Source organism: Arvicola amphibius, chromosome 15 (genome assembly GCF_903992535.2).
Source record: "Arvicola amphibius chromosome 15, mArvAmp1.2, whole genome shotgun sequence".
NCBI classification, from domain to species: domain Eukaryota; kingdom Metazoa; phylum Chordata; class Mammalia; order Rodentia; family Cricetidae; genus Arvicola; species Arvicola amphibius.
The window spans coordinates 32190392-32333777 of record NC_052061.1 but is presented as its reverse complement, the minus strand read 5'-3'; the positions used below and the strand labels follow the sequence as shown (position 1 = coordinate 32333777).

The 143386-nt window shown below is 47.1% G+C and overlaps 4 protein-coding genes and 1 pseudogene across 4 annotated transcripts in view; 4 read left to right on the top strand and 1 right to left on the bottom strand.

The window, feature by feature from the left end:
- Positions 1 to 2962, top strand: part of Zfp90 (ZFP90 zinc finger protein) — a 9939-nt gene extending 6977 nt beyond the window's left edge. The window contains exon 5 of the mRNA XM_038312984.1: positions 1266 to 2962. Within this exon, the coding sequence (XP_038168912.1) occupies positions 1266 to 2911 (1646 nt within the window). The 3' untranslated portion in view covers positions 2912 to 2962. The remainder of the gene's footprint in view (positions 1 to 1265) is intronic.
- Positions 2963 to 33332: 30370 nt separating this feature from the next.
- LOC119802344 lies at positions 33333 to 33958 on the bottom strand (annotated as a pseudogene).
- A 17433-nt stretch (positions 33959 to 51391) lies between these two features.
- On the top strand, positions 51392 to 97727 carry Cdh3 (cadherin 3). The gene is made up of 16 exons (XM_038312885.2): positions 51392 to 51476; positions 51711 to 51819; positions 77536 to 77615; positions 78570 to 78695; positions 78860 to 79015; positions 79123 to 79267; positions 81013 to 81188; positions 82017 to 82145; positions 83653 to 83838; positions 84474 to 84715; positions 84938 to 85083; positions 85824 to 86048; positions 88708 to 88914; positions 92828 to 92958; positions 93313 to 93459; positions 97248 to 97727. The coding sequence occupies exons 1-16, from the start codon at positions 51429 to 51431 to the stop codon at positions 97455 to 97457; spliced, it is 2463 nt and encodes an 820-aa protein (XP_038168813.2). The 5' UTR covers positions 51392 to 51428; the 3' UTR covers positions 97458 to 97727.
- A 4418-nt stretch (positions 97728 to 102145) lies between these two features.
- Positions 102146 to 102601, top strand: LOC119801728 (melanoma-associated antigen B18-like). The gene is given in 1 exon segment (XM_038312340.1): positions 102146 to 102601. A coding segment is annotated over 1 exon segment (456 nt).
- Positions 102602 to 110484: 7883 nt separating this feature from the next.
- Positions 110485 to 115635, top strand: LOC119801727 (tissue alpha-L-fucosidase-like). Its single transcript, XM_042054202.1, is given in 8 exon segments — positions 110485 to 110541; positions 111598 to 111735; positions 111738 to 111791; positions 111793 to 112104; positions 112106 to 112172; positions 112175 to 112555; positions 112558 to 112819; positions 115374 to 115635. Coding segments are annotated over 8 exon segments (1533 nt in total).
- The last annotated feature ends 27751 nt before the right edge of the window (positions 115636 to 143386 follow it).

Here is a 143386-nt window from a genome sequence, read left to right as displayed (position 1 = left end):
TAAGTGACCATGCCTGGCATTTCCCTTAGCTTTTAAAGATAACCATTTTTTAGATTTATTTATTTATTTTATTGTTTTATGTATGTGAGTGTTTTGCCTGCATGTATGTGTATGCATCATGTGTATGCCTGATGCCTGTAGAGCTCAGAAAAGAGTCCTCTGAGATTGGAGTTACAGATGATTGTGAGTTTGCACGTGGGTGCTGGGAATCAGACCTGGAATTCTACAAGAGCAACAGGTGCTCTTCAACACTGAGCCAAATCCCCAGCCCTAAAGGCTACCGTTCTTAGAACCTAAAAATGAATGTGTTATCTAGTATATGTATTCTGTGATAAAAAAACAACAGACTTAGGAATACATCTGTTGATTGAAATAGATCTGAGGTCAAAAGAAGAGATTGGGGAGCTGGGGAGACGCTTAGTGGTTTGAGTACTTGCTCTTGCAGAGGACTCGGGTTCAGTTCCCAACACCTATATAGAATAAATATTATTTTACTATAAGTGTTATGCATACATCACACACATTTAAAAAACACACACACAAAAGAAAGATGATTGCTTAGATAGACTGAAACTACTCCTAACTGTAAGGGCAAAATTAACTTGCTTTCTGAAACTTTAGTTTTTCTCCATTTTTAGTACAGTGTATCAAGGAATCTTTTCAGTAGATCCTTGACAGTAGATCCTATAAAGAAATTATGAAATCAACTTTAAAGAAACTATAAAATTGGTGGATTAGAAAGGTGGATTTTTGGGCTGGAGAGATGGCTCAGAGGTTAAGAGCATTGCCTGCTCTTCCAGAGGTCCTGAGTTCAATTCCCAGCAACCACATGGTGGCTCACAACCATCTGTAATGAGGTCTGGTGCCCTCTTCTGGCCTGCAGGCATATACACAGACAGAATATTGAATACATAATAAATAAGTAAATATTTTTTTTAAAAAAAGGAAAGGTAGATTTTTTTTGTTATGCCCCCTAAAATGAACAGGAAACATGGAAACCTACAGGATAGAATATGACTCTGTTTTCCTTGCATCTGCACCTCACACACTTCGGCTGCTTTCTTCTTTTGTTTCCTGTCAGACTCACCCTACTCACAAGGGCTTGCCTCGTTCTCTGGACGTGACAGACACTCTGGATTCGTAATACTCACTGACGCCCCACTCTCTTTCCCACAGTGTAAGGCTTCTGCAATCTCATCTGTCCTGTAGCCTTCTGTTTGCACTGAAAGGAATTTGGGAACTTTTGCACTTTATATTTCTTTTAGACTGGAAGACCAGGCCTGACACCAAGCCGTCAAGTCTTCGGCAGGGCACATCTGGAGGATCCCACAGTACAGATGTTCTGTCACGTGCCACACGAGGAGATCTCTGGGATGTCAGGATCCAGAGGCACCAGGAGAGTTGGGGGAGACATCTGGGACCAGAGGCATCATCCCAGAAAGAAATAGCCACTCTGGAGACAAATCTTGAGCAAAATACATTTGATGAAAACTCTAGATTGAGCACAGACATGGTCCCACAACTAGACATGCCTTCAAGTGTGAGGCCCAGTGGATGTGAAACACTTGGAAATAACTTGGCGTATAACTCAGAATTAGTTACTCGGAATAGTGTCCTTGCAAAAAAGAAGCCTTATAAATGTGATAAATGTCGGAAGTCATTTATTCACAGATCATCACTTAATAAGCATGAGAAAATTCATAAAGATGATGCTTATCTGAATGGTGCAGACCAAGGCGTTTATTCTGGAAGGAAACATCATGAATGCACTGATTGTGGGAAGACCTTCCTCTGGAAAACACAGCTTACTGAACATCAGAGAATTCACACTGGGGAAAAGCCCTTCGAGTGTAATGTGTGTGGGAAGGCCTTCAGGCACAGCTCCTCCCTCGGTCAGCATGAAAACGCACACACGGGAGAGAAACCCTACCAGTGTAGCCTCTGTGGGAAAGCCTTCCAGCGCAGCTCCTCCCTTGTTCAACACCAGAGAATCCACACTGGAGAAAAACCCTACCGCTGCAATCTCTGCGGGCGGTCATTCAGGCACGGCACCTCCCTCACTCAGCACGAGGTCACACACAGCGGAGAGAAGCCCTTCCAGTGCAAGGAGTGCGGGAAAGCCTTTAGTAGATGCTCTTCCCTTGTCCAGCACGAGAGGACTCACACCGGGGAGAAGCCTTTTGAATGTAGCATATGTGGGAGGGCTTTTGGGCAGAGCCCATCCCTCTATAAGCATATGAGGATTCACAAAAGAGGCAAGCCTTACCAAAGCAGTGACTTCAGCATGGCTTTCGAGCCTACTGCATCTCTTACTCAAGGTGAAAGTGTACTTACTGAAGTGAAATTGCACCACTGTGAAGACTGTGGGGAAGACTTCAGTCACATCACAGACCTCACGGACCACCAGAGGATCCACGCTGGAGAGACGCCCTGTGACTCTGAGCAGGCACTTAGTCAGCAGTCTGTGTCTCAGCCCGGAGAGAAGCCCTACCAGTGTAACGTATGTGGAAAAGCTTTTAAAAGGAGTACAAGTTTCATAGAACATCATAGAATTCATACTGGAGAGAAACCCTATGAATGTAACGAATGCGGAGAAGCCTTCAGCCGGCGCTCGTCACTGACCCAGCATGAGAGAACGCACACTGGAGAGAAACCCTATGAATGTATCGACTGCGGCAAAGCCTTCAGTCAAAGTTCATCCCTTATTCAGCACGAAAGAACACACACCGGGGAGAAACCCTATGAATGTAGTGAATGTGGGCGTGCCTTTAGAAAGAAAACCAACCTGCACGATCATCAGAGAATTCATACTGGAGAGAAACCTTATGCTTGTAAGGAGTGTGGGAAAAACTTCAGTAGGAGCTCAGCTCTTACTAAACACCAGAGAATTCATACACGAAATAAACTGTAGGAAACCGAAAATTATGGAACCTGTAGGAAGCTTTGTCTAAAGTACTGTTCCAATCTAGTATCAGGATTCTGAAAGTTTGGAAATGTAATTATGTTTTTGTACACTACATATGGAGAAAACTGTGCCAAGAGACAGTTATTTTTTAAAAAAAATAAAAGCCACTCTTTTGTATTTGATTACAGGCTTTTTGTAAAACTACATATAGTCATTTAGAAATGATACAACCTTGCTAAAGCTTTTGAACATGTCTGAAATCGCCAAGTTTTTGAAGCTTGGTATATAAATTCTATTGTTTACAAGCTTAAAAGAAAGAAAACTCATAGTGTGGCCAAAACATTTTAAATATTACAGTTTCACTTGACTGAGACAAGTTCTTCTTCCTCTTTCTCCTCCTCCTCCTCCTTTTTTTTTCAAGACAGGGTTTCTTTTTAGCTTTGGAGCCTGGCCTTGAACTCACAGAGATCTGCCTGCCTCTGCCTGGAGTGCTTGGATTAAAGGTGTGGGTCACTGACCCTCTTGTGGGTCCCAGGGTCTGACTTTAGATTCTCAGGGTTGGCAGTGGTGCTCTTACCCACTGAGTCATCTCTCTGTACTCTGCCTTGTTTTTGTTTTTGCTTTTAAGGCAGGGTCTGTCTTAGGGTTTCTATTGCTGTGATAAACACCATGACCAAAGAGTAAGCTGGGGAGAAAAGGGTTTATTAGGCTCGCACTTCAGCCTTGCTGTTCATCATTGAAGGAAGTCAGGACAGGAACTCAAACAGGGCAGGATCCCGGAGGCAGGAGTTGATGCAGAGGCCATGGAGGGAATCTGCTTATTGGCTTTGCTTCCCATGACTCGCTCAGTCCACCTTCCTATAGAGCCCAGGACCAATAGCCCAGGCATGGCATTACCCAGTGGGCCCCGCCCTCCCAGTTTATCACTAAATGAGAAAATGCCTTACAGCTGAACCTCAAGGAGGCATTTCCTCAACTGAGGCTTCTTTCTCTGATGGCTCTAGCTTGTGTCAAGTTGACATACAAAGCCAACCAGTACAGGGTCCCTCACTGAACACTGAGCTCACTAATTCAGCTCGACCAGTTTAGTTAGCCCCAGGCACCTCCTGCATCGGCCTCCCTGGCACTGGAATTACAGGCCTGTGCCACCATGCTCAGCTTTGTTAGCTGTTTTAAGCATTCATATCAGCCCTCATGCTTGCATGGAAAATACTTTGCCAGTTGATCAGTTTTCCCTGCCCTACCCACTGTCCTTTTTGGGAACAGGGTCTCAAGTAACTCAGGCTAGTCTCAAACTCATTATGTAGTTTAAGATGGCCTTAAACTTCTTATTCTCCTGCTTCTGCCTAACTACCTAGGTTACAGCCGTCATTGAATCTGCTGGCCTGGCCTGTCACCTGGGTGCCCTGTCCCTTTAAGAGACAAGCCCTTCCCACTCACAATCTTCCTCACTTCCCTCCAGGCAAGCAGGATCTCCTGCCTCTACTTCTCTCTCTGTCCTTCTCCTGAAGAGGCAGTCTCTGCCTCTCTCTCTGCTCTTTCCTTTCTTTCTCTGCCCATCTCCTCTTCTTCCCCCTTCCATAACCTCTTACTCTTAGACTATTCCCAATACCCACTAAGTAAACTCTATATTCAGGCTCTCTCTGCATGGCATATCTGTCTGTATCCCACCCGCCAGGGGACCTGTGCAGCCTCGGGTCACCAGCATCATAAAAGAAAGCAATCATGCCTGTGGTGATATCTTTTTTTAATTTTGAGAACATATCTTTATTGAGGTATAATTTTCATACTTTATAATAAAGTATAATGTATATGATTTAAAGGTTTTCAGTACACTGGCAGAACTGTACAAGATCACAATCATAGGACATCTTTACCACCTCCCAAATTATCTCATAACAGTGTTATTTTTCTTTTATTTATTTATTTTTATGTACCAATCCCAGTTCCTCCTCCCTTCTTCCCTCCTGCTCCCCCACCCCATCCCTGTGGTGGTATCTTGTTTGTACAAATAAAGCTTGCCTGAAGATCAGAGGGCGGAGCTAGCCACTAGCTAATCATAGAGGTTTGGAGGTCGGTACAGACAGACAGGAAGTGGTATGGCTGGACGGAGAGAGGAAGTGATAAGGCAAGAGACAGAAACTCAGTCTCTTTTTAGTTGGGAAGTTGAGTAGGTAAAGTAGCTGTAGGTTGCTCCTTCATCTCTCTGATCTCATTTCTCCCTGTATCTGACTGTATAGGCTTATAAAATAATAATATTAAGCCCTATTAGAACTATTAGAACTCATGCTACATATTGGCGCCCAACTTAAAGACAGGAATTCATGAAAAAGCCACTTGCCTGTGGCTTTGTAGCTGTTGGCACAGGCCAGAACTGCAAGTGGGGTTCCCACCTCGCCCAGCTAGGCTTTCTTTTTCCCCTGAGCCTCTCTGAACAGTCTCCAGCTGCCACCTAAACTCCAGAAGCACCTGGGCTCCAAAGGCCACAGCGCTCACTGCCCCTGGCTTGCTGGCTCTACCTTCAGGCAGCTGGGCCACAAGTGCTTTTTCCACCTGATCCCCGGTGCATTTTTCAGACAGCTGGCACTCTCTCTTTCCACTGGGTTGCAGGCTTTCTCTACATCCCCTCTTCTTGGGCTGCCACTCATAGCTCATGGCTACATGCTAGAAGTCCCAGCTCTCCTCAGCCAGTGTTCTCTGCTCAGACAGGCTACACCTTACAGTTCACTGACATTGTTGGCAGATTTGGTAAGACAGTTGGGATTTCTTAAAGGGAGGAATCAGTTAAAAGAGAGAGCTTTTTTCCCACATTAAAAAATGGGAAACGCTATTACTGTGGCAGGATTTAGGTCTCTGTGTGATAATACACTGGACAGTTTGAAAAAGGAACAATTAAATGAGAGGATAACTAATTTAGGCTTGTGTAATGTCAGTTATAAACACCACTTTTATCATTTTTGTTTTTTCACTAAAAAAGTTGGTTAATATGAGAGCTAAGATACAAGCTAAAAAAACGTAATAAATGGCATTGGACCAATGAGTGTAGGTCAGCAAGGGTCAGTCAAGGTAACACTTTGCCCTCAGGAAACTTTCAGATGTTTCTTGCCATAATCTTGTCCTTTCAGAAACAGGAGGGCCTGGAGTTAGTGGACACTAGCTAGCTGTCTCCTCATCCTGTAAACTGGGAGCTGCCACAGCCCCACCCAACAGGGCTGACCAAGAGGATTAAGTGAGAGCACCTGTAATGTACTTAGCACTGGGCCTCAAACATAAAAGTACTTTTTAAAGTGCCCAGGGCTAGGACAAGCATGGAGGGACACACCTGTAATTCCAGGGCTGCCCAGGTGTAGGTAGGATTAGTCATTCTCCTACTATGTAGTGAGCCTGAGGCCATCCTGAGACAGCGTGGCTCATGCAAAACAAACAAAAACCCCTAAGTAAATGAGTGATTAAGCTTATAGACCTCAAGTGAACGGGGCACAGCTTTGGAGGTCCAGGCCGGCAGGAGAACTTGCTGGGAGCCGCCCACCCACGGCCAGACTGCCGCTAAATGTGCCTTCCCGGTGACCACCAGGGGGCGCTGGCGCACTGCTGAGGGCTCCAGTCCTCCGGAAGAGCAGAGCTGGAAGAACTCAGCTTGTCCTGCATCCTAAGGGCTTTTATTTTATTTCATTTTTTTCTTATCTCCCTTCCCTCCTATAAATGATCCTGAATTTCCCTCCCTTCATAAGATGACCCACCCTCTGCAGCTTCCATCCTACAGTCTACGCCTGGAAGGAAATGACCCAGTACCCAGAATAAAGAGTAATGCCCCTGGTAGAAAAAGAGTGAGGCCCACTCCACAGGCCCTTAGCACTTGGTGCCCTCTCTACCTAGAACACTCTTCCCCCCAAATGAATGGTTTCCTCCCTCATCTTCAAGTCTCTGTTCAAACACCAGCTTTTCAGCAAAGCATCCTCTACTGTGTTACCAAGCATGGTGGTGTTCACCTTTAATCCCGCACTTAGGAGGTATAGAGAGGTGAATGTTTGTGAGTTCAAGGCCAGCCAAAGAAACACAATTTGTAAAGCAGCTTCCATGGCAAGGGGTTTTGCTTTTGAAGCAGTTTGACATGGGAAGAACATTCTAGACTGCACAGGTGAGCTCAATCTGTCATGAGGATCTTTCTAAACAGGAAGAGGAAGCCCAGGGGAGTCAGAATGAGTGACAGGTGGGATGATGGGAAGGAAGTTGGAGCGAGGCACTTGGAAGATGGAGGAAGAGACATGAGCTAAGCCACACAAGCAGTCTCTGGATTGAAGGGACAAGCTAAGGAAACAGATTCTTCCCTGGAGCTTCCAGAAGGAACAAAGCCACACACCTGAAGAAACAGTGGATAGTGTGTGTGCTCAGAATGTGCAAGGCCCTGCTGTTGAAAAGGAGAGAAAGAAAGGGGAAGGAAGGAAAAGGAAGGAAGGTGTGGAGGGAAGGAGGACCCTGCTGATCCTTGACTGTAGCTCAGCAAGACCCACTTCAGTGAGTGGCTCCCAAAGCTGCAGATTAGGAAATGGGATTACTTTAAACCATCACATCTGTGGCGATTTGTTACAGTATCAGTAGAAAATGAGAAAGCCAGCCTTGGTTGTATAAATTAGAAGTGAACCACCATACAGTTCACATTCACGGGGGTGGTGAACACACACAATTATTAGGAATCATTTTAGAAGCTGCCTATCACAATCAATAAATTAACATGAACCCCACTATACAGGTAAATAAACTGAGACCCGGCAGAGTTAAATAACTTGCCTGCAGTCATGTACCGAGTTTTGGAGTCAAGACAGGCTCCAAAGCTGCAGAGAAACCCTATCTCCAAAAAAAAGGGGGGGAATTATTTTTGAGAGCCCCCAAGCCCAGCTCCACCCCAGGGCCTTTGCGTTTGCCGTCTCCACCTCATCCTCAGGTTCCTGCTGGAAGGCAGCCAGGTCTTCCCTGACCGCCACTCACAAACAGTGTCTTCCTATCTGTCCACCCCGTTTAAGTCCGTCAGATTACTTCCTGCCTAAGGTCCGTTTCCACCACGGCCATCCCTCATGAGGATGGAGCGTTGTGTGCTATGTGCTGTGCTGTATTCCCAGTACACACAGTAAGCATTCAGTACGGATCTACTAGATGCATTCTTGTCTTCACAAAGAGGTCTAACAGTGACACACAGACTGGTCAGCTCACCTCTCCAAGTTTATGATGATGAAAGGAGATTTATAAAGAAAATGACACGGTGTCGAGTCCTAGGGTGTAGTTTTAACTAAACGAGTTTCAGTTCCCTATCAACCCGCTGGACCCGGGGGCACTGACAGGCATGATCTCTGACAGCCCTTTGTCCCCACAGTCTTCAGTTCAAGACCAGGCTGGCCTATGTATCTTCCAGGCTAGGCAGGCTACATAGTGAGAATGTGATTTAAAAATGCGAAATAGATAGATAGATGATAGATAGATAGATAGATAGATAGATAGATAGATAGATAGATAGAGGAAAGCTCATTTGGGAGAGACTATTTGTCTTAGGGAAGACAAATATTGCTATGAAGAGACACCATGACCACAGCAATTCTTATACAGGAAAACATTTAACTGGGGCTGGCTTACAGTTCAGAGGTTCGTCCATTATCGTCATGGCGGGTGGCATGCAGGCAGACATGGTGCCCGAGGAGCTGAGAGTTCTACATCTGCAGGCAACAAGAAGGGAACTGTGACACTGAGCACAGGAGACCTCAAAGCCCACACCCACAGTGACATACTTCCTCCAACAAGGCCACAGCTCCAAATAGTGTCATTCCCTGGGGGTGGGGGGCAAATTTTCTTTCAAACCCCCACACTCCATTTACTGAGCCTTCATGCTTTTCTAACTCCAGGGAGCGGCAGAGAAGGCAGCTCCCAGCTGACTTGAAAAGCGAGCTGGAAAGTCTGGCTCCATAACCAGGTGGTGTGTGTGGCAGGGATGCCTGCACCAGTCATGGTGCAGCTCCTCATGCAAACGAAGGGTTACCACCTACAACAGTTCGTGTCTTTTTGCTGGGCCAGGGTGAAGGTGGGGGAATGGGCAATGGAGGCGGGGGTTGCGATGGAGATCTTCCCTCTGTTCTGAACGAGACAGCTGAAGAGTAACCAGCATAGTTTCAAGTTCACCAACACTTATTATTGATTGATTGATTGATTGATTTTTTTGTAGATAGAGCTGATGTAGCCCAAGATGACCTCAAAATCACAGTAGAGGCTAACCTTGAATTCGTGACCCTCCTATGCATCTTCTGGGTCCTGGGATTGCACAGCCATGCCTGGCTCTCCCGGGGGCTGCTCTATTGTTTTCTAAGCCGGTGTCGTCACAACGGGAACACATGTTCAGCTGTGATGGAAATGGACCTTGGTCACTGAGTAACAATAAAGTCCCCAAAACAACCAGGCTGCCATGTGGGCAGTCCAGCCAGGTGCCAGCCGAGGAGCTGCTCAGGTAACAGTTCCCTGAGCACGGCACAAGGGAAGTACCTGTCAGACCGCCAACTCTCCACAGTCCAGCCATTCCCAGAAACATTGTATATAGTAAAGATGCAGCAAAAGCTCAGCTCGAACAATTCCAACAGCCTTTAACACGATTTGGTAGTGCTTCATAACGCTTGGCGGTGCTTAACTCTCGACCCAGCAGCCCAGATTGAGGCTGTCCCCTCATCTGTCCTATCACCATAGGTCAAACCCAGTTTCTCCCTGTGACAGCCGTTTTGCAAATGTCCCCCAGTGGGTCTCCTGGTAGTCACATCTTTGAGTTCCTTCTGCAATAAATGTTTGCATTCCTACAAAAAGTATACATTGATGGAATAAATTCAATGACTTTTTGGAAACAGAGCTTTTGGGAGGTGGATTAAATCGATTCAGATGCAGTCATGAGAGCAGAACATGACAGGATTTGTGTATTTGTGTTTATATCCGATAAGGCCCCAGTTATCCAGACTGGCCTAGAACTTCTGGTTCTTCTCTCTCCCCAGGGTGCTGGGATTGCAGGTGTGCACCACCATACCTGGTTGTGAGTTTGTACCTTTAGAAGAGGTGGGTGAGGAGCTTGCACGTGAGCGTGAGGACCCGAGTATCACCTGCAGCACCCACATAAAGCCAGGCACGGAGCTACACACCTGCCATCCCAGCACTGACCAGACAGGATTCTTAGGGCTTGCTGGCCAGCCAGTTTAGCTGAATGAGTAAGCTCCAGGTCAACAAAAGACCCTGTCTCAAAAAATAGTAGGGAAAGTTGTTAAGGACACCTGACAGCAACCTCTGGCCTCCACAAACCTGCACATAGGCGTGCACACAAACATGTAAACACAGAGAAGAAGGAAGAGCAAGAGAGGAAATACCAGCTCTCACTCCAAACAAAGACCAGGGAGCACACATTGATACTGGCCACCCATGAGCTGGGAAAAGAGGCCTCAGCATTAAACCTGCCTTGCTGATCTTAAATCTCCCCATCTCCAGAACAGGACATTTCTGTTGCTGAAGCTACCTGACTACGGGTATCTTGCTGTAAATAACCAGCTGACTGGGGTCCCTTGCTCTACTCAAATGGAAATCATGCTTAGAGAGAAGCTAATCTTGTATTGGCAAACCTGGACTCCTGAGTGCCAAAGGCTTGTGGGCTGAGCTGCAGATCCTGAATGTCTCCATAAAAACAACAAAAACAAAACCCAATGTTTATTTTATGCATTGAGTTTGCTATAATTTCCTCTCCTTCCTTCCTTTTACTTTATGTGTGTGTGTGTATGCCCGAGAATATGTACAGGTGTGCTTCATTTAAGTCCACAGAACTTCATGAGCAGCCACTGTTAGGCCCGTTGTGCAGGTGCAAACAAGGGTCCTGGGGCTGGTGAGATGGCTCAGCAGGCGTGGGGGTTTGAATGAGAAATGCCTTCTAAAGCCTCACATGTGTGAGTACTTGGTCTCTGATGGTGGCGCTGATTGGGGAGGCTGTGGAATCTTTGGGAAGTGGAACCTTGCTGTAGGAAGGATGTCAGTGAGGGAGGGCTTTGAGAGTTCATAGTCTGATTCCACTTCCAGGTTGCTTTGTGTTTGTGGCTGAAGATGTGATCTGCCCTGACTGCTGCCATGGCTCCCCACCACTTACGGACTCTCCCTCTGGAACTGTAAGCCCAAACGAACTCTTCCAGAAGTGGATTGTGGTCATAGCAAGTATGTAATACCATGGGTATTAAGTTGGATCCCCAGGACCCATGTGGTAGGAGAGAAGCACTCTGTGAGTATTCTGACCTCTGACCTCCACACTCAGACTGATGCACATACAGCCTCTCCTCAATGCGTGCACCAGTGAGCAAGCACGTACACAGACATAGACACACACACACAGACACACGTGTGCATGCATGTGAGTGTGTGTAGAAACAAGCAAAGTCAAACAACATGACACACAGATAACTAGTGATCACAGTTCCAGCACAACTTCTGTTATTTTGTTCTGTTTTATTTGTGTGTGTCTTTGAGAGAATGAGAGGGGGGAGGGAGAGAGGGAGAGAGGAAGAAAGAGGGGGGTCTTGCTCCATTCCACACTGACTTTGAATTTATGATCCTCCTGTCTCATCCTCCTGAAGCTGGGATTATAAATGTACGCCATCATCCTCAGCTGTTGCTGTTTTGTCTTTGTGTTTTGTTTTGTTTTTCCGGACAGGGTCTCTCTACACAGCCCTGGCTATCCTGGAATCACTTTATAGACCAGATTGCCCTGAAACTCACAGAGATCCGCCTGCCTCTACCTCCCGAGTGCTGGGATTAAAGGTGTCTCACCAATACCAAGGCGTGTTTTTGTTTTCATTTTTATACTTCACACCCAATTCAGCTGTCTAGCCCACACACCTCACAGACTGTGGTTTGTTCACAGAGTTGTGTGACTCCACCACGAGCAACTCCAGGACATTCTCACCATCCCTAGAAGAGATGCTGTGATCCCCAGTCCTCTCAGCCCCGGCAACTGCTCATCCACTTTCTAGCTCAACAGACTTTCTTACTCCGGGCCTTTCAATAAGTGAAAGCACACAGCGCACAGGGCACAGGGCACAGCGCACAGGGCACAGGGCACAGCACACAGGGCACAGCGCACAGGGCACAGCACACAGGGCACAGCACACAGGGCACAGCGCACAGGGCACAGCACACAGCGCACAGGGCACAGCGCACAGGGCACAGCACACAGCGCACAGCGCACAGGGCACAGGGCACAGCGCACAGGGCACAGGGCACAGCGCACAGGGCACAGCACACAGGGCACAGCGCACAGGGCACAGGGCACAGCACACAGAGCACAGGGCACAGCGCACGGCACAAGGCACAGCACACAGGGTACAGGGCATGGAACACAGCAGGCTGTTCCTTGACCTTTTCACTCAGTGTAATTTTTTAAGGTTCATCCATTCTACAGCACTTACAAATATGTATTTGTTCTGAGATTAGAATAATATTCTCTTGTTTGAATATGCCACATATACATACCAGTTAATGGTATTTTTGTCCTTCTTCTTCTAAAAGTACCTTGTATTAAGACTTGGACAATTTTGTACATGTACATAACATATCTTGATCATACTCACCCCTAACATGCCCTCCTCCCATCTTCAAGTCCTCTCCATATATATGTGTGTGTGTATGTGTGTGTGTGTGTGTGTGTGTGTGTATACATACATACATACACATTGTACTCAGTGGACGGATGTCAGTGGATGGATGGATATATGTGTATATATTATTTATATATTATATATCCATATATGTATATCATATACACTGAGTACAATTAGTGCTTCCTGCTGCAATGTCGACTGACCTTGTTGGCTTCATCTTGTGCACATAACCATAGCGCAAAGGCAAGCCATGTGCAGGAGACAGTGTTCCTCCCCATCTGTCTCTGCCACAGTGTTCCCCAAGCCTTTTGATGGGGGGGAGGTCTTCCCCTTTTTAGCTGTCATAAATAGAGTTCCTATACACTCATGCAGAATTATCTATGTAGACATATATCATTTCTTTCAGGTATGTACTCGGGAGTGGAGCCACTAGGTCAAATAGTAATTATGTTTAACGTTTTGAGGCAACACCTGTTTTTAATACAGTCCAGTAGCTGAAAATGGTTTCTGCCATTAAAGATAATCAAAAGGATAATAACATACTGTAACACACGAAAATGGCACAGGGCTCCCATTCAGGGTGCACAGAGCTGCCTTTATCCGTGGATGCTTCTGCATTGCAGTGGCCGCATTGACTAGTATGATGGAGGCCAGTGACCTGCAGAGTCAAAAACGTTCCCTCTGTAGAAAAAGGCGTGTTAACCCCTGAGAAACCATGTGGATGTTACTGTTGACTCTTCTGTTTGCACCCCAGGCTGGCCTCAAACTCATTCTGTAGTCCAGGGATGACTTCAGCTGCTGATTGCCCTGCCTCTACTTCCCGTGTTCACCATGCCATGTTAATGCAGCTCTGGGGATCACACCCAGAGCTTCTGCATGCTAGCCACACACTTCATCGACTGAGCTGCAGCCCACCCGCCTCCTAGTGGTTCTTGTCAGTCCTTGAAGGCAGCCTGGCTGTGTCCTGCTTCCAGGTTGGACGGTAGCAGGACCCAGGCCATCATTTCTCCCCAACAGATGCTTACTATAACATAAAGAAATGAATCCTGAATCTGCAAGATGGCTCAGAGCATAAAGATATTTGATGCCAAGCTAGAGACCTGAGTTTAGTCCCTGGGACCCACACGGGAGAAGGAGAGGGCCAAGTCCTACAAGTTGTCCTCTACATACAAACAGTGGCACACATGTGTCCCCACATATAAACAGACACACACAGCCAAGAAAAGATAAATAGCTAGGCATGGTGTTGCACATCTTTAATTACCACACTCTGGAGGCAGATGCAGGAGGATCTCTGTGAGTTCAAAGCCAGATGTGTCTATACAGCAAGTTCCAGGCTAGTCAGATCTACACAGTGAGACCCTGTCTCAACAAACAAACATGATCTTAAAAAAGAAATGAAAGATCATGCCTGGCCCTACTTCTAGATAAGACGTTGGGCTCAGGCTGGACCGTGTACGCTGGGAGAGGACGAGGAGAGAGACTCAGCTCTTCTGTCTTCCTAGGCTACTTCCTCCCCTCCAGCTGAGAAGACCTGACCCTGAATAATTGATGGCTGGGGTTTGCAGCACACTCCAGCTCCTCAGAGCACATGACCATCATCAATTAGCAAAAACTGGCTCTGGCTGTCGCTGTTAAAGAAAACCAGAAGTGGCTGTAATGCCTCTGCCGCTAAAATTAGAAGCTTCCACCTTCATGGCAAAGCTTTGACCAGCAGGTTCCTTCTCCCTGCCGCTACTCCATTGCCTCCCTAGACCTGCTGTTTTGGCTGATGTCCCCTGAGAAGCCGTGTCTCCTCTTTACCTTCAGTGTCCTGTCTGAAACAAGCAAAGAGGCCATCTCTGGGTTTGTGAGGATTATGGTCATTAAGTTTATGTTTATAAAACTGTTCTGAGCCGGGCGGTGGTGGCGCACGCCTTTAATCCCAGCACTCGGGAGGCAGAGGCAGGCGGATCTCTGTGAGTTCGAGGCCAGCCTGGTCTACAAGAGCTAGTTCCAGGACAGGCTCTAGAAACTACAGGGAAACCCTGTCTCGAAAAACCAAAAAAAGAAAAAAAGAAAAAAAAACTGTTCTGAAAAGAACCCTCATCCACAGACATCCAACTGGGACATCCAACGGCCCTGCAGCTTTGGCGGGCAGCTAACAGCTCCCCGAATGGTCAAACATCAAGAAATCAGATGTCCCAGCAGTTCCATGCTTGGGTTGACAGCCAGTAGGGATGATAAATTGCACACAAGAGCCTGTACTTATGGCAGCCTTGTTAGGATAACTCAGATGAAGTCACGGGGCTGGAGTGATGGAAGAGCACTGTTGATTTGCACAGGATGCAGAACCCACAGGTGGCTCACAACCACCCCTAACTCCAGTTCCAGGCCATCTGATGTCTTCTTCTGACCTCTGAGGGCACTGGGCACATACATGGGGCCCAAACATACCTGCAGGCAAAAGACTCATACACATAAAATAAATACATAAAGACAACAAAACAGATTCCAGGTCCATTTCAGATAGTGAGATGATGGGGTTTGGGCTTTTTTGTTTTTGTTTATTTGTTTGTTTGGTTTGGTTTTACAAGACAGGGTTTCTCTGTATATTCTTGGCTGTCCAGGAACTCACTCTGTAGACCAGACTGGTCTTGAACTCACAGAGATCCGCCTGCCTCTGCCTTCTGAGTGCTGGGATTAAAGGCATGCACCATCACTGACCCAATTTTATTCTGTTTGTTCCTCTCAAAAGTAATGGGTTGGTCCATAAATCTCCCTCACTTTAATCTCCAGACTTAAAAATTTTTATGCAGATATTTTAATCTCCCTCATCTGGTAATACTTTTGCTTACACAAAAGATGCCCTGAATCTTCCGAACTTAATAGTCTAGAATAACTGCCCCTCCTCCCTTTTCCTTCATTTCCTTTGCACTGATCTTAAAACTAGCCAATGATGAAAGATTGTGAGATCAGACTCCAGCTAATGAGGAAACCACACACACACGAACATGCACACAGACACACAAACACACACACACACAGCACTCAGAATAAACACCAGGTGAGCTTCCTGCCCCAGTGTGCTTGCTCGCTCCCTTGGATGGTGGCACATCCTTTCTACAAACAGAAATTGCCTCGCCACGCCACTTACTCTTTATCCATGTGCTCATTTCTAAGAACACCAGCTTTTCAGAATCTATATTTTTAAAACCTCTTTAGGTGTGTCTGGTAGCTGGGCTACTTTGAGAAAATGATGATCCAGCTTGGAGCCCTGTAGCTTTTTTATGCCCTCCCTCAAATCCCTTTCGTTGTTTGTTGCTTATGGTTTCATATTGAGCTGCCACAGATTCCTGAATTAAGAGCTCAAACTCTTAGCCTCAATAATAACACACAGCTCCTGGGAGTTTATAATTTCCCTTTAGTTTAATTCAGGGTAAGGATTGATGATGTTAATAACAGAAATAGAAAACTAGGTTATGCTGGGCCCTCTGCAGGGGTTTCCCGGGCACTGCATCCTCTGTATTCTCCTAACAGACGAATGAGTGACATTGGTGGTCCCTGTTTTGCTCAAGGATTTGGGAGAAGTGGAAAGGTGAGAATTAAGACTCAGTTTTGAATTATTTTAAATGTGATTTTTTTTTCCTTATTTGTATGTGTGAGTATATGCCATGCCAGTCTGGTGCACACAGAGGCCAAAAGAAGGCACTAGATCCCCTGAAGCCCGAGTTACAGGTGGATATTAAGTCTTTGCACTTGGGCACTGAAAGTCAAACCCAGGCCCTCTGAAAAAGCAGCAAGTACTGTTAGCTGCTGAGCCATCTCTCTAGTCCCAAGACCCAGTTTTATATGACCCCAAAGCCAGCCTAGTTAATCTTATACTACTTAATACCCAATAATCACATTCGTCATGTGAGGAAATAGAGGCTCAGAGACATCAAGGGAATTTTCAAAGATCACACAGAAACTTCTAGACCAAGATAAAGCTGGAACACAGGTCTTCATCTCCCCAGTCCTGTATTTTCTCACATCATGGTGCCTAAGTCCTGCTCAGTTACTTTATCAGCAAACAAGGACCTCAAACAAAAAGATGCAAAACATTGATTGTCTTTGAGGTCAGGGTAATAAGCTCCTGGTTTCACCAGGACTTTTTTTTTCAATCACAAGTGATAGTAGCTTACACTGAGCATTTTCTTTGTTCCAGAAATTGTTTTACATCTGCCCCTCCCTTGGGCTGACCTATGTGCTGGAATTACAGACAGGCCCCACAACACTGACTCGGAGCATTATATTTGAGTAACACATTTTGAACTCAGCAAAGATGGCATGGGTGTTGTTACCCACCTTATTTTTTGAGACAGGTTCTCTTACTGAATCTAGAGCTCATAAATTCAGCGAGATTAGACTGCCAGCAAGCTCCAGGGATGTTTTTATTCTCCCTACATTCAGGAATCGGTGCTAGGATTGCAGCCACTTACCACCATACCCAGACCTTTGATGAGCGCCAGGGATCTGAACCCAGGTCCTCATGCTTGTAGGGCAAACACTTTACCAATGGAGCCGTCTCCCAAGACCCTGTTTCTCAGTCCTCTTGCTGCTTTGAGACAGGATTTAGTAACCCAAGCTGTCATAGAATGTTATAAATAACCCATGCTGGACTGGAATTCACAATCCCCCTGCCTCAGACTCTCAACTGCTAGAATTACAAATAGATCTCACCACATCCACAAACAAGTGACTTGTGTTCTCTGTGCCCATTGCCACTATCCACCTGTGCAGTGAGAATCCTGGCGCCTTCATGAGAAACCACTGTAGAGCCCATAAGGGTGACGTGGGCACACACAAATGCTCACACAAACACAGCCATGGTCATGTCAAGGTGATGAAATTTCAAGGAAAATACTCTGGATTTTTCAAACTCCATAAAAGAAGATTGTCATCTTAGCACCCAGGAGGTGGAGGCAGGAGAATAGGAGTTCAAGGCCATCTCTAGAGGCCATTCTGGGCTATGTGAGACCTTGTCTTAAAACACATCAAATTTGCCAGATAGTAATGGCACATGCCTTTAATCCCAGCACTCAGGATGCAGAGACAGATAGAGATAGATCTCTGTGAGTTCAAGGCCAACCTGATCTACAAAGTGAGTTCCAAGACATCCAGGGCAATACAGAGAAACTCTGTCTCAGAAAAACAAACAAACAAAAACAAAAAATTATCAAATTCCATAAAGTAAACAGGATGCTTTTGTAAGCAGACACTATAAAATGAAGTAAAATAAACCTTGGGTGTGATAACAAAATGGTTCAGTGGGTAAGAGTGTTTGCTATGCAAGCAACAGGTTGTGAGTTTGTATCCCCAGGACTTTGTGGAAGCTGTGCTTGGCTACATGGGTTGCAGCCATGTTGGGACTGCAGAAGCACAGAAATCCTAGGAATTGGCTGACCAGCCATCCTAGCTGAATCAGTCAGCTTCAGTTACAGTGAGAGAACTAGTTTGTAAAAATTAAGTTGGAGGGGCTGGCTGCTCCATCAAGGGATCTGGGTTTAGTTCTCTGTACCCACAATCACAACCATCCTTAACTCTAGTTCTTTTTTAAAAAAAAATATTTTTTATGGTTTATTTAACTTTATTTTATGTGCATTGGTGTGAAGGTGTCAGATGCCCTGGAACTGGATCTTCAGACAGTTGTGAGCTGCCATGTGGTTGCTGGGAATTGAACCCAGGTCCCCTGGAAGAGCAGTCAATGTTCTTAACCACTGAGCCATCTCTCCAGCCCTTAACTCTGGTTCTTAATTCCTCTTCTGATCTCTTCTGGCACTGCACCTAGGTGGTACACATACATATATGCAGGCAAATCACTCAGGCAAATAAAATAAAAATAAACCAATCTTAAAAAAATAAGGTGGAGATTGATAAAGGAAAAAATCTAATATCGTTCTCTGGCCTCTTCATATACACATGAATGAACTTGAACACATCTGCACATACACACGTATGCATACAATTCAGATGCACACACATGTACATACATCACAGATTCACACACACATGTGCATACACCAGAGTTGCACAGATACATACATACACTACAAATGCACAGACACATACATACATATACCACAGATGCACATACACATGTGCATACACCACAGATGCACACACACACATGTGTGCATACACCAGAGATGCACACACACATGTACATACACTACAAATGCACACACATATATACACATACATACATATAACAGAGATGCACACACACATGTGCATACACCACAGATGCACACACGTGTGCATACACCACAGAATCACACACATACATGTGCATACACCACAGATGCACACACGTGTGCATACACCACAGAATCACACACACACATGTGCATACACCACAGATGTACACACACACACACACATATGTGCATACACTATAGATACACACCCACAAGTAAATGTTATTCGCATTTTAAAAGATGACGGAGAATTTTTTCCAGGGGTCCAGCTCTACTCTTAGGCCTCCCTCCATCTCCATCTTCCCCTCTCTCTAGCCTTCCCTCTCTTCCTCCCCCGGCATTCCTCCCTGCTTTTCTCCAAAGATCTGTAATTAAGTTCTTGCTTGGTAATTGCCATTTTAGGTTTGCCATAGAAATCGCCTCCCACCTGGTCTATTTCCTTCTTTTTATCAACCTTGGAAAGCAGAGGCAGGAGGCCACAGTAAGCCCTAAAATTCATAATTGTTCCCGTCTCTATGTGTTGAACATTCCCTGGGTGTGCGGACGCCAGGCGAGTCTGCACGCGCCCAGCTCCCTTTGCATCCTGCATATTAGGTGTAAGCATTATCACTTGAATGGAAAGGTATCCTGGCAGCCAAATCGAAGAATACTGCAATGTCGCACCGCTGCTAATGCTGGGCTCTCGTGACAGCCCAAGAATGACCTTGAACTCCTGATCCTCCTGCGTCTACCTCCCAAGTACTGGGAACACAGACGGACACCACCATCCCTGGTCGGTGAGGAAACTGGAGCTTTAGATCTTAGTGAGCCCTCCAAACTAAATGGTAGAGCTGGGGTTTGAATCGCATTCCATCTGGCTCAAATGCCGAAACTGTCCTTCTCTCTTGTGAACTCCCCAGACCCGGGTACAGGCTCTGGTCATATGATATGAAAATCCTTCCCTTTATCGTCATCCTTCATAATAACCCCTTTATAACAATGACCTCGTGGCCCCTCCCACCTGAAAGAAAGGTGGAGTCTCACCGCTCCCCCCACCGTCCTTCACTCTGGGCTGGCCTTACTTTGGCAGGAAGACTGAGGCAGCAGTGATATGTGGCAGGCTTCTGTTCTGTCTCTTTGGTCACAGACACCACCATGAAAACAAGCCCGGACTGGACTGCTGGAGTATTCTGACTCCCTCGTTCTTGTCCAGCTGACAGCTAACCAACCGCCAAACATACGAGAGTGGCCATCCTAGACTTGAGGGCTTTCTGTGACTAGACAGGTGAGTGAGCCCACAGGAGATGAGCTGAGCCTGCTCAGACCCACAGAACTGCCAGACTGGTTCACAGACTCGAGCAATTGTTGAAGCCACCAGGTTCTGGGAGTGGTTAGTTACACAGCGATGCCTAATGACGGGGCTCTCTCTAGAAGAGGCTTGGAGCAAGTGGGTGGGAAAACCTCAATAGAGAAGAAATACCGCTTACCTTAGGTCTACTGGGGGCTGGTGGAGCACTGGCCTAGCTTGTAACCTGGCTCTGGTTCCTAACACCAAAAACCATCAATGACAGCAATGATATCAACTCAATATGTATTATGACTGAGCATCTTCAGTGAGTCACTATGTACATTCTATGATGCAGGTATTGCTGTATATCCTTTATCCTAAATGCTTGGACTAGAACTATTTTTTAATTTTCTTTTGATTACTTATTTTTGTCAAATCTACAATATTTAGAGGTACATGATGAGGGATCTTGGGGATGGAACTGAAGTCCAAACACAAATGTGATTTATTTCATATACACCTTACATTCTATTGCTTGAAGGCAAATTTATACAATATTTTTAGTGCTCCTGGATTGTTTCTGTTTTGTTTTGTTTAAGACTATGCAGCCCTGGCTGCCCTGGAACTTGCTATGTAAACCAAGCTAATCTTGATCTGCCTTGCCTCCCAAATTCTGAGATCAAAGGTATTCTATGCCTTACCAGACTGTGTCCCTGAATTTTGATTGTAATGTATCACATGAGATCCAGTATAGAAACACACACACATGCGCGCATGCACACACACACACAATCTCCATCTAACTTCCTGGCAAACGATGTGTTCCTCTGCATATTCACGTCTTTCTGCATCAGCAGCTCATACTTGCTGAGGCTCTGACCATGCAGCCTGATTGATTGAACAGGCTTAAAAGGCCTGGACTTGAATTTGAGATCTCAGGCTTCGTAGGACAACAAAGACCAAAGGGCCTGGCGTGAGCAGGAGGTTATTATTCACCCGAGAAGACATTAAGAACCACAAGAATGCAAGGGCAGCATGCAGGGATGGCCACCCAGCTCACCAGGCACACCGTGTCCTCGTCCCTCTATTCAGCATGCTCCATAATTAAACCTGCAGCTGGCAGGAGGCAAACGAGAGCTTCATGCAAGATGTCATCGGGGAAGCCCTAGGAATGCAATTAATTACATCTGGTACCCAGAGCTCTGGAACGGACAGGCCTGCAACATTGCAGTGAGAGCTCTGCCTCCTTAATCAGAAGATCACTACCTGGAGGGAAGTGACCAAAACAGGTTTGCAGTCAATAATAGATGAAGTCTAGGTTTGGAAACTATGACAGCAGAGATACTATATGTCCAGATCCTACCTATGTTTCCAGTTAAATGTATCACTAAAGAAGCGAGAAGAAAAGCCAGTGTGTGGAAAAGGGGACATTAAGAATTCACAGATGAGCCTGGTGGTGGTGGCACACGCTTTTGATCCCAGTACTCAGGAGGCAGAGGCAGGTGGATCTCTGTGAGTTCAAGGCCAGCCCGGTCTACAGAGCAAGTTCCAGGACTGGCTCCACAACTACTGAAAAACCCTGACTTGAAAGAAAAACAAAAAGAATTCATAGATGACGAAGCCAGGTGATTGTTGGCCCATGCCTTTAATTACAGCACTTAAGAGTCAGAGGGAGGCAGATCTCTATGAGTTTGAGACCAGCCTGGTCCACAAATTGAGTTCCCGGACAGCCAGGGCTACATAGTGAAACCTGTCTAGAAAAAAGAAAGAAAGAAAGAAAGAAAGAAAGAAAGAAAGAAAGAAAGAAAGAAAGAAAGAAAGAAAGAGAAAGAAAGAAAAAGAAAGAAAGAAAGAGAGAGAAAGGAAGGAAGGAAGGAAGGAAGAAAGAAAGAGAGAAAGAAAGACAGACAGACAAAGAATAAGAAAAACAGAATTCATAGAGGAAAGTAGTGAGCATCATTTACCCATAATTCTTGGGTTGGCAACACAACTCCAGGAGGCAGCACTGGAATCTTATTCTGTTTACAGAAATGTACAGTTTAAGGTCCTTTAAGACAGGGTACACAGCCATGGGTCATTATAAGAGACCATCAATAAGCAAGGCCTGGTTCATCAAAACTAAACAAACAAAACCCCTCTTGGGTCCCTGGACTCCCCAGTGATTTTACCCTCTGCCTTACCTCAGCCTCCCTGACTCTAATTCCAATGGCTGGAAAGCCACAATCCTAGCTCCCAGCATCCTGCTTGATAATCCCCGCAGCCCTCCATCCACCCTTCTGGTATCTCAACCCCAGGAATTACTTGGTTCCTTTGAGAGGGCAACCTACCGAGCCAACCCCTTTCAGGGTCTCCTGAGCTTTCTTCCTCACTCCCTTAGCTGTGTGGCTTCAGTCTCTGACCTGTGCTGTCCGTGTTTAACATGTTCCTCTTCGCTGTGCTCACGTAGATAAACCCATCACAAACCCAGCCCTTCTGCTCCATCCACAAGCGTGCAGCTGAGGGGCTGAGGAAAACCCACAGCCCTGACACCCGAAGGGCTCCCCAGCATGCCCAGGACAGCTCACTTCTTTCCCCAGGCCTTTTGCTCTCCCACCTCCTAGAAAGTTCTTTCACAACTTCCCTTCCCTCTTCAAATGCATGCCCATCCTCCCCTGTGCTCACTCTCAGGTGATGACCTCATCAAAGAACTTCCAGAAGGTCCCACACCCAGGTACACCTACTTACCCAAGCCTGTCCTAAACCCCACCTCGATTCCTGCAATTCCCCTCTTTAGAAAGCCCAACCGGTTTGGCTTTTGCTTCCCATCTGGCCACTCCTTCTCCTGCATCATCAGCTTCCTTCACCCACTGAAACCTTTCCAGCAACTTTCTATAGTCCTCTAATTTATCAATTAAAAACAAGACACCTCAGGAAATGTGAGGCACACGGTGCACACCTGTAATCCCAGCTCTCGGGAGGCTGAGGCAGGAGGATCATAAGTGTGAGACCAGCCTGGGCTATATAGTGAGTTCTAGGCCAGTCAACTCACTTATGCAGAACAGATTAAAAAACAAGTCAGGGGGCTGAAGAGATGGCTCAGCGGTTAAGAGCACTGCCTGCTCTTCCAAAGGTCCTGAGTTCAATTCCCAGCAACCACATGGTGGCTCACAACCATCTGTAATGGGGTCTGGTGCTCTCTTCTGGCCTGCAGGCATACACACAGACAAAATATTGTATACATAATAAATATATAAATATTTAAAAAAAAAACAAGTCGATTCCTAATTTTTGGAAATGCCCAAATCTCAGAGATGGTAACTTTCACCTCTGTCTGATAAGACTGACGGTTGACCACAATTCAGCATGACCAGTCATGCCATTGTGTGTGGATCTCTACAGATCCACTTTCTTCTCCTGCAGGGTCTTCTCCCAGACTGCTAGTGATTTTGCTACCAGTTCTTATGTAAATCCATGGGGAAACTGGGACAACTTTTCTCTTGTTTTTTAACAAGCAATCACTTGGTTCTGAAAGTCTCCTAAAAAGACGTGTGAAGAAACTGAGTCATGAGTGCAGTCGCTGGCAATGTGGGAAAGGAGAAGAGCCTTGGCCTTTTTTTTTTTTTTTAAAGCAGGGTTTCCCTGGCTGTCTTGGAACTCTCTATAGACCAGGCTGGCCTCAAACTCAGAGCTCCCCCTGCCTCTCTGCATGTAACACCATTCTTGACCGCCCTTGGCTTTTTGAAGATTCCCCACTGTGTATGAAAAACCCCAAGCCAGCCTTTCTGAGAAAGAAACCCCGTGGAGGGAGAAGCCTCACCGAGAGCCCACACTGACTAACAGATGGCGGATGACCTAGTCTACTCCAAGACGGCCTGTCACATGAACAAGCCAAGATAAAAGTAGCAGAAGACGCATTCTTTCTTTTCTTCTCAGATTAGTGTCTGGTACACAAAGTCACACAAGTGAATGCTGTAGCCCAGCCTGGCCCTGAACTCTCCATCCTCCTGCCTTCACCCTCCCAAGTGCTAGGGTTACAGGTGACAACACTGTATCTGGCTGTCAGGGTTTTTTCTTTGCTTTTATGGTTTTTAGTTATTTCTTTTCATGTCCTACATAAATGCTGGTGTAGGCAAATACACTTATTATTCATTTTTTTATTTGTGTATGTGTGCCTTAGTGAGCATATGGAGCTCAGAGGACAACATCCAGGTTCCTTCCTTCCACCATGTGAGTTCAAGGAACTGGCAGCCAGCAGCTTTACCAGCTGAACTATTTCACAGCCCAAGACTGCCTTTTCAAAACTGAATATTGTGGGAGGCATGGAGGTCCTTGTGATTACGGGTATGCACCCGAGGAACAAGAATGTCAAACATACACACTGTTCCTTCAAAGGAAGAGATGGAGAGATACGTAACCTGCTCACTGCCCAGAACGCTGGGAGCTGATATGGGGAGTAATCTGTTGACCTTTAAGCTTTCCGTATGGCCAAGACCACACCGAATCCTCCCATAGACCCTTATTGTGAGTCGTCAATCTATAGAACCCATTTTTTTTTTTTTTTTTTTTTTTTTTGGTTTTTCAAGACAGTGTTTCCCTGTAGTTTCTAGAGCCTGTCCTGGAACTAGCTCTTGTAGACCAGGCTGGCCTCGAACTCAGAGATCCGCCTGCCTCTGCCTCCCGAGTGCTGGGATTAAAGGCGTGCGCCACCAACGCCCGGCTTATAGAACCCATCTTTATGGAAGATACCGCATGTACTTTACAAAGAGTTACATAGTCATGTCTTAGGCTTTATTATGAACACAGGATTGAGTTAATTATCACCTGAAAGTTTTCACCAAAATATGCTGTGCTTAAATATGCCTAAAATAAAGCACTTGGGGTCAGACTCCTGAAGTTTGAGCCAACATTGGATACTGAGTCGTATTAGACTGAACTGCCTTTTTGCTCCTGCAAATGGCTACTCTACTGGCTGCGGTGGGCACAGAGACCCTCGGAACTGTACATTGTTTGGTTTCATGAAACCAGGATCTAGAGGTGAATGAATGTGTGCATACCAGTTTGGACCCATAGAAAGCACCCAGGGGCTACTTCCACCATGCTAGGTCTGGGTCAAAAATCTGTGCCCTTCCTGTGTTGGCATGTGGGAAAGGCAGACATGAATGGGGAAGGAGAGAACATCAAACTCGCAAAAGGTAAAGTATATACTACTCGGAAAGGGCCAAGGTAAAAGAAGAAACAGGAAGTGTGGGAGAGTGGTGTGTGACTGGGCTCGGTTTTCCACTAGGGTATCAGGAGTGTGTCAACAAAGGCCTTGCTTGGGCAGCTGACTAAGCCAGATCTGCAAGCCATTTGTCAAACAGTGGTTTTTAAGGCTGTGTGACTTCATTTTGCAAACAGCATTTGATTTCGTTTTTAGTACGAAGGCAACTCTAGACTGACTCTACACCATGCTGAACATGTGAACACAACCAGCCAGCCATATCCTCGAGGCACAGGGTGCTGCGTAACTTATTCCTAAAAGTAAAAAAGCCAACACCCAACAAACTAACTATACGAGGGGCCGCAGAGCTGGCTCGGTGGTTGACACTTGCTGTTGGTCTCAACGGAGTTCAGTTCTGAGCATACATGTAGCAGCTGTCTCTGACTCCAGTGCCCTCTTCTGGCGTCTGAGGGTAACAGGCATGCACACGGTGTGCATACATACATACAGGCCAACACCCTTACACATAAAATGAGACAAATCGTTTTTAATTGCCACTTGAACACATGAATGTATGAAATTTATATCAGGACATCCAGGCCTAAGAACTTACGGAGCACAGCAGAGCAAGGAAAGGGTGCAACGCCCTCTCCTGGGCCCTCTAAGAGGAAGACATGTAGCGCTGTGATAGTGATGACCCCACTGACCTGGCATCTGACCATCAGGTATACAGAGGAAGACATGTAGCGCTGTGATAGCGATGACCCCCTCTGACCTGGCATCTGACCATCAGGTATACACATCAAGGGACTGACAGGCAGACAATTCCCAAGTCATCCAGGGCTTCAGTTGGTCTTTGTCTGCTGGTGCAGCCGTCTGTCCGTCCACTCATTCATCCATCTGGTCCAGGTCCCCTACTTCGCCTCTACACTGTACATGATCTCACTCACACCTTCCCTTGGTAGGTGAGCTCAGCTCAGCTCAAACCTGTGACCCTGTGGCCTGGCCCCGCAGCAGTTCCTTCAGTAGCTCTCCTGTGTGGCTCTTTATCTAAACAGCCCCCTTACCCCAGAGACTGCATCTCTGTCAGACTTCTGTCTCTGCCTCCAGTAAGGCCTCTTTGGATTCTGCTGCGGCCTTTTTTAACCCTTTTGTCCCCACCCCGTAACCTCCATATATACGCATATGAATATAATTATTGTGAGCTGTGTAATAGGTGAGCTGAGAATTCATATTTGCAATTAAGGGTGGAATAAAAGAACCTGTGTTTGCCAGCAGCCAGCTGGAAAGGGAAATTGGGACGACCAGACAAATCACAGCCGGCAAAACACAGAGTGTGTGAAATTAGTGTTAATTTCTAAATTCCTGATGCTGTGGGAAGCACTGACACAGCACCCAGTGGAGCAAAAGCAGGAGATAGGAGATGAGGCAGGAGGGAGACAGGAAGAGCTCACCTGACCTTATGGCCAACGAGAGGGATCTGGACAGTTTGGGGCACAGGAGCTGTGTGGTCTGACTGCCTTGGGGCAGGGACTGGAGCCAGAAGCAGAAGTGGGGAGGAAGCCATTGCCCTAAGGACAGAAAACTGGTAGAAGCTTGAGCCAGGAGATCCCGGAAAACCTTTGTTGTTAGAGCCCACAGCACTGGGATGAAAGGTGAAGGAGAAGGCAGGGAACGGTGCCAGGGAGGAGACTAGTCCCTTCTAGCATTGTGAGCTAAGCGACCGCCCTAGGTTGACATTGCGGAGGCGGGGAGCCGGCAGCGGGAACTGTGAAGGCTAGCTTGGAAATCACGGAGATTAGCTACAAGGGCCAGAGATGTCTTCACCTCGGACACAGGCAAAGACCGCGTTAGAATGGATAATGTTTATGTACTGGGACCGGAAATCACACGTCTACACAAAAACGTGCTGTTTTCATCGCAGCGCTATACACGACAGCCCACGTGTAAGAATCACCCAAAAGTCCATCACCTGATGAACAGAGACTGAATGGGGATGTCCACACAACGGCACACTACTTGGCAGAAAAAGACGTGAAGTCTTAACACATGGCGCATCATGGATAAATCCTAAAAACATCGTTCAAGCTGGGCCCAGTGGTACACACAGTACTCGGGAGGCTGAGTTTGAGTTCCATTTGGGCTATAGCTTGAGACTATCTCTCAAACAAACAAACAAAATCATAATTCAAAGCACGGGGGGGGGGCGGGGGAAGAGTCACAGAAGACGATTGTAACCAGGATCTGAGGGAGGGGGCATGACTATAAATAATGCCAGTACTTGGGAGGTGGAGGCAAGAGGATCAAGAGTTCAAGGTCATCCTCTTCCACTTAGTGAACTCCTGGCCAGCCGGGACTATCTGCTATCCTGTCTCAAAAAAAATAAACAAGCCGGGCGGTGTTGGTGCAGGCCTTTAACCCTAGTACTCGGGAGGCAGAGGCAGGCAGATCTCTGTGAGTTCGAGGCCAGCCTGGTCTACAAGAGCTAGTTCCAGGACAGGCTCCAAAGTTACAGAGAAACCCTGTCTTGAAAAACGAAAATATAAATAAATAAATAAATAAATAAATAACAGAAAGAATAGTTTATGACTATTTTTACAATAGATGAAACAGGCAAATCTGTATGGGTATAGAAAACAGACAAGTGGTTGATGCTGCCCAGGGAGCCTGGGAAGAGGTGAGGTGAAGCTGGGAGATGGGATACTTTAGGGGGTAAAGAAAATGTTCTAAAATTGACGGTAGTGATGGCCGCATATCTGTGTCTCTATGAAAGACACACAACCACATACTTTAAATTGGAGAACTATGGGCCAAATTTTAAATAAAGCTGCTATTAATGTTTTTTCTGAAGAGCTTGAAAATAAAAAGGGCACACTACAGTTTCCCTGAGGGAGCTTCCAGTGCAGACGCCTCACATGAGTGTGTGTCAGGGCGGACACGGGGGACCAATCAAACCACAAATGACTCCAACCAATTGCACTTGACTGTTTGCAGTCACACACTGGTCACACGGTGCTCTCTGTGCTCAGCACTGGTCACGGGAGTTCCCAGTCCATGTTGTAGATGACACGCTGGAGCAGGCAAAGTGAGGTTCCCAAAGAATGAGAAGCAGAGGCTGGAAACACAGATTCTGGGTGGGCCAAGGCCAACTTTGAATTCAGCTCTGTGCCATGGCCACTGGCCTGCTAGCCTCTCTGTGCTTCAGTTCGGAACGTGTAGACTACAGATGATAATACTCACTGCATAAAGTGAGTGGATGGAGTGAACTTCTGTTTGCAGAACACAGCGTGATGCTGGAGATGTGTGCTCAGGACAGCAGCTGGCATCACCGACGATAGCACACACAGGCCTCTGAGCAGTGTCTTCTTCCACATGAGGAGGAATTAGTCTATGAAATGACAGAAGTGTGCATATATATTTACTGTCTATATCTTTATATATGGACAAAAGTGTGTGTTATATATGTCCACATATGGATAAAAGTGATTCTATATATGTGATCAGGCTGGCCTTGAACTTAGAGAGATCCACCTGCCTCTGCCTCCCAAGTGCTGGTATTAAAGGTGTGTGGCACTATGCCCGGCGAAACCAGAACTTTGACATGGAGCCAAGATAAGAAATGATATCGCTCCTTCAAGGCATGAACTGCATCAGAAGCTAGGAAAGGAGCTCAGTTTAAAACAAAATGTACATTTGGTTTACACAGGAATTTAATGGCGTTTTAACATCAGAAAAGCCGCTCACGCACTACCTCACACTATCTGGTTACAGGGGGAAAATGGGATTATCTCACTGCCTGAAGGGAAAAGCCATGGATGCTAAAACTCAGTGCCCACTCATGATTAGAGATGAATAAACCAAAATCAAAGGGAAATTGCTGCTGTTGTTTAAAATCGCATTTGTATATTAGATACTCCAGTATAACATATTACATTATATGATATTACAAGTATCTTAAGCCTTATCAAGCAACATAGTTAGTGCTAAGAACAAGAGAACTGCTTCCCAGGTGGGAACAGTGTGAGGATGCCCTCTTATCAATCCATGTGGCCGTGATGGACAGCTGATTCTGAACAAGGCTGCCGGTTCATCCAATGGGGAAAGAAGGGTTGCTGCCAGAACAACTGGATATCTGCATGTAAATACTAACCCTACATTCTCATACCATAGCTTAAAAGGAAGAATTCTAAATGGGCCAAACATGTAAATATGAGATGTAAGACCACACAACTCAGAGATAATTCCTGACCTGGAATTTGGCAGGTTTCTTAGGCAAGGCACCAAGAGCTTGACTAACCAAAGTAGAAAACAGATCAATTAGACTTGACCAAAATAGAACTTTCTGTGGTGGTGCCCACCTGAAACCTGAGCCCCTTAGAGGCAGAGATGGGCAGAACTCCGTGAGTTTGAGGCCTAACCCGGCTAAATAGTGAGATCCTGCCTCAAAAATCAAAAACAGAACAGAAATTAAAAGCAAACAGCAAAAACAGGGTTTGAGGTTGACGGTATAGCTCAACCATAATGTGTTTGCTAAGCGAGCCTGAGGTACAAGCTTCAATTCCCAGGAGTGGGAAAAGAAGGAAGAAGGCGGAGCCAGCAATGGATCAGCTCAAGAAGACAGACAAGGCTGATGTTTGAGCTTCATTCTGTTGCTATGATTAAACACTCAGACCAAACATAACTTAGAGAAGGAGAAAAGCGCTTATTTCAGGTTAAAGGTCACAGTCCATCGCTAAGGGAAGCCAGGGCAGGAACCCAAAGCAGAAACCACAGAGGAATGTTGTTTGCTCACTTGCTGACAGACACTGTTTAGCCCAAGACCACCTGCCCAGGGAATGGGACTGCCCACAGTGGGTTGGGCCCTCCTACTCAAGATCTGGATAGTCATTCCTGGGGAATCCCTCTCTCATGTGGCTCTAGGTTGTGTCAAGCTGAAGGTAAAAGCTAACAGGGACACCTGATGATGCCCTAAATTCAATCCCCAGGACCCACAGGGTGGAAGGAGAGAACTTCACAAGGTGTCTGTCTTCAGACCTCCATATGTATGCCTTGGCATAACCACACACACAATCACAGTCAATCCATGAATGTAAACAATAAAGTTCCAGCAATTCTACTTTTTTGTGTGTATTTTAGAGCGCTAAATACCTCCTGTCTTCCAGGAATCTATATGAAGATATCACTTCAATAGATTAAAAATGGCCACAAAGCCTTTCCACTCCTCCACCTCATCCTACATCCTGAGGTGAAAACTCTTTCCCACTTTCAAATCTAAGCCAGTCATGTGGGTCGCTTTAACCAATGGGATTCCACAGAGTGGCAGCTGTCTAGTTTGTTTCTTTTTGGGGGGAGGGGTGGAGGCTCGACACAGGGTTTCTCTGTGTAGCCCTGGCTGTCCTGAAATTCACTCTGTAGACCATGCTATCCTCGAACTCACAGAGATCCACCTGCCTCTGCCTCCCAAGTGCTGGGATTCCAACAGCGTGCTACACCACCGCCGGACTAGCTGTCTAGTTCTGAGAGTCAGCCCGGGCTTCACAGCATTTGCTCGTGTACTCTCTTGCAACATTCCCACTGCTCTTCAAAGCAGCCCAGCCCGAGGGCAAGCTCCTGACCTTCTAGGGAAGGCACCGGATGCACGTGAGCCATACAGATCATCAGTCATCGGCCACCTCACTACAGCTAACTAAGTAAGCCAGGTGTGAATGAAAGAACGCCCTTGTCAGTTCACAGAATGTTGACAGGAAATGTACTGTTGTAAAACATTGAGTTTTCTCATTTCCCACTAACAGTAATGGAGAACGGGAGCTAAGCCACAGCATTCAGAGATCCCCCGCTTCCTGACTGGACTTACAGTGTGACCTGCTGCCTTATGCCTGCAGCTGTGGGACAAAGTAACCTCTCCCTTCCTCAAGTTGCTGTTGTTAGGAGTTTTGTCCCAAGGAATACAAAGTAACTAATACACTCACCATCATGCAAGGAAGTTCATCTGTAGAGGGGCCCAGACCTTCCTGCTGAGGCTCCAGACATGTAAGGAAGGTCTCCCAGGTCCTGCGGAATTCAGAGCTCAGCCGGGGATGTAGCTCAGAGGTAGAGCACCCATCGACAAAGCCCTGGGTCCAATCTCCAGCACCACAAACAACACCAAAATAATTCAAGGTGCTAATATTCAAATGAGCTAGGCTGCCCTCTAGAAAAGAGAAAGGCTCTTAGCTCTTGGCATGATGTGACCATCAGTAAAATGTAGTTCCTCTGTGTAATGGGGGACTCTATTCTTCACAGGTCACACACAAGTGTCATGTGCATCACTCAGAAAAGGCTCAAAACTACATAATTATAGGTTAAAAAGTGAGTTGTAGTCAGGCGTGGTGGCGCATGCCTTTAATCCTAGGACTCTGGAGGGAGAAGCAGGCAGATCTCTGGGAGTTCCAGGCCAGTCTGGTCTACTTAGTGAGTTTTAGTATATCCAGGATTATGGAGCCTGAACCAGTTATCTTCTGTAACCAGGCAAGGCTTCCAGTGGAGGGATTGGGACACCAATCCAGCCACAAAATCTTTGACTGAAAATTTGTCCTGCATGCAAGATACGCTGGGATAATGGTGGTGCAGAACTTGTGGGAGTGACCAACCAATGACTGGTCCAACTTGAGGTCCTCGACACGGGAGGGAGACCATGCCTGACACTACCTATATGGCCAGGGACCAGAAACTGGCTAGCCCAAAGAACTAAGATAGAATCAAACACAACTGGAAAAAAAAAAAAAAGAAAAGAAAAAATAAATAGAAAAAAAAAGTCAATGAAATGATCCCTAATGACATTCTGCTGTACTCGTAGACCAGAGCCTAGCCCAGCTGTCACCAGAGAGGCTTCTGCCAACAGCTGATGGGAACAGATGCAGAGACCCACAGCCAAAAACTTGGTGGAGGCAGAGAACCCTGCAGAAGAGGGGGAGGAAGGATCGTAGGAGTCATAGGGGTTGCAAACACCACAGGAAGACGGCCCACAGAATCCAGTAAGCAGAGCCCATAGGGGCTTATGGAGACTGAAGTAGCAACCGTGGAGCCTGTATAGGACTGACCTAGGCACTCTGCATATTTGTTACAGTTGCTTGGTGTTCTTGTGGGACTCCTAACAGTGGAAGTGAGGAGGGTCTCTCACCCTTTGGCCTGTTCTTAGGACCCTTTCCTCTTACTAGGTTGCCTCACCCAACCTTGATATGAGGGTATATGCTAGTCTTATAGTAACTTGCTGTGCCGGGTTTGGTTGACAAACCTGGGAAGCCTGCTCTTTTATGAAGGAAAACGGAGGAGAAGCGAGTCTGGGAGTGAGGGGAGGTAGAGTAAGGGGAAACTGCAGTTGGGATGTAATACATGAGAGAAAAATAAATCAATCAAAAATAAGCCCCCAAAAAAGTGAGTCACAGTGTGTCATAAACATTTCTTAACTGGGAACAGTGGTGGTATATGTATATAATCCCAGCATTTGGGAGGTAGAAGTGGGAGGATCAAGGCTTTTCCTGATGGTGAAGTGAGTTAGCAACTGACCTACTTTTAAAAAAAAAACAAACAAAATAAAGGGGCTTTCACGAGCAGGAAGAGCACGTGATGATTAACAGTCCAGAAGGAAGGCAGCCTCTGGGCACACCTGGAGACTACTGAGATTACTTCCTTTAGGCAAGGATCCACCCCCTTCTTTGGGAGGGAAAGCCCTGGGCAAAGGAAGGCCTTAGACCAAGAAGGAGGCAAAGGTAAGAGTCCTGGGAGTGGATGCAGCGCAGCGTTACCAGCTGCCTCGGCCCCTTCCTACCAGGCCTAAACGGACTGTGTCTTCAAGCTGCCAGCCAAAAACAAAACAAAAAAAAAAGAACAAAACAAAACAAAAATCAAAAAAAAAAAACAAAAAACAAAAGCCGAATCCTTTCTCCCCAAAGGCGCCTGTCAGTGTGTTTTGTCACGTGAGCAGTACAAAGTGATTGAGACAGTTGCACAACAGTTTAGAATATGGCCTGTGCACTCTCTCTGGTTCTTTTTTTTTTTTTTTTTTTTTGAAAGCAAAGCAATTTTATTAAAAAAAAAAAAAAACACAAAAGGAAACCGGGACCAGAGCACAGGGTTAGTCCATCTGGGCCTTCAGTGTCCTGGTGGTGATCTTGTCCTTTTCAATGATGTGGACAATGACATTCATGCCCGAGACAGCATCCTGGTCCATGGCATTCAGCATGGCTTGGGAAATGGTCTCAAACAGGTGTTCTGGATCCACGCTGGGCTCCCAGAGAGACGCACATCCCATACATTTGTTCGGAGCAGGTACCACTGACTACAAAGTCGTCAGTTACCATGGGTTACCATGGGGCAGCCAATGTAGTCTAGAGAGCAAATGAAGGGCTTAAAGGTCTTCGGGTCCAACCCGGCAATGACAGGCTCTGTGTAGTAGGGACCAAACCGTTTCTCATACAGGAGGTTGGCCACCATGCTCATGAGGGTATAGGGCTTGATCTGCCGACCTTCCTTCAGCTCATACAGGTTCAGCCGGAACTTGAGGCGCTGGGCAACTGTCTGGACGTCGGTGGCCAGCCTGGCCAAGCCTATGTAGAGCCTGTCACCCATGGGAAAGATCTTCCGGAAGTCTGTGGTCACCATCTGGGCCTGGATCCCGAAGCGCCTGTCCGCGGCGATGGCCACACAGTTCTTTCCCTTCGTGGCCATGACGGCCCCTCCGTCATAGGACGTAATAGACATGATTGCGCTCTAGTAGGACTCCGACTCCCATCGCCACTGCGATTCTTGTAAACTGGCTCTGGCTTTCTCTTCTCTCTGGTTCTTGACTAGCCTCAAACTCACTGTGTAGCAGAGGCTGGCCTTGAACTTCTGATCCTCCTGCCTCAACCTCCCAAATACTGAGACTGCATACGTGTTGAACGTGCCTCTTTGAGGAAGAGGAGGGGGCACAGCTCATAGCTGAGTTACGATGCCTTGTTTTTACCCTGCGAAAAGAACATTAGCTGTGTGATTTATTTTTCCACTTGTTTTCATTGCTTGTCGTTTGCGTTGACTGAGTCTGACTTTGTAGCCCCAAGTGGCCTTTGGCACTCTTTACGTTTAAATTTACAACAATTCTGTCTCCACCTGCCTGGTGTTGAGAACATAGTCATAAACCACCATGCCTTGGTGCTTCTTTAAAGTATATGTTGAAAGAAGGAAGGAAGGAAGGAAGGAAGGAAGGAAGGAAGGAAGAAAGAAAGGAAGGAAAGACTGCCCTGCACTTTACCTGGGGAAAACAGTAGAGTTGGCCCTGGCGATGGCAGTGCCAGTGAGCCAGTCCCTAGGGCACAAGAGCAGAACTGGCCCCACTCCTTGCTGCCGGCTGCCTTGGGTAGGCTAGCCGGGGCGGTGCTGGAGAGCTGACCCAGGTGTGAAGATGAAGGAAAGCTGGCAGGCTGATCAACCCGGCTACCACCCAGGTCTAAAATCAGGGCTGTGAGGTAGCACTGGAGCCTGTGAAGGGGTCAAACCTGCAGCTCCGAAGTTGCAGGATCTCCATGACACGAGGCAACAACAGGATATTCAGGAGTTCCAGTGAGGACCCAGCATCACTAGTGCAGCAGAAGCCAGAGGCCTTGAATCAGACCAATGACTTACAGCAAAGAACATTTGCAAGTAAAGATGTAAGGACTAAAAGTTGACTGGGTGACTCACTGTGTCGCCCTACAGCTTCCCTGCTAAGACTTTCTGTTTGTTTGTTTTCTTTTAAATTTTATTTTATTGGGGGGAGGTTGCAAGGGAAGAGGGCAGATATGAAGGGATGGGAAGATGAATGGGATCAGAATGCATGATGTAAAATCCACAAAGAATCAACAAAAAGTTTTTTAAAAACTGACCGGGTCTGGGGAAATGGCTCAGTTGGTACAGTGCTTGACTGTGCAAGCCGAAGAACCGAAGTTCTGACCCCCAGCACGCACAGAAAAGTGAGCACACACAGGGTACATGCACTTGTAACCCCTGAACTGGGGAAGGGGGACACTGAAACGGTGGATGCCCAGAGCTTGCTGGCTAACTGAATCTGTGAGCTCCAGGTTCACTGGGAGACTGTCTTAAAAAATAAAGTGGAAAGTGACTGCAGAAGCTACAGCGTCTGACCCACACATGCACACACACACACACACACACACACACACACACACACACGCCACCACCACCGCCGCCACCACCGCCGCCGCCGCCGCCGCCGCCACCGCCACCGCCACCGCCACCGCCACCGCCACCGCCACCACCAGTTCCTTCCCTTCTGCAGCATCAGCCTAAAGCCTGCCCTGCACCAGCCCTTACATCTCTCTGCAGGTAGGCAGACAGGCTGGTGGAGCCAGGGAACATGCTGCACCCCGTTCTGAGGGCTCAGGCCTCTTGCATGCAGGGCCCACCTATGCCCTCAGGTGGTCACATTCTTGCCAAGGCTTTAGATCTCAGGCTTTGATCCTCCTGAACATCAACTCATTAGTTTTAGCCACATGACAAGATGGAACACCCCCCCCCCCAACTCTAAGGAGACCCGGGCCCTCAGGCCAGCTCCAGAAGATGGCAGGGGTAGGTGTTTGCACAGGTGGGCAGCCACAGAGGTGCTTCCCAGAGGCGATTTCCTTCCCTAGCAGATGTGGAACGGAGGGCTTTATCGGGCCTTTAAATTTTTAAAGACCTTAGCTGGTGATGTTTTTATCTTGCTGTCACCCGTTTATCCAGGGAGTGGCTTTGGTGTCCTAACTATTGTATAGTAGGGTGTGAAAGCCTACACTGGCAAGCCCTACAAAATGCAGATTAGTGGGCAGAGCCCGGAGACTTGTTAGCATCTCTCCAGAGATATTCTGGAGTCTTCTGTTAGTCCCTCTCCTGCTCTGGAGGTTGTCCTTTCTGGCTTGGGTCAACTGGCAAATCTTAAAACCTGATCTCTGTTTAAAACTTCTTTTTAAGCTCACAAATGACAACATTTTAAAATATTTTATTTTTTACATTGATTGATTGATTGGTGTATATGTGTGGGTACACTGGATCAGAGAACAACCTGGGGGAGCTGGTTCTCTCCCTCTCTACCTTGTGGATCCTGGGAATCAAATTTGGGTCATCAGGCTTGGTGGCAAGTGCCTTTACCTGCTGAGCCATCTCGCTGGCTCAACAGTTTGCTTTTTGTAGAAAAACAAAAAAGAAAAATATACAAATGTGATAAAAGGAAAATGAGAGAGGAAGACACAATTACTCATAATTTTGCTATTCACTGATTTCTCTTCTCAGAAGACCCAGATTCAATTTCAAGTACCTATATGCGCACCTCACACCTGTCTGTAATTCCAGTTCCGAGGGATCTGACATGCTCACACAGCCATACATGCAGGCTAAACACCAATGCACGTGAAATAAAAATAAATAAATACATAAAGAGTTTACATAGAGAGAGAGAGAGAGAGAGAGAGAGAGAGAGAGAGAGAGAAATAGGATTTCCAGCTGAGCAGTCACGGCGCACGCCTTTAATCCCAACACTTGGGAAGCAGAAGCAAGCAGATCTTGGTGTTCAAGACCAGCCAGGGCTACACAGAGAAACACTGTCTAGAAAACAAAAAAGAAAGGCATGGGGTATCCAGCAGAAGATGATACTGAGGCAGAAGGCTGGAGACTTCAAGTATGGTATGAGCTACACCGAGAGTTTTGAATCACTTGGAGCCGGGCATTGGTGGTGCATGACTTTAATCCCAGCACTTAGAAGGCAGAGGCAGGCAGGTCTCTGATTCAAGACTGACCTGATCTCCAGAGCAAGTTCCAGGATAGTCATGGCTACACAGAGAAACCCTGTCTCAAAAACCAAAAAGAAAGGAAAGAAGGGAGGGATGGAGGGGGGAGGGGAGGGAGGGAGGGAGGGAGGGAGGGAGGGAGGAAGGAAGGAAGGAAGGAAGGAAGGAAGGAAGGAAGGAAGGAAGGAAGGAAGGAAGAAATTTGCAGCAAGATACTGTCCTGAAAGAAAAGGGCTCTGTATCTCGTCATTAGTTCATTCGGTAACTGCTGCACGCCTTGTTTGCCATCACGCCTGTAGGGAACAAGATGTGCTGCGCATGCGCTCAGACTCTTCGTGATGCTCCCAGTGAACGCAGAGCGTCAAGCACAGAGAGAAATGCCAGCTTCAACAGTGAGGACGACAACAGGCTCAGTCCAATAGGTCTTTCTTTTTTATTGTTGTTGTTGGTGGTGGTAGTTTTTTTTTTTTTTTCCAGACAGGGTTTCTATAGCCCAGGCTGATCTGGAACTCAGAGACCCGCCTGCCTCTGCCTCCTAAGAGCTTGGATCAAAGGTGTGCTCCACCAAGCCTAGCTGCTACTACTTCTTCTTCGGTTTCATTTTTCAAGTTATTTTAATTTCTTTTCTTTTCTTTTTTGCCTGCATGTATGTCTGTGTGCACTGTGTGTGTGCCTGGTGCCTGCAGAGGCCAGAAGATGGTGTTAGATTCCCTAGGACTGGAGTTGCCGACAGTGTGAGCTGCCGCGTGGGGCTGAGAACTGAACCCAGGTCCTCTGAAAGAGCAGTCAGGGCTTTTAATGGCAGAGCCATCTCTCCACCCTACTTTTTAAATACAAACGTATTTCTTTTTTATGTGTATGAGTTCTTTGCCTACACAGATATACATGTACCAAGTACATGCCTAGTACCTGTGGAAGCCAGAGAGGCCATCAGATCCCTTGGAACTGAAGTTACAGAAGGCGGTGAGCTACTGTGTGGATGCTGGGAACTGAACCCAGGTCCTCTGGAGGAACAGTCAGTACTCTTAACAACTGAGCCATCTCTCCAGCTCCACATTTGGAACTCTTGAGTCTCTTCCCTCTCGTTCCCAAGTGCTAGGATTGTTGTAGGCCTGTGGCTCTGTGCACTGCATGTTTAGAGTTTTTGAGACAGGGTCACATGTAGCCCACAATGGCTTAAAACAATCTACTTAGCTGAGCCTGGCCTTGAACTCCTGATCTTCCTGTCTTAGCCTCTAGAGTATTGGCTTATTATTATTGCTTTTGTTATTTTGACACAAGATTTCACCAAATTGCCAGACTGGACTCAGATTCTGGATGCAGCCTCGGCAGGCCTTAAACTTTCAGTTCTCCTATTATAGCCTCTCAAGGAACTAGCTTTATAGGGTCATGCTATCAGGGTCTGATAATTTTTTAAGTTGTTCTACTTTATTTTATTTTATTTATTGCATGTGTATGAGTGTTTTACTTGGATTGTATTTCTGTGCACCACGCATGTGCCTTTGGAGGCCAGAAGAAGGAACTGGAGCTGCGGGTATCTAGTTGAGAGTCTTCTGTGGATGCTGAGAACCAAACTCAGAGTCTCACAATAACTAATGTCAGCTGCTCAGTCACCTTTCCAGCTCTGAAGCCCATCTAGAGTACCATGAGGGTTTCTGCTTTGAGACATTCGTCCTCTCCTGCTCGGTTGACCTTGAATGTGAGCCTGCCTCTGCTCCCTAGTGTTGGTATTCTAGGCACACACCACAACACCCAGTCTTAGATATTATTTTTAATTATTTGTTTATTTATTTATTTACATTTTTGAGAGAGAGCCTAGCTGTGTAGCCCAGGGTGACCTCAAACTCACCATTCTCCTGCTTTCTGCCTCCCAATTGTTGAGTTCAAAATACCACATCCAACAGAATAATTAGGTCCAAATATTATATTACAAATTATTCTGAAAAGCTGAAGAGATAGCCTGGAGGATAAGAACATTGCCATCCAAGAATGAGACCCTGAGTTCAGATTCCACACATACATTAAAAGCTAGGTGTGTCTATGCACACACCTATAACCCCAGCACTGTTGGGGATGGAGACAGGAGGATTACTGGGGCTTGCTGGTCACCAGCAGCCAGCCTAGCTTCAGGTTCAGTGAGATACCATGTGTCAAGTGAACAGAGCAAAGAGCAATAGAGCGGACACCTGTCATCCTCCTCCGACCATGCACACACCTGCATGTGTGTACACACCAAACACACCTACACCACACTCACATACATATACAATACATGCTAAAAAAAAAGACATACCAATCAGTAAAGTGCATGCCTTGCCAGTATGAGGACCTAAGTTTGATCCTAGAACCCATGTTAAAAAAAAAATAGTTGTGGGGCTGGAGAGATGGCTCAGAGGCTAAGAGCACTGGCTGCTCTTCCAGAGGTCCTGAGTTCAATTCCCAGCACCCACATGGTGGCTCATAGCCATCTGTAATGAGATCTGGTGCCCTCTTCTGGCATTCAAACATACATGGAAGGAATGTTATATACATAATAAATAAATAAATCTTTAAAAAAATAGGTGTGATGGTGCATCCTTGTAGTCTTTAACACTAGGGGGTATCTGCACACTCAGGACACACACACGTACATGCATACACACACACACACACACAGAGAGAGAGAGAGAGAGAGAGAGAGAGAGAGAGAGGAATTAAAATACACAAAAGAATGAAAGAATTGTACCAGAAGCAACCACCTGGATTCCCTGAGTGACACTTTCGTATGTTTGCTTTATCACATATCTATCTAGTTACTCACACTCTAGCCAACCACCGGCACATTTTTCTTTGTATTCAACAGCACACTGCGTACATCTTTTCATAAAAACAAACACTTCCACGGTGGTAGTGTGTGAGACAGCCTCTCCCCATGCTGTCACTGATGTGGCCCTTCTGTAATACCTGCAAGAACCTGCCTTAATGTAATTCTTTAAGGAGAATATTCCAGTTGGGATGTTTGATGGGGCAGGGAGTGCTCAACACCCATATTAGGAAGCCGGGTTCTAAACCAACAAGGAGACAAATCAGAAGGTGGGGGCCCAATTGCACCTGCATTGCTGGTGAAGCTGCGACTGGAGAACAGATCTGCTTGCAGGTAAGCGGGCTCATGGATCTCCAGGGAGGAGACAGACCTGGCCAGCTAGCTGTTCTCTCAGCACCCGAAGGAGCAGAGAAGAACATGTTCTTTCATTCTCTCGTGTGTTTGAAGTTTTTCATAATGTTTGGGCTTTGCTGCGGTTTGAACACATCTCCCAAACTGATATGTTAAAAGCTTGCTTGCCATTGTCGTGGTGTTGGGAGGTGAGAGTTAATGAAGGGTGGTCAGGTCGTGAGGGTAGAGCCTTCAGGAATTATCGTCCTTATGTCAGGAGCGAGTTAGTTATCAGGAGAGGGGGCTGCTTCAAACCTCCGCTGGTAAGGTAGCTCAGTAGTTAAGAGCTTGTACTGTTCTAGAAGAAGGTTGGGTCAGGGTGGAGAGATGGCTTAGCAGTTAAAAACACCGGCTGTTCTTCCAAAGGACCCTGGTTTGATTTCCAGGACCCACAGTAACTACAGTTCCGAGAGGATCTGAACCATCTTCTGGCCTCCATGTGCACTGCATGCACATGGTACACAGACACACACACAGTCAAAACACACATACACATAAAAATAAATAAACCTCGAAAGTTTGCTGGACAGTGGTGGCACACACCTGTAATCCCAGCACTCCAAAAGCCAAAGAAGAAGAGAACAGGAAGTCGGTTCCTAACACCCAAGTCTAGCGGCTCACAACCACTAGTAATTCCAGTTCCAAGGTATCCAATGTTGTCTTAGGTTTTCAAAAACACTGCATTTGTGAGCATCTCACGGCCTCCTGTAGTCCTCGCTGGCTTCAAACTCACTAGGAAACTGAGAGTGGCCTTGAGATCCTCTTTCATCTACTTCCCAGTGCTGGGGTTATAGGGTTGTACCACCATGCCTGGTTTATAAGGCACTAAGGACCAAACCCAGGGTTCTGTTCTTGATTCTCGTTCTACCAACTGAGCTTTGAAATGTGCTTGAGCTGGAGATGAGTCTCAAATTTTTCTTTATAAACTACCAAGTCTGTGGTATTCTGTTGTAGAATAGAAAACAGACTGAGATAATTTTAAATTGTTTTAAATAAAAGAGGCCTTCAGCAAAAATGCAACCCATTTTTAATAGATACTCCAAGGAGGTAACATCAAGATGGAGATGCTAGGTGGTTCAGTTAGCCCTGGGTTCAGTTTCTAGCATCCTTGGTTAACCTTTCCTGAGGTAAACACTGTTGAGGACTGGCCTCCACAAAACCACCTATTGCCAGGGTGGGGCATGGGGATTTTAGAAATATAAGAAAAGAATATGAAGATGCATAAAAATAATAAGACAAAAACCATAGAATAATACCAGAAAGGCCTTCCAGTGATTGCTGAAATCCAGAAGTCACCTACATTTATTTTTCCACAGCTTTTACACCCAAAGTAAATGGGGAGAACAAAAGACTTTATTAACATGATACTTGGACAACTTAACCCATCAATGGCCTTATCATTTGGAGACATCAAACCATCAGCATTCTGTTGTTTAGGCAGTGGAATTGCTCTAGGTCACAAATCCTAAAAGCCACCCCTCCCCAGGTGGCCTCATAGTTATAAAGGAAGGAGCAAAAGTATGTATGCATATCCTGACCATCTGTCAGGATTGAATGTCAATCAATCAATGTCAAAAGAACCAAGCACTCACATCCTGCACTGGGACATGCACTATGCTTGTCAACCATTTTGAGTGACCTTCAAACTTTCTCACCATCAGACAAGGTGGAAATTAGACTCACATTTCCAGGTCTCCACAAAACACAAACAAATGATTCACCCCTAGATGGGCACCAACAACTGACCAAAGTATGTTATATGTGTCTATGTGGGTGGTATGTGCTCCTGAGTGTAGTTGCATATGAAAGCCAGAAGAGGGCGATAGATTTACCCCTACAGCTAGGGTCACAGGTGGTTGTAATCTGCCCAGTGTGGATGACCGGAAACTAAATCATGTCCCTTGCTCATTCCCACTCTTAATGGCTGAGCCATCTCTCCAGCCCGTCTTAGCCTTTCTTTCAGTCAGAGTCCTGTCAAGTATTTAGCTGAGAGGAATTTAAACATAGTAATGGAGAGCCTGAAAAGCCAAGCAGGGAACAGAAATGAAACTCAGAGATTAAATAAAATGAAGTCACAGGCCTTTCCTCTGGCCTGCCCTCCTGCCCCCAACAGTGTCTCCTGCTGGCTGAAGGAAATAATTTCTGAAGGGAACTGGGAGATAACCCGCAGGGGTAACCCTGCCTTGCAGAGGGAACTGAAGAATGATCCTGAGAGCAGCTGTTAATATTCTATTGTTATTGTTTTCTTTAAGGTGTGGGGGACGGGGTCTAGAATTCTGAGTTTTGGGAGTTCAGCCTGCCAGTGAAATCTGAGGCTTTCTAAGTGCCTTATTGATCCTTTGCCCTCCGTGTGTAGAAATGCCTGCTTGGCTTCTGGTCTCTGCAAGGTAATTGCTCAGGCCTTGGCAGGCACTCAGCAAGCCCTGAAGTCAGCACTGCCTCACCCAAGATTCAGGGAAAGGGAAGCAAAGCAGAAGGGATTTCTCAATAAACGGAAAGAGGTTGTCTCAGCACCTCTGAGGACTTGAGGCACAGATGGGAAGTACTGGCTAGTGATGTCACACAGCAAAAAGGAGGCTCCCAGGGAATTCAAGGATAGACTCAAAGAAGCAAGACTGTGAAATAGTTTATGTCAGGGCTGGGTGGGGCGTGCCCAGAAATGGCTTCACCCAGTTTTAAGGCCACTTCCTGGACGACTGGGAAACATCTCCTGGTCTTTGAGACATCCCATCAGTGAGATTCGGGGGAGTGAAGCTGAGGAATTTTACTGCCAAAAATGGGAAGAAGAAAGTCTCTATCTAAATATTTCTCAGAAGACCCAGAGTTTAACCTTGAACCAAGGTCAAATATGTTTATTTCCAAGTTGAGAGAAAGGATTGTTCTTTGGAAATAGAGCTTATTTGGCCTGCCGTATGCAAGGCCCTGGGTCCAGTCTTCAGCAAAACAGAAAAGTCTCCAATATTTAAAGATTCTTTCTCAGGTACAAAACATATTCTCCAAGTTCATTCCAGAAAATGCTTCTCAATAGCAGGTTGGTAATGGAGTCAGGCAGCAAATTTTGGAACGCAGAACTGGGGTAGATAGACTGTGATTTTGCCTCTGTCCTGGCTGTCTGGCTGTGGGCAGGGGACAGAACTTCTTACTGTTAAGAAATATGACCAGAACAACTAGAGCTATACAAAGAAGCCCTGTCTCAAAAAGAGAAGAAGAAAGAAAGAACGAAAGAAAGAAAGGAAGGAAGGAAGGAAGGAAGAGAAGAGAAGAGAAGAGAAGAGAAGAGAAGAGAAGAGAAGAGAAGAGAAGAGAAGAGAAGAGAAGAGAAGAGCCGGGCGGTGGTGGCGCACGCCTTTAATCCCAGCACTCGGGAGGCAGAGGCAGGCGGATCTCTAAGTTCGAGGCCAGCCTGGTCTACAAGAGCTAGCTCCAGGACAGGCTCTAGAAACTACAGGGAAACCCTGTCTCGAAAAACCAAAAAAAAAAAGAGAGAAGAGAAGAGAAGAGAAACCTAAATCACGTGAACTACTCAGAGAATTGTGTGGATTGGAATAAGCTCACACATGGAAGTCCATGACTGCAGGACTGCCATGCAGTGAGCAATGCAGAACTGCGGTCGTTCATTTTCCTATGATGTGCTTGATTTGTGTGCACTTTGCAAAGACCCTTCCCCTTGCGTGAGAGCACCGCAGCGCTGTTGTGTGCAGTCAGCCAGGGAAACAACATTGATTTTGCTTCTCTTGTGCATTTAGCGCCCGCCGGATGCTAACAGTTACTGTTGTGTTAGTTTCACTCATTCAATAAATATCTGAGTGTTTGAGTATTTGATGCCAGGCTGTTTTCTGCACTGGGGATCTAGCAGTGGACAAAGAAGACAAAAATTCCTGCCTGGGGCTGGAGCGATGGCTCAGTAGATAAAGTCTCCCATGTCCAAACATGAGGATCTGAGATTGGATCCCCGACACCTACTTAAAAGTCATGTGTCTGTAACCTTAACACTGCAGGCAGAGAGGTGGGTCCCCAGAGCTTGCTGACTAGCCAGACTAGCCAGCCTAGCTAAATCAGTGAGCTCTGGGCTCACTGAGAGACTCTGTCTCAAAAAAAAAAAAAAAAAATCCAAAAAAAAAAAAATGAAGTGGAAAAACCAGTGAGGAAGACGCTCGACACAGACCTGTGTAGTGCGTAGACGCTGTGTAGTGCGTAGACGCTGTGTAGTGCGTAGACGCTGTGTAGTGCGTAGACGCTGTGTAGTGCGTAGACGCTGTGTAGTGCGTAGACGCTGTGTAGTGCGTAGACGGCACCATCTGCCAAATTTGAAGGCAAAAATGTAACCCATTGAAGTCCGTAGTTCTGGGAAAGTCTCTAAGCCTAATAACCTTGCTTTTTAGCTTCTGAAATATGTCAACCCAGGATATTGTTTTTGTGCTCAAAAGGCTTGGGGTTACACTGGGATCCCAAACATCCAGTGTAGTACCCGGCTTGCTAATAATGACTTTCTATTGGCTTACAGTCCTGTCCAGACAGTCTTCTCTGGTGGACTCCACACATAAGTGTACCAGCACAAGCACATGTACACACACACACACACACGCACACAAATATGCACGCATACACACACTACACACACACACACACAAATAAAAAACAATGGTTAAAAGATGTTCATTAGGGCCAGAAGAGAGTCCATTAAGAGCTCTCCCAGAGCGCCTGTATGGCAGCTCACAACCACCTGTAACTCCAGTTTCAGGGATCTGGGGCCTTCTCTGACCTCCATGGGTAGCAGGCTCTCACATGCACAGACATTTCAGCCTAGGAAGGTGAAGACATGGGATCCCCAAAGGAACCTAGCTAGTCAAAAGTATAGGTGTTTTGGGAAACTCTGGGTTTGATGAGAAACCCTGCCTCAAAGGATATGGTAAAAGAACCATAGAAAGTTTCCTGACTGACAAACAACCTCAAGCCTCCACATGCATGTATTTGTGTTTTATACATGCCCACTTACATGTGCCCTCACACTGGGAACACACACACACACACACACACACACACACACACACACACACACACGAGGAAAAGGAAAGGCAGGCTGTCTGTGGATTGCACCTTTAATCTCACGCATACTTCCCTGTGTGGGGAAATCTGGAGTTGTTTGATTCTGACAGACTTAGCACCCATCTCCAAGAGGGTTTTATGTGGGAGGAAAGAGGGAGAAAGGTAGCAGAGAGTAAAGCAGCAGAGACACTTAGAGGGAAGCAGTGGTACCAGAGACTGCACAGCACAGTAAACGGCAAGTGTTTAAAAACAAAATGCATCCAAGAAATACCAGGAAGGGGTGATTCTCTGGAAAAGGAGAAAGAATGAAAGACTTCCAGCCCGATGTAGCCGGAGGATGCACAGCAGGCTATCCCCGTTGGAAATGGTATTATAGTTTGGATCTTTGTCTCCCAAAGGGGGCTGGGGAAACAACTCAGTGGTACAGTGCCTGGCACACAAAAAGCCCTTGGTTTTATCCCCAGCACCACACACACACACACACACACACACACACACACACACACACACAGGTCTCCAGAGGCCCATGTATTAAAGGATTGATCTCCAAGGTCCACTAATGGGAAATGATAGAATATATAAGAGCTGGGGCCTGGGGATAGGTGTGATGGTACACTCCTTTAATCTCAGCACTCGGGAGACTGGGGTCAACCTGGTATATAAAGTGAGTTCCAGAACAATACAGGCTACAAATGAAACCAACCCTCTTTCAATGAAACACACACATACACACACACAGAGAGAGAGAGAGAGAGAGAGAGAGAGAGAGAGAGAGAGAGAGAGATCTAGAGTTCTTTAGATTACCAGGAAGACATGCTCATATTTTGTTATTTAATATTTGATTTGTTAATGCTACAGATTTAAATTTCGGGTTTTTTTTTTTTTTTTTTTTTTTTTTTTTTTGGTTTTTCGAGACAGGGTTTCTCTGTGGCTTTGGAGCCTGTCCTGGAACTAGCTCTTGTAGACCAGGCTGGTCTCGAACTCACAGAGATCCGCCTGCTAAATTTCGGGGTTTTATTTTCATTCATTTCATGTGTACGAGTATTTTGTCATCTGCGTATACATTTTGTGAATGCGTGGTGCTCAGAGAGGCCAGAAGTGAGCTTCAGATTCTCTGGAACTGGAGTTAGGGATGGCGGGAAGCGGCCATGTGGGTGTTAGGAAACAAACCCGGTTTCTCTGTAAAAACCGAGTGAGTACTCCTCAACACTGATCCATCTCCCTAGCCCCAAATTAATTTTGACTTTTAATTTTTTAAAAATTTGTTTGTGTATATTCTTGCCTGCATGCATGTACACCATGTGTGTTCCTGGTGCCTGAGGAGGCCAAAAGTGGGTGTGGAAACTCCTAGAACTGGAGTTACAAACGGTTAAGAGCCATCTTGTGGGTTCTCTGCAGGAGCAACAGTACTCATAACTGCTGAGCCATCTCACTAGGCCCTTGACTTCTGTCTCCTAAAGTCAATTTTTTTGGACATTCGTATGCATGTATAAAATATATTTTGGACACATTTATCCCCCATTACCTTCTCCCGACTTCCTCTTCCCCCTACCAGTTCCCTTCTTCCTGCCTAGCGCACCCTGTTTTCAGTGTGTCTGAGTGCAGGTGGTGTTTTTTGCATGAACTTAAGTGGAAGCTGATTTCCCAGAACTTCCCAGCGGCTACCCCACAGAAGAAAAATGTCTCCCATTGCATTAGGGAACAGTTCTGGAGCACCAGGTCCATTCCTCTTCCTTTCTTTGTTTCCTGGCCAGGAGGTAAGTGGGTTTCGTATTCCGTTATACCTCTGCCATGATATGCTGCTTTAGCACAAGCCCAAAACTTTGGGGACTCTCAGATGTGGCCTGGAGCCTCCAAAACTGAGAGCCCCAAACAAACTTTTCTCTTTCAAGGTTGCATATTGTAGGTATTTTCTTATTATGACAGAAAACTAACCAATACAGACGTGAAAGCCCCCGAGGCCCAGAGTCCGCTAAGCAAGGCTTCTGCTGTAAGGTGTATTCATTCCCATTATGGAAAACGAGTACCAACGGCCAGACACTTCCTCTGAAATGAAACAACAACCTAATCACACCTGATGTTAGATTTCTGAAACATCACCAGACAGAAACTCTTGGTCTTTCTCCAATCCCAAGCTTGTTCTGCCCATGGTGGAATTCCAAGAACCCAATTTTTTGTTGTTGTTGTTGTTTTGTTTTGTTTTGGTTTGGTTTGGTTTTTTGAGACAGGGTTTCTCTGTGGCTTTGAAGCCTGTCCTGGAACTAGCTCTTGTAGACCAGGCTGGCCTCGAACTCACAGAGATCGGCCTGCCTCTGCCTCCCAAGTGCTGGGATTAAAGGCGTGTGCCACCACTGCCCGGCCAGGAGCCCAATCTTGAGATAAGGATTCACATTGCCTACCTGACACAGGAAGTGCTCCCAGGAGGAACTGGTAACCAAGTGGGAGAAGCAAGACAGAAGAGCAAGAGGTGATGTGAACACAGCCCTAGTCCCTTAGAGGGTAGTCTCAGCCTGACCTTCAGGGGAGCTCGATGGTGCAATTACATTTTAGGATTTGTCTATCTGGGAGGATATGGGGCTGTCACCTACACCAGGTAATCATTGGTTGTGGGTGGAGGAAGCAAATTCTGGGTGTCTGTTTTATTTTTTCCGAGACAAGAGCTTGTTATATAGCCCATGCTGACCTGACCAGGCTATCAGTAAATTTCACTGAAACTCAAGACCGAAATTCATTCAGTTAAACGAATGAATGAATGGCTAGCTGGGGAAGCTGCGCAGAAGTCTGCGTCGTGATCCAAACACGCAGAAAAGCTGAGTACCGTTTGCTCCACTCTGCTCGCGGCCCCCGCTGGAATGCTGAGTGCCTGGGAAGGCGGCGGAAATGAGCCCGCTCCACAGCTCTCCAGTCGAGTGTTTACTTAATTAGGGCCTGTATCCCGAGGCTCGTTTGTGTTTAACTGTCCGCCTAATGGCTTCGTCTGGCTCCGCGCCGGCGCGGGGAACTTTGGGGGCGAGGATAGGTGGGGCCGTCCTGTCCCCCTGGGCCAGAGTCATTGAGCAACTCGTGCAAGCACCTAGGACTCGGCAAGCGTCCCCAGCAGGAGCGCTAGGCCACTAGCTAGCTGCCTTGGGCTTTTCCTGCAAGCTGCCTCCACCCACCACAGCTGCTGGGACTGCGCGGATCACTGAGGATCCCAGAGATGGCAGATGCCAGGTACCCTCAGCCGTGAAATTGAAGGATTCCGACACTGCTCATTCTCTTAGCTATGGAAATGGGGGTGCCGGCTAGGAGAGGAACGGCTGGCAGGAAAGCCAAATGGGCCGCATCCTAGATTCCCTAATAACGACAACACTGGGCCCTTGCTCTGTGCCAAGTACCGAGTTCAGCGTTTTTAACACATTAATCTATTTAATCCTCATGTGCACATATTCACTTAATCCTAATACAGCAGAGTACAGTATGTGTGGGGTGGGGTGGTGTGTGTTCATGTATGTAAGTAGAGGTCAACGTGCATGGCCGCAGGACAACCTTCGAGGTAGCAGTCCTATATATTTCACCTTGTTTGAGACAGGTTTTCTGTTGTTTGACGCCATAAAGCAGGCTAGCTAGCCTGATAGCTTCCCATCCTCCTCCCAGCCCTCCATAGGAGATTACAGATGGGCTACTGTTTTCAACACATAGGTTCTGGGGATTTGAACATAAGACTTTACCAAAGCACATTACCCACTGAGCCGTCTTCTCTATTCTTTTTTTTTAATACACTATTCTGTACATTACCCACTGAGCCGTCTTCTCTATTCTTTTTTTTAATACAATATTCTGTCTGTGTGTATGCCTGCAGGCCAGAAGAGGGCACCAGACCTTATTACAGATGGTTGAGAGCCACCAAGTGGTTGCTGGGAATTGAACTCAGGACCTTTGGAAGAGCAGGCAATGCTCTTAACCACTGAGCCATGTCTCCAGCCCTCTGTCTTCTCTATTCTACCCACCTGTTTTTTAAGCACAGGCTCACTATGTAGTGCAGGCTGTCCTTGAACTTGCAGTAATCATCTTGTCCAGTACTTTAGAGGGTAAGTGTCAAGATAGTTCCATACACCAATGGATAGGTAGGGGAGGTGGGATGCAAGCCTGAATCCCACCCAGTGGAGCAGCAAGTAGCGCCAGTGCTTGCCTGATTGCCTCGCAAGTTCCATTGATCAGTCAGAGACTTGTGGTAAGAAGGACAGGTAGATTCAGGCATCATCCTGGGGTTCTCTGGGGAGCAACGGGAGGTGGAGAGAGCTCAGAGAATAAGGGCAAAAAAAAAGAGAGAAAAAGAAAGTTTGATTGGTTCCGACGGCTCAGCTCCAGAGTGGAGGCTGCAGCTCAGTGGTGGAGCACTGGCCGGGTGTGTGCAAGGCCTTGTGTTTAGTCTCTGGCACTGCGCAGGCGGAGGGGCAGGGCAGGATGAGCTGACTCTACAGGGAAAGGACAAGGGAGAAGGGCAGTTGGAGCCTATGCCTGCCCAGGGACTGTGTGCCCCAGTGTGCCTCAAGGACAGCCATTCTTGTCCAGTATAGTAGAAAGAGCAATGTAGAGCAACCAGGGAGGCTGTCTTCTAAGGGACAAGCATTACACACCACATAGTTTTCAGATTATATACAGAATTTCAGACCAATAAAAGGTACATTTAAAATTGCCATTATTGGGCCAGGTGGTGGCGGTGCACGTCTTTAATCCCAGCACTCGGGAGGCTGAGGCAGATGGATCTCTGGTCTACAAGAGCTAGTTCCAGGACAGCTAGGGCTGTTACATAGAGAAACCCTGTCTCGAAAAAACAATCAATCAGTAAATAAATAAATAAATAGTTTGCCATTATTGGGACTGGGGCTGTAATTTAGCTGATAAACTGCTTGTCTGGCATGCGTGAAACTTTGGGTTCAATTTCCCTAATCAACTAAACCAGGCATGGGGATACATGCCTGAAATCCTAATACTAGGAAGGTAGAGGCTGGAGATTCAGAAGTTCAAGGCCATTCCCAGCTGTATACTGAGTTTAAGGCCAGCCAGAAAGACATTAGATTTTTAAAAACCGTCATGTCAGGTCTTGCCTCTTTAATCCCAGCAGTTCAGATACTGAGATGTAAAGTTTGTAATCAATTCAAGGCCAGCCTGAGTCTACAGTGTGAGATTCTACTTAAAAAAAAAAAATAGGAGGGCAACGGAGATGGCTTAGCAGCAAAGCTCTTTCTGCACAATCCTGATGCCCTAAGTTCAAACTCCAGAACTAAAGAGAGAACCAACTCCGCAAGGTCCTCCTCTGACCTGTGGATGTGTGCAGTGGGCCCATAGACACATATAACAATAATAGATAAAATAAAATCTCCATTGTTTGTGTTAAACATCAAATTGAGGAGGCATTTCAAGGGGGAAGAAAACACTTTTATTGGGGGTGCTGGAAATAACGGGGCTAATAACTCATAACCTTCTCCCTACCTCAAGCCCTTTGAAGTTACTATGGCTTCCAAACTCTGGGGCTTTCTCTACTTGCTTCCTACCATTTGTTCAGCTGCAAACGGAAGTAACTATTCTCTCAAACGTATATCAGATCATGTACCGCGGTCCTTTGAGACCTCGATGCCAGTTTCAAATCCCCAACGCTCCCAGAGGGCTCGCGTGGGAGGTGGAGAAAGTGGCAGAGGGCAGACCCCGCAGTAGCTGGTGTGAAGACACGCCTTGCCTCAGTCAAAGCTTTGAACACAACGCCTCCGGCAGCATGAATGGGAAGCCTCTGTTTTTTGTCGGGTTTCAGATGCGTCTCCACTTTTTTTCCGTTGTAGTTGCCAGCAATGGAATATTTGTCTTCTCGTGCTACAGGGGCTGAGGTGGAGTCGATTGGGGGTTTTGTTCTGTTATACTATTTTCCAGAGAAACCAGAATCCTGCAAGAGCTACGGGATACCTTTCAGGAGTAGTTCCAAAAGAGCTGGGAGGTCGCAGGAGGGAACCAGGGTGGGTCCACCGGGGCTTCGCTAGGGCCTCCCGCAGGCTAGCCTCGGCTCCACCTGCGAGGGGCGTGACCTTGTGACGTTGGACCAATCAGCGGCTACCTGAGCGCACCTGGCCTCCTCCCGCGGGCTCTAGCGAGCCGCGGTGCTCAAAACTGTACCAGGCACTTAGTCCTACCGTCGCGGCAGCCTCTTCACTTCCCTCCAGTCATGGGGCTCCTTAGTGGGTCTCTCGCCTCCCTGCTCCTCCTGCTTCAGGTACCACAGTGCCTTGCACTAGTCCTAACCCAGATTGCTCCCTGGAGAGCGGGCGGGGTTCTCACGCTGAGGGCGTCGGGCGGGGGGGGGGGGGGGCACGGACCTCAGGGCTGTGTTCCTTGGGGCCAGGGATGTTCCCGAGGAGGCCCACCGAGGACTGTCAGGGATTGGTGTGCAGAACTGGGCACGCCTGTGACTCAGCCTCCCTCTTAACCCTTCTGCTCTCTGACGCAGGTTTGCTGGCTACCAAGCGTGGCCTCCGAACCCTACCCGGTGCACTTCGGGGAGGCTGAAGTGGAGGCAGGAGGAACTGATCTGGAGCCCAGCCAAACGCTGGGGAAAGGTAAGACCCTCCTGGAGCCAGCGGAAGATCACACTTGGTCTGCTTTGCTGTGACTCTCGGGTGGGGTATCTGGACCAGAGCTGGGGACGTCTGGAGCCACCTCACATCCCGGGAAGGCGCAGAAAGTGGCTCCCGGGCTGGGACGGGCTCAAGAAGGCTGAGCAATGGTGCACCCACCCAAGTCCAGCTCCTCCTTGCGCAGCAGCCGCTGCTTGTCTTGACCTCCTAGTGCCTGGTGGCTGAGCCCCTCACCCATCCCCGACGTGAAAAACATCTCCCGCGCCGGCCACAGCCGAGGAATGCGCAGTGCACATTTCTCCTAAAACCCCCGCGCAGGTGTGGGGATGAGCGGTGCCCCGAGCAGCCCCCTTCGCCCTACTCGGGCCCCCTTTGTGAACCGTGCTTTGTGTCTCCGACAGACAGACCGGGTCTGTTTCTCTTCTCTGGGCTGCCCTCCCCACCCCCCCCCCTCCTTCTTCCCGGGCTGGAATGCACTCTTAACCCTGCCCTTCCCGGAGGGTCTGAGCCCCTGCAGTCTGCCTGCGAATGGCCTGGCACACCTGGGCAGAGGCCATCACGCACAGGGGACACACTAGGTCCCGCACTCCAAGCATCTTGGTAGTAGGATGCTAGATCGCTTGAGTCGCAGGGTGGGGGTGGGGGTGGGGAGGAGGGCGCATCAGTGTCCCAAGCCAGCAGGAGTCTGAGTAAACGATCAAAGCGCATTTTGATCTTTCTGTTGCGCTTTTCTCCATTCAAATTAAAAAAAAAAAAAAAACAAAAAACAACTTGAAAGTAGAGTCATTTTGGTGCTGAGAACCCGTGTGCCATGAGACCCGAGCATCTACCAGCTGTGGGGGCTCCTGACTAGAGAGGACAATGGGCTTTTCTCTGTAGATCAAACCGACCTTGTTAAACCAGGAGTAACTCGGGATCCTTGAGTGAAGTTCCAGAGAACTTTTGCATGCATTTTTTTCTGGGGAGGGGATCTATAGTTTAAACGACTTTCAGAACATTTCCCACCTAGCATTTTTTAGTGCCTCCTTCAAACGTTCACCCTCATACACATGCCCACAGCTTGAAGATGGGGGTCACAGCTTAAGGGCAGAATGACTCGCCTTTGTTTCTCCACAAAAAGTGAGGCCCTTGAGTCTATAGAACTCCTTAAACAAACAAAAAACTTTGCTCAAATAACTCTGCAGATTGACAAAATAATTAACACCCAGGCCAGGCAAGGTTCCTTAAAGGCTTGGCTGTAGGGAGCCGGAGACCAGGCATTAAGAGGCCATGCCTCATAAACTTTAAATTCTTGCACATGGGTTTATTACTGGCGGGCTAAGAAACTGCAACTGAGCCAACCTGTAAAAATGTTAACTTGGGCAGGGCCCCAAATCCAATTCCGGCTCCCCGAGGAAGCACTATGGCTAACCAGACCTCTGCTAAATCCACCTCCCTGCCCCCACCATCGCATTCTCTGCTGTATTCCGAGAGCAGGTATGGCTTTGAGTTTGTGAGTGTCTTACCTTCCTTACTGAAGCAATATATATATATATATGTGTGTGTGTGTGTGTGTGTGTGTGTGTATCAAATTAGCTGTCACTTTACTTGGCACCAGGTTGTGGACAAGTGCTGATTAGGTTTTTGATTACATGGTTGAGTTGGCCAGTGCTTCCCGGTGATGTCACAAATTTTAAAACTTTTTTTTTTCCTAAGGAAATTCTGCTTTCTTGAATGTCTGGTTTATGGTCATGAAAACGGTAGGTTTGTGCCAAGAACGCACCTGGTTTATAAAACAGAGTGGGCTAATGTGCTTAGCACACCTTGATTTCCCTGGCTCTTGGGGCAGGCATCCCTGGAAATGGGAAGTCACTCTGGGTTTTAAGTAAGAAAAAGCTCCTGGGCCCATATGGTACTAAGAAGCTGAGACTCTTCAAGCTGGATGGCATGCTTGTAGTCCTGGCTACCCTAGAAGCTGGGACAGGATCCCTTGGCCCCGGGAATTAACGGCTAGCACAGAAGAGGTAGCAAAATCCTCTCTCTTTAAAAAAAAAAAATAGTTTCGTGTGGTGGTACACGCCTTTAATCCCATCACTCAGGAGGCAGAGGCAGGTGATCTCTGAGTTGGAGACCAACCTGGTCTACAGAGCCAGTTCCAGGACAGGCAAGACAACACAGTAAGACCCTATCTCAAAAAACAAAACGACAGTATTTATAATTTGTGACCAGGGTGCATTCAGGAGTCTATTCTCTCCTCCATGGTTTTCCCAAGATTGAACTCAAGTTTTCACACTTGCTGAGCAAGCTTTTTTACCTGCTGAGTCAACTGAGTACCCCACCTGTGTGTGTGTGTACACACACACATCTGCATGAATGTTTGTGCACCACACGTGTGCCCACAGAGGCCAGGAGAGGGCACCAGTCCTCTGGAACTGAAGGTACAGGGCTCCTAAGCCACCCAGTGTGAGTGCTGGGAACTGAACCCAAGTCCTCTGCAGGAACGACTACCAGTCTGAACCACTGGGCCATCTCTCCAGCCCAAGATTCCATCTCTTAAAGAAGGTAAATAAATACAGTTGTGGGTATAGCTCAGTGGCAAGATGAGGCCTTGGGTTTGATCCTTAACACTGCAAAACTAATTTTTAAAAATTTATTTAGCTTTACTTTATGTGCATTAGTATGAGAGTCTCAGATCCCCTGGAATTGTTGCAGATAGTGTGAGCTGCCTTGTGGGTGCTGGGAATTGAACCTGGATCCTCTGGAAGAAGAGCCAGTGCTCTCAACCACTGATCTCTCTCTCCAGCCCCTGCAAAACTAAATTTTAAAATTTTAAATAAATGAAACTCCCTAACAACACCAAAAATATCTTCACCAGCTGAGAAGTTTCTACTTCACTACCGCCACCCTAGTCCCCCTTCTTAAAACATCAACATCCTTGGATCTGATAAGGTTGAAGGGGTTATCCTGCGGGTACATACAAACCCTCAAGTTTGGCCAGGCAAACAATACTTTCCATATTACAATCCCTCTTTGCCCCTGGGTTATGGATATTATAAGCGGCTGTGAAGTTGAGCTCAAAAGAAAGATCTGGTATAATTAGCACCTTGTTTGTGTGTCTGCCTTCCTCTTCAAAGCCCTTGCACAGCTCCAAGCTTGCTTTACCCTCCAAATGTTCCCTTGAAGCAGGGAAGGTGAATATTAAACACTTTGAGGTCTTAATCTTGGAGCTGGGACTTGAGAAACCCCATCGCCAGACCCTGCCAGAGGTTTAAAGGAGGAGAGACAAAGGGGCGGCTTCCTCGGTTTAATTTGTTCGACAGTTCAGGAACATCTTTGAGGCTCCCAGACAGAACTTTACTTCCTGTTACCTGCCCAAGGCCCAAGAGGTCCACTGGAAGAAATCAAGACAATCTTTGTGAAGGTCTATTTTTTGGCCCCATCCCATTTTTTAAAAAAAAATATTTATTTATTTATTATGTATACAATATTCTGTCTGTGTGTATGTCTGTAGGCCAGAAGAGGGCACCAGATCTCATTACAGATGGCTGTGAGCCACCATGTGGTTGCTGGGAATTGAACTCAGGACCTTTGGAAGAGCAGGCAATGCTCTTAACCGATGAGCCATCTCTCCAGCCCCCCACCATCCCATTTTTAAAGATAGGGTCTCATTATGTAGTCCTGGCTAGCCTGGAACTGTGTAGATCAGGCTGACTTTGGACTCGGAGAGATTGTCCTGCCTCTGCTATACCCGGCTGGCCAACCCATTTTACAACAGGAATTCTAGTGGTTGTGATTTTACCACGGTCATTATTGCAGCCCCCAGCTAGAACTTGAAGAATTTCCTGACTCCTTGTTGTGTGGGAGGCATAATCAGAATAAATGCTGGATCTCGAATCTCACAGCCACCTGTCACAGTCCCTACTCCCATGAGTTGGTAGTCTTTTGCTTGTTTGTTTGGTTTGTTGTTGTTTTGGCTGTGAACCTAGCCTTTAATGTCTGAGCCTTCTCTTCAGCCCTGTTTGTTCGTTTTTTTTTTTTTTTTTTTTTTTTTTTTTGACAGGATCTCACTATGTAACCCTCGCTGGAATTCACTATTTAGACCAGGCTAACCTCCAACTCACAGAGACCACCCGCTCTTCCTCTGCCTCCCGAGTGCTGGGATTAAAGGCATATGCCACCATGCCCAGATAGTCAGATTTTCTTATTGTAGGATTTTCCAGAAACACTTTTCTACAGGATTCAGTCTCTCAGGGTCCTAGTATTAGGAGCTTGACTAGAGCTGGGAGGGAAGAGAACAGGGATGTTGCCCTCTTCTGGCTCATCCCAACGGGGCTCTGTAGTCTTGTGTGATCTGAGAACTGAGACAAAGGAGAGGAAAGAGGAGGGAACTCGTGAGGTCGGAGTGTAGTAGTCAGAGGTGAGGAGCCACGGCCACCTACCCATGCTTGAAGTTGAGCAGCTGAGAGAAAGAGCTTCATGACATTGATCAGAGACACTCGGGCCCTAAATGAAACCCCCTCAGCAGTATCGACCAATTCTTAGGAAGCCTTTGAGTGAGACTGGAAGCTAACCGTAGGAAGCTTTCACTAATGAACGTGACTGAGCTTGGGTTAGTTTCAAGATGATTGTGTTTAGTTCAGCTATTAAGTATAAAAACTCCACCTTTAGTTTGGAGTTATAGGGCATTCTTTTTACATACATGTAACCAAGATCTGAATCTTTCAGGGTTTTGTTTTAGAAGTTTATCTAACAATGAATGAATATAAGTCCTTGCCTTTAGGAAGGTTACAGTCTGGTGTGAGCTATTTTTTAGTGCTATGGTTACCTGGCAAAGCAGGTGATAGTACCTTCCCCTTAGATGTAAAATGGAGTCACTGGGGCAGAATCAGCAGAGAGTCCAGAATATAAATCCTGGTTGGCTGCTTCCATAGCCCAAGGGGATTCTGTAGTGCCCCATAAATCTGCCTCAGAGGAATGAAGGGCAGGGAACTGGGGTTTGGAGCCCAGCCAGCTGCCTTCCTCACTTAGCAGGGGGGAGGGCTGGTTGCTGAAGACTGCCCTCTGTCACCTTTCATTGTGTCAGGGGAGCAGGTCTCAAACCTCTAGTCACCTCCTCTCCTAGCACTGTGTTCCTAGGTTACCCAGAACGAGTGTTCTCACCTCCCTGCTGCATCGGGGGGAAGGTGTCGCTTATGAAGGACGGTGAGCAGCTAGGGTCAGAAGCCGAAGTTCTGTGAAACACGTGGAGTGGGGCGTGAGAGGAGGGGAGAAGGCATCTGCCAAGATCAGGGAGGCTTCTGTCCTGATGCCAGACAGTCTCTGTTAGGAGATTGATGTTGAAGAGTAACTTCTGTTGAGGGCCGGAAAGATGGCAGCACATTAGGGCATTTGTCTCCAAGCTCAGTGACCCGAATTTGATCTCTGAGCCCCACGTGGTAGAAAGAGATATTATAACCATTCGTGCAGGTTGTCCCCTGACCTCCATATGCATACCAGGTAAATTGGCTTACCCTCCTTCCCTTGCCATAACTAACTAAATGAATGTTATTTATCATTTGTTTTTATGGTTTTCGAGACAAAGTTTCTCTGTGTAGTCCTGGCTGTCCTGGAACTCACACTGTAGACCAGTCTGGCCTCGAACTCTGAGAGATCCACCTGTCTTTGCCTCCCAAGTGCTGGGATTTAGAGCATGCATCACCAGCACCTGGCAAATAAATGTAATTTTAAGAAAAGAATAAATATGTTGAGATAAGTGCCAAATTAATTAACTTATTGGCATCACCAGCTTAAAATGTCCATGTACCTAGCACACAGACCAAGAAATGGCATCACTAGGAACTCAGATGCCCCTTGGCTTCCAGCTACCCTTCTCTCAAGATAACTACTATTCTGACTTCTGATACCCTAGATTAATTTGCCTGCTTTAGAACATTATGTGTAGTCATGTAGTACTCTCCCAGCAACCCCAGCACCTGGGAACTAATGGCAGAAAGATCAGAAATTCTAGATCACCCTTAGCCTGGGATATTTAAGAACTTGTCTCAAAAAAACAGATGGGCCAATGAGATGGCTCAGCAGATAGACACCTACTGCCAAACCTGAGTTCAGTTCCTGGAACCTACATGGTGGAGAGCAAGAATTGATTCTTGAAAGTTGTCCTCCCTCCTGCATGTGTGTGCGTGTGCTGTGATGCTCTCTCTCTCTCTCTCTCTCTCTCTCTCTCTCTCACACACACACACACACACAAACACACACACAAACTAAATAAAAAGTGAATAAGAAACAAACAGGAAAGATCATATAAACTGGGAATGGTGGTGATGCATGACTGTAATTCCAGCACAGAAGGGAAAGAAGGCAGGAGAGTCTTGAGTTCAAGGCTAGCGTGGGCTACATTGTAAGACCTTGTGTTAAAGGAAAGAAAGGTGTGAAATGAACTATATGCTCTTGGGCCTGGCTCCTTTCGTTGCCCATGTGGAGATCTTCATCGTGATTCTGGGTGTGAGGGCAGTTGAGTCTTACTCTTTTATCCCATTGTGTGACCATCTGAGTTTCCGCAAGGCTATCAATGGCCATTTGAGTAGTTTTGGCTATTAGTAACACTACTCTGTACAACACACACACACACACACACACACACACACACACATACACTCATACACGTACACACACACACACTCCCCCGGTTCCTGCAGGGACTCTAAAGTGCATACTATGCAGGTTCTTTGCCACTAAGCTACACCCCCGTCTTCCCTTATGAACATCTTTTTATCTTTTTGAGACAGGTTCTCATAATGTTGCCCTGGCATGCATGGAACTCACATAGACTGAGCTGACTTTGAACTCTCAGAGCCTCCCAAGTGCTGGGACTAAAGATGTGTCCCATGCCCAGCCCATGAAAATTTTTGTTATCTTCTTCTGAACCTGTGTCCCTTTCTGAACACATTTGCTGGGTTAACCCTGGGTCTCCTGTGCATCCCAGTACTCTATGGTATTGGATCAAGTGAGTAGCTGTTCTCTGTCCTAAGATAGATGCTGTCTTTTGGATGCGGTTACCTCCTAGACTGGCTTCTCCTATGGCCAAGCGCTAAGGACACAGCAGGTTTTTAGTGTGCACTTGGTCCTTTGCCTTGGGGAGACTCATCCTGTTTGCTGTTAAGTTCAAGATTGTTCCTTTTCCCCCAAATAGGAAGGAAGCCTGTCTTAGTCACTGTTCTATTGCTGTGAAGAGACACCATTACCAAGGCAGTTTCTAAAAGAAAACATTTAATTAGGGTCTTTCTTATGATCGCAGAGGGTTGGTTCATGACCGTCATGGTGGGGAGTGTGAGGACACACCGGCATGGATTGGAGCAGTAGCTGAGAGCTTACCACTGATCCACATCAGGAGGCAGAGAGAGACTGAGCCTGGTGTGACCCACCCCCAGTGACACCCTCCTCCAACAAGACCACACCTCCTAATCCTTCCTAAACAGTCCACCAGCTGGGAACCAGACACTCAAATATGAGCCTATGGGAGCCATTCTCATTCAAACCACCACAAAACCTGACAAGGGCTGTAGCTTTCTAGGCAGAGATTTTCATCCTGACCAGGGCAAGGGCGGGAAGCAGCTTTCTCATTCTGCCCCATGGTCAAATCCAGTTCACCCCTCATTATAGAAGCAGTGAAGTATATGAGATCTAAAGCCAAGCTGAAGTGGTCATTCAGCCCACAAGTGCCTGGGCTTGCACTTGTTCTGAGATATTCAGAGTTGAGCAAGACCCATAGCTTCTTGTGAGCTCCCAATTAAAAATACACACAGGGTCAGTCTTCAGGCAACTGTAATTGCTAATCCTCAATTCAACACCACCCCATGCCCCACCCCACTTCAGACAGGCTCACACTATGTAGCCCACATAGTCCTGATCCTCTCTTCTCAGCCTCCTTAGTGCTGGGATTACAGCGTGTGCCCGGTTCTGTTCTTGATGCTGGGAATCCATTAGTGAACAAATGTACAAAACCCCTAAGCTTCAGAGGCTGCTTTGAAAAGTGGAGAGACAGGCACAATAAGTATTGGGGTGGGTAGGAGTTGAGATTGACATTAGAAGGGAATACCAGGATGGGACCTATAGGAAATGATGAATTAGAGACTGGGAAGGAACTAGGCTAGAGTGTTGGACATGAGATATGGCAGGGAATGCTCCTGCAGGTGATTGGCATGGATTCCAGGACTAAATCCAGTTCATATGGCTGGAACATAGAGTGTAAAGTGGAGAGAGGAAGTGAGAACTGTTTAGGACTGTCTGAGCCTCAGCAAAGGCAGCTAGGTAATGTTCGGGAAAGGCAGGCCAGATGCCTAGGTCCTGCCATAGCCTTGCTGAAGCCTTCCTCTGAGCCAGGATGCTGAACCCCCACGCTGTGTCCCCCCACCCTTGCCTCTCCTCCCTGGTTTTCCTCAGCCCAGAAGATATTTTATGCATTAACCCTTATCCCTCACTTTGTTTATTTGGGCAGAGGAACTAGCAAGGAAAGGTCCAAAAGCCGTCAGTCTAAATGGAATCTCTTTTATTTTTATTGTATTTAATTATTGTGTGTTCATGTGTGTGCATGGATCCGTGAGTGGAGAAGGTCAGAGGACAACTTCCAAGAGTCGCCTCTCTCCTTGTGCCATGTGGGATCCAAGCATCAAACGTGGTTACCGGGCTTGGTGGCAAGCACCTTTATCCACTGACTCGTCTCACCAGCCCCTAAGTGCCACTTCTTGAGAGCTTACGCGTGCCAGAATCACACTTTGTCCTTTATGTACTAAGCCTCTTTAATCCTCCTAAAAGGCCCCATGGGACGGGTGGAATTGGCCCCCCGGTTAGCTGGATTGGAAACCTACGTTAGTAATTTTGTGACTTGCCTAGAGCCATCTACTAGAAAGCTGTGGAATCAGGCTGTGAGCCCCCCTAAGCGTACAGTACTAACCATGTGGGAATCAGGTGGTTGAGGGAAAGCTATTGCTAGTCCTCTGGCCCCAGACAAGCCGGGGGAAGATTGGAAATAGTTAACTTCTGACTCAGGAGCCTTGAATTCCTGTTACCTCCCCTGGTCTCTGTTAATCACCATGAACTGGAGTGGTGAGACCGAACACTTCCGTCCGACCGCTCTGGCATCTCCTTTAGGATGGGGGTGGGGTTCAGATACCAGGCCTGGCAGAGCTCAGGCTGACGTTCTTAGCAGACACTGCCACTGGCTGTTCATCCTCTGCCTCTGCTTGACCCACACCTCCCACCCCTGACCTTGGATAGTGGAGCTTGAAAGACTCCGCCCTCTTCCCTACCACTGCCAGATTCCAAACCTCACCCTTCTGGGTTCCTGGGATCTTTAGCAACAGTGGTCTAGAAACTCCACTCGCTACTTAGGATGCAGGATGCAGCTAACCTGGTCTTGCTCAGAAATACCTCATCCTAGGAAAGCAAACCTCTTTAAACTCTGCTTCGCCTTTCTCCCTGACTTAGCAACAGAGAAGATGGCTCCAAGCCACACAGCCAGGTGTGTGTGGGGAACCTGACTTAATGAGTACAGGTGGTGGGCTGCTTCCCCTCGTGGCCTGAAGGGAGAGCTCTGGACTGAGGAGGTGTAATCCCAGACCTTCCTCTCCCTTCTTAACCTCAGGATTCCATCTTGGCTCATTGGAGAGTGCCTAAGGGCCAGGCATTGTGGGACATGCCAGGGATCCTAGGACTTGGAAGGTGGAGGCAGGAGAATAGAGGGCGCCTGAAAGCTGGGCGTGATGGTGCATGCCTGTAATTCTAGGACTCAGGAGTCTGGGGCAGAAGACTGTGGAGCAGAGCAGCCTGTCTTGATAAATACATAAATAGACTGCCTCAGAGGACTGGAGGTATAGCTAGCTCGGTGGTAGAGCGCATGATTAGCAAGTCTTTGATCCCTAGAATTACGTGCATAGGAGTGCACGTTCATATTTCTAAAAGAGTCTCTTAATTCTCGAGACACAGGCTAGCCTGGAACTGGGGACCTTCCTGCTGCAGCATGAATTACATCCATGTTCTGCCAAGCCTGGCTTCCTTTCTCAAACTTGAGGACCATAGCACCTTTCCTGATCTGTCCGTTATTGTTGTGTGTGTGTGTGTGTGTGTGTGTGTGTGTGTGTGTGTGTGTGCATGTGTACCATAGCAGGCACTTAAAGGTCAGAGTTGGTTCTCTCCTTCTACCGTGTGCGTCCTGAAGATCAAACTCAGGCCGCCAGACTTGGTGGCGGGCACCTCTACCCACCGACCCATCTCACGGTTGTTGGTCATTTTATAGAGAAATGAGAACCACCCTCTAAACTGAGCATGTAGCACAGGTCTGTAATCCTAGTGCTCAGGACACTGAGGTGGGAGGACCGTGAGTAATGCCAACCTGGGCTGTATGGAAAGATCATATCCCCATCCCCCAGATCCCTTTAGACTCTGGTTAAAACGTCCAGAAGAGACAGACCTACGTACTTAAAGGAAAGGGGAAATTTCTGTCTTGATGCTTACCCCAAACTGTGTGACCCGAGGCTAGTTCCTCTAAGATCCACCTGGACGCCCTGAGGGCTACGAGGAGGGTTCTGCTCAGGCTATTTAGAGAGTCAGTTTGAGGGTCTGCTAAGGGTTCCGTGCCTCTTAGCACATCCTGGGTGGGTGTCCTGCTTCAGGCTGACTGCTGGCTGAGCTGCCTTCATGGGACAAGCCCTGTCTTGTATCTTTAGGCATGGGGTGAAGAGCTGCTTGTGAGCTCCCCACGTACAAGCCAGAACAAGACACAAGCCCCACACCCTGCCTTCTCCCTGTGGAGTCCCTCAGCCCAGCTTCCCATCAGCCTCCCAGACCTTTTTTTATCCTTATCCTTTATGGTCTTTATTCCATTCTGGAGTTTTCCTGCATTCCCCAGTTCGGACTGAACCCTACTCCCACGGGGTTCATCCCTACCTTTGGCCTGTGAGCCAATAGTTTGCAAGTTTATCTTTTGTGAGAGTGCTGTGTGCTCTTAACTGCTACGGTCTCTCCAGACCCTGAGGTTTTAATTAAACCATGTACATATGCTCCCTATAGATGTAAACACTTTTACAGTAAAATGTGTCGCCCTTTCTGTGTGACAGGCGTGATTCTAAGCTCTCGATATGTACTGGCTCTTTAAAGTCTCGAGCATTGTTTAAAGGAGGTACCATCACCCAGTTTTACAGGTGAGGGAACTGAAGTCAGTTAAGTAAACCCCTTCCCCCAGCTCACAGTGAGCGTAGCAGACACAGAATTTATACCCAGCAGCCGAAGTCCTCGTCAGTAGCAGCAAATTGCAAACACACACAAGGTAGTTCTTTTACCAGATCCTACTCCCTGTGAGCAAGCACAGTTAGTGGCTTAATATATTCCTATTTTGTAGATTCTTTTAATTTTTTTAAAACATTGTTTGTGTATATAGACAACTTGGAGTCAGGTTTTCTCTTTCTGCAGTGTGGACCCCAGGGGTTGAGCTTGGGTCGTCAGTCTTGGCAGCAAGCTAATTCACCGGCTGAGCCATCTTGATGGTCCCGCTGTGGATCTTTTGCTGTACAAAAAACGTGAACACACATACAGGAATTTTTAACAACTGGACTATGTCATGCCTACATGTTACTGTACAGCTTGCTTGGCTTGCTAAAAGATGCAGGCATCTTTCCAGATTGTGAAACGCACATCTATCTTGATTTTGACCACTCCGGAGTCTTCCAGTGGTAGACAGGACATGATTTATTTGAGCCAGCCCTCTGTTTTTATCTCTTACAGATGTGGTGATGGGGAGGAGCTAGCACAAAAATTGTGAAGTGTTTGGATTTTTCAAAATCTATCAGGAGCCGCCTTATTAGGAAAGACAGCAGCTAAGAAATGATGGAGTGGGCTGTGCGCCTTAGCCCCGTGCAGGCGGACGGAGCTTTTTATGGCCGGGCTATGCTGCAAGCCCAAGATAAGGCATCTGCACTATTTAAAAATCATTAGTTTTCACAGTAACATTTTTTATGACTCCATAATGTGAATGTTTCCAAAGCATCTGAAACCACCCAAAACCAAGACAGTTGAAAGTTTAAAGACTTAGACGTGAACTGCCAAACGTATTCATGCCGACATTTTTCTCAACCACTCAGAGCTTGAAAGTGGTTCAAACAGAACAAGAAAGAAAACGCATTTTTCTCCCCTCAGATTTTTCTTTAGACTTCAGATTCTACTAGCAGGCCTTTTGCTCCCTAAAAGGTGGTTTCTGGTCTTAAAGCAGACTCTCGTTTCTGATTTTATTTTCCCACTGAAAGAGATATATAAATTCTTTCTTAATCCCAGATAGTGCTGTGGGAGACAGTCTTGGGCAGGGCACAGTTGTACTGATATAAAGGGTGCATTCCAGAAAGCCTCAAATAATTCATAACACCCATGATTTGAGACGTAGGTTTGCATGTGAACAAATGTGTGTGCATGGCCCCGCCAGACGGGAGTTTACAGCTCCATTGCCTCTGCAGCCTAACAGCTGTGGAACTTTCTACAATTATTTTTAATACAAGATATTTGGGATTTAGGTTTTGTTGTTGTTGTTTTAAGATTTATTTTCTATGATGCTCTGCCAGCATGTATATAAGTGCATCATATGTGTGCCCAGGAAAGTCAAAAGAAGGCATCAGATCCCCAGGAACTGGAGTTAAAGACAGTTGTGAGCCACCGTGTGGGTGATGGGAACCTAACCAAGGTTCTCTACAGGAGCAGCCAGAACTCTTCTCCTCTGAGCCATCGCTCCAGCCCCCAAGACAGGGATTTGTGTTTTGTTTGTTTGTTTTGGGTTTTTTTTTTTTTTTTTTTTTTTTTTGTTTTTTGAGACAGGGTTTCTCTGTAGCTTTGGTGCCTGTCCTGGAACTAGCTCTTGTAGACCAGGCTGGCCTTGAACTCACAGCCAAGTGCTGGGATTAAAGGCGTGCACCACCACCTCCCGGCCGGATTTGTGTGTCTTTAAACTTTGCACACGAAGGGGAGGCTTTGTTTGTGGAATCATTTCAAACTTGTATTTTCTTTTTAATGGTTTATTTTTATTTCATGTGCACTGGTGTTTTGCCTGCATGTGTGTCTGTGTGAGAGTGTCGGATCCCCTGGAACTGGAGTTACAGACAGCTGTGAGCTGCCATGTGGATGCTGGGAACTGCTCTGCAAGAGCAGCCAGTGTTCTTACCTGCTGAGCCATCTCTCCAGCCCCTCATTTCACACTTCTGTAGTTGAAGTTTGCATAAAGTTTATCAGTAGTATTACATGTAGGGTACTTGGGCTGGGTCTGTTTGTTGACTTACTAGCTGCAGCTCCCGGCTCAGACTGTTTTTCTAATCACTGCACCTTAGTTTCTCATCTATGAAATAGAGGTGTTAGGGGAGGCTGGAGAGATGGCTCAGAGGTTAAGAGCACTGACTGCTCTTCCAGAGGCCCTGAGTTCAATTCCCAGCAACCACATGGTGGCTCACAACCATCTATAATGAGATCTGGTGCCCTCTTCTGGCATGCAACCATACATGGAAGGAATGTTGTATACATAATAAATAAATCTTAAAAAAAAAAAAAAAGAAAGAAATAGAGGTGTTAGGGACTGGAGAGATAGCTCAGTGGTTAGGAACACTGACTGTTTGTGCTGAAGACCCAAGTTCAAGTTCTGGTACCCACATGACTCATAACCATTCTTAACACAGTTATAGATGATCCAGTGCCTCTTCTGACCTCCATGGGCACCAGTCACACATGTCATACACATATATACGTACAGGTGAAGCATTCATACACACAGAATAAAACCAAAAAATATTTAAATGCATTTTGAAAAATAGAGATATTAGCTGGCCACGATGAGAAATAGAGGAAGGAGGATCGGGAGTTCAGTCGGGGAGTTCAGGGCAAGCCTTGGGTACATATGAATTTGAGTGCAGTCTGGACTACATGGAATTCTGTCTCAAAAAATAATAATTAGCTGGCTGCAGTGGTGCACGCTTTTTTTTTTTCTTTTTTAAAATGTTTATTTATTTATTATGTATACAATATTCTGTCTGCGTGTATGCCTGCAGGCCAGAAGAGGGCACCAGACCTCATTACAGATGGTTGTGAGCCACCATGTGGTTGCTGGGAATTGAACTCAGGACTTTTGGAAGAGCAGGCAATGCTCTTAACTGCTGAGCCATCTCTCCAGCCCTGGTGCACGCTTTTAATCCTAACACAGAGTCAGGCTGATATCTGTGAGTTCAAGGCCAGCCTGATCTACATAGTGAGTTCCAGGACAGCCAAAACCATATAATGAGGTCCTGTTTTGAAAACAAACAAAAGAATGATAATAATTAGGCATGGTAATGCATGCCTTAAAGGGGGGGGGGCGGATCTTGCTGTGTAACCTGGCTGACCTGGAACTCACAGAGATCCCCATTTCTACCTCCAGTGCTGATGCACTGTAAGAGATTGGTATCAGCTCAGGACCGGCAAGACCAAGCTCTCAGCACTAAGGAGAGTCATTTGTCCCAGAGGGACAGAGGGCAGGGAATGAGAGACAAAGACAGGAAGTAGAGGATGAGGGAGAAGGTAAAGGGAACAAGGGAAAGGGATATTCTTCCTGGAGGGGAACAAAAACTGCCTCTGGTTGGAGAAGATGGGGAGGAAACGGAGGTGGCACGCAGGAAAATGGCGGTTTATAAAGGAAAGGAGAGGGGCGACCCTGTGTTAGGATGAGGTGTTTAGTTTTAACTGGGCATGTAGGGTAGCCAAATGGGGCTCTTGATTGCTAGACCTCGATAGTTTGGTAGCTGGACTTTAGTTGTCAGCCTCAGGAGGAGGAAGTAGCTAAATAAGGGAACAGACCTTGGTGGCCAGCTTTAGGGATGTAATCTATGTAATCTAGTGGTTTTTAGCAAGGCAGAGGGATTTGGGGAGAAGAGCAAGGCCTGCCAGAGTCATGGTTGCTAAGTCCAGGCTGGCTAGAGTCCCTTCATGCACCACCACATCTGGTCCTGACTCTTGCCTTTAATTCCACTATTTGGGAAGCAGAAGCAGGTGGATCTCCATGAGTTCAAGCCCACTCTGGTCTAGTAGGGAGTTCCAGACCAGGCAGGGCTATATAAAAACCTGTCTTAGAGAAAGTTACTACTGCTAATGAGCAAAGTGAAGTTGAAGATGAGGGGTTAGAAAAGAAGGGCTAGGATGTGGCTGGAAAATGGAGGTAAAGATTGCATATTAATGTTTTTGAGGGGTTTTGTTTGTTTTAAAGATTTGTTTTTTAATGTATATGTATGTGTTATTTGACAAAAAATTTCCTGGAGAGATGAAACACCCAGATTGGGAACCCACAACAAATAGACCAAAGTACAGATACCACCAAAGACTGCTTACTTTTAATGGGGCTACTTACAGGGATATGGGTGAGGGGCAGAAATGACTCAAAGACAAAAGCATCACCAAAGCCCACGCCAGAATGTGACAGCTCAAAAAACCTGGGCACCTGGGGCACACTGCACTGCCTGCCGACAGCTTGTCTGGTTAGAGACTGTCCTTTCTAGGGAACTCTGGTCTAGACCTCTTCCAGGCAGACCAGCTGGGCTGGTCTCAGTCTTCTTGGCAGCTCAACTGCTCTGGCCTGGGGGAGAGGGTGGAGGGGTTGGAGGTGTTAGTGAATCTGGTCAGTTTCAGGTACTTCCTGAGCTATCTTGAGTTGTTTACCTTCCGTCTCAAGGAGCTCCCCTGCAGGATGGAATGACTTCCTCTCCAATGGACTGCTATAGTATCTGTATGTGCCTACATGAGTTTGTATGTACCATGTTCTTGCTAGTGCTGGTAGAAGCCGGAAGAAAACGTCAGAACTCCTGGAACCAGTTAGAGGCAGCCGCAAGCCACCCAGTATGAGTGTTGAGGACTAAGCCAGGGTCGTCTGCAGGAGCAGGCAATGCTCTTAACCTCTGAGCCATCTCTCCAGCCCTTTAGTTTCTGTTTTCTGAAAGCAGAGTCGTAGGAAGATGCGGTTGGACGTGGACTGTGCTCTGTGGTCCCTTGAACACATGAGCTTCTTCTGGTCCTGTGTCCCTCCTGAGTTCTGTGTTACAGGGGCACCCCACCCATTCATCCTAAGATCAGTGCCACATTATTGATGAGTTTCAAACAAGAATCACATCCTTTAGCCCTCCAGAAGACAGTAGATTCAGGGTGGGGTTTCAGCCTGGCACTCTGGAGAAGCACTGGACCCCCAAGCGTGCTGGAGATTAACTTCAGTGAAGCTAGCATGGGGATGGACCCTCCAGCATGCCCCGGGACAGTTCAGCCAGAAGCACGGGGGCTCTCAGCCTTCATAGTGGGTACATTCCCAGCATGCTTCTCTACCTTATGGCCTCTCCCCATTGGTCTTCTCAGTTCTAGTCCTATTCAACATTGTTTTCCACTGCCATCTTTTTGTGCTCTCTTGCCTCAGCCTTTGCTGTTGCTGTATATAAGCACATGTCACCACAACTGTCCATCTTGATATCCCCTTGTTTAAACGATGCCTCATGGACAGGGTTCAAAGACGGGACGCCTTCTTGGTCCAGGGCTCGACTCCATCTCTCCTCATTTGTGCAGTGTGAAGCTATTAATAATATATAATTGTCGGACTGTACTATAAATGGCTCCTTGTGATCTTTTCCCTGCTTTGTAGAGCACTGTTTTTCCTTGGGAGATTTTCTTTGATAGAATTTGAGGCTATAGTGTAGATATTCAAGCGCCTGTACTACAGCCTAATCAAGCGTTCCATTGGAAGGTTATTGTATCCTTTCTTTTTCTTCTATGTAAGCAACAGATTTAAGGATCCTCGTGGGTTTGTTTTTGCCATATCTGGGATAATTTCTGGCACCGTACTCAGGTCAAAGGGGTTATCTATGGGTTTTTTGTTGTTTGTTTGGTTGGTTTGGTTTTTCAAGACAGAGTTTCTCTGTAGCTTTGGAGCCTGTCCTGGAACTAGCTCTTGTAGACCAGGCTGGCCTCGAACTCACAGAGATCTGCCTGCCTCTGCCTCCCAAGTGCTAGGATTAAAGGCGTGTGCCACTACCACTCAATTTAGCAATGGCCTTTCAATTAGTATTTTTCAGTGTGTTGTGTGTACACACACACACACACACACACACACAGAGCTTTACTTTGGAAAACCTCAGCATCTTTCCAGTCAGTTCCACATGCTTTCCCTCTGTGCCTCTTATCCTACCGCTCTTCAGAAGCTTGTTTGCTCTGTGAGGCAGTTATGTCCCCAGACAAGCTAGAATCAAGGCAGGTATGTCCCCAGACGAAGTAGAACTGAGACTTTGAAAGCAGTGTCTCCTGCCACTCTCACAACTGCTGTGTGAGCACATCCTGATCAGGTAGATACTTCCCTTTTCCTCTAGTCTAACACCCGATATCAGCAGGAAATAGGCCAGGACTGATCGATCACTCTGATGGGTCTTTGGTCCTTAGATGGGTCATTTTCTCTTGCCAGAGCATCTAACATATTTTGACTTTGGAGCTATGTAGCACCTTCGTATTGTGGCTGAGAAGTCCCATACCCCCTTTTAAGGCTGTTTCCTTGGGCGTGGGAAGGAAGGAGTCTGGGCATTTCTGACCTAAAGTCAAGCAGATATCCTCAGCACAATGCCCGTCAGTTTGCATAAATCTGCTTAAAATGCTTCCTTTCTTCCACAGCTCCAGGACCTGAGGTTTATAGTGGTGTCAGTCTAAGATCTGAGGCCAGCCTTCACGGGAGGCCTTTTAGAGAGGAGTTTTGAACCTATGCCAGGGACTCCAGGTTCTATCGAGTGTCTCCTATCTAGAGCAGAAACACGAGGCTCCGATCTTTTTTGTCGTTCTTCTTCATTTCTATAGAAACAGTCCCATCTGAAAGCTGTGTTTCCCAGGGTCCAGCGGGCACTTCTCCTTGAGTTTGTTCCCCTGTCCAAACCCCTGTGGGGAAAGCGAGCTGCAGCAGTCAAACGGCTTTGAAGCCTTGGTCGGGCGTGGAAGTCAGAACTGTCTAGGCCTTTGTTTTCCAGCCTTAAAGTTTGAACCATTGCGTCATGTATTCATTGGTGCTCATCAACTCACCTCAGAAAGAGCATGACACAAGTCCATTCATGCCCCCATGAGTTAGCCAGGATGTGAGGCCTTGAGAGCTTCACAGCCAGGAACAAGTATCTTCTCTCTCTGAGGAAGGTGAGGCCAACGCAGGATGAGTGATGATGAGACCGGGGTTGGGGCTCAGCTTTAGTCTGAGACAGTGGCAGAAAGCCACAGATTCCAGGAAGCGTCCAGGAGGAAGCTGTAATGGTCCGCCCCGGGGCATAACCTCTCAGCAGTTTCTCTGTGATGCCTAACTTAGAGAGAAAATGACTCATGTTCTCACAGATACCCAGTGAGTTTCCCTAGAGAGGTCCGTGTGTCTGTGAGACCTCTGTCCTCTGCCTCCCCCAGTGAGCCACAGAGGACACACACACACACACGCACGCACACACGCACACACGCTGCAGACAGCCCTTCCAGAAGCAGACTGAGCTTCCACTCTCTGAGCTTCCACTCTCTTGGCTCTTCAAGTGCAGCTAACCTTTTTGCAGATGGGGAGATGTTTTTTTCTGTGGTCTAGAAAGGACTAGAGGAGGGGGAGGGTAGGTACTGGGGAGATGGCCCAGGGGTTATGAGCACTGGCTGCTCTTACAGAAGCCTCAGGTTCAGTTCTGGGCCCCGTGTGACCCCTCACAGATATCTGTAACTGCTGTTTCAGGGACTCTCTGGCTGCTGCTGGTATTGCATGCACATTTGAACAAAACACTCAAAAAAATTTAAAAGTACACATAAAAAAAATTTAAATCTTTTTAAAGATAAAAAAAGGCCAGCTGGGGGCTGGAGAGATGGCTCAGCGGTTAAGAGCATTGCCTGCTCTTCCAAAAGTCCTGAGTTCAATTCCCAGCAACCACATGGTGGCTCACAACCATCTGTAATGAGGTCTGGTGCCCTCTTCTGGCCTGCAGGCATACATGGCAGACAGAATATTGTATACATAATAAATAAATATTTTAAAAAAAAGGTCAGCTGGGTGTGATGACACCTGTTATCTTAGTACATGGAAGGCCAAAAGGCAGGGAAATTACTGCAAGTTTGAGGCCAGCCTAGCCTACATATTAAGTCCAGACCAGCCTAAGCTGCATAGCAAACCTTACCTCAAAAGAGTGAGGGAACCAGGAAGTTGGCTCAGCTGATAAGAGCACTTATCCTGCAAGCGTGAGGACCCGAGTTCAAACCCCCACGTGACAGTCTGGCTTGGTTGTGTGTGCCTGTAGCCCCAGCCAGCATCACTGAGGGTGGAGACGGGGTGGTGGTCCTGAGAGGGCTTGCTGTCCAGTCAGCCCAGCTGAGGGAGGGGGTCCTGGGAGGGGGGATGTCATGGGGGCCACTTCTCATTCAATAAGAGACTTTTCAAGGCAATAAGGTAGACCGAGATAGACACCTGATACATTGATCTGGCTTCCGCATGTGTGTTTATGTACACACTCACATGTTTGACACACGTATGGCACACATATGCACAGCATACAAAGGGAGCTGATAGAAGCCAAGACTTGGATCTAGACGCGCTGGCTAACTGTGTTTACATAGATTGACGGTACCTTTTACTATAGTCTTATCCTGGGCCAGGCACACATTATTATTCTCACTTTTCAGGTGAGTGGATTGAATTTCCAGATGCTCACACCATTTCATAGGCATACAGTTGACAGCCAAGTGCGCTGGACCTCTGTGTTCTTCACTGACTGCCTTCAAGATTTGAAGTCCTGCGGTCTTTTAGCTGTTGGGACTTCCTCTCTGAAGCTGTCCCTGGGGCAGTTCAAGGCACCCTCTATCCCTTTGCCCCTACAGCCTCTTGTTTGCTGAGTTGCCGAGTTGGAAGCGTAATACCTACCTTACAGGTGATATTGTTTCCCAGGACTGGGAAAGAAAACACTTAGCTGAGTGTCTCCAGCAGAGTGGGTGTTTGAAGCATGCCCCTGCCTGCCTGAACTCCTGCCCCTTGGTTGTATTCTGCTTCCTGTTGAATGTGGGTTAGAGCCGATGTGTCTGGAATATGCAGCCTGCGGGGGAGGCTGAGACACCATTAATACATGACCGCTGGCTGCTTGATTGCTGGCACTGTCCCCTCTGAGAACAGATGGAGACCCTAGATACTGAGATCTTCACGTCCAGCACCATGGACTAGTGGGAAGTGCCAGGAGACAGGGCAACAGGGTGTGCTGGCATTCCTTGGAAATAGAGTGTGTAGATAATAGGAGGATTTTTTTGGCTTACTGCAGATATATATGGCATATTTTAGAATTTGGAGGGGGGGCTTAAGGCTTTATGAGTATTGGGGAAATCATTAGTGCCCTGCTGGGTAACCTGGAAGGATAGAACAGGGAGATGATGGAGTCTCCCGCAGTTCAAGAACAGAAACGAAAGTAAAGTAACTATTACATTTTTTATATTTATTGTTTTGAGATAGGCTCTCATACAGCCAAGGATGGATTCAAACTCCAGCTGACAAGCACAGTGAACTCCTTACTCTCCTGCTTCCACCTCCTAGGGACTGGGTGGGATTATAGATATACAACACCATGCCTGGCAAATGTTAAGTCAGTGTTTTGAATAGCTGTACAAAGGCTGGAGAGATGGCTCAGCAGTTAAGAGCACTAGCTGCTCTTCCAAAGGTCGGAGTTCAGTTTCCAGCAACCACATGGTGGCTCACAGCCATCTGTAATGAGATCTGGTGCCCTCTTCTGGCCTGCAGGCATACACACAGATAGAATATTGTATACATAATAAATAAATAAACCTTAAAAAAAAAAAGAATACGGCAGTAACCGTGGGACTCCAGAACGGTCTGCGATAAATAATCACCTCATCTTTGTCCCAGCTACAGGGCTCTCTGCCCAGAAGCCTATTTCTTTTGAATTGCTTTTCAGAGATACTTTTCAATTTTTGTTGTTGGTGTTTTCCATTTTATTTATGGAGGGATGTACACAGAGTCCAGGGGGCGGCATCAGCTCCCATAAGGAGCTGGAGCTGCCGACGTCTGTTAACCTCCTGACATAGCTGCCAGCATCTGAGCTCTGTTCCTTGGATTAATGAGGAAGTGCTTGTAACCATTGAGCCTTTTCTCCAGCTCTCAAATACAGATTTAAAAGGACACATGTGGACTAGGGTTATAGCTCAGTGACACAGTTCTTGTCACAGTTCTTGCCAGGTGTGTGTAAGGTCCTGGTCAATACACCATTGTCACACACACACACACACACACACACACACACAATCTAATAAATAATGAAGTACAAATGAGCATTTTAGCAGGGAAACAGATCACTTTCTACTATTAAGACGTTAAGATTTATTAGCAGTATGCCCTAGGATCTTCTCGTAGGCTACAGAATAAGGATGCCCATCTCTTTTAGCTTGTTTATTTTTTGAGTGCTGGGGAGTCAAATCCAAGGCCGCATGCTAGGCGAGTGTGTGCTCACCACTGAGCTGGCTCCCCTGCCCTGTTCGTCCGTCCAGTTGATGTTTCATTGCACGGATGATGATGTAACAAAAGTCAATCTCTCACTGATGCACATTTAAGTTGTCTCTGCACTTTTGCTGTGTCAGCCGGGAATTGTTGATTAAGTTGACGGATGGTGTAGACGGCTAAGAAAAGTGGCTTCAGAGCGCCCTGTAGGAATTTAGAGATGCGTGTGGACAAGCACTTTTAGCGTGGTTTCTAGGCAAATGTCACGGGTGCACGGGTTTGAATGAATGCCTTGCTGAAGAATCTGACTTTAGCCTCTGCTGGGTTCTGCTTCTAAATCTACTCTTAAGCAGTATGGGTTCAGGCAAGTCTTCTCGCCTTGGAGTTTCCTCTTGGTGAGGATGCTAGATGATGCTGTGTGTGGTCCACAGAGTCGTGTTTTGTGTTCTGATTTGTGTGGTCCTCGTGATGGTTCTGTAAGTCGAATGGTGGTCTTCCAAATCTAAGCTTTTAATAAATTAATCCGAGTTCTGCATCAAGAAATCGGTGTTCAGCCGGGCGGTGGTGGCGCACGCCTTTAATCCCAGCACTTGGGAGGCAGAGGCAGGCGGATCTCTGTGAGTTCAAGGCCAGCCTGATCTACAAGAGCTAGTTCCAGGACAGGCTCCAAAGCCACAGAGAAACTCTGTCTCGAAAAAAAAAAAAAAAGAAATCGGTGTTCATGCCAAGTGGTGGTGGTGTACGCCTTTAATCCCAGCACTCAGGAGACAGAGGCAGGTAGATTTCTGAATTCAAACATTGTTGCTCACAACTAACAGGCTTTAAAAATAAAAATATGGGGGGGGGGGCAACAGAGATGGCGCAGTAGTTAAGAGCATAGACTGTTCTTGCCAAGGACCCATGTTTGGTTCCCAGCACCCACATTGGGCAGCTCACAGCCCCCTATAACTCCATTTCCAGGGGGTCTGATGCCCTCTTCTGTCCTGCTCAGGCACTGCACATGAGTGCTGTATTCCTCAGGTCAAAAACAACGAAGAGCTGGCTTTAAAAATGATCTCTGTTATTTCTGTAGATGAGGAATAATGGGAGTGGAGGAAGCTCTTGGGAAGATGAAAAAGCCCACGTGTCTGAGGTGATTATGGAAATGACAGGTTTCAGATAGGTCTGGGAACTACTTTTAGCATTTTCATTGTCTAGCTATGTGACTTTAATGAACATGTTAAACCTATTAGCTAGACGTGATGGCACACGCTTATATTTAAGGTGATTTAGTCTTTATCTTTTTTTTTTTCATTTTTCAAGGCAAGGTTTCTCTGTTTAACAGTCCTGGCTGTCCTAGAACTTGCTTTGTAGACCAAGCTGGTTCTCCACAGAGAACCACCTGTAGAACCTGTAGAACTGTGCATCCCAGGTGCTGGGATTAAAGGGGAGCACCACCACTGCTTGGCTAGTCTTTATCTTACATCTATCGCTCCTGGTCATCTTTCTAGGATTAAGGAGAAGCAAAATTCCTCGGGTGAGCCTGCAGACATGCGCAGTAGAATAAAAGCCAGGGCCACTCCATGGTTCTTATGGCTCCTGGCACCCTCTGGAATAGAATCAAGCCCGGGTCCCTTTCTTCCCTTCTTCTCCAGCCAAGTGTGTTAGCTAGAACTCCTCAGAGAGGATATTGTCAAGGAGGCAAGGCTGTCTCTAAGCAGTCTTCGCTTTCCTACTTGCACATTCCAGCTTTCCAGGAGGATCCTGCCTAACTGTGTGTGCTCTGGAGCTTTGGGGTTCTGATACTCCTGAAAGCCGGCACTGGACTCTGGGCTGCCAATGGCTCGTTATGGTAGTTAAGCACTGGGGCCCTTTTGACTGACTTCATCCGCCTCTATAAGTTTTGCCAGCTTCCCAGCTTCATGTAGTGTAATCTTGCTATAAGAAACCAAAATGTGTTGCCTCAGAAAATGCCTGGTGGATATAAATATTTGTGAACAAAAGGCAATTAAAAAGTACCACAAGAGGCAGGCATGTTGGTGAACACCTTTAATTTAATTTCAGTTCTCCTAGGATGAGTTCAAGACCAGCCTGGTCTACAAGGCTATATAAGAAGACTTTGGAGAGAGAGAGAAAGAGAGGGAAGGAGGGAAGGAAGGAAAGAAGGAGGTGAGGGGGTATATATTCAGCATGTTTAAGCCCTGGATTCGATACTTAGCACAAAGAATAAAGATGGATGGATACAGATGCAAATGCAGGGGATGGAGAGGTGGTCAGCAGGTAGAGAAGAAAGGGGAGGAGGACCTTTCTGCCCTCCCAGCTTTCCCCCAACAGGCTATAATTCTCCTTTCTGAAAGCCACTCTTATCAGTAAAGAAACCTCGCTCCATGAGTTTGCTCCCTGGATTTACATCAGTTTCCTGCCTCTGTAAGTGCTTCTCTTTGTCTTGTGGCTTCTCTGAACTGCACTGTTCATTGTTGAGGAAGGCCTGTCAAGTTCTAGCCACACGGAGGTTTCGCCCATGTGACACATACTGAATGCGTTAATAAGCTTGTTTTCCTCCTCTTACTCTGTCTTTTATTACAAGGTCTGTCTGGACTACCGAGACTTCCAGCTTTGGCTGTTTGGGGGAGGGGTGTTTTTTCCCCAGGGGCGTGCATCCTGCCTTCTCTCTGGCTTTGCTTCTGCTCCTTGATTCCACCCCTTGCTGCACGTTCTTGCAGTTGAGTCATTTCAAAGTGTGGTGATACCGCAGTGTTTCTGTCCGCGCTGCTTCCGTGGACACCTACCATTTCCGGTGGCAGCAGTGATAAGCAATGCTGCTGTGGACACCTTAACATGCACTTTTGGTTTTAAAAAACGCGCTGGAGATTGACCTCAGGGCTTTGTACATGTGAGACAGCACTCTACTACTGAGCTACATGCTTAGCCTTGAGACTACATTTTAATTTTTTTCCAAACCGTATTACTTCATGTGTGGGGGTGTTTTGTCTACGTGTCTGTCTGTGCACCGCATGCGTACTTGGTGTTCACAGAGGCCAGAAGAGGGTGTCAGATCTCCTGGAGCTAGAGTTACAGGTGTCGTGAGCCATCATGTTGGTGCTGGGAATTGAACCCAGATCCTCTGAAAGAGTAGCCCGTACTCAGCGGTGACCACCTCTCCAGCTCCACTGCCAGATTTTTCCACAGTGGCTATTCACTTACACATTCCCACCAGCCATGCATGCCGGGCATCCGGTTTCTCCACATCCTCCCTCTGGGAGTGCCTCTCCATATTGTCTAGCATTCACTCAGCCCTGGGCTTGACCCTCAGCAACACAAATCAAGGGGGTTGAGACTAATAGCTAGCGTGGATGTGTGCTGGTGACTTGTAGGCAGTAACTATAACTGCTGAGGAGATGGCTCCATGATTAAGAGAACCGGCCGCTCTTCCAGAGGATCCAGGTTCAATTCCCAGCAACCACGTGGTGGTTCGCAACCACCTGTAACTTGAGAACCACAGGAATCCGGATCCCTTTTCTGGCCTCTTTGGTGCACAGACACACAGGCAGGCAGAACACCCGTACATATAAAATAAAAATAAATAAAACTTTTTGGGGGGAGAGGGGGCTTTGCCGGTAGAATTGAAAAGAAGTATGACAAACTTAAATTACCAGAAACTGCAGAAAGTGTCTGTGGGTAACAGTGCCACACGGGGTCACATCCTTGGGTGCCTACTCTGTGTAGATCTCCTCCAGGAAATTGTCTTCCTTTAGATGTAACTCAACAAGGCTACCAGCAACTAATGCTGTGAATGCTCCCAGCCTTGGTTCTCCAGCCTGGTGAACAAAGGGGCTGGACACACAAGCTGATGGTGAGGTGGTCCTCCCTCCACCGAGACCACATGGAGGGGCTGGAGAGATGGCTCCGTGGTTAAGGACATGGACTGTTCTTCCGGAAAACCTGAGTTCAGTTCCTAACACTCATATATCAGGGGGCTCACAACCACCTGCAACTCCAGCTGCAGGTCATCTGACTCTCCTGCCCTTCACGGGCACCTCACATATGCAGCATCTATTCATACACATACAAATGAAAAAATATTTAAAATAATGGTAAGACGATGTATAGAAACGCCATCCGAGACTTGTAACCACCTGCTGGACAGAGACTCCGGATGCTACCACTTGGTAGTCCTTAATCTAGTCAGGGGGCAGCTTTCTAACTCCCTCTTTCTCTTTACCTCACAGTAGCCCTGACAGGACGCACTGGACATGAGATGCTTGGTGCTGACCATGGAGAAATCACTGTGCTGGGCAGTGGGACAGTCCAGGTAAAACACCATGTTTGTCTTTAGGACAAAAGGAAGATGCTGTGTTCAGATTACTGCTGGCCAGTCTGATTGCTATAGCAGTGAGCGCTAAGTAAACCCTTAACCCCTGCCAACCATCCCAGAGCATCGAAGGCTAATCAGAACAGAGAAGTGACTGTGACTAAAGCTGCCCAGTAGGAGGCACTAGAGAGGCAGCCCATGAGGTGGGAAGAGGGGCGTGGCTGCCAGCACCCTGTTCACTAAGGCTCCCTAGGTCCCTCCCTTCCATGTTAACCCCAAGTGAAGGTCATTTCAACACAGGACTGCCAATCTTGTGAACCTCTAGGATTGTAGACCTGAGGCACTTGGCCATGCTTCCTGGTGTCTTCCCTGTGTGGCTCTGGCTGTCCTGGAACTCACTCTGTAGACCACTCTGGCCTCGAACTCACAGAGATCCACCTGCTTCTGATTCCCAAGTGCTTGTATCAAAGGCATGTGCCACCGCCACCCAGCTTCCTAGTGCCTTTTAAATTTTTGAATTGTCAAATGTTCAAAACAAAAGTATTTAAAGCTATATAACAGAGAGCCTCTGTCTCCATCTGCTCGTACCCTGCCCACCTTGAGAAGACAGAGATAACCACTGTGAGCAGGTGCTGTCCCTTTGGTTTCCTTCTACGTGTCACACATGATAAGGACAATTATTCCTTGCGTATATACAAATAAAAATAGACTTGTCCTCTTCCTTTATTTTTAATATTATAAGTGTTATTACTGGGCCTTTTTTTTTTTTTTTGACACAGGGTCTCACATGGTTTAGGCAGTCCTCCAGTTCCTCAAATTGCTGGTGGCTGAGGATGACCTTTAATCCTGATCTTTGCCTCAGCCTGCTGAGCGCTGGATTATGGGTGTGTAAGCCACACCTGACCCCTTTCTCCTTTCCCGTAAAAGCTAACATGTTCACACCTTTCTTTGCAGGCAGGGATGCCTGCAGTGAGCGCCCTGCCCAAACGCATCTTACGAAGACGCAAGAGAGAATGGGTGATGCCGCCGATATCAGTCCCCGAGAACGGCAAGGGTCCTTTCCCTCAGAGGCTGAATCAGGTAGGACTGTGCCTTCTGCTTGGGCAGCACTGATGTCTGCAGGGTTTATTGTCTGAAGACCTAAGAGCAGGGTTCCTTGCTGCTGGGTGGGGGCTGCAGGAGGCTCCTTGCCACCAGGTGCGGCACCTGTCACTTTGTCAGCTGTCATTTTATTTTGTTTCCAGCTCAAATCTAATAAGGACAGAGGCACCAAGATTTTCTACAGCATCACTGGGCCTGGAGCAGACAGTCCGCCTGAGGGCGTCTTCACCATAGAGAAGGAGACAGGCTGGTTGCTGTTGAACATGCCACTGGACAGGGAGAAGATTGTCAAATATGAGGTAAATAGCCTTTAGTATCCAGTGTAGATGTCTTTCCTGAGGTAGACCAAGGCCTGGTGAGGGGGGAACACCAGCTGACCCCGGACCTCTGTGCCTACCTACCACAGCTTTATGGCCATGCAGTGTCAGAGAACGGTGCCTCTGTGGAAGAGCCTATGAACATCTCCATCGTCGTGACAGACCAGAATGACAACAAGCCCAAGTTTACTCAAGAGACCTTCAGAGGGAGGGTCCATGAGGGAGCAACACCGGGTAAGATTGGGGAGGGGCTGCCCTAGGCCTGCGGGGTCCAGATCTAGTCGGGGATCAGCTTCTGGAGGTCAGCCCGGAACCCCCTCGCTATGTGTCAGATTCCCTCATCACAACACCCCGCCCGTCAACCCGGGGAGTCCTGATCAAGGCTGACCTGTGGCAGAGCTCAGACACTCACATTTGAGGACTTCCCAGAAGCTTGGGCTCAGCCAGACTTAGAAGCTCAGAGTTAAATCTGGACTTTGCTTCTTTACTGCCTGTGACCTTGGGTACATCCATGACCTATCTCTGCTTTTCAACCCAAATGGGAGTATCAGCCTTGAAATACTGTGAAGGTTAGGAATAACCCACACCACTGAGGGTGCAGCTCGGGTGGAACACGTGCTGACTGTATGAGAGGCCTTGGGCACCAGCACCGCACAGAAGAGAGGAAGAGCTTTACTATGGAGAACCCAGCCAAAGTTCTGCAGCCACAGGGCAAACAGCCAGGCCTAGCGGGAAAGCAAAAATAGGCTGCTATTGCTAGGGAAGAGAGGAATAGAAGATGAGGGAGTAGATGCGTGTTCCTAAGCTCAGTGACAGGCACTGGGGACAAGGACAGGGTCGGGGTCCTCTTCTTTTGGAGTAATCTGCAGTCAAATGCTCTACCACTGAGCTATCCCCCCATTTTGGAGTAGTCTGGACTGATCACCTCTTGGTCGTCTGGCTGAGCGTTTCAGAGATGAGTTGATCAGAGATGTCCAATAACAGAAATTCCCACCATTAAAATAATTGGTTGTTTTTATTTGCTTGTTTTGATTTTTTTTTTTTTTTGGCAAAATCTCCCCGTGTAGCCCAGGCTAGCCTCAAACTTGTGACCCTCCTGCCTTAGCCTCCTGAGTACAAGCTTGCACCCATGCTGGTAAAAATGTTGGTCTCACTGTACAGCTCTGGCTGGCCTGCAACTCACCATGTAGACCAGGCTGGCTTTGAACTCACAGGACCACCTGCCTCTGCCTCCTGAGTGCTGGAATTACGGGCATGTGCCACCATGCCCAGCTTCTAAAGATCTGTTGTTGTAGTGTGGGTTTGTTTGGAACATGGTCTCACGGTGTAGCCTTTGTTGGCCTGGAGCCTGTTGTGTAGATCAGGCTGGCCTAAACAGTCTTAACAAGATGAAAATTTTGCTTTTCCCTCCCTGATCCTGAGAAAGCCCTGAGGCAATCGATCCAGGTGGCTTCAGTTAAAGGTGTAAATAGGGCTTAGTTAAAAGGTCCGGGTTTCCTTTCTTGTTATTCTGCTGTTCCTAGGCTAGCTCTTGTGGCTGCTGGAGCCATAGCCATTACATTTAACGGAAGGTTGAAGAACAGCATGCATGCTTATTATTTGTTTGAGACAGAGTCTCGTTACTCTGTAGTCAAGGCCAGACTTTAGCTCATGGGCAGTCCTCCTGCCTCAGCCTCCAAAGTTCTGGGATTACAAACTTGAGTCAACCTTTCTCCAAATTTATCAGAAGTCACTACCATGGTCACAGCTGTGGCTGGAAGGCTCAGAGATGTGAAAAATGTCCCCAGTGACTGTGACCAGCATAAACTGAGAATTCACTTCCCAGGAAAAAAGGGTGTGACAGCAAGTGGGTTCCAGGAAGCTGGCTGCCACTGAGCTGGAGAGAGATCCTTTTGGTGTTGGCAGACATCACAGGGCTCCAGAATAGGCAAGGCTGGTACTGGAGAGAGAAAGGTGCTAAGCGGCCCCTTCCCCTGCAGGCACTTCTGTGATGCAGGTGACAGCCACAGATGAGGACGATGCCATCCACACTTACAATGGGGTGGTAGCTTACTTCATCCACAGCCAAGAACCAAAGGAGCCACATGACCTCATGTTCACCATCCACAAAAGCACTGGGGCCATTAGTGTCATCTCCAGTGGCCTGGACCGGGAGGTAAGTGACCTTTGTGAAGGTACGATGTGCCAAAGCCTGGCCAGAGTGAAAGCTTCTGTGGCTATCCCAAGGTCAAGGCAAGGCAGTGGAGACCCAGGTCGGCTGCATGGGCAGCCGTGGAGACCCAGGTCGGCTGCATGGGCAGCCGGGGAGACCCAGGTCGGCTGCGTGGGCGGCCGTGGAGACCCAGGTCGGCTGTGTGGGCGGCCGTGGAGACCCAGGTTGGCTATATGGGCAGCCTGGGAGACCCAGGTTGGCTGCAGTGGAGACCCAGGTCATGTGCGTGGGCAGCCGGGGAGACCCAGGCCAGCTGCATTGACTTGGCTGCGCCTGCACTTAGTTTTGCTGTCCCACTGCTCTTTGGGCCAGTGACCTGCTGCCTAACCTGCTGGCTAGATCCCCTGGGGTGAGGAGGCAGCTGTAGAATGCAGGCTTTGGAGCAATTCTCATTTCCTGTCCAATCGGCTCATTTAGTTTACTTGTTGCCGGGATTTGTCCCCTGTGTGCCACAAAGGAGAACTAGCTCCGTGGATATTGGAATTACCTTCTGTTTCCTAATTAATATCTTTGCCTATGTGGAGCAGCCGAGGGTTGGCCAGTGCTGGGTCTTCCACAGGAGAGCTACTGGGAGATGAGGCTTCAGCCCTGCACCCTCACCTGCCTTCCCTGGAGGCGGGTAAGGGGCGAGCCAAGGAATTGAGAAAAGGTGAAAGGGAGGAAGAACAGCTTCTCCTCCTCCGTACCCCCCAGGCAGTTCCTTGTTGTCAGGAGGACAACCCCTCACATTGGACTCACAGTGGGCTCCTTCTGTGCTCCTTTCTCCCCCAGAAAGTCCCCGAGTACAGACTGACCATCCAGGCCACAGACATGGATGGAGAGGGCTCTACCACCACAGCGGTGGCCATAGTGGAAATCCTTGATGTCAACGACAATGCCCCCGAGTTTGAGCCACAGAAGGTAACTCCCATTCCTTCCTGCATTCCTCGTCACGTAAAGGACCAGGGTTGGCTGCTTCTCCGAAACCAACCAAGTCCCAAGTCTGTCACTTACTGGCTGTGTAACCTTAGGCAAACCACCAGGTCTCTCTGTGCCCAGTTTCTTAATCTGTGAAGTGGAGGTCGCGATAAATGCCTGATAAATTGTTCTGAATCTTCGATGTCGTGATCTGATCATGTCCAGTCTTGATGTCATTTGAAACTTACTACCTCATATCTACCATAAACATAGCTGCCAGGACAGAAAACTCATTGCTGGAGAAATGGCTTAGTGGGCAAGAATATTTTCCCCTAACCCAAATGACCTGCTTGATCCCAGGACCCACATGGCGGAAGGAGAGAACTGGCCCTGTCCTTTGATTTCCACAAGCTCACCACATGACCTGCGCCCCGCCCCCAATACATAAATGTAATACAAAAATTAAAAGGGAAAAAAATCTCAACATCAGTTGAAGTGACACACGCTCCTCTGTGTGTATGTGCACAAATCTCTAGCCTCGGAACGCTAGTTAGGCCTCGATAAAAATGTGCCCTTGGGAGATGGCTCAGTTTGTAAAGTGTTTACTGTTCAAGCATGGCAACCTGAGTAAAAAGCCAGGTGTGGAGGCCCACACTTGTAACTCCATTGTTGGGGGGCTCCCTGGCTGGTCTCAGGAAATGAGGTGGTCAGCTTCTGAGGAGCAGTACCTGAAGTTGACCTCTCAGCCCTGCAGGCACATGCACACGCACGGGCGCACACACACACACACGCACACACATGCACACACACGCACATGCACATACATATGCATGCGTGAACACACACACGTGTGCACACGCATGCACACGCCCACGCGCACACAAATTGTCCTGAAGACTTAAGTAGGGTGTCACATGCCTGTAATTACAATATTTGGGAGGTAAAGCAGGAGAATCAGTAGTTCAGGGTCATCTTCAACTCTGTAACACCTTTAATCCCAGTACTCTAAAGGCAGAGGCAGGCAGATCTCTGGGTTCAAGTTCAGCCTGGTCTACAGAGCGAGTTTAAGGAAAGCCAGAGCTACATAGAGAAACCCTGTCTCAGAAAACGAACAAAAACCTAAAACTTAACAGAAAGCTGATTTCCTGGTCTTTGTTACCTCCCGCAAACTTGTGGCTAGGCCTCCGATACAGTGGCCATCTCTCTGGGGTCTCTGTTCTCTGCCCTAAGGTGGCTGTGCACAGTAGGGGCTTGGGCACCCAGACTGGGAGAGTCCGGAGCTTCAGGCCCTCATGGAGAAGGGAAGTGGGTCTGGGGTATGTGACCTTGTCCCCACATCTGTGCTGTCGCTTGGGATTGTCTCTCTGTTCCTGTGTGTCCTGAAATCTCTATGGGCTGGTGGCCCAGAAGTGTGAGAAGGCTGCAGGGCTCGGCAGCAGGATGAACGGCCTGTCGGGTGACACCGATCTCTGCTCTGACTGCACTGCGTCCTGTCCCTCTCCCCGCACAGTATGAGGCCTGGGTGCCTGAGAATGCAGTGGGTCATGAGGTGCAGCGTCTAACCGTGACTGATCTGGATGACCCCGACTCACCGGCATGGCGTGCCACCTACCGAATCGTGGGAGGTGATAATGGGGACCATTTCACGGTCACCACTCACCCAGAGACCAACCAAGGCATCCTGACAACCAAGAAGGTAGGTCCGTTTGGGCTTCTAGGACAAAGGGAGTCCTGCCTGGCTGCTTCCCTTGGGCCATTCACTGGGGACTACACCAAGACAGTGTCAGGCTGGTGACGTATTACCACCACTGCTGTTCAGAACAGGGGATAAACAACTGAAAACATCCTGAACAAATTAAATTAGAAGCCCCTTTCAGAAGTTGCGTTCCTCGAGAACTCAGTCTACATTAAAACCATACCAAAGCTTGCTTTGTGTATTAAACATGTTCTTGGCTCTAATTATAAACAGGTTTCTCATTCCAGTATATGAGCGACCATGGAGACGCTGGCAAGTCACAAGAGACACAGAGGTGGTTCTTTGTCTGTAACATTGGTAGGATGCAGCATCCTACTTAGGCTAGTCACCAGAGGCAACTCAGTCATGACTAAGGCCGTCCTAGAGGACAGCACTGTCCCATTGGAAACGAACCTTCTAGGGCTCACTAAGCCTTTGGGGTGGTCTAAGAGGCCCCAGATTTCCCCTTAGGAAACATGGGGGGGACGGGGGGGCAGGATGGTTGTTGACCAGAGTCTTGGTCCCTTCACTGTGACCCTGCTGGTGCCCACAGGCCACTTCACACACTGCTGCCTCAGCTTCTTCTTCTCTCCTAGGGCTTGGATTTTGAGGCTCAGAACCAACACACCCTGTACATAGAAGTGACCAACGAGGCTTCCTTTGTGGTGAAACTCCCGACGGCCACTGCCACCGTAGTGGTCCACGTGGAAGATGTCAATGAGGCCCCTGTGTTTGTCCCACCTTCCAAAGTCGTTGAGGTCCAGGAGGGTATCTCTGTTGGGGAATTGGTCTGCTTCTATACTGCACAGGACCCAGACAAGGAGGATCAGAAGATCAGGTAAGTGGGGACTGGGCAGCAGGTCAGCCAAGTACATAGGTACGCTTGGGTGGGTTGTTCCTTCATCATCAAGTTTATTCAATACCAGTGCCATCATCCTTGCACCAAACCCTTCCTGCCATGCTCAAGGCTGAAGGCTCTGCACTTGGTCTAGGAGGCTCTGAATGATTGCAGTAGGATTCTTCATGTGCTAGCTGTGACCCTTCTCAACTTTCTGTCCAGCTACCACATCTTGAGAGACCCAGCTGGCTGGCTAGCCATGGACCCAGACAGCGGTCAAGTCACGGCTGCAGGCATTTTAGATCGTGAGGATGAACAATTTGTGAGGAACAACATCTATGAAGCCATGGTTTTGGCCACAGACAATGGTGAGAGCTTTTAGCAAGTCCTTCCATGGGCAGGCCTATGGTACCCAGAGCATTAGGACACAGTCTGTTCCCTCCTTAGCAGGAGATGATGGTAGGGAGGAGATTGACAAACCAGGCTGGATTTAAAGTCCTAACTGCTATGATCCTAATTTTTCTGAATTCCAAGAGATAGGCAAGATACCAAGGACTCACTTTTCTGCTTGTTTTTAGTTCACTGAACTCTGAATTGACCCGTCAGTTTCTACTGATGGTTGACTGACAGGGACCGCTGGGCAGCCCACAAATGATTACTGGTGTTGCACCATTACCAGGGAGATTATGATATTATACCGTCTCTGCTTAATAGCTAGTGAGTCAAGGCCTTGATGCTGGTTTCTCTGAAGCTTCAGGTTCCCTGATCAGCAGACAACTGTACAAGCATGAGGTAGCACGTGGGTTTTACTCTGTGATCAATTATAATGGCTGTCTGAATGCAGTAGCTGCGGCTGCACTGTGATTTGTTAGTAATGTCTGCTGTGGACACAAATTAGAATGATGCTGTGGTTGCCATGATTTGCCATTGCCAATTTAGTTTACAATGAAGTTAACGCATGGAGGGGCTTAATAGGGGAGAGCTGGGTGGTAACCAGGAGCCACTTGTAGGCAGGTTATGTAGGTCTTAGGGGAACTTAACATTGGTTCATTCACCAATCAAGAGTAAGAGCAGAAGCTGAAGAGATCATGTGTGTGATTGTGAACAGGGAGCCCTCCCACCACTGGCACTGGGACCCTCCTGATAACACTCACCGACATCAACGACCATGGCCCACTCCCAGAACCCCGCCAGATCACCATCTGTAACCAAAGCCCTGTGCCTCAAGTGCTGAACATCACAGACAAGGACTTGTCTCCCAACTCCTCCCCTTTCCAGGCCCAGCTAACACATGATTCGGACATCTACTGGGCAGCAGAAGTCAGCGAGAAAGGTAACTAACTCAGTTGTGGTAGCAAGAGGCTGCCAGTTCTGCTGGGTGGGTGTTGGTCCCACAGTAGTTACCACATACATTCCTGTTCTCACATCTGTGGGTCACAGAATTAATGGTCTCAAAAATGGGCATCAAGTGCTCTTCCGTAGCTTTATATCAGGAGCCCTAAAAGATGTCTTCAAAAACAAAACACATAGAACTAGGCATGATTACATTTAATCCCAGTTCTCAGGAAGCAAAAAGCAAGCAGATTTCTGTGGGTTCAAGGCCAGCCTGATCTACTTGGTGAGTTCTAGGTCTGTATGAAACCCGGTCACAAAAGAACAAGCAAACAGCAGCATCCACAATAAAAACACAAACAAAAGTAGATAACCAGAGCTGGGGAGATTTCTCAATGATTAAGAGCATCTGTTTCAGGGGCTGGAGAGATGGCTCAGTGGTTCAGAACACTAGCTGTCTTTCCAGAGGACACTGGTTCACTTCTCAGCACCTATGTGGTGGCTCAGACGTTCTTTTCTGGTTTCCACAGCACTATGTATGCATGTGGTACACAGACATACATGCAGGAAAAACACCTGTACACATTAAATAAAACTTAAAAAGAAAATAAAAGAGCATGTGTTGCACTTTAGGGGACCCAGGATCAATTCCCAGCACCCACATAATAGCCCACAATCATCTGTAACTTCAGTGTCAAGGGATCAGGCATCCTCTTCTGACCTCCTTGGGCACCAAGTACACCCTTTGTGCACATACATGCAGGCAAAACAGTAATACACCTACAATAAAATAAATAAATATTTGTTTAAAGAGGGTAACCAGGCAGGGCAGTGGTGACATATGTCCTTAATCTTGGCACTCAGGAAGAAGAAGTGGCGGATCTCTGTGAGTTTGAGGCTAGCCTAAGTCTACAGAGTGAGTTCCAGAACAGTCAGGGCTACACAGAGAAACCCTGTCTCAAAAAAGATAGGTAACCAGTTAATGTGAACATTAACCAATTAAGTTAGCTAATTTTTAGAATAATGTTTGAGACAGGGTTTCTCTGTGTAATCCTGGCTGTCCTGAAACTCACTTAGTAAACCAGTCTGGCCTCAAAGAGATTCTCCTGTCTCTACCTCCTGAGTTCTGGGATTAAATGCATATGATATCATTCCCTGGCTTATATAATATATTCTTTTGAGACAAAGAATACTCTAGCAGCTGATTATAACAAGAGTATTAATCCAGTATCACATGACTTCCAGAGCCTCCCACTCTGCTCATACTATAATTGCGTTCCTGTTTGTTTTTGATAAAATGACGGCCAGGCATGGCAGCTCACACCTGTAATCCCAGCACTGCCGTGAGTTTGACACCAACCCAGACTACAAAGCAAGACTCTGTCTTGTAAAATAATTAATCAATTAAATCAATTTAAAAATAGGGAATTAAGGGGCTGGAGAGATGGCTCAGAGGTTAAAAGCATTGCCTGCTCTTCCAAAGGTCCTGAGTTCAATTCCCAGAACCCACATGGCAGCTCACAACTGTCTGTAACCACAGCTCCAGGGGATCCAGCCCCACCCTGTTCTAGCCCCAAGAGCACCAGGCACATACATGGTGCACAGACATACAGACATGCTTGGAGGTAAAATACCCATACACATTAAAAATTAAGAGAGAAAGAGATGAATTAATTTGGGGGCTAGGGCTGGAGAGATGACTGTCTTCCAGAGACCCTGAGTTCAATTCCCAGCAACCCACATGGTGGCTCACAACCATCTTTTTTTTTGTTGTTGTTTTTGTTTTTGTTTTTGTTTTTTTCGAGACAGGGTTTCTCTGCAGCTTTAGAGCCTGTCCTGGAGCTAGCTCTTGTAGACCAGGCTGGTCTCGAACTCACAGAGATCCCCCTGCCTCTGCCTCCCGAGTGCTGGGATTAAAGGGGTGTGCCACCACTGCCCGGCGCTCACAACCATCTTTAATGAGATCCGGTGTCCTCTTCTGGTTTGCAGGTATACATGCAGACAGAACACCATATACATAATAAATAAACGAATAAATAAATAAATAGATTTTGTGGGCTAGCAAGGTTTCTCAAAGGGTTGCACAAACTTGGTGGACCAGAGGTGGAAGGAGGAGACTGACTCCCAGAAGGCTTCACTTCTGATCTTCACATGTGCCTCATAACACACGCTTGCCTATGCAAACACACCAGCAACCAAAATAACACAGCAGCTGGGCAGTGGAGGCACACACCTTTAATCCCAGCACTCGAGAGGTAGAGGCAGATCTCTGTGAGTTCAAGGTCAGCCTGGTCTACAGAGTGAGTTTCAGGACAGGCTCCAAAGCTACAGAGAAACCCTGTCTCAAAAAATCAAACAAACCAAAAAAAAAAAGTAGTAAAAAGACAATTAAAAAAAATACTAAAAAAATGAAGTAACTTTGTAACCCCATACTCTTTCTCGCAGTGTTAAATTTTACTTTAGCCAGGGTTTTGGGAACATTTTGTTTGTTTTGTTTTGCTTTTATGTTCTGGGTCTTGAGCCCAGAGTCTCACTGATGCTAAGCAGGTACTCCATCGCTGCGCTACGCTCAGACAAAGATGGTTCATCGGGTGCTGAGGCTCTTACCACCCCTTATCTTGTACTCGGTGCTCACCATGCATGATTATCTGTCTCTCCAGGAGACACCGTGGCCTTGTCGCTGAAGAAGTTCCTGAAGCAAGACACATATGATTTGCACCTTTCTCTGTCTGATCAAGGCAACAGGGAACAGCTAACCATGATCAGGGCCAAAGTGTGTGACTGCTATGGCCATGTGGTGACCTGCCCCGAGCCCTGGAAGGGTGGGTTCGTCCTCCCCATCCTGGGTGCTGTCCTGGCTCTGCTGAGTGAGTACCATAAGCCTCCATGTGCAACTAGGTACTTAAGAGACCTGATTTTTCTCAGAATTTCTGAAACTAATATTTCTTATTCCAATATTTCTCGTTCATTTCTTTCTTTCTTTTGTTTTATGCTTATGAGTGCTTTTGCCTGGATGTATGTGTACCGCATGTATGCCTATACAAGCCATAATGGGTTTAGATAGCCTAGAGCTGCAGCTGTAGACAGCTCTGAGCTGCCATGTGGGTGCTAGGAATCGAACCCAGTCCCCTTCAAGAGTAGCCAGTGCCCTTAAACCGCTGAGCTGTCTGTCTCCTCCCCAACTCATCCATTCCTTAAACTCCCAATTCTACAAATATCATTTAATTGCTAGACGTTTCTGGAGCTTGAAGAATAAGCCAGGCTAATGTTTTCCTGTCAAGTCACTTTGAGGCCTAAGCAGTGGTTCTGGGTCTGTGTTAGAAAGGCAGACTCGCAGTTTCAGCAGTGGTTCTGGGTCTGTGTTAGGAAGGCAGACTCGCAGTTTCAGGCAGCCTTTTGTTACTCCATCTGGTGTCCCTTGCAGTATACTCAATAAACCTGCTTTTAAAAGAACAGGCAGATTCTCTTGTCTGCCCTCCAGCAGACCTGATGATCCAGAAACTTAGAGGTAAGACCTAAGTTACCTGTGTTTTAACAAGCCATGAAGGGCTTTTAAACATGCCACAGTGTAAGCATCACGGGCCAGAAAGCAGAAGTATTTCATTAAAAACAAATCTTTCATGGAAGCTGCAGGGAAACGGACACAACTGGAAATCATTATGCTAAATGAAGTTGACTAGACTCAAGAAGACACTGCCACATGCTTCTGCTCGCATGTGGTACCCAGATTTAGGGTTGTCTATGTAAATATGTTTATGTGTGTGCATGTGCATATATGTGTGTGATTATAGGTACATGTTTGCAGGTTATAAAACTAGAATGGGGATTCCAAGGTGAGGAAGTAGAAAGAGGTAATAGAGTGAGTGCGTGGCAGAGGGGAGTAGGAGGGGCAGCATGTGGGAAGAAGAGAGACCAGCACAGGTGGGCAGTGGGGACAGGAACAAATGAGAACAAAGTACAGTAACACATGTATGAAGATGACGTGATATACCTCTTACTTTGTGTGCTCATGTAAATAATAAATAGCTGGGTGTGGTAACTCATGACTTTAATCTCAGCACTTTGGAGGCAGAGGTAGGCTGATCTCTGAATTCAAGGCTAGCCTGATCTGTAAGCGAGTTCCAGGTCAGCCAGAGCTGATATACAGATAAATTGTTTTGGGGGAAAAATAAAATATAGGTAGATAAATAGAATGACAGTGGTAGCAATAAATAAATAAATAAAAATTTCTAGACTGGGCAGTGGTAGTACATGCTTTTAATCCCAGCACTTTGGAGGCAGAGGCAGGCTGATCTCTGAGTTCAAAGCCAGCCTGGTCTAAATATCGAGCTCTAGAATAGACAGAACTGTTACACAGAGAAGACTTGTCTCAATAAAAAAATAAAAAAATAGTAATAATAAATAAATATTTCTAGACTGGGCAGCGATGGCATACCCTTTTAATCCCAGCTCTCTGGGGGCAGGTGGATCTCTGAGTTTGAGGACAGGCCTCAGTCCCTAGATTCCCCACAGCCATCCAGTTATTCCCCTGATGTTCACTTAAGTCATATGAACCAGGTAAGGTGTTTGCTCACTGGGCTATGGAAACAAAAACCTGATGGAAGCAACGTAAGGGAGAAAGGTTTGTTTTCAGTTCAGAACCTGAAGCATCTAGTTGCACCCACAGTCAAGAACAGGGAGAAGCAACCAGGTACAGTGTCACATTCATTTAATCCAGCACTGCAGAAGCAGAGACAGGTAGACTTCTGGGATTTGAGGCCAGCCTAGTCTATCTACATAACAAATTCTTGGCCAGCCAGAGCTTCATTGTGAGACTGTCTGAAAAGGGCTGGAGAGATGGCTCAGCAATTAAGAACACTGGCTGCTCTTCCAGAGGACCCACATGGTGGCTCCTAACCATCTGAACTCCAGTTCCAAGGGAACCAGCGCCCTCTTCTGGCCTCTGTGGGCATCAGACATAGACGTGATACAGACATATAATATACATAATACAGACATGCAAGCACCTGCACACATAAAATAAAAGAACAAAGAGACTGGATGCATGCAGACTTACTTTCATTCTCTTCATTCATGTACAGCTCAGGATCCCCTGCCTAAGAAATGGTGCCACCCACAGTGGGCAGCTCTCTCTACCTCGACATCATCCCCCACGGCCCTTCCCGCAGGCAAACTTGATCTAGACAATCCTTCATGAGTTTCTTTTCCTAGAGCATTCTAGATTGTGTTGCATTGACCATGCAGACTAACCATCATACCAGTGCTGGTCACATCTTAGAAAGGGGTAAGGACAAGCAAGGCTTCATATCGTTCAGGTACTCAAACTAAGTTTAAATTAGCCAGGACTCTCTGCTTTAAGAGAACTGAACCTTGACAAAGTGTCAACTCTGGCGGACATCGCACGAATTTATGAGTATTGATATTTGATTGTAGACAGCCACCTAGAAGTGCAGAAGACAGCTCATTGCCTTAGCTGAACAAAGTTTCCTTTATTGAGCACCAGTCTGTGTAATGGATTTTAAAAAGACAATGCTTGCCTAGCAGGCATGCATCCTTTGACTGTATTCCCAGAACCACATAGAAAACTGGGCATGGGTAGGGCTGAAGAGATGACTCAGTGGTTAAGAGCACCGCTGCTCTTCCCCAGGACCTGGGTTCAATCCCCAGCACCCACACAGCAGCTCACAATCATCTGTAATCCCAGTTACAGGGGATCTGACACCTTCATACAGACATACATGTAGGCAAAACACCAAGGCCCATAAAATAACTTAGCGGATATCAAATGACTAAGTCTGGTGGAAGGCGAACACGACCGGGGGCTCCCCCTCAGTGCCACCAGAGTGGAAAGTCTGGTTTGGTAAATGCTATAGGACTGCGGTTGGAGGATTGGAGTCATGCTGCTTCCAGGAGGAGGTGACATTAAGTGAAGACTGTGTATAGGACAGAGACGGGAGGGCTCTAAACCTAAGTGGAACTGGATATGGTAGTGCATTCCTGTGATCCCAGCGTTTGGGAGGTCTTGGAGGAGTGTCAAGGTTCTCTAGAGGAATAGAGAATATATATATATATATATATATATATATATATATATATATATAGAGAGAGAGAGAGAGAGAGAGAGAGAGAGAGAGAGAGAGAGAGAGAGTATTTATTAGAATGGTTTACAGGCTGTGGTCCAACATTGGCTGTCTACTAATGGAAGGTTCAAGAATCCGATAGAAAAATAAATAAAATATGATAAATAAAAAAAAAGGATCTAGTGTTGTACAGCCCACAAGGCTGGATGCCTCAGCTGATCTTCAGTTTGCTGGAGTCCTGAAGAAGTGGGCTCTGAGGCCAATGACGGTGTGGGCTTTCCAGCAAGAGCGAGAGCAAGCAGACGTTGAGCAAAGCTTCCTTCTTCCATGTCCTTACATAGGCTTCCCGCCAAAGGCCTGGCCCAGATTAAAGGTGGATCTTCCCAGCTCAAAAGGTCTGGATTAAAAGTGGTCTTCCCACTTAAAATGCTTTAATTAAGACAAAATCCCTCACAGGTGTACCCAGCTGCTTGGGTTTTAGTTGATTCCAGATGTAGTCAAGTTGACAACCAAGACTAGCCATCACACAAGGGGGATCAGAAGTTCAAGACTAGTCTCAGCTAGACAGTGAGACCAATCCCAGCTACATGAGATTCTCTCTGAAAAACCCATAAATAAATAAATGTGCTGTGCTCTGAGGGCCTGCGGTCCTGGCTGGCCTCATGGCTGGGGGAGTGCTCATATTTCCCCTCTCTTCCAGCCCTCCTCCTGGCACTCCTCTTGTTGGTGAGAAGGAAGAGAAAGGTCAAAGAGCCCCTTCTGCTCCCAGAGGACGACACCCGTGACAATGTCTTCTATTACGGTGAAGAAGGTGGTGGCGAAGAGGACCAGGTGGGTCACTGGAGAGATTAGGAGGCAGATGTGGGTGCTCCCAAGGCTCATGATGGAATGGTTGGGCTACCCAACAACCTCTGTTGGCTCCATTCACCAGCCCTGGCAGAGGCATCGGTCTTCGTGCAGAATTGGCCACCAACTCCCGCTCCTGGGAGGGTGTCTAGTACTGTATTCTCTTTGCCCCAGCTGAGTGGCTTCCAAGTCTGCCCTTAATTTGGAAGAAGGGGGAGGGCAGTAGAAATGAGGGATTCTGGGATCTCCAGCCTCTTTCAGAGTATCAGAGGGGTAAGATGTAGCTGGTGGGAAATGGGGCACATTCTCAACCCGATGCCCCCATTTGTTTTCATGAAGGACTATGACATCACCCAGCTCCACCGGGGGCTGGAGGCCAGGCCTGAGGTGGTTCTCCGCAACGATGTGGCCCCAACCTTCATCCCCACACCCATGTACCGTCCCCGGCCAGCCAACCCAGATGAGATTGGCAACTTCATCATCGAGGTGAGGCCTGGCAGACTAACCCACGCTACCCCTGAGTCACGTGCAAATAGCGTGGGAGAACAAACAAGGACTTTCTGTGTTGACTCTGAGTTCAAATCCGGGCTCTACCCACCAGCTATGTGAGCTCTGGATACTCGAGTATCTGTCGCTTCTCTGTCCTCCTCCATAGACTCCAAATTTATAGGAATAGTTTTACCATTTATTCAAACACCGTGATTAGGAAAGTATTCTAGAGCCAGACTACTTAGGTTTGAGTTGGAGTTTTGGTATATAAGGTTCTCTCTCTCTCTCTCTCTCTCTCTCTCTCTCTCTCTCTCTCTCTCTCTCTCTCTCTCTCTGTGTGTGTGTGTGTGTGTGTGTGCAACATTTTAAGTTTTTATTTTATTCTAAGATTGTGTATGTGGATCTGGGGAGGATTTAACAGTGAAGAGCACTGGCTGCTCTTCTAGAGGACTGGGGTATGAGTCCCAGCACTCACACGGGGGCTGACAACTCTCTCTAACTCCAGTTCTAGGGGGATCTATTGCCCTCTTGTGACCTTTGCAGGCTCCGTATGCTCATGATATACAGACGTACATGCGGGCAACACCAATGCACATAAAATAAATGTTTTAAAAACAAAAATAATTTCTAAAAGCTGGTTATAGTGCAGACCTTTAATCCCAGCATTTAGGAGGCAGAGGTAGGTAGATGTCTGAGTTCAAGACTAGCATGGTTTACAGAGTGAGTTCCAGGACAGTCAGAGGTACATAGTGAGAACCTATCTTTAAAAAAAAAAAAGTAATAATAATAAACAATAATTTTTAAAAAGTAATTATGTGTGTCTGTGTAGGGAGGGAAATGTACATGTGGAGCTGGAGTGACGGCCAGCGACAGTTGTAACCCACTGATTATGGGTGCTGGCACCTGAGCTTGGCTCCTCTGGAAGAGCAATAGCAACCTCTGAGCCATCACTCCAGCCTGCTTAAAAAGTTTTTTTTTTTTTTTTTTTTTTTTAGAGGAGCTGTAGAGTGGCTCAGAGGTTAAGAGTACTGTCTGCCCTTCCAGAGAAACTGAGATCATTTCAACCACATGGTGGCTCACAGCCATCTGTAATGAGGTCTGGTGCCCTCTTCTGGCTAACAGGCATACATGCAGGCAGAACACATTTTATTTCTTTAGATTTGTGTGTGTGTGTGTGTGTGTGTGTGTGTGTGTGTGTGTGTGTGCGTGCCTGCCTGCCTGCCTGCCTAAGTGTATGCATGTGCACCACATATGTGACATATGTGTGTTTATGGAGTCAGAAAAGGGTATCGGCATCCCTGAAGCTGGAGTTAGATATGGGCAGTGGTGAGTGCTGGGCACTGAACTTGAGTCCTCAAAAAGAGCAGAAAGTGAACCAGACATGGTGGTACAGGCCTTTAATCTCAACACTTGGGAGGCAGAGACAGAGGCCTGTGGATCTGAGTTTGAGGCCAGCCTAGTCTACACTAGGAACAGAGTGAATTCCAGGACAGCCAGAGCTACACAGAGAAACCTTGTGTTTAAAAAAGCAAGCAAAGCCGGGCGGTGGTGGCGCACGCCTTTAATCCCAGCACTCAGGAGGCAGAGGCCGGCGGATCTCTGTGAGTTCGAGGCCAGCCTGGTCTACAAGAACTAGTTCCAGGACAGGCTCCAAAGCTACAGAGAAACCCTGTATCGATTTTTTTTTTAAAAAAAAAAAAAAAAGCAAACTAAAGGCAGCAGGTGATCTTGGCCATTCCTGTCGCCCCCAGAGACAACTTTTGGAAATTGGTTCTTGCCTTCCACCACATGGTATGGGGATCCAGCTTGGGACAGCCAGTGCCTTCACCTGCTGAGCCATCTCGCTGGTTCCTTTATTTTATTCCTTTCTCTGTTTTGGTTTGTTTTGTTTTGTGTCTCTTTATTTTCTTTTCTCTTGCCTCCCCGCACCCCAGCCAGGGTTTCTGTGTGTAGCCCTGGCTGTCCTGGGATTTTGTTTGTCTTTTAAGACAAGGTCACCCTCTATAGCCTTGTCTGACCTAGGACTATGTAAACCAGATGGGCCTCCAACTCAACAAGTCCGCTGCCTGCTCCTGCCTCCTATGTTCTGAGATTAACAGTGTGACCAGCTGTTAATAGAGATCCAACTGCCTCTGCCTCCCAACAGGTTTGAAGTCTAGAGATTAAAATATGAAGCCAGATGTGGCCCATACGTATAATCCCATCACTTGGGAAGCTGAGGCAGTAGGACTGCTATGAGTTCCCAGCAAGGTTGTGCTTAAAAGTGAAACCCTGCCTCAAAATAGATAAATAAGATTCTTTTTTTTAGTTTATTTATTTATTTATTTATTTATTTTGTGTACGATATTCTGTCAGTGTGTATACCTGCAGGCCAGAAGAGGGCACCAGACCCCATTACAGATGGTTGTGAGCCACCATGTGGTTGCTGGGAATTGAACTCAGAACCTTTGGAAGAGCAGGCAGTGCTCTTAACCTCTGAGCCATCTCTCCAGCCCCAGATAAATAAGATTCTTGGGTTTTTTTGTTTGTTTTTTTTTTTTTTTTGTCTTGTTTTGCTTCCAGACAGGGTTTCTCTGTGCATCCCTGGCTGTCCTGGAGCTTGCTCTGGAGACCAGGCTGGACTCGAACTCAGAGATCCCCTTGCCTCTGTCTCCCAAATGCTGGGATTAAAGGCATGTGCCACTACCACCTAGCAATAAATAAGATTCTAATGGAGAGAAAATTGTGGAAGCTATTGTGAATTACTTCAAGGATTGGATAGATTGATACTGACAGAGGCCCCCAAACTTGCCTGGCACTGGAATCCCCCAGGGAACTTTTAAGACTACTGGAGCCTCTGACACCCCACACACTCCCAGGACTGGGCCTCCATTGATCTGGATGTGACCCAAATCTAGCTTTAACTCTCCAAATAAGCTATTTGTAGAACCATAAGTTAGGAAGGTGGGAGGTCTATGTGAGCCTACTATAGACTCCCTAAAGTTGTCTTCCAATCTGCGCGCGCGCACACACACACACACACACACGGTCTTCAGCCCTAACTCCCACTCTGTTCTGTCTTCTGGAGAGATGGAAACAAACCTGCTTGCCCCTCTTGCCTGTTGGAAGTAGTCCAGCAGCAAGCCTCTTTTTGGGTTTTAGAAACAGCATTTCTTTATATAACAGCCCTAGCTGTCTTGGAACTTGCTCTGTAGACCAGGCTGGCCTCCAGCTCATAGAAATCTACCTGCCTCTGCCTCCCAAGTGCTGGGATTAAAGGTGTGCACCACCACTGCCTGGTAGCAAACCTCTCATGAGCTTTGTTTAGAAGACTAGTGCATCATACACACGGGTGATCACACCTGGAAGCTCATCAGACACACGGGTGCTCACACCTGGAAGCTCATCAGACACATGGGTGCTCACACCTGGAAAGCTCATCAGACACATGGGTGCTCGCACCTGGAAACATTGCTCGGGGCAGCTGTTTCAGAGAAGATGCTTTGAACGTCTCATTAGAGGAGGACAGTTTCTAGACGGTTTCTAGATAGTTTTCAAATTCTGTCTTAATCCCCACATTTGTAAATATAAAGATGATGTCCAACTACATGTCAGCTAGTAACCTACCAAGACTTGTGTGTGTACTCAATTCCTCCAAAGCCACAGGGACATCACCATGTTACTGATAGGAAGCAGGCATAGAGCAGCTGAGAGGTTTGCCCAGTCTCAAAACTGTTGTGTATAGTAGTCTTCTGGCTTGATCTGTCGGACTTCAGAGTCCTAACTGCTGATCTCTGTTTCCCTAGAACCTGAAGGCTGCTAACACAGACCCTACCGCCCCACCCTACGACTCCCTGCTAGTGTTTGACTACGAGGGCAGTGGCTCTGATGCCGGCTCCCTGAGCTCTCTCACCTCCTCGGCCTCCGACCAGGACCAGGACTACGACTATCTTACTGAATGGGGAAGTCGATTCAAGAAACTGGCTGACATGTACGGTGGTGGGGAGGATGACTAGGCTGCCCTGCCGAGTTATCCAGCAAGAGCTGAAGAGCCCGTCACAAGGGGAACCTAGCTTCCACTTCGCAAGGACTCTGGAGCTTGCCAGGAAGCAACCTGAGAGGCACGCTGTGTCTGACATGAAGGCTGGCCTTTGCCTCTGAGATGAAAGGGTGTGGCACCAACTTCAGCACCGATCCCCTCTCAGCCAGGGCAGGGCTGCTTCCGAGGCTGAACTTGCAGAGGTCACTCTGTGCTCTGCCCTGCCCTCCTCTGATGTTTCATGACTTTCCCACGGTTCCTTCTCTTTAGAAAGAGGCCTCTTTCTGCAGCCCCCCCTTTTTTTCTTATGCGGTTTTTAAAAAGTTAGAGGCTGGAAGGGCGGGGTCAGTGTCCCCTCAGGCCCTCCAGAAGAGAAGCCTGCAAGGCTCGCTGGTCCTGGTTTGTCTGATCTCTGGGCCTTGAGGCCTCACACTGGGATGGATTACTGCTTTGTTATTATTTTTTTAACTGAGTATGTCTAAATTGTCTTGCATTTTTAGTTTTCTCTGTTGTGTCCTGTGGATGGACAGTGATGACAATCATGTATATGTTCTAGAATTTTTTTTATTAAACAAATTTTTCCCAGAGGTGCTAAGGGAATGAATTTAAAACAAAACCCTTATCTAATTCTAATTCTCTCCTTTAACCTGGCATTTTATGAGAAGGGTTCAGTTTGGTGGTTTTAGACTTTTTTAGAAGCTCTTGCAAACCTCCTCACTTCTCAATTTCCTCCTTGTGCTATAGATTTCTCAAGATTCACTTATGTGCTCTGTGGGTCCCACTGATCTCAGGGCAGGAAGGTGGATGTGATGATGCTGTGGGCAGCCTGGATTACCGACCTCCCCTCCACTGGAGCTTCAGAGCTCTGAGAGAGCCCGAGTTAGCATCCTTCCCCTGGAACTGAGTGGCCCAAGCCTACCGGTAATTACAGCATTAGGGAGGTGAAATCAGGAATTCAAGGTCATTGTGAGCTACGCAAGTTTGAGGCTGTTGGCTAGGGGAAGGGGGAAGGGAAGAAGGATCATGGATGATGTGTATCTATCTGTAATCCCAGCACACAGAGGCTGAGGCAGGAGTTCTCATATTGGAGGTCGGCTCTTGTCTCAGAAAACAAAAATGTTTCCTAGGCCAGCCAGAGCTTTGGGGTGAGACCCTGTCTCAAACAACAAACGGTTGGATAGATTGATAACCTGCTGCATGGAAAGGGCTGCCACTTACTCAGGACTTCCCAAGCCCCATAGCACTTAGCTTCCTTAAACTTGGCCTCACAGTCATCCTCCGAGGGCACTTTCCTGCGCTAAAGTGTGACTCCTTCCAAAGAACGTAGTTGGGATTTTTGGGGTTTTTTGGTTTTTTTTTTTTTTTTAACTTTGTTTTGTTTTTAAATGATATGCCAAAGGCAAGCAAAACGGGGAATTGGAGAATTCACCCAGAGTGTTGGTCAAATTATAATAAATTACAATGTTCTTGATACTGCCGGGGAGTCAGAATGACTTCAAAGTGAAGTCCAAACTTGGCCTTTGGTTGTTGTTTTATTTTACGTATCTGAGTGTTTTCCCTGTATGTATGACTGTACTGATTGTGCCTAAGAAACCCCTTTGCCCAAGGAGGCACCAGAAGAGGGTGTTGGATCCCCTGGGACTGTGAAATGCCATGTGGATGCTGGGAATTGAACCTGTGTCCTCAGAAAGAGAAGTCAGCATCTTTTCCACTGAGTCATCAGCCCCACAAAATTCTTTTCAGAAGAGTCTGAGTATGTCAAGTATGGCCATCAACAGAATTGTTCTTTTCCTCAGATCACTCAGATGTAGTCTACAGCCAACTGAAAGTCTTTGATTCTAGCTGACTGGGACTACACTCAGATATTGGGGACCCAAATGGAGCCCCAAGCATTTAGAGCAAGGGACTTTTAAAGGCAAAAACCACATCCTGGTCTCTTGTTTGGCAGCTGCAGGGGGAGGTTTTATACAAGCAGATAGTTTAACAAATCCAGTCCTGGACTTAGAAGTCGCAGCTGTCACCTCATGAGTGGCATGCTGGAGGTGGAGCCAGTGGTGCCATTACTACACAGACCCCAGAGAGATTTGGGTGCATGCATAGGTTTGCTATCGAGACTGACAACTGTCATCTGATGAAAAAATCAAAAGGGAATTATGGGGCCAGTGGGATGGCTCTGCAGCAGGTAAAGGTGCCTGCCACCAGCTCTGACAAGAGTGTGATTTCTGGAACCCTCGAGGTAGACTCTGTCAAGTTGTCCTGTGACCGCCACATGTGTACCACGGCCTGCATACTCATGCGCTTACACGCTAATAAAATATAGTATCTCAGGGGATCTGTAGGTTTCTCACCTACCCTTGGCAGCTCCTGCCTCTGTTCTTGAGCAGCTTTGCCTCTGGTCCCCCTGCTGCTCTTGTTGATAAGCAGGTGTGGGAGGATAAGATGTCCCAGCCAGTCACACCTGCTGCCCCTTATCTTTGGCTCTCCTCTCAGGCTGAATGAAGCAGGGAAATCCTATCTGCAGCTGCAGGAGAGTCACAAAACCCAACAGCCACTGTGGGGCCCGACTTCTCCCCTGGGACTTGCCGAGGGTGTCAGAGGAGAAGTGGCTTTTCACAGCCAGACCTGGCCTCTGAATGAATCTAGGCTCCTTTGACAATGGGACGAGTCTCCGACCTGGTGAAGAACAGGCCTGGAACAGGTGGTGAAGGCGTGTGGTTGAGGTGTGTGCCACACAGTTCTCATGCTTTGGACATGCTTCCCCTCTACAAAACGAGGACTTAGGCCTGTGGCCATGGGGTTCTATGCCAAGAACCAGGGGTGGGATGGCACAGCAGGTACAGTACGTGCTGCCAAGCATGATGACCTGAATTCATTAATCCAACAAGTGGAAGGAGAAAACTATCTTCCTAAAGCTGTCCCCAGACACACATAACATACACACACACACACACACACACACACACACACGAACACAAACTAAGAAAATTAATGCAGTTTTTAAAAACAAAAACAAAGTACTTCCAGAGAGTGAGCCAACATCCCTGACTATTCCTTGGAGCAATAATCCGACTGCCTGGGCATTTGGTTAATCTTTTATGGTCCCCCCCTGTTTGGTTGGAAGCATCACCCCAGGCCTTGACATCCTTATACCCAAAGAGTCTGGAATGTTTGGGTGGAAAGTTCCATCTCAAGCCCCCTCCCCTGAGAGTTGCCTACCTCAGTCTGAACTCCACCTCCGAGAAAGCCCGCCAAACAATGAGCCCTTTTCAGAGATACATAAGACCACTCCCACAGGGTATTTAAACTGCCCCCCAGAGAACAAAGACGTGGTTTCCTGGTCTTCCTTCCCCATGTCCTCTTTGAGGGCTTGGAAGGCCGCCTGTTAGTGCTAGTATTCATTAAACCTGAGCTTTTTCTAGTTTGGTTTGGTTTGATTTGGTCTGATTTGGATTATTGTGTCCGGGGGAGAGATTTATTAGGGTACAAAAACTTTTCACACACACTCCCTCACCACCACCACCACTCCCATCCCCACCCCCGAGACAGGAGCCTGTTCTGTCCTCTTATAGACCAGGCTGGGCCTCAAACTCACAGAGATCCGCCTGCCTCTGCCTCCTGAGTGCTGGGATTAAAGGCTGGTGCACCACCACATACAACTTTTCTAAGCAGGCATTTGGTGCAGAGGCCAAATTCAGATCCTGCACTTCTGGATAAGGCCTTGGGCAAACCCTTTGGTTCTCTGTGCCTCCTTTTTCCCATTTGCAAATGGGGCAAGCAAACAAGATTTTATCTGTTAAGTGCTCAGCAGGGTGCCTGGCACGGGAGGGCTATGTTAGCGAGATTGCTAGATCTATTGATGTGGGAGGTTGAGGGAGTGGAGGGCCTGGTGACACATCCATATACCTGAACCCTTCCTGAAAATGAACTTCCATGGGAAGAGTTCCTGGGAACACCCAGAGCCTGGGTACACCTTCAGCTATCAGTTACTGGGGTTATACCAAAGGAACTTCCCTTACCTCCCAGCAGAGGGCACCATTCTCCAAACCAAACCACATCTATAGCTTGCATTCTCTGGTTTGCCAGGATAAGGCCAACAAGAAGTTGGGGGGGGGGGGCACACGTCACAGGGCCACTGGCTGTGGCATACCTTATATGGAAGTCCGCTTGTGAAGCCAGCTCTGCCTGCAAGCAAAAGTAAATACTTGAGTCAGTGAAGGAAAAAGCGCTGTGGCAGAAGATACACAGTCCTCCATTGGGGCTGGCGGCTGTGTAGGATGTAGCCGTCCATGGCATTGGCCATGACCTTTACCAAAGAACCAGTTACATTCGCTCAAACCTGTCAGCCACCTGGAGAACCTTTTATGGCTTCCGTTTTATTTTATTTATTTATTGGTTGTTCAAGACAGGGTTTCTCAGTGTTAAAAGCCCTGGCTGTCCTGGAACTCACTTCATAGACCAGGCTGACCTTGAACTTACTGAGATCCACCTGCATCTGCCTCCCAAGTGCTGGGATTAAAGACATGCGCCCCATCTGCCCGGTTTATGATTTCTTTTTTAAAAGGAATTTGAGGGGGGCTGGAGAGATGGCTCAGAGGTTAAGAGCAAATATTGCTCTTGCAGAGAACCTGGGTTCAATTCCCAGCATCCACATGGTGAGTCAAAACCATGCATAAGGGCAAGATAGGCCTCCTGGTGCTCATCCCTGGTGTGATCTTCATGGAGGGCAACCGTGCCCCTGAGAAAATCTGGGACATGCTGAATGTGGTTGGTGTGTATCCTGACCAGCATGATTTCATCTGTGGGAATCCCAGAAAGTTCATCACTAAAGATTTGGATTCTGAAAAGTACCTGGAATACCAGCTGGTATCTGGCTGTGATCCTCCATGCTAGGAGTTCCTGTGGGGCCCAAGGGCCCGTGCTGAAACCAGCAAGATGAAAGTCCTGCAGTTTTTCTCCAAGGTTGTCCGGAGCAGCCCAACTTCCTTCACAGCTCTGTATAAGGAAGCCCTGAAGGATGGAGAGGAGAGAGCCCAGACTGGATATGCCTCCATGACCAATCCTGTTGCCCGGGACAACTCAGGTTCTGGGGTCAAGCCCAGCACCTTCTCCTGCCCTGAGTAAATTCAGGCTGGTTCTTCACACTATTTAAAGATAGCAGTCAAATATTCAAGTAGAAGAGAGTTTAGGTTCTTTTTCTTTTTGTACTGTTTCAGATGTTCCTTTTTAAAAGGGTTTATTAGCTTCAGAGTCTACATTCATTAACTGTTGCTACCACATTTGTTGCTGTTTGTTTCAGAAGAAGAAGTTTGCTGTTGTGAAAAGCGTGTTGAGAACATTCTCAGCTTTGAGGTCTAGAGGAAGATCAAATAGCATTGCAACAGAGCTTTCCTTAGACATGTGAAAGATTCCAGTAGTAAAATAGAACCAGTATGTGCAAGAAAGATATTAAAAAATGACAAATTCCATTGTCCTTGTAGTCTGCTTTGTGAAACTAAAGATATACACCTTACTTACTTGATTTAGTGAAGAATGCATGAGCAATTAAAGGTAAATAAAGTGCTGGGAAAAAAACATGCATAAGTGCAGTTCCAGGGGATTCAAAGCCTTCTTTTGACTTGTTCACATGGTCCACAGACATACATGCAAGCAAAACATGTGTACACATAAAATAACAAAATAAATAAATCTAAAATAAAAAAGGAAATTGAAAGTTAAGAGTGCTGGGCGTGGTGGCACTTGAAAACTAAGACAGGGAAATTGAGAGTTCCAGACCAGACCAGCTGTTTGACAGGAAGAGGAAGGGCAAAGATGGAGACAGTTAGCTTTATACTTTCTTTAAGGGTGGTGTCTCATATATCCCAGGTTGACCTGGAACTCAAATTTGAACTCATTATGTAGCCTTCAACCCCTGAGTGTCCAGTCTCTGCCTCCCAAATGCCAAGATAGCGGGAATGCACCAGCATGCCTTGCTGATGAAGTACTATAAACTAACTGTAAGGCTTTATGAGTGCCCCGCAGGCATTCTAACTAAGATACCCTCCAGCCCTCTTTTTATTGTTAAGAATAAAACCTCTGCCAGTCATTGTAGACAGAAGTTTCTGTCCCGCCTGGTCCCGCAGCTGTTCAGTCCTAAAGAAACACACAGAGGCTTATATTAATTATAAACTGGTTGGGCTATTAGCTCATGATTATTATTAACCAGCTCTTACAATTTAAATTAACCCATAATTCTTATCTGTGTTTAGCTGTGTGGCTTGGGACACAGTGAGACATTCTTCTTATCTTACTTCCTCTGCATCTGACTGGTGACTGACTCTCTGCCTTTCCTCTTCCCAGAATTCTCCTTGTCTGGTTGTCCTGCCTGCCTACTAGCAGATCAGTGTTTTATTAAAGTAATATGAGTGGCAAATCTTGACAATATATGAAAGCATTATCTTACAAGGGCATGATGGCAAATGCATGTAATCCCAGCACCCAGAAGATAGAGGCAGGCAGATCTCTGTGAGTTCTAGATCAATCTGGTCTACATAGCAAGTTTCAGGACAGCCAAGACTACATAGGAAGGCTCTGCCTCAAAAACCAAACAACAACAACAAAAAAAACCAACCAAAAAAAAAAAACAAACAAAAAAAGAAAAAAACAAGATTGATATCTCCCAAAGAACAACATCCAACTGAGGTACCTCCTGCCCCCCCCCATAAACACATGAAAGAAAGGAGAAAAAAGAAAAGTAAAACCCTGTAAAGGCTGGGGAAATACCTCAAAAGTAGAACACTTGCTCAATGTACACAAGATTATACAAAAGTCACACCCACTCTGCCAGATATTATAGCTGGGACCAAACTGCCAACATGCATGACAAAATGCCCTTCAGATGGTATGCTGGTTCTATGTTAAGGCAGAACTGCCTGCCTGACCGTGGAACTCCATGCCATACACCAGCCCTTCCAGCCCCTGCCTTTGTAGTTTTGTGGGCCTTACCCCAGGCCTTTTGTATTCATTCATGTAACAACTATTTATTAATAAACTTGCTGGGTGGTGGTGGTGCATGCCTTTAATCCCAGCACTTGAGAGACAGAGAAACAGGATGATCTCTGTGAGTTCGAGGCCAGCCTGGTCTATAGAGCTAGTTCCAGGACAAGTTCCAAAGCTACAGAGAAACCAGTATTGAAAAACCACAAAAACAAACAAACAAAAAACTTGGCCAGGTAGTGGTGGCACACACCTTTAATTCCAGCACTTGGGAGGCAGGTAGATCTCAGTGGGTTTGAGGCGAGGGCAGCCTGGTCTACAGAGTGAGTTCCAGGACAGTTAGGACTGTTACACAGAGAAACCCTGTCTTGAAAAACCAAAACCAACCAAGCCAAAACCCCAGCTTGTTCTATACCAGGTACCATTGCTGGTGCTGGAGAAAAAGGAAGTCCATAAGCAGCTGAAATTTCTAACTCTGACATGTTAGGAGCTCTGGGCAAAAATATGTGTAGAGAGGCTTGGTGCAGGGCATGTACCTGTAATCGCAGAACTTGGATGTGGAAGAGGATCAGTGTTCGAGGCTAGCCTTGGCTATATACTGAATAGAGAGTGTGTGGCTACATAAACACATGTCATCCAAAGAAAATATACAGGTCTTATGGTGCATTAAAAGGCAAACCTAAGGAGAAGAGAGGGCTGGGGTAGGGCAAAGGGCAAAGAGCTGGCATGAGGACTCAGGTCCAGCAGCCGGAGAAGGCCTGGCTGAGACGTAAGCAAAGACTTCAGAAGGCAATCTCATAGTCATGTCTCAGTGTGAGAACCAGACAGTGAAAAGCTAGCTTTGTGGGGGGGCTGGTGGAGCAGAAGGATTCAGGGTGCCCAGCGCTGGGCATCTTCCTCCTCCAACGCTAGGCTGGAGGCTGACTCCAGGCCCAGAACTGGAAACCCTGGGAAAAGTCCTGACTCAGCGTGGCTCTGGAGCAGGCAAAACCTGATTCTTTCACTGAGCCATCCCCAGTCACCAAGGGAAAGCCAGGGCCTGCCTGGGCCTGTGTCAGTTGCAAACCTGGCAGACAGGAACAGCGAGATTCTTCTCTCAGGGCCCCAGGGCAGACTGGGAACCTGCCGGGAAGTAGAGCCTTGGTTAGAAGGGCAACCTCATGTGTGTGTGTGTGTGTGTGTGTGTGTGTGTGTGTGTGTGTGTGTGTTCTGTGTGTTGAGGCTCGACTTCCCCCAAAGGGTCCAAAGGAGCCCTGTGAGGCGATGTTTGAGAAATGCCCAGTGTCAGAGCCTGGCCTGCCCTGCCCCGCAAAGGTTCCTGCTGCTCTTTTCTGTTCTTAGGCCCTCTCCAAATTCTAGGTGGTCCAGGAGCCCTGCCCATTTCTTCAGTGTCACCAAGTTCTCTGCCCAGCAATCTGCAGGATGGGGTGGGCATCTGAAAGGGAATGGGTGGGTCAGGAATGCTGGGAATCTGGCCCTGCCATTCCTGTCCCCCCTGCTGTCTTAGTAAGCCAGGCTCAGTGACTATCAGGGCAGGACAGGAAAGGCTTGTGTCTCTTCCCTGGACCTGACGACCACGCACTCCTGAAAGACAATGCTGACTCATGGGATCTATTGGTACTTGGGGTTCATGACCGAAACACCTTCCATTGCAGGACACGGGTTAAGATTCCCTCCCTCCAAATCGAGCCCACCTTAACTCAAGGCCTCTGTATTTGCCTTTTGCCTGGCATGCCAGTCCCCTCCCTTCTTTAGGCACCACCCAGCTTGTTAGGAAGGCCATCTTTGGATAGCCCTCTTTGTTTTTCTTTCTTTTAGTGTGTGTGTGTGTCCGTGTGTGGTGTGTGGTTTGTGCCGGGGATGTGGAGTGTGTATCATGTGTGCCGGGGATGTGGAGTGTGTGTCCATGTGTTCCCAGGGTGTGGAGTGTGTGTCCCTGTGTTCCCAGGGTGTGGAGTGTGTGTCCCTGTGTGCCCAGGATGTGGAGTGTGTGTCCCTGTGTGCCAGGGTTGTGGAGTGTGTGTCCCTGTGTGCCAGGGTTGTGGAGTGTGTGTCTCTGTGTGCTAGGGTTGTGGAGTGTGTGTCCATGTGTTCCCAGGGTGTGGAGTGTGTGTCCCTGTGTTCCCAGGGATGTGGATTGTGTGTCCCTGTGTGCCAGTGTGTGGAGTGTGTGTCCCTGTGTTCCCAGGGATGTGAAGTGTGTGTCCCTGTGTGCCAGGGTTGTGGAGTGTGTGTCCATGTGTTCCCAGGGATGTGGAGTGTGTGTCCCTGTGTGCCCAGGATGTGGAGTGTGTGTCCCTGTGTGCCAGGGATGTGGAGTGTGTGTCCCTGTGTGTCAGGGTTGTGGAGTGTGTGTCCATGTGTTCCCAGGGTGTGGAGTGTGTGTCCCTGTGTGCCAGGGTTGTGGAGTGTGTGTCCATGTGTGCTAGGGTTGTGGAGTGTGTGTCCATGTGTTCCCAGGGTGTGGAGTGTGTGTCCCTGTGTGCCAGTGTGTGGAGTGTGTGTCCCTGTGTTCCCAGGGATGTGGAGTGTGTGTCCCTGTGTGCCAGGGATGTGGAGTGTGTGTCCCTGTGTGCCAGGGATGTGGAGTGTGTGTCCCTGTGTGTCAGGGTTGTGGAGTGTGTGTCCATGTGTTCCCAGGGTGTGGAGTGTGTGTCCCTGTGTGCCAGGGTTGTGGAGTGTGTGTCCATGTGTGCTAGGGTTGTGGAGTGTGTGTCCATGTGTTCCCAGGGTGTGGAGTGTGTGTCCCTGTGTGCCGGGGATGTGGAGTGTGTGTCCCTGTGTGCCAGTGTGTGGAGTGTGTGTCCCTGTGTTCCCAGGGATGTGGAGTGTGTGTCCCTGTGTGCCGGGGATGTGGATTGTGTGTCCCTGTGTGCCCAGGGTGTGGAATGTGTGTCCCTGTGTGCCGGGGATGTGGAGTGTGTGTCCCTGTGTTCCCAGGATTGTGGAGTATGTGTCCATGTGTTCCCAGGGTGTGGAGTGTGTGTCCCTGTGTGCCAGGGTTGTGGAGTGTGTGTCCATGTGTTCCCAGGGTGTGGAGTGTGTGTCCCTGTGTTCCCAGGATGTGGAGTGTGTGTCTCTGTGTTCCCGGAGGTGGAGGTCAGAGGTCGCTATCGCGGGTCTTCTGTCTCAATTGCATCATCATTATTGTTACTATTTCTTTTCTTTTAGACTTTGTGGCCCTGATTCACCTAGAACCTGCTATATAGCCCAGGCTGGCCTTGAATTCACAGAACTTGCCTGCCTCTGTTCCCAAGGGCTGGGATTACAGACACGTGCCACCACATCTGGTGTGCTGGTGAGTTTTTTGTTAATTTGATATCATCTAGAAAGAGGGAACACCAATTGAGGTATTACCTCCCTCAGACAGGCCAGTGACCAGTTCTGTGGGGCATTTTTTCTTCCTTTCCTTATTTTTTAAGGTTTATTTGGTTTTTGTTTTGTTTTTCTTTCTTTTTGATGTGTATGAGTGTTTTGCCTTCATGTACGTGTGTACACCATGGAGGCCAGAAGGTGTCAGATCCCCTGGAACTGGCGTCGCAGATAGTTGTGAGCTGTCATGAGGGTGCTAGAAACTGAACTCAGGTCCTTTGCAACAGCAACAAGTGCTCCTAGCTGCTGAGCCAACTCTCTAGCCCTGCATTTTCTTTCTTTTTTATTTTTTTCGAGTCAGGGTCTCACTATGTAACTCTGACTGTCTTGGAACTCACTATGTAGACCAGGATGACCTTGAGCTCACAGAGATCTGTCTTTCTCTACCTCCCCAGTGCTGGAATATAGGCGTGTGCCACCACTACCAAGCCTGTGAGGTGACTTTAAATGATGGGTAAAAGCCCAGGTTGGTTGCTGGAGCCTTTTAATCTCTGTGCTTTCTAAGATAGTCAGGACTATGCAGAGACCAATTCTTGGAAAGAAAGGAAGGAAGGGAGACGAAAGAAAGAAAGAAAGAAAGAAAGAAAGAAAGAAAGAAAGAAAGAAAGAAAGAAAGAAAGAAAGAAAGGAAGGAAGGAAGGAAGGAAGGAAGGAAGGAAGGAAGGAAGGAGACAGATGAACAAGGCATTAAACTATTAGCGGTCACTAAGCAACACCTAGAGTTGTCTTCTCTCTAGCCCTTCTCTCGAACCTACTTGCGTTGAGGAGAAAGCTCTGCTTTACACTTAGGGCTTTGCTTGTTTCAGCGGAGGTAGAGGCTGGGCCTTGTCCCGAGGCCTCACTGGAAATTTTAGGCAACGGCTCTACGCTGAGCCACGTCACAGCCCTTGCTTTTCTCCCCTAAAGATTTTTTTCAGAGTTTATTTCTCTGGAAAGAGATTCTTCATATCCAGAAACTATGAGAAGAATCAAGTGTTGAGTGCTCAAAATTGCCCGAGTTCAGGGTGGGGGCGACCGCTAGAGAAGTCTAGGAAGGCAGCCAGGCAGAGGGAGGCCTGTACTATCCATTATTTGTAAGGCCGAGGCAGGAGTAATCACCAAGTTCAAGGCCGGCCTTGGTAAATTCACCACTGGCCTGACTGATGTGAGAAAATCCAGCAAGAGGAAGGAAGTCCCTCGAGTTGGCTTTAACTGGTATGTAACACTTAGATAAGAGGCTGGAAGTAGGAGGGAAAGAAGGATTGGGGAGGTGGCTCAGCAGGTAAGTTCCCTTCTGCACCTATATCAGGCAATTCACAAAGGCCTGTTACAATTGCTTGTAACCCCCTCTCCAGGGACTCCGACTGACCCCCTCTTCTGACCTTCTTGACCCTTGCCTGCGCATGTCACGCATACATGCTCTCAGGCACACATGCACACACGTGCGCACACACACAAAATTAAAAATAAATAAAAGAACATGCAAACATCTAGAGTTCCATGCCTGTCTCAGATCTCTGCAGACATGGATCGAGGCTTTGCCCAGTGCCGGGCCTGGGCCAGGCCCTGAGATGCAGCCTCATTCCTCCTTCACAGGGTCCCAGCCTGAGAAAGGGAAAGTGGTCCTGGTGAGGAGAAGCCCAAGCTGAGCCCAAATGGAGAGCTGAGCAGGACTTTTTGGGGAGCTGAGGAGGACAACGGGAGCAGTGTGTGCTCAGTGGGGACAGGAGCATGATCAAATTGATGCTCTAGAACTGACTCCTCTGGTCCTCTCTGATGGACATTTACACATATGCAAGATGACAGATGAGCAAAGGACATTCATCCCACCATGGCGCTGTCTGGATAAGCAAAAGATGACTAGTGACCTTTTAGCCACTAGTGGGGTCTGCTGGAATAATGTGCCCCATTCACTGGAACTAAAATAAAGAAAGAGGACCATTGCTGTGTACTGATGTGGAAAGATCCAAGAGAACCAGCTGACAGAGTAAGATGGAGAACTGTGTTTAAAGGGCCATGCCCCTGTGGTAGAAGTGGAGAAAGTGAAGACTATATGGATTTTTGCTCTGTTTTGTAAGTTTTTTTTTTTTAACTTAAATGTGCAGATAGATTCTGAAACAACGCTGTCCAGTAGATGTTTCCACAAGGATGGAAACAGTTTATACTTACACTACAAACACTGGCTCTCTGGCTCATGCACTAGCTTGCTTATACAGGTCCCAGACGCACCTGCCTGGGGATGATGCCATCCACAATGGGCCGAGCCCACCCATATCAATCATCAGTCAAGACAATCCCCACCCCCAACAGACATGGCCGCAGGCCAATCTGATCAAGGCAATCCTTCAATTGAGGATCCCTCTTCCCAACTGACTTTGGTTGTGTTGCTAACAACTAAAAACTGACCAGCCCATTTACTAAGTTAGTCCATTTAAATCAGCACAGGTGCTGAGCATGAGCAGGGTGCACTGGCCTACAGTCCCAGGATGCAGGAGGCAAAGGCAGGAGAATCAAGGAGTTCAAGGTATATATACCAAGCTGGAGACTGGCCTGGAACACACGACGTCCTGTCTCAAACACAGCTCATAATAATAAGGCAAAGCCAAGGGGAAGGAAAGTGGGGGAGAGATGTGGGACCCTGCTGTGTTTATACAGGGAGTGGTTAAGACAGAGTGACAGTTATGTCAGAGTGCTTTCAAGAGACAGGGTCAGGTGCACAGAATCGCTTGCAAGCCTGGGTATCTGTAGTTCAGTCGTACAGTGCTGTGAACCGTGCTTAAATTCTAGTTCCTGCACTAGCACTTCAAAACAGTCCCACCTAGGAGTGCTAATGAGGAGCAACTCACAGCAGGGTGAAGGGGCAGTAAATTCACAGCTAGAGCCCTAATGCCCTGTGGGAGAGAGGACCCCCTGTTGTGAGAGCTGTGACTAAGTCCTCCGGCTCAATCCGGGAATCCCTTGGTGCATCCTGCCTAAGGACCAGCCAGTACTGAAGCCATCTCGTTTGTTGCAAGGATCATGCCTTGAATTGTATGGGCCGCCCCACACTGTGAGGGCTGTTTCGTTGAAATTTTAAGTTGCAGGTGAGAGATGGGTTCAACAGCTAAGAGAACTTGCTGCTCTCGCAGAGGACCCAGGTTCAGTTCCCAGCACCCGCATGGTGATTCATTAATCTGTAACTCCAGTTCAGGGGATCTAAACAACGTTCTTCGGGCCCCAGGCACACATTCGGTTTATAGACATACAAGAAGGCAAAACATTCATACACATAAAATAAATAAAGCTAAAGTAAAAAAAAATTCTCAATGTATTTTAAGTTTGAAAGCAGAGCTTGGTGGCACACGCCTTTAGTCCCCAGCACTCAGGAGGCAGAGGTAGGTGAATCGCTAAATTCAAGGCTAGCCTGGTCTACAAAGTGAATGTCAATATAGCCAGGTTTACATAGAGAAGCCCTGTTTCAATACATACTTATATACATACATACATACACACACATATATGTATTGAAATGATTGTCAGAGCTTTTTTACAGGAAAAACTTTGTAAGTTAAATAACTTAATTTTGAAAAAGAAAAAGAAATTTTACTCTACAATCTGTTTTAAGTTCTTTGATCCTATATAAGGTTGTTAATTTCAAATTGGCAAGAAAGTACCTCCCGTTTGCACTCGTCTCTGTCTGCTCTCCTCCGGAGGGCAGGGTGAGAACATGATTGGTGACAAGAGCTGATCTCTTAGGCCACCTGGATCTCTGGTTAAGAACCACTTAATGGGGATGGCCGGTGGTGGGTTTCAAGCTGCTGCTGCCGGCTGCTGCTGCGGCCCATGCTGCTACATCCCTGGACTCTCAGCCACTGCCGAGATGGTTTGACACGGCCAAGTTCGGGGTGTTTGTGCACCGAGGGGTGCTCTTGGAGCCCGCCTGGAGCCCACCCGGGGCAGCGAGTGGTTCCAGTGGTCCTGGCAGGGCGAGTGGATGCCGGATGCCGGCCTATGAGCGCTTCATGAAAGAAAACTACCCGCCCGGCTTCAGCTACGCTGACTTCGGACCTCAGTTCACGGCGCGCTTCTTCCGGCCGGACCAGTGGGCTGAACTCTTTCAGGTTGCCGGGGCCAAGTATGTGGTCCTGACCACAAAGCATCACGAAGGCTTCACAAACTGGCCAAACTGGAACTCTAAGGACGTGGGGTCCCTTCGGGATTTGGTCGGTGAGTTGGGAGCTGCTGTTCGGAAGAGGAACATACGCCACGACCTGGACCCCTCGCTCTTGGAGTGGTTTTATCCATTCTACCTACTCGACAAGAAAAAACGGTTTCCAAACTCAGCATTTTGTCAGCGCGAAAACAACGCCAGAGCTGTACGACCTTGTTAACTGAACCAGGCGATAGTGAATGACCCGTGGAGTCAGAACTGCTCGTGTCATCATGGAGGATACTACAACTGTCAGGATAAATATGCTCACAGAGCTTGCCAAACCAGGAATGGGAGACAGATGTGCACCAGCATGGGCAGGGCATCTTGGGGCTATCGCCGTGACTTGACCATGTCTACCATTGCCAATGAGAATGAGATCATTGAGGAATTGGTTCAGACAGTAAGTTTGGGAGGCAACTATCTTCTCAACATTGAACCAACTAAAGATGGACTGATCGTTCCCATCTTCCAAGAAAGGCTTCTTGTTGTTGGCATGTGGCTGCAGATCAGCGGGGAGGCCATCTATGCCTCCCAGCCCTGGAGAGTGCAGTCTGGAAAGAACAGACAGTTGTGTGGTACACCCCTAAAGACTCACCTGTTTATGCTACCTTTCTGTACTGGCCAGAAAATGGAATCCTCAAATCCCCTGAAACGACCTTGGCCACAAATACAACAATGCTAGGAATGGAAGGATATTTGACCTGGACCCAAGATCCCCAGGGGATCCTCATCTCTCTGCCCCCATTGCCACCTACCGCTCTCCCAGTGGAGTTTGCTTGGACTCTAAAGCTAACGAGCATGGAGCGATTGTCTGCAGACCGCCAGTGCACTGCTCTGCCTCTCTCTTTTTTTTTTTTTTTAATATTTATTTATTATGTATACAATATTCTGACTGCATGTGTGCCTGAAGGCCAGAAGAGGGCACCTTACCTCATTACAGATGGTTGTGAGCCACCATGTGGTTGCTGGGAATTGAACTCAGGACCCTTGGAAGAGCAGGCAATGCTCTTAACCACTGAGCCATCTCTCCAGCCCCTCTGCCTCTCTCTTACAGGACCAACAGTGCAATAAGGTAGCCTCCCTCCCCCACCCAGTGATGGCTTTTCCAGCCCATTTTAATCAATGGGAACCTAGACCACTGAGATGCTGAATAAGTGGATCTGTTGCTGGTAGCTCTCTGGTGAGCAGAAAGGCCAAGCCACCTGTTGCCTGTGGGACCAGGTAAAAGAGGTCTGGCAAACCCAGCCCCTGTGCCTTGTATTGGTTGTCACTAATCCCCAAGGGATTAAGCTGGTCCTGAAGGGTTCCCCAGGCTACCAAGGTCAACTCTCTGGAAGTTTGTGAAGCAAGCCAAAACCCTGGCATTGAGCATGTCTGCAGAGATACCAATGAAGGAGTGTGATTCTGCCTTGCCCTTTTAAAAGAGATGGAAGTAAATTTGTATATCAGTTATTCATACCGAAGAAGAAGAAGAAGAAGAAGAAGAAGAAGAAGAAGAAGAAGAAGAAGAAGAAGAAGAAGAAGAAGAAAAGAAAACCACTTAATGAGGGTGACTGTGTTAATTAGATTTTTGTTCTCTTGACACAAGTAGGGTCATCTGGGAAGTGGGAGCCTCAATTGAGAAAATGCCTCCACCAGATTGGTCTCTAGGCAAGTCTTCCAGGACATTTTCTTGAATAATTGATGTGGGAAGGTCCAGCCTATTATGGGAGGTGCCACCGCTGAGCAGATGGTTGTGGGTTGTATAAAAAACCAAACTGAGTTAGTGGATGGTGGCAAATGCCTTTAATCCCAGCACTTGGGAGGCAAAGGCAGGTGGATTTCTGTGGGTTCGAGGCCAGCCTGGTCTACAGAGCTAGTTCCAGGACAGGCTCCAAAGCTACAGAGAAACCCTGTCTTGAAAAAACAAAAAAAGAAAAAGAAAAGAATTAATTAATTCAATAAATAAAAGCAAACTGAGCAAGCCAGTAAGAGCAAACCAGTAAGCAAAGTTCCTCCATGGCCTCTGTTCCAGTTCCTACCTCCAGGTTCCTGCAAGTCAAATAAATCCTTTCTTTCCCAAGTTGATTTTGGTTATGGGTCTATTACAGCAATAGAGGGCAAACTAGGACAATAACCAACCAGGGTATCCATGGATTAGAAAACAGGTAGCCATGTCTTCTCTGAGCGCTAATAGGGCAGGGCAAGGAGAAGACATAGTCTTAGTTGGAAATAGAGAGGGCCGCAGGCCCAGGACAGGGCCCATATGACAAGAGCAGTGGTCATAGGCACACATAAGGGACACTCCAATTTCATCTCCTTCATGTGTTTTATCCAAGTATCCAGGGAGAGTCTTTGCCAAGGATCTAGGATTTGTGCACAGATCAGGGGAGAGTGGCCAGGGTAGGACAAGCAAGGAAATCCCAGTGGTGACCCCAGCAGGACTGGTGGTGAAGGAAGGGCTGGAGGGAAAGAAACAGAAATGGGTTCAGGGCTCCTTGGGGGGGGGGGGGGGCTCCATGGCCTCTCGGACACCAGCAGTGAATGAGCGGCAAGTCAAGGATGCTGAGCGATTAGAGGACAGCGCCACCTTCAGACTGGAGAAGGGCAATGTTGAATCTTGTTCTGTGTTCATGCTTGTGTTTTGTTGTTGCTCTATTTATTATGTGTGTGTTCTGTTAGTTTTCTTTGGATTTTTTTTGTTGTTATTCAAGATGGTTTCTCTGTCGCTTTGGAGCATGTTCTGAAACTATCTCTTGTAGAGAAGGCTGGCTTCCAACTCAAAGAGTTCCACCTGCCTCTGCCTCCCAAGTGCTGGGATTAAAGGCGTGTGCCACCTCCACCCGGCTTTCTTTGGATTTTTAATTAGCTACATTTGTTTATCTTGTGTGTGTGTGTGTGTTGTTGGGGTTTCTGTTCGTTTTATTTTGATTTTGTTTTAAGACAAGGAATCACTAAGTAACCCTGGCTGGCCTGGAACTTGCTACGGAGACCAGGCTGTCCTTGAACTCCTGGAGATCTGCCTAATTCCCCTGGCATGTGCCATCAGGCCCAGACAGTTTTTGCTTTATTGTTTTATTTAACTTTCAAATTTTAGTTTATTATTTTATGTGTATGGATATTTTGACTGGTTGAATGTTTATGAGTCACATATGTGCAGTGGCTGCAGAGGTCAAAAGAGGGCATCGGGTCCTCTGGACCTGGAGTTACAGGAGGTTGTGAGCCACCATGTGGGTGCTAGAGATCAAACCCAGGTGTTCTGAAAGAGCATCCAGTGCTCTTGGCTGCCAAGCCATCTCTCCAGCCCCCAAATGTTGGCTGTTTTGTTTTGAAATAACCTTACTCTGTAACCCAGGCTGGTCTCAAACTCATGGCAATCCTGCAAACCTCCTGCCTCAGTCTCTCCGGTGCTGCAGCTGTAGGTATGTCCCTTACACCAACCATTACACCCAGCTCCAGGTCACTTCTGAACATGACATTGGAGAAGTCTATGGGACATGCAAGTGGATATGTTCAGTTGGGTACTGGAGAAAGTTCTGTGTTGTGTGGCAACCCCAGAAAGCAGAGGCATCGCAACCAGCTTCCCACAGACTCTGCCCTTCTTCCCACTAGAAATAGGGAAGGGAAGTTGCTAAGAACCACAGAGGAAGAAAGAGGATGAGGAAGAGGAAGTGGTGGTGTGAAGAGATCTCACCTCTTTTGGTTTGTATTTCTCATCTTCTCCCCAGGGTGGTTTCCAGGACAGAGAAGTAAAACTGGGGAGTGGGGCTTGAGTCTACAGCGCAGACCAGTCCCCAGATGAGAGGATGCAGGTCCCCGTCTGGAAGGTGTCAGGCGTTGGGCAATGGGAGAACAAGGCTGTCCGGTGCTCTGACCCTGGTGCTACTAGAGCCTGGCAGGGCCCTGCAGTGAAGAAGCTTGGGGTTGGGGAAGCAGGCAGATGGCACTGGGACAACCCTGTGCTGAGGTGCTAATGGCTACCTCCTAAGTGCCAGATGCCATGGGTCAAGTGGTCAGACAGGTTTAAGAGGACAGCTGGATCTGTGACAGGCAGACAAGCTAGATCCCACACACAAATAACCATCTGTAGACTGTTAGTAAGGATACTGATGACGACCACAGTAACGATTCTGATGCTCGGAGAAGGAGGCTGCCCAGACCCGAAAAAAATCACACGGAAACTATATTAATTACAATACTGTTTAAGCCAATAACTTAATCGTATTTCTAGCTAGCTCTTACATCTTAATCCATTTCTTTTATTTTAGATTTTACCACAAGGCTCGTGGTTTACAGGTAAGATCCCGGGGGTCTGCCTCCTGCAGCGGCTCCATGGTGTCTCCCTGACTTGACTACTCTCTTTATACATCCCTGTTCGGATTTCCTACCTGGCTTTACTCTGCTAAGCCATTGGCTGAAAGCAGCTTCTTTATTAACCAATGGCATATTCACAGTATACAGAGGGGAATCCCACATCAGATACTGACCACAGAAACAGTAACAATACTGATGCTCACCACAGTACCCCCCTTGGCCGATGCTGACCACAGAACCTCCCCCCCCCCCTTGCTGAAGAGCCTTCTTAGTGCGAGGACATCTGCAGGACATTTTAGAAAAATCTGACTTCATCTGAATACCCAGAGTACTGCCATCTGAGACGCAGCTACAGTGACATTCCTCTCACTGGCCGCCAGCTGAACAGTCCATGACTTTGCCTGATGTCTGAAGTTAGGGCTTCCCAGTTTCAAGGTTATTAAGCAGTCCACTTCTCGCCCTGTTGGCCGGCCCCCCTTCCTGCCATCTCCTTCCCCGTGTAGCTTTGCCAAGCTGTCCTTCTCCTTGCTCCTCCCAGTGATCTCCCTCTGTTCCTTCTTCCACTCCTCTCCCCGTCCTCTCCCCTTCTTGTGAGCTTCACTTTGATAACCTTTGTTGTTTGTCTTCTGAGACCTGGTCACAAAGCCCAGGCTGGCCTTGAATTTACTATGCTTCTGAGGATGACTTTGAATTTTTTTTCTCCTTCCTTCAGTCCATTTCCCAACCACAGAGATCACAGGAGTGTGCCACCACGCCCGGTTTGAAACACTTTTCAGATGATTGTCTACTTTATATATTGTTTCCATTAATGAAAAACAATAGAATGAAATCACTTTGCTTTTTAAAAAGATATTTGTGTGTGTGTGTGTGTCTGTGTGTGTGTGTGCCTGTATGCACATGCATGTATGAGCCCGTGTGTATGCATATAGGTATATGTATCCGGTCAAGGTACATGTGCCTCTTTCTGGGGTATGTGCAGAGCCAGAAGAGGGGATATGAGACCACTCCAAGCTGGAGGTACAGGCATTTGAGGAACATCAGGTTGTGATGTGAATGCTAGGATCTGAATTCCAGTCCTAGCAATTGAGCAGCAAACACTCAACCACTCAGCCATCACTCCAGTCCTTTATTTAATATATTTTTTTAAAGATTTATTTGGCCGGGCAGTGGTGGCACATGCTTCAATCACAGCACTCAGGAGGCAGAGGCAGGCAAATCCCTGCTCAAGGCTTTTGCTTCCTCTTCAGGAAAACAAATGATGGGTGGGTGAAGGGAGATGCAGAGGAGTGCATGCCTGGGGCACTGGGGGATGCTGGAGGGCAGGATTAGTCAGGAGGCCCCCTGCGACTTCTGAGGAACTGGGACTGCGGTCATGTTGAGAGGCCACATCCTAGGTGCAGTTCACCGGGGCTCCTGGAGGTAAGGCTTAAGGAGTAGATCCCGTCTTCAAGCTGGGCTGCCTGGTTAAGGATGTGAGCATCAAGTACCTGGAGGAGATCTACCTGTTCTCCCTGCCCATCAAAGAATCCAAGATTATTAACGTTTTCCTGGGCACATCCTTAAAGAAGATCATGCCCGTGCAGAAGCAGACTTGGGCTGGCCAGAGGGCCAGGTTCAAGGCTTTGTCACTATCGGGGACTACAGTGGTCATGTAAGGGCCATCATCTTGGCTGACATTTCCATTGCTCCTGTATGGAGAGGATACTGGAGGAACAAGATTGGCAAGCCTCTACTCTCCCATGCAAGGTGACAGGCCGCTGTGGCTCTGTGTTAGTGCATCTCATCCGTCCCTGGAGGCACTGGCATTGTGCCCAAGAAGCTACTGATGTGACCGGTATTGATGACTGCTGCACATCAGTCAGGGGCTGCACTGCCAACCTGGGCAGCTTTGCAGAGGCCACTTTTGATGCCATATCTAAGACCTACAACTTCCTGACCCCTGGAAAGAGACTGTGTTCACCAAGTCTCTTTTTCAGGAATTCTCTCTGCTCAGAGGACGCAGGCTCTAGCTGTGGCCACCATGTAAGGACTTTATGCAAGAAAAATAAAGTGAATTAAGTCTTTTATTTTAGAAGATTTGTTTTATGTATGTGTGTGCCTTGCGTGTACACCAGAAGAGGGCTTAGAAAGCTGTGAGCTGACAGCTATGGGTGCTGGGAATTGCACTTAAGACCTCTGGTTGAACTGGCAGTGTTCCTGTCCGAGCCAGTCCCCAATTTACCGATTAATGTTTTTGGGTTTTGGTTTTGGTTTTTCGAGACAGGGTTTCTCTTTAGCTTTGGAGCCTGTCCTGGAACTAGCTCTTGTAGACCAGGCTGGCCTCAGACTCACAGAGATCCGCCTGTCTCTACCTCCCGAGTGCTGGGATTAAAGGCGTGCTCCACCACCACCTGGCAGACTTTTGTTTCTTTTTTTTAAGAAAGGGTTATTTTTGGCTCCCAGTTCAAGGGTACAGTCTATAACGGCGGAAGTCTGGGTGGCAGGACGGTGAGACAGCCGTTCACATCATAGCCACAATCAGGAGCAGGCGGTGAAGCAAGTCATTTCCCTTTAATTACTGCCCTTTTCTCCCTCGCTGATTCAGTGGCTCTCACGGGTTCCCTAGTCACCATCAAGGAGCCTAGCAGGCTACTGCTGGCAGTGTCAGAGCCTTTGTTATCTTAGGGATATTAGAAATCTCCCTCAGCAGCCCCCAGGGAACAACAAAGGGCTTGGATTCCGAGTCAGCTGACAGCACTGCTCCCTCCCTTCCTGTGTCCACTTCCTCTGGCCTAGGCAGACTGCTGACTCCCCACGGAGAGGAGTGCAGGAGGCAGAGCAGAGCAGTGCTCCTCCTTCTGTGGACACTGCAGTGTGGTCCCATGACTCCTGCAGAGAAATACAAGCAGGCTATTTAAAGTCCTTTTTGTGCCCAGCCTTGGTCCAAAAGACCCAGCTCCTGTTGACCTATTCCGCTTCCAGGTACAGGCCACACAGGCACACAAGACAATCTCCGTCCCCCTTGCTGGACTGTTGGCTTTCACCCTATGACACTGTCTGGGTGTCCCCACCTCAGGCACCTTCCTTTTCATATTGGCTAATAGGTTTTGTTTTTTTTTTTTTTTTTGGTTTTTCGAGACAGGGTTTCCCTGTAGTTTCTAGAACCTGTCCTGGAACTAGCTCTTGTAGGTTTTGTTTTTGAGAAGGTCTCACCAGATCAAGATTAGCCTGGAACTGACTAGCTAGTCTAGACTGGCCTCCAACTCCCAACTCAAGACAAACTTGCCTCGGCCTCCTGAGTGCTGGGATTATAGGCATGAACCACCAGGTCTCTCTTCTCTCAGTCCTTACTAACACCTGCTCTGCAAAAACTTTCTCACTCCTGGCAGTGGAGTTAGCTGCTCTTGAGCTGCTCTTGAGGGATGCATCGTGCCTTCCTCTGGTAGATCTCAACAGGGTCTATTCTTTACTTCTTTCGTTTTCCAAATTTAATTTACTTATTTATTTGCTCGTTTGTTTGAGACGAGGTCTCATGGTATAGCTCTGGCTATCCTGGAACCTGCTATGTAGATCAAGCTAGTCTCGAACTCAGAGATCCACCTGCCTCTGCCTCCCAAGTGCTGGGATTAAAGGTGTGCACCACCACCTTAGGTGACTGTTTTTTAATTACATTCATTGTATGCGTGATCCAAGTAGCATAGAGCGCATGTGGAGGTCAACGAACATCATGCAGGAGTTGTTTCTCTCTCCTTCCACCATGTGAGTTCTGGGAATCTAAGCCAGGTCATTGGGTTTGGCAATGGTGATGAGTCAAGAGGCTGTTGTTTCATTCACCCAGAGTCTGCTTGCTGTACATCTCAAGTGCATCTCCCCCACCGCCTCAAGCTGATGTCATCTCTCCAGCCCTCATTCATCGCAAGGGCGGAGCATAGTTCCTGGGATCCTGTGACTGCTGAGTAGAAATCTGAGAAGAGCAAGCTCTGACTCTCATAGGTACTTTTCCAATAATGGAACCTAATGGCTGGTCTCTCTCAAAGCCACTTGGCCTCCGTATTAACCTGCAAGTGTCTTGAGACTCGATTCCTGTCTAGAAACCCTTTATTCCAGAAAGCCTTTAGGGTTTGTCATCCCTCCAGTGACGACAGGATGTCCACGTACCTGCAGCAAAGCATCGTATGCACCGTAGCACCCCTGCATCATATCGAGCCACGCAGCTAGGAGGTAGAACAGTGACAACCTGAGTCCAGGCCGTCTGGCTCTAGGACCCGGTCACCACCACTTATACAATATGAATGTGCACACTCACACCCCACACACATTCACAACTCCCCCATGTACACACACGCTCTGAGGGGAAATAACAATAAACAACAACAGTAGGATGCCATTGGTGATGTGTATTTACTGAGTGAAGAGAATTGGGACCAAGGGCCAAGTAGCCTGGGCATGTCCTGGACCCCGGATCATCTTCCCCACAGGAGACTGAGTCCCACAGCAGACTGCAGAGAGCTGCCCCAGAGCAAAGCCAAACTCTGCACTAAGAAAGTGTTCTTGGCGAATAACATTCTAATAAAGGCTTCTTGTTCTCCTCTCCCTGAGAAGCCACCGCATTTCCTGTCATATCACGAGAAGGTCCTGGGAATGGTTAATAGGGCTTTGCTGAATGACTAACCTCAAGGGTCTGCTTCAGAAACAAAGACCTTAAAGGACCAGGCCTCTTGCCAAACCCCTCAGAGAGGGAGGGTCACTCCTTCCTTGTGGGCACAAGAGAAGGCTCAAAACCATAACATATGTGCATATTCTCATTTTTTAAGATTTTTTTCGCTTTTATTTCTATGTATATATATCTGTGCCTGTGTGGAGGACAGGAAAAGTTTCAGGAGGCTCCCAGTGTGGGAGAGTTTGCAAAACGAATTTGAGTCCTCTGAAGAGCATCAGGGGCTCTTCTGCACTGGGCCCTCTTTATAGTCCCGTGCACACCATTCTTGACTCAGGAACTCTAAGAGAGTGATCCCAACAACTTTCCCGTACAACTCTTCAAAGCTGTACAGAATAAGCAGGCAAAGTGGTGTGTGCCTGTAATCCTAGTCCTTGGGAGGCAGAGGCATAAGAGTCAGGATTCAAGGTCATCCTCTTGAATCCTGTACATGGGGGAGTTGTGAATGTGTGTGGGGTGTGAGTGTGCACATTCATATTGTATAAGTGGTGGTGACCGGGTCCTAGAGCCAGACGGCCTGGACTCAGGTTGTCACTGTTCTACCTCCTAGCTGCGTGGCTCGATATGATGCAGGGGTGCTACGGTGCATACGATGCTTTGCTGCAGGTACGTGGACATCCTGTCGTCACTGGAGGGATGACAAACCCTAAAGGCTTTCTGGAATAAAGGGTTTCCATCACTAATTAGAGAGTTTGAAATCAGTCTGAGCTACATAAGATCCAGTCTCAATAAAACAAAAGAGGAAAACCTCATACATGAAGCCTTCTTCTTCTTCTTCTTCTTCTTCTTCTTCTTCTTCTTCTTCTTCTTCTTCTTCTTCTTCTTCTTCTTCTTCTCCTCCTCCTCCTCCTCCTCCTCCTCCTCCTCCTCCTCCTCCTCCTCCTTCTTCTTCAATAACACACACAGCACATAAGAATAAATACTAAGCCAGGTGGTGGTGGTACACGTCTTTAATTCCAGCACTTGGGAGGCAGAGGCAGGTGGATCTCTGTGAGTTAGAGGCCAACCTGGTCTACAAGAACTAGTTCCAGGACAGGCTCCAAAGCTACAGAGGAAACCCTGCCTCAAAAAACCAAAATTAAAGAAAAAAAACTGAGCCAGACGGTGGTGGTACACACTTTTAAATCCAGCACTTGAGAGGCAGAGATAGGCTGATCTCTGTGAGTTTGAGGCTAACCTGGTCTACAGAGCAAGTTCCAGGATAGGCTCCAAAACCACACAGAGAAACCCTGTCTCGAAAAACAAAACAAAACAAAACAAAATGAATAAATACTATGGGATTATAGCTTAATGGTCTAGCATTGCCTAATTTGTGCAAAGCCCTAAATTCAATCCTCAGCATCAAAATTTTTATTAATTAAACTGAACCTGGTAATACAGCCCACACCTGTGGTTTCTGTACTCTGAAAGATGAGGCAGAGGATGGTCCAGGTCTGGAGACTGAAGACTAAGGTACAATGGATCTTCAGTTCAAGGTTGACCTGGGCTACAAATTGAAACCCTGTCTCGTTCCTACTCCTTCAAACACCAAAATAAGTAAAATCAAATGTTATCAGAAGGCTGAGGATGTGGTTTAGTCAGTAGATCATTTCCTAGCATGCATAAACCACAGAAAACAGGCATGTAATCCCAGAATTTGGAAAGTAAAGGCAGGAAGATCAGAAGTTCAAGATCATCCTTGATTACATATTGATCTGGAGTTTGAAGCCAGTGTTAGGAACATGAGACTCTGCTAAAAAACAAAACAAAACTAAACTAACAATAACAAAAACAGCCAAAAAATGTAAAAGCTGGGCAGTGATGGCACACACCTTTAATCTCAGTACTCGGGAGGCAGAGGCAGGAGAATCTGTGAGTTTGAGGCCAGCCTGGTCTAAAGAGTGAGTTCCAGGACAGCCAGGGGTACACAGAGAAACTCTATCCCAAAAACAAAAACAAACAAAAAATTAAAAAGCCAAAAACAAACAAACAAAACAAGGGCTAGGGAGATGCCATAGCTAGTAAACTTCTTTAGGTAGAGACAGGAGGGTCCCTGGGTTTGCTGGTGGGCAAGTCTAACCAATTGGTGAGCTCCAAGCTCAATGAGTGGTCTTGTCTCAAAAATAATGCAGGGAAGGAATTGAGGAAGACACTCTATGGTAACTCCTGGCCTCTGCATGCAGATGTATACAAGTAATGATCACCCCTACATGTGTGCACCCCAATACATGCACACATAAAATGATAAAGTGTTCCTGGGGCTCCATACATCTATTTACTGATGGGGTGCACTAACCATGAACTAGTGTTCAGCCAAAGTGCTCTACAGAACAAGCAGAGGAAGGAAGTTTATTCCTAAAGGTTGCACAGAGATGGCTTAGATTAGCTGCTCTGAGAGGAGAGAGTTGGCTGGGGCCATGGGAAGAGAGGTTTGCTTTCAAAATTTGAAATTTAAAATCTAAACATTTGAATGTGATGACTCCCAGCACTCAGGAGGCAGAGGCAGGCAGACCTCTGTGAGTTTGAGGCCAGCCTGTTCTATATAACAAGTTCCAGGCCAACCAGGACTACATAGTGAGACCCTGTCTAAAATAAATAAATATACAAACAAATACATAAATAAAATAGGAGGCTGAAGAGATGACTCGGTGCTTACGAGCACTTGTTGCTCTTGAGGAGAACCTAGCTTCTGTTCCCTGAACTCCAGTTCCTGGGGATCCGATGCTATCTCTGACTTCTGCTGCTACCAGGCATTCACATACATGTATGCAGGCAAAACACTGATACACATAAATAAATAAATCTTAATCATTTTTTTCTCTTTGTTTGTTTGTTTTTTCAAGACAGGGTTTCTCTGTGTAGCTTTGGAGCCTGTCCTGGAATTCACTTTGTAGACCAGGCTGGCCTAGAAGTCAGAGATCTGCCTTCCAAGTGCTGGGATTAAAAGCATGCTCCACCACCGCCTGGCTAAATTTAATAATTTTTGAAGGTACTTCATGTGTATGGAATTGGATGATTATAGTGTCTAATCCCTGGTGTGCTTGTTTCATTGGTCTGTGGATAATCAGTTTCCAGTGTATTACCTATGTGCTTTTCTTTTTAACTTTTTATATCCATTGTGAGGATTAGAACAAGAATGGTCCCATAGGCTATATATTTGAATGCTTATTCACTAGGGAGTGAAAATCTTTGATAGAGTTAAAAGAATTAGGAGATGTGGCCTTGTTGGAGTAGGTGTGGCCATGTTGGAAGAAGTGCTGCTGGGAGTGGGGCTTTGAGGTTTCGAAAGCCCGTCAGGCCTGGTTCTCTTTCTCTGCTTGTGGATGAGGATGTCTTTGACTTCTCCAGCACCATGCTTGCCTGCTGCCGTGCTCCCTGCCATGGTGATAATGGACTAAGTCTCTGAAATTATAAGCAAGTCCCCAATTAAATGCTTTCTTTTGAGTGTTGTTGTGGTCATGGTGTCTCTTCACAGCAATAGAACAGGATAGCAATCAAATCTTTCCTTTTATTAAAGAACATTTTTAAGATTAATTTAACGTTATTTTATGTGCATTGGTGTGGAGGTGTCAGATCCCCTAGAACTGGATTTATGGACAGTTGTGAGTTGCCAGGTGGGTGTTGGGAATTGAACCCAGGTCCTCTGGAAGAACAGTCAGTGCTCTTAACCGCTGAGCCATCTCTCCAGCCCACATAAGGACGTCTTATACCTACCTAACGGATCCTTCTTGGCCTTGTTCCCTCACATCCCCCAGAGATAACCAGTCTTCTGATATTTATGGGTTTTCTTTCCTTAATTTTCTCTTGTAATTTAGCATGTGTATATGGGTGGATTAAAACTTTATGAGTGGAGGTCATGAGATGGCTCAGGAGCTGCTGAAAGGGTTGTTTCCAAATCTGATGACTTGAGTTTGATCCCCGAGACCTAATGATAGGAGGAGGGGATCAACTCCCACAAGTTGTCCTATGATCTCCCCACATGTGCCCTGGTACACACAGGCCCACACATACGAAATAGATAAATGTAAATTAAAAATCAAACATGATTAAATTTTTTTGAGGCAGGGTCTCATGCATCCAGACTGACCCCTTTCTCTCCTCTATAGAGGAACAACTTAGCGAGCGTTGGATCTCTGCTTCTATCACGTGGATCTTGAGGACTAAACACAGATCATGAGGCTTCGTGACTAGTGCCCTTATCTACTGAACAGTCTTGCTGGCCCAAGGGATCTAGATTTAAAAGTTAAGTAAGTCATAAAACTAGAAGAGCCTGGAAAGGGGATGCAGCTCAGTTCAGTGCCGGTGGGTTTGCCTTAAACCCCAGATTTGACCCTTAGCACTGAAGAAACCACGTGTTGTCTCACATACCCATAATCCCAGCACTCAGTGAAGGCAGGAGGAGCAGATATTCTAGTTCATGCTTGGCTACATGAACACAGTGTGAGGGCAGTAAGAGACCCTGGAAAGAGAACCCAAGGTTTTGTGTGTGGTAGGCAAACTCTTTTTTTTTTTTTTTTTTTTCGAGACAGGGTTTCTCTGCAGCTTTTTTAGAGCCTGTCCTGGAACTAGCTCTTGTAGACCAGGCTGGCCTCGAACTCACAGAGATCCGCCTGCCTCTGCCTCCCGAGTGCTGGGATTAAAGGCGTGCGCCACCACTGCCCGGCTGGTAGGCAAACTCTTAACCAATTGTGCAGCTTTCCTAGCCTGAGATCCTATTTTAAACAACAGCCCCTCCCCCACAAGGTAAAGGAAGAGGATAAAGTAAAGCAGAATATCAAAATATCAAAATTAGAATATACAGTGCATAGTGCTTTGGGAAGGAATTGGTATATCATAGAAATTGTAGAAATTCAATTTCAAAGTCTTAAAACACAGGATTGTTTTTCCTATTTTTTTTATTGGGGATCTCGATTGGAAAGTTTGCACAACTACTAATCTTGTTTACCACAGGCCAGACAAGGGATGCTAACTGAGCTAGGTCACAAAGCCTGCCCAGGTTCAGTAGTCCTGGCTCCCAGAGTGAAGGCCATTCAGTCCTTTATTCTTTGACAGCTGTCAGCTTCAGTCAGCCCCCAACACCTGCCCCACGCCCAGCACTGACAAACGGGATAAACTTGTCTTGGCCTTGCCCTGCCTGGCCTCAGCTCCGGGAAGGACCGAAAGCTGCTGAGGTGGTAGGCACTAGCCACCACTTACACATGTGTATTCTGTGCCAGACACTGGTCTGAACGTGGGCTCGTTAGCTGATTCATAGACGGCTCTAAATAGGAAGTTCTATTATTGACATCATGAAGCCATTTCATAATGGGGAAATGGAAGCTCCCAGCGCAGGTAATTTGCATGTCTGGTGAGCAGCAGAGCTGAGCCCAGAGTACCTAGCTTCAGGGTCTGTGTCGTGAAGCACCACCCAAAGCCCAGCTGCCTTTGAACAGATGCTTACAGCCTGAGCCACAGGCAGTGGCCAGCTCACAGAGACGGACTAATGTAAAACTGATGTAAAACTTGGTCCCAGAATCCACTTGCCATTCTATTTTGGGCTCTTAAAATTTTTTTTTCATATTTTTAGGTCAACCTGTGACAAAGTTTTGTCTACTAATGAGGAATGTCTCAGGAAGCCGGTCCCCAAGTCGTCCCCAGCAGGCACAGGCACCTCAGACTTCTAGAGGAGAGGGAACTGTCAGTCAGTGGTTCTGGAAAGGGGGGCTCTGCAGGGGTCAGGACTCCAGTCCCAAGGTCAGTCCCATCTTATAACCATTTGAAACTTCTGCAGAGAAGGTCCTTAGCCTGCCCCAGGGGGAAGCGGTCCCTCCTCTTGATTCTCAGGGAACCCACTGAGGCTTAAGGAATAGTTTGTCTGTGCACAGAATCAGCTCCCTCTGAGTGAGAACACATTCATTTTCCCTTAAAGAGCCACACCTCTCCCACTTACCAGTCACTAAGAACACCTCTGCCACACCTTCCAGCCGCTATGACTATAGTGTTCCACCCAGTTTGTGATGTTCTCCCAGAACTATGATGTTCGTGGAGTCAAGCATATGGAGTGAAATTAATATAGAGCCAAATGAATACTCCCAGGATTTGTCCATGTGGTTCTGGGAAGCTGGACCGGGGCTGGTCCAGTGACCTGATCTTACCCAATCAGACTCTTCCAGCCGTCACGCTGATCATGGGTAATTGGTACACCTGTCAGTTGAAAGCATAGGCTCTTGATTTGAAAACTTTGGTCCCTGATGTCTTCTGGGGAGATACGCAAGCTCCATCAGGCTGCTCAGGTACTTAAAGTCTTGCCATTAGGAGGTAGCATAGAAGTGCATATCTGTAATCCCAGGATTCAGGAACTGAGCTGGAAGATCAGGAGTCTATAACCAGCCTAGGTGATGTAGGGAGTCCAAAGCCAGCCTGGCCTACTGGAGATCCTATCTCAAAACAGTGAAAACAAAAACAAAACAAAAAACATTACTGTCTGCTTCCTGACTGTAGAGGCAATAGAACCAGCCTGCTTTTGCTGTCCCTGCCACCATGTTGTCCCTGCCTGTCAATATAACTCCTACACTGTGATGGACTGAATCCTTTCAAAATAACTTACACTTTTCTTTTTCTTTCTTTCTTTCTTTCTTTCTTTCTTTCTCTCTCTCTCTCTCTCTCTCTCTCTCTCTCTCTCTCTCTCTCTCTCTCTCTCTCTCTCTCTCTCTCTCTCTCTCTCTTCCTTCCTTCCTTGCTTGCTTGCTTGCTTGCTTGCTTGCTTTCTTGCTTTCTTGCTTGCTTGCTTGTTTGCTTTCTTGCTTGCTTGCTTGCTTGCTTGCTTGCTTTCTTGCTTGCTTGCTTGCTTGCTTTCTTGCTTTCTTGCTTGCTTGCTTGCTTGCTTTCTTGCTTGCTTGCTTGCTTGCTTTATTTTTGGTTTTTCGAGTCAGGGTTTCTCTGTAGTTTTGGAGTCTGTCCTGGAACTAGCTCTTGTAGACCAGGCTGGCCTCAAACTCACAGAGATCCACTTGTCTCTGCCTCCCGAGTGCTCAGGATTAAAGGTGTGCGCCACCACCTCCCAGCTGAGACCCTATCTCAAAATGACAAAACCAACAAGGTGTACGTGTGGTGAGTAAAGGTGCCCCTGGGGCCAGAAGAGGGCGTCTGATGCCCTGGAGCCGGAGTCTCAGACTGGTGTGAACTGACTCACGCAGTTCTGGGAACTGAACTTTGGTCTTCTGAAGTGCAGGAAGCACGCTTAACCACTGAGCCATCTCAACAGTCCCTTGCCCAGGTTTCCTTGTCTGTTTGCTCTACCAGATCAAAGCTCTTTGAAGACTGAGAAACCCCACCCTCAACAGTCTGAAGTTAGCTCAGGCCGTGGTGCTCAGTGAACTTCTGCTGACTCCAGGTCTCACTGACTAAATGACAGTAGCTTAAGAGGCTTGAGAGTTGTTGGTTGGTGGTGGCGCACACCTTTGATTCCAGCACTTGGGAGGCAGAGGCAAGTGGATCTCTGTGAGTTGGAGGCCAGCCTGGTCTACAAGCGACTTCCAGGACAGCCAGAGCTAACACAGAGAAACTGTGCCTCGAAAAACCGAAAAAAAAGTTGGAAAGTTGTTGAGCAATATGGGCCCCTCTTGAGTCTGAACTCTGGAATTTTCCCAGACTGCTTTAGAAACTTTGTTCTGTGCCTACATTTTATGGCTCTTGTTTCTCTCCCCGGGCAGGAAGTTTCTGCTACTTGTCCCAGTCTGGTTCCTGTCTGGCCAGCTCCACCCTGCCTGCTATAAAACATGGGAAAACCGAATCCCAGCCCTTCTACCAATGCAGGCTTAGGTGGTATAAGCGTGCATGTGCACACACATTCGTCTGTAATTGTGCAAGGTCACTCACTGCTCACTGACTCTGCCCAGGTTTTTACCATGGAAAGTCCTCTGTCCTGGGAACCCTTCTCAGGCAAATGGGGGCTGTTGATCACCCCAGCACTGGGTTAGTTGGGTCATTCTGTGTAGATAATGGAGAGGAGAATGGCCCAAAGAATGGGCTTTAGCACAGTGGTGTGTTATTTAGGACAGTGCCTGGCCTACCACACTTACCTCAGTTTTGCCATTTACTGGCCATGGAAAACCTTTCTGTTTCCTTAAATGGGAAGAGAATCGCAGCTTTCCCATGAAGCTTTTTCCTAATACAAGCAGAACAGTTTGCAACACGGTATCTACCTAGGCCTCTCAAGTGCCTGACTTGCAATTTTTAATCATCATGTATTATTTAGAACATTTATATTTTGTTCTGTAACTTTAAATATGCCTTCTGTGCTTTTTCTGGAGGTTGAGCCGAAAATTGAAAATCAATGGATAGTATCCATTGTCTACCCATTTGAGAATTAACTCTCAGGTCCTATGAGAAGACATAGTGACCCAAACACTACATAGCATCCAATGTCAAGAAATTCAAAGTCACCCGCTGGTGGTGGCACACGCCTTTAATCCCAGCACATTCAGGAGGCAGAGAGAGGTGAATCTCTGTGCATTCGAAGCCAGCCTGGAGTACAGAACAAGTTCCAGGACAGACTCCAAACCCTGTCTTAAAACAAACAAACAAAAAAAAGCAAAAATAGAAGTTCAAAGTCGGCCAGGCTTGACAGTGCTGCCTATAATCCTAGCTACTGGGAAGTCTGAGGCGGGTGGATCACAAATTCAGGACAATTTGGGTTATGGAGAAGGTTTAATGAGACTCTATCTCAAAATAATTATCAAGATAAAAAAAAAAATAAAAGGCTGAGGAGCACCAGGAATTTAGCTCAGCCGTGAGAGTGCTTGCAGAGCATAGACAAAGTCCTGAGGTTCATCCTACAGGCAGCAGAGCTAATGCGCGCACGCCACATGCTCTGGGACCCTCGCATCAGGGAGATGGAAACAGAAGGATCAGAAGTTCAGGATAATCCTATGAAGGCCAGGTCAGCCTGGGATGCAGGAGATCTTATCTCACAAACCAAAAATAAAAAATAAAAGAGCAGGCATGGTGGCACACACCCACCCTCCATCCCAGCACTCAGGAGTCAGAAACGGGGGTCTCTGTGAGTTCGAGGCCAGCCTGGTCTGCGTGGAGAGACTCTCAAAAAAAAAAAAAACCCTAATGAATGAATAAATTAATTAATTAATTATGCTTAAACTCATAGTTTTTTTTTAAAATTTATTTTTTATTATGTATACAACATTCTGCCTCAATGTATGCCCGCACGCCAGAGGAGGGCACCAGATCTCAGTACAGATGGTTGTGAGCCACCATGTGGTTGCTGGGAATTGAACTCAGGACCTCTAGAAGAGCAGCCAGTGCTCTTAACCTCTGAGCCATCTCTCCAGCCCCTAAACTCATAATTCTTAAGGGCAGAGGAAAACTGGGGGGACATCTATGCTGATAAATTATCTATAGAGGGAAAACTGGGGACATCTAGATGGTGAATTATCTTATAGAGGGGAAACTGTTAGCATCTAGGTAGTGAATTATCTTAGTGGGGAAACTGGGGGCATCTAGGTTGTTGGATTATCTTATAGAGCTGTCTAATCATCTAATTATACCGGCCATTTTCCTACAGTATGTCTGTCTATCTCCTGGGATGTGGAAAAAAAAAGTGTGAATTACAGTTTCTTTCTTTCCTGTTTTGGTGTTTTTGAGGAAGAGTCTCATTGTGTAGTCCATGTTGGTCTGGAACTGACTATGTAGGCCAGGCTGCTCTCCAATTTATAATCCTCCTGCCTCAGCCTCATTAGTGCTGGAATTACAAGTATGCTTCAAAGTTCCTTATCTTAAGGAAAATTTACATACACACATACATATATGTATGTATACACACATATATGTGTATATATATATATATAATTTCATATCTAGTATTCAGTAATATAGTCTAAGAAAACAATTTTAATTTTAAAAATGAAAACAATCTGGGCATGGTAACACACATCTGTCATCCTATCATTTAGGACATTGAGGCAAGAGAATCAGAAGTTCGAGGCCAGTCTCAGCTACATAGTGAACTTTAATTTTTTTTTTTTTTTTTTTTTTTTTTGGTTTTTCGAGCCACAGTTTCTCTGTGGCTTTGGAGCCTGTCCTGGAACTAGCTCTTGTAGACCAGGCTGGCCTCGAACTCACAGAGATCCATCTGCCTCTGCCTTCCGAGTGCTGGGATTAAAGGCGTGCGCCACCACCGCCCGGCTACATAGTGAATTTTAGAGCAGCCTTACTTACATGGGTTCCTGTTGAATTCAAGCAAAGTAAAAGCAAAGTTTTTTGTCTCTAGATATGCCACACACACAGCACGCACACACACAGAGCACACATACACAGCACACACACACAACACACACACATACAACACATACACACACAATTCCCAGCCCCTCTCTTGGTATCTTTGACTCTAGCCAGTCTGAAATTGGCAGGGAGCCACTCCATTGGCTGTCAATGCTCAAGAGGGATCGCCTTTAGGAGGAGCTTTATCATTCCATCTCCTCTGGACTTGATCTTGGCCTGGTTCCCAGACTCTGAGAGGCAGAGTCCTCTTTGTCTGGAGGTGGGACACGTTGCTGCAGACCTCTGGGCTTCGACAGTTATCCTGCAGTCCTAACTGGTCATTCATGGGACACTAAGTCCAAAGCGATCTGTCCAATAGGGCAGATTCCCTACCACCCTTTGTGAGAAGGCCTGACTTACTCCAGGTTGGAAAGAGTCTGCTGCCTGTGGACTTGGCTCCCTGAAAGTCCTGCCCCTGAGCAATGCGCAGCGTGGAAATGATAATGGTTAATGTTTACTGACCATTTCCTGTCTGCATGTTTGTTTAGGTTACCTCGCCTAATTTTTTTTCCTTTGTTTTGTGAGACAGGGTCTCTCTACATAGTCTTGGTTGTTCTTTTTTTGTTTTTCTTTTTCTTCCCCAAGACAAGGTTTCTCTGTGTGTACCCCTGATTGTCCAGGAACTCACTTTGTAGACCATACTGGTCTTGAACTCACAGAGATCCATCTGCTCTGCCTCCCAAATGTTGGGAGGAGTACAGGCGTGCGACCCCAATCAGCACTTCACTTAATTCTTAAACCCACTCAACAAAGTAGGTGCTCTAATGATTTTCCCTGGAAAGATGAGAGAATGGAGAGTTCAGAGAGAAATCTTATTTATTTTTTCAGTGCTGGGATTGCACCTATGACCTCAGCAAGCTAGGAAAGCATGTTACCACTGACCTAAATCCCCAGGCCACAAAGAGAGTTAAATGGCTTGTTCAAAAGCTTGTGATGAAGCAGTATGTGGTGTCAGACACATGCCTGTAATTCCAGCGTTCAGTGGCCTGAGACAAGATGACTGCGAATTTTTTTTTTGTTTGGTTTTTTTTTTTTTTTTTTTTTTTTTTTTTTTCCGAGACAGGGTTTCCCTGTAGTTTCTAGAGCCTGTCCTGGAACTAGCACTTGTAGACCAGGCTGGCCTTGAACTCAGAGATCCGCCTGCCTCTGCCTCTGGAGTGCTGGGATTAAAGGCGTGCGCCACCACCGCCCGGCTGATGACTGTGAATTTGAAGCCAATTTATATACAGCAAAAACTGTTTCAGAAAACAAAACAAGGCAGCTGGAGTGATGGCTCACCGGGTAAAAACACTTCCTGCTCTTTCTTGCTGAGGATTTGGGTTCAGTTCCCAGCACCCACATGATTGCTCGCAACTTCCCTGGCACCAGGTTCATTGTGCACAAATACTCATACATACACAATAAAAATAAGTAACCCTTTAAAAACAAAGCAAACAGTCAGGTGTGGAAGTGCACACATTTAATCCCAGTACTTGGGAGGCAGAAGCAGGGGGCTCTCAGGCCAGGAGTTTGAGGTCAGCCTGGTCTATGTAGTAAGTTCCAGGACAACCAAGGCTACATAGTCTCAAAAAAAAATTCAACCAACCAAAGAACAGAGATGACTTGGGACTTAAAACCAGTGGGCATGATCTCAAAAAACAAAAGAAACAAAACAAAACAAAAATTAGTAAAAAAAAATTAGAGATGACTGTAATGATCTGTTCTGTCTCTTTAAGAGACAAGCCATGCCTACTCCCTCCCCCACCCACTGAGGCAGGCAGATCTTCCTTCCTGCTTGCAGCCTGAGTCTCTTCCTTTTCCATCTACCTCTCGAAGAGGCAGCTTCTGCCTTTCCCTGCTTCTCCCCTTCCCCTTCTGTCTCTCCCTTCTCTCTCTTCTCTCTCACTTTTTCTCCTCTTCTCCCCCTTTTTCTTCCCCTCCATAACCCACTTAATAAATATCCAACCTCATTGTGCATGGTGTGCCTACCCATGTCTCTTGCCCACTGCCATGTGTCTTCCTGCCCTGGACCAGCCATTGCTCAGGGACTTGCAGCCATCCCTGCCTGGGACTGGCTGCTCCCAGGGCCCGCTGCCTGCTGCCACATGTCCCGCTGCTACCGCTTGGGGATCTGCAGCATATTTTAATAACCCATTTCAATGACTCAGTGATTAAAAGCACTGGCTGCTCTTCTAGAGGATCTGAGTTCAATTCCCAGTCTCAGACTAACAAACAGATGCCAGGTCTGTGTAGGCAACCTATGCAGGACTAGTCTTGGAGCTACAGCACCCCAGTCTCAAGGCGGCCTCTGCCATGAAACTGAGATCATCTCTCTGAGGTTCAGCTGCTTTCTTTGTAACATGAGGAGTGTTGGGGGCCAGCCTCGACAAAATACCTTTCTCCAGAGTGGAGGCATGTGAATTTAGAAATATAGTAAATGAAAATAATAAAACACAGAAACATATAGGATAGTGTTGGGAAGGAATTTTTCAGTGAGTAATGAAAATTTACCCATGTTTAATTTCCAACTGGTTAATATACCCTTGATCCCAAAAGATAGGAGTAAAACAAAGGACAGCATTAACATACAAATTGAAAGTCATGGGCTACATTCATCACGCTCTTGTCCTAGACCAAACATTCTGTAGGCAAACCACTCCCTGGGTGGAATCCCAAGTTATTTCCATGAAGGGAACTGGAACTTAGTTGGATACTTAGACTTTTGTTTTAGGTAGGAACCAACTACTTCCCTATTTCTGGAGCAAGAGGTCTGGCAACTAGACACAACTGTTGACAATAGCCTTGAGAGAGCAGAACTCTGATTTACTACTAGGTGGGAGGTAGAAGTACAATAACCTTGGGCCAGGTGGTGGTGGCACAGGCCTTTAATCACAGCACTCGGAAGGCAGAGGCCAGCAACCTCTGTGAGTTCGAGGTCAGCCTGGTCTATAAGAGCTAGTTCCAGGACTGGCTCCAAAGCAACACAGAGAAACCCTATCTTGAAAAACAAACAAAAAACAGAATTACAATAACCTTGAATGAACAAGAAACAAGTCCCAAACTCTCTGACCTTTTGCCTCTTTGGGTCTTCACAGAGGAGAAAATCTCTGCTCCATTGGTGAGCTGCAGGATGGACTGTCCCCACTGTCCCCTGGACCCAATCCTCTTTATGGTCACCACCTCGTCCCTCACCATCCTGGAAGTTCCATCCTTGGTAGACAACATTGGAAAGCAAAGAAAGATAAAAGTTAAAAACAAGGGCCTCTCTCTGGACTCCCAACTTCTCCATCTTTCCAAGGAGACAAAGAGCAACGTTTTTGTGCTCTTGCCTCTTGTTGGCCGCCTTCTCTTGGCTACCCTGGGACTAGGGTTTCAGTCAGAGCAACAGACTGATTCTTGCTAAATTAGGCAAGGATTAGACTCAGGGCTGCAGGCCTGTAATCACAGCTACCTAGAAACTGAGACAGGAGAATTATAGATTTAAGACCTGCCTGAGCTACAGAATGAGTTGAAGGCCAGTCTGGGCAACTAAGTGAGACCGGCCTCAAAATAAAAAGTGTAAGGGTTGAGGATGTGGCTCAGTTGGTGCAGTGATTTCTCAGCATGCAGAAAGCGCTGGCCTCAGTCACCAGTGCCTCGTATACAGGGTGTGATGGTGCCTACCTGTAATCTCAGCACTGGGAAGGCACAGGCAGGGGGTTCAGTAGTCCTTGGTTTGCTCAGCCTCATAGTGAGCTGGAGGCCAGTCTAGGTTATTTGAGACCCAATTTCAAAACAAAACAATAACAAAAAAAGTAAAAAAGAAATGTTTTTTAAATTAATAAATAAAGGACAGGAGAGATGGCTCAGTGGTTAAGAGCACTTGCTGCTCTTGCAGAGGACCTGAGTGTTAAGAATTTTTCCTAACATGAGCTCTCTGCCAACGCAAAAAATCCCAATCAAGCCAAATCACAACAAGCCAAATTAAAATATATCCAGGTTTAATGGGATTTCTGCGCTCTTGGGTGGCCCCGAGGGGGAACCAGGAGATGGCAAAGTGGCGGGGGGGTGGGCGCATGAGACCACACGTTTCTCCTTTGGGAGCTCACAGACCAAAGCAACTCCCAGGTCAGGGAGGCTGGGACGGGTGCTAGGGGCTGGGGACTAAGACCTCAACTTAACAATGAGTTGGGCTCCCAGCATCCACATGGTAGCTTGTAACTATCTGTAACTCCAGTTCCAAGGGATCTGACACCCTCACACCAATGCACATAAAATTAAGTTAAATAAATTATTTTTAAAAATATATATTTAAAAAAACCAAACCTCTGGGGTGGCAGGCTGGCTTAGGCAAAGCCTGAGGACCCGAGTTTAAGTCCCATAGTCCATGTTGTGGAAAGACAGAGCCGCCTCCTCAAAGTTGTTCTCTGACCTCCACATGAGCACGTGTGCTTGCTTGTGTGCGCACAATAAACAAATGTAAATATTTTCTTTTAGTTTTAAAGGCTCACCTTGCAGCTCCTCCGGTTTTTCTGTGTGTGACACTTAATTTTAGGTATCAACTTGACTGTAGTAGAGAATGTCCAAATAAGCCAGGCTGTGATATGGTGGTGCATGTCTTTAATCCCAGCACTTGGTAGGCAAAGGCAGGTGGATCTCTGTGAGTTCGAGGCCAGCCTGCTACAGAGGAAGTTCCAGGACAGTCAAAGCTACACAGAGAAACCAAAAACAAAACACACACACACACACACACACACACACACATCACACACACACAAAGGGCGTGCCCAAATAGATGCATGCTAAAGCATTTCCCCTCGTGTATTGTATGTGAGGGTGTTTCTGGAAAATGTTGGTGGTTAAATTAATGGACCGACAAAAGAAGGGCCACCAGGGCTGGAGGTATGTCTCAGCAGTTTAGAGCATTGACTGCTTGCTCTCTCTTTTTTGCTTCTGTTTTTTGGACAAGATTTCTCTGTGCAACAACCCTGGCTGTTCTACAAATTGCTCTGTAGACCAGAACTGGCCTTGGACTCAAGAGCCACCTGCCTCTGCCTCCTGAGTACTGAGATTAAAGGTATGAGCCACCACCGCCCGGTGTACTAACCGCTCTTGTAAAGGACTCAGGTTCAATTTTTAGCACCCACATGGTGACTCATAACAGTTCGTAGCTCCGGTATCTAGGATACTGTACACCTTCTTCCGCCTTCCAAGGGCAATGCATGAACATGGTACATAGACATACAAGCAGGCAAAATACCCATATACTTAAAAATTAACAATTAAAAAGAAAAAAAGGGTACTATTCTGGTTGGTTTTGTTTGTTTCTTTTGGTCTGCAGGACAGAAAAGGGCACCAGATCTCATTACAGATCTTTGTGAGCCACCATGTGGTTGCTGGGAATTGAACTCAGGTCCTCTGGAAGATCATCCAGTGCTCTTAACCTCTGAGCCATCTCTCCAGACCTTTTTTGTTTCTTTTTGTATTTATCAGTTTGACACAGCTAGAGTTGCATGGGAAAAGGGACATGAACTGAAAAAAAATGGACCCATCAGATTGCTTGTAGGCAACACTATAGGACATTTTCTTGATTAACGATTGATGTGAGGGGGACTAGCCCACCTGGACAGGTGTTCCTGGGGTGTATAAGAAAGCACACTGAACAGGCCATGGTGAACCTTCTGCGTTCAAGTTCCTGCCCTGAGTCAGCCCTGGATGGATTATAACCTGTCCATCATAATTGTCTATTTAACCAAATAAACCCTCTCTTCCTCAAGTTGCTTTTGGGTCTTATCGTAGCAATAGAAAGCAAACTAAGACAGCACCATCTAATCTGCTGAGGATCCCCAGTACCATCCAATCTGCTGAGGGTCCTCAGAAGATGAAGGGTGGAAAACAGGAGGCTCTTCCCTGCCGTTGGTAACCAGAACTCTTGCTTCTATGTTTGGACTGTGAGATTTACACCGGGGTCTGTCTTTCTTGTTTCCCTGGCCTTTGGGCTGGAACAGAGCTGCGCTGCCGATGTGGATGTGCTATTGATCCTGTTCTTCGGAGAGCTCTGGCCATCTATTAACTCTACTTTTCTGCGATTCTCTCTTCCAAATTGGTAATATGGATGTATTGAGGGCAAAGAGCTAGATGAAGACAGGTGAGATCATGAGTATTGAACACAGCAGGCCCCCCCTAAACAGCTGCTGCACTTTAATTACCTGCTATAATGCAGTCGCTGGCCTCTAGCACAAAGCCAGATACATACTTTGCATGCTGTAGGTATTTTGCCTTGTTTTGTTTTTTTGTCGTTGTTTTGTCGAGACAGAGTTTCTCTGTGTAACCCTGGCCATCCAGAACTTGCTTTGTAGATCAGGCTGGCCTCAAACTCAGAGGTTCACCTGCCTCTGTCTCCTGAATGCTGGGATTAAAGGCGTGTGCTAACACCACCTGGCTATACTCTGTTAGTACTTAGTAAATAAATGGATGAATGTTTATTTGTCCATGGCTCGTACTATTTTATGAGCTTCATAAAAGCAAGGGCTGTATTTTGCTTATTTCTGTCCCCTGTGTTGAGCAGAACATCAGGCACATAGGAGTGCTTAATAAATGCTTATTGTATGACTCAGCGAGATAATGGAGCTGAGCTGGAGAGTCATCATCATCCCTTGGGCTACAAACCACAAGGTAATGTAGAGCTTGGAGGATCAGCTGACACCAACTGAATCTTAGCTTCTGAAGAGAGACTAGCCAGAGGATTTCTTTCTTTTGGATGCTGTGCTAAGAGGAGGGCCCAGCCTCTGGAGTATTGTGCGTGAGTGTGCGTTTTAATTACATTGATTTACTCTTGTGCACAGGCATGCTGTAGCACAAGTGTGACGGCCAGTTTTCTCCTTCTGCCATGTGGGACCCAGAGATCAAACTCAGGCTGTCAGGTCTGGCAGCAAGCAGCTGTTGAGTCATCTCACTGAACCCTGGCCATGTATTTTTGCTTAAAAATTTGACTCTGGTGTGGCATGGTGGCACATGCCTTTAATCCCATCACTCCTCAGGAGGCAGAGGCACGTGGGTCTGTGAGTTCCAGGACAGCCAGACTGCATAGTGAGATCCTGTTTTTTCTTTTTTTTTTTTTTTCTTTTTTTTTTGGTTTTTCGAGACAGGGTTTCTCTGTGGCTTTGGAGCCTGTCCTGGAACTAGCTCTTGTAGACCAGGCTGGTCTCGAACTCACAGAGATCCACCTGCCTCTGCCTCCCGAGTGCTGGGATTAAAGGCATGCGCCACCACCGCCCGGCTGAGATCCTGTTTTTTCAAAATAAGTAAATAAAAATAAAAGTCCTGTAGGTGAATGGCAGGAAGCCAAAGAGTGAGCTGACCAGCTGGGCCAGTCAGAATTGTCAAGCTCTGCGTTCATTGAGAGACCTGACCCCCTGATGTGTCAACTTTTAGCCTCCATGAGGACACATGTGCACTTGTAACTGCATACACACCATGCACATATACATGCTTAAAAACTGCATCTGGACCAGTGAGACGGTGCATCAGGTAAAGGTGTTTGTCCCCAAATGAGGGAGCTCAAGCCTCAGGATCCACAGGGTAGGATAGAATCTACTTCTGCAATCTGTCAGGTAGGTAGATAGATAGATACGTACACTAAAAATTTTATCCAAAACAGAAAAGGATGATAAAGTAAAATTAAAAATGGTATCTGAAAGTTGGGAGTAAAGACACAGCATTAATCCCAGTACTTGGGAGGCAGAGACACGTGGATCTCTGTGAGTTCAAGACCAGCCTGATCTGTACATAGCGAGTTCCAGGACAATATATACAAGCAATGTACAGCATCCACATTGTATTAGGTAATTTGGAGATGATTCCCATAAAGAGACTGTTCATTGTTTATATGCAAGTAACCATGCCCCGCCCCCACACCTTTGACAGGGTCTCACTGTGTAGCCATGGTTGGCTTGGAACTGTCTCTATGGACCAGGCTGGCCTAACTCACTGAAATCTGCCTGCCTCTGCATCTGGAATGCTATGATTAAAGGCTTGTGCCGTTACACCTGAGAAGCCATTAGTGTTTTTGCAATCGTGGGGCCGGAAACCACGACAGCTCAGGGGGTTAATCATTAGCCTCCTCGCTGACCAGTAGGGCATCCAGGAAATGAAAGTCCGTCAGCCACAGCCCAAGTGTGCAATGAAGGAGCCTACAGTTTACAATCCACTGAAGGCTGGGTGCCGTGCATCCAGGGTGGGACAGTCTGTCAATCTTCCCAGAGTGATCTCCCTGTTAGTGCCTGAGATTCCCAGGATCCTGATCTCGGGATTTTAATTTTATTTTTCTCCTCCAGAGTTAAGAAGCATTGGATGCAACCACAGACCCTTCTCACAGCCCAACCGACACATCAGATTAAGTCCCCTGGACTAGCTCTGAGGATTTCTTTCCTTTGAAAGCAGCAAATTCAGCCCTCAGCACCCTCTTTAAAATGCAAATGACCCTGAGAAGTTCTCAGTGCTTAGCTGGATTGTGTAAAAGTAAAAGTCTTTTTCCCAGGTCACAGATAGCCTCAGAGGCTTTTCTAGTGGGTGGGGAAGATATCTTGGAGCTGGGGAGGTTCCCAGGGTACTCACATTTTTTGTTTTGTGTTGGTTTGGTTTTCTTCCCTCACAGACTGTTTGCCGAGCAGCGTTGCATAGCCAGCTGGGCCCGGTGGTTCAAGCCTGTAGCCTTCAGTTGATGCTGAGGAAGGATGGTCACAAGTTCAAAGCCTTTCTGTGCTAGAGTGAGTTTAAGGCTAGCCTGGGCAACAAGTTGAGACCTTGTCTCAAAAAAAAAAAGAAAAGAAAAAGAAAATGAAAGAAAGAAAGAAAGAAAGAAAGAAAGAAAGAAAGAAAGAAAGAAAGAAAGAAAGAAAGAAAAATAAAGGAAGGGCTGGGAATATAGCTATCCATAGCCTGTGTTATGGGTTCAGTTTCCCCTAACAACGACATTGCTATAGAATATGTAGGACAATCTTCTAAGGGCTGGGGATGTCCAGTTCAATTTGTAGAACGCTTGCCTAGCATTCACAGGGCCCTGGGTTGGGCTCCCGCACATTCCTGTCAGCCTGGCACTCAGGAGATTAGATCAGAAACAGAGGCTTATCTTTTCACCTACATAGTTAGTGTGAGACCATCCTGGACAGGAGGTCCTATCACAAGACAACTACCTCCCAAGAACCTTCGGAGCTTTCCTATGGACACCGTCCCTTTTGTGGATTAATAAGTGCAGACTAGGAGCTTCCACATTGCAGTCTCTGCATCCAGATTCAGTGGATCTTCACACTCGAGGTTGATGCCTGTTTGACAGAAGAGTGGAAGTTCTCTGCTTCACAGAGCCCCAACTGTATAGGGAGCCGCTTTGTGTTCTCCTCTCCTTGGGGTGTGTGTGTGGGGGGGAGGGGATGATAAGTGACCCTTTCTGACCCTCTCCGAAGCCTAGAGAAGTACTTGATAAGCAATCTGAAACAATGCATCAGGCCTGAAAAGAAAAGTGCTTCAGACTGACCTGTCCACGCCGCCCTTAATTGTTGAAAATCCTCTTTATTGAATTATCAGAGTGTAATGGAAGAGTCAATGAGAGTCCTCAGGAATCCAAGGCCAATGTTTGCTTGGCAGAAGAAATCAAAGCCCCAAAGACTCCCTGCACCCAGCAATGATATAAAATATGTATTTTTACATAACTGGGAGGAAAAAAAATAAACGACAAGGTTGCCCAATGGGGAGAAACGCTTCTTTATTTTCATTATCTTGTTCAGTGCCCTGATCTGGGCAGGAGCTTCAGTGGGAAAGAAAATACCAGAGCCCTCTCCCTCTGAGCCTCCTGGTGGGCTAAGAGGCACAGGGAGCCAAGAAGTGGAAATCCAAAAGGTTGCTGGGTGTGAGCTTGGAAAGCCATTAAAATGGAGGGTTTTGCCTGGGAGAGGGCTGGCAGAGACAATGTGGGTTATGTGGGTTAGAGACAGCACCTCTACAGATGAAGCTGTGTTCTTTGTGGGCTGAGGATTACCATTAGCTTCATGGGAAATACTGTAAACCTGACTGTCCCCTGGGGTGGGGTGATAGGATTGGACTGTTCCCTGGGGTGGGGAGATAGGGCTAGGCTTTCAAAGGCATAACTCTCACACCTTAATGATTGTTTTGGCTTTGGGCTCAGTTGCACAGATGAGGACACTAACTTGCCTAAGGTCACACAGGCAGTGAGTGACTGCAAGAACGTTATTTTGTAGTTTTTGGTTGCTTGTTTAAGACTCTCAGGGCTCAAATTCAGTATGCACCCGAGGAGGGTTGCTTGTTTGAGACTCTCAGGGCTGAAACTCAGAATGCAGCCGAGGAGGATGGCCCCGGAGTTAGGGTTTTCCTGCCGCCACCTCCCAAGTGCTGGGATTATAGCAGGCTAGCACCATACTTGGTTTCTAGAGTGCCAAGGGTGGAATCCTGGGCTCCTCATGTTAGGCTTGTACTCTATAAACTGAGTCCCATCCCAAACTCTGTTTTGTAGTTTTGTCAAAACCATGGATCATGGGCTGGAGAGATGGCTCAGAGGTTAAGAGCACTGGCTGCTCTTCCGGAGGTCCTGAGTTCAATTCCCAGCAACCACATGGTGGTTCACAACCGTCTGTACTGAGATCTGGCGCCCTCCTCTGGTGTGCAGGCATACATGGAGGCAGAATGTTGTATACATAATAAATAAACCACACCCCCCCCCAAAAAAAAAAACCTGGATCATAGGACAAGAGGTGCCTTTGTTAGCATGTACCCAAGCCATCCAGACATGGCAGGACAGGCAAGACAGGGAAACTGTCTGATCTAATGTTTATCTTATTTTTGATCCTAAAATGATGTACCACAGACAGAATTCTCTGCAGAAAGCAGTGGTGAACGTTTTATGGCTATGGCGTTAAACGTCTCAATCTAGCCAGGCAGGGATGGTACACATCTTTAATCCCAGCACCAGGGAGGCAGAGGCAGGCAGAATTTGAGGTCAGCCTGGTCTACATAGTGAGTTCTAAGACAGTCAGGGATACACAGAGAAACCATGTCTTGAAAAACAAACAAACAAAAGCCTCAATCTATGGAGCAGGAAAGCTTGAGTTCATCTTTTTTATTTTAATTTATTTATATTTCAGGTATACTGGTGTTTTGCCCACATGTGTGTCTGTGTGAGGGCGTCAGAACCCCTGAAACTGGAGTCACAGTTGTGAACTGCCACGTGGGTTCTGGGATTTGAAAACCGGTCCCATGGGAGAGCAGCTAGTGCTCTTAACTGCTGAGCTATCTTCAGCCTCTGAGTTCTAGTCTCTTACTTCCTACACGTTATTAAGAAAGTTGTAAGTAAATAACAGAGTTGAATGATCCTAAAGTTTCTCTTCCAGTTCAACATCAAAAACTGGTGCATGTAGTAATGCCTGTTTCTAATTCCAGCATTTAGGATGCGGATGCAAGAGGATTCTAAATTCAAAGCCTGTCTGGGCTACTTAAGAGGAATTTGTCTCAAAAAACAGACAAACATGAGCCAGTTGTAGTGGTGCATGCCTTTAATCCCAGCCCTTGGGAAGTGGAGGCAGGTGGACCTCTCTGAGTTCCAGGCCAGACTAGTCTACATAGTGAATTCTAGGACACCCAGGGCTACATAGATCCTGTCTCAAGTAAACAAATGAACAATAACCAGACAAAGAAGGGTCTGGAGAGATGATTTAGGAGTTAAGAAGGCTTGCTTTTCTTTCAGGGGACCAGAGTTCAGCTTCCAGCTCCCACATCAGGCAGCTGAAAAAAAGTGCCTGTAATTCCAGCCCCAGGGGATTCTAATCCCTTAGATCTACTCCCTGACTCACTAACCTGCTAAGATAAAAGAACAGATTTTAGCAGAACATGGTGGTGGGTACCTGTAGTTCCATCCCAGAAGTGGGGAAGCTGAGGCTGGACAGTAGTGAGTTCAAGACTATACAGGCCTAAATAGCAAGACTATGTCTCCAAGGGGAGGGGGACAGCAGATGTTAGAAAATTAGATGATTAGATGAATCTGGCCTGGTGGCTCACTTATGCAAACCCAGGGTTTGGGAGGCTGAAGCAGGAGGATTGCTTAGACTATCTAAGACAGTTCCAGGCCTACTTAGGCTGGAAA

What these genes read in the sequence shown, in the direction of transcription:
- Cdh3 (XM_038312885.2), top strand. Translation starts at nt 51,429, where the DNA reads ATGGGGCTCCTTAGTGGGTCTCTCGCCTCCCTGCTCCTCCTGCTTCAG. An exon ending in TGGGCAGTGGGACAGTCCAG is followed by an intron (nt 77,616 to 78,569) that starts GTAAAACACCAT and finishes CTTTCTTTGCAG; the next exon opens with GCAGGGATGCCTGCAGTGAG. An exon ending in TGCTGTCCTGGCTCTGCTGA is followed by an intron (nt 88,915 to 92,827) that starts GTGAGTACCATA and finishes CCTCTCTTCCAG; the next exon opens with CCCTCCTCCTGGCACTCCTC.